Raw genomic sequence first — 140812 nt, forward strand, 5'->3', positions numbered from 1 at the left:
AGCAGGAGAATTAACCTCCAAGAAGATGGTGATGTCTGAGAAGGATGAGGAAAAGGTCAAAGGGTTTTGGAGGTGAAGGGGAGAGAGAGGTAAAGGAAGGAAGGTGGTTGAGAGATGGAGGAGGAGGAGGAGGAGGAGGAGAATGACATGAGAGCGAAAAGCGAGAACAGAGATAGAAGATTGGATGGATTTTAGAACATGGGCCAGAATTGAAGAGATGAGCCAGGGGGTCGTGATTGCCTAATCCCAAAGTAGTTTAATCAGGGGTACGAAACCACTAAAACATGGATAAACATGGATAAATATGGATATTATATATTAATTCAGCAGAGATCTAACCATAGATGGACTAATACACTTTTGAGTATGATCAGATGAAGATTGGACGAACTTGATAGATAATTGGTTGTGGAGGATTCACAATTTCAATTATGGGGATAAATCCTAGATTTGTGGAGGTATGATGAAGATATGGGCGATATGAGAAAAGTACAAGAATTAATACAGATCGTAGGCGGTATTAGGATATTGGGATATTGGGATATTGAGATATTGAGATGTGTATCAGAGTATGAAGGAGGCAATACATAAACAATCGACCAATTCATGAGCATCTACACAATACATACGATATACATCTTCAAAACTTCGAGCGCGGCGAGCTATGGGGGGTCTGAGGGCTTGCCCCCATGAATGAATAGGTATTCTAGGTAGATTTAATCCCTCATCCCATCCCATTTCATATCATATCTGAATATCCCGTATACTGGCACGTATGGTATGTTGACATCTTCACCATCACAACACAACACAACAATACACCGAAGATACACTACTATTACTCCTATTCTCTCTTAACTCCGTAGACTATCTAGACTAGACCATCGTTACCCGAAAAAACTTATGATTATTTCTATCAATAGAATTGTGAAATATTCCCGATTTCAATCAGATGTCTTAACTCTCTTGAAACCCTTTTAGAAGGTCCACGTTGAATCTAAAAAAGTTAAACATTGAGATGTGGACAGGGTACGCAATCACTAATTTCAATGAGTGAGTGGATGAGTGAGTGAAAATACTATTTGATGAAGTTGAGGACATTAGATGTAACTTGGAAGAGTTAAGAAAGAGGTGAAAGAGGTGGTGGCAGTGAAAGATGGATTGATTAGAATGTCACTGTCGCTTCTCTTTCTCTCCGTCCCTCCCTGCCTCTACTCTGTACCGAAAACATTAATGTTGTCCTACTTACCAGGTGTATTACGATTGACTGTACATACCTACTTACATCCTGTACAATCTCTACCTGAGATGATACTATAGGTGCCTAGGTAGGTATGGTACGAATACAACATCATTCATACATACCTGTAACATATCTTCAATCATTGCTGAATATTTGATATAATCGTTTCTTGTACGTATATTCAGCTATACAAAATAACATCTTCTGACACGCCTTCTTCTCCACGGAATATCTCCAGTTTGAAACCTTAGATCCCGATGATTGAATTGTATTCAAAAACGAGAAAAATCAAGGACCCCGTCAATAAAAGAGGCGCAATCACCTGTCATGGTTGTCAATGGAAGCCATTCTTGTAATATATAATTAGGATTCTCAAAATGTCACCGAAGACTCCTATCAGTTCTGAATGGGTTTGAAATCCGGACCTTGAAAATGAGCATAGTTTTCCTTTGGAAATTGAGGAAGCTTACATCGCATGATGACTTACTCGATTCATCCTTCAACAGCTTCTTCATGGATCTTCAAGGGATGTATAAATAAATGCAGTGCCCCAAACGTTGTGGTAAATGAACCTCGTGCTGTATTCGTGGTACTTTACCGTTATGTATTGTCTCTTCGGATATTGACAAATTCCCCTCCTTCGTATCTCGTACTTCGTTCGTACTTTGATGCCAATAATTGATTGATACTGGCATCCACATCCACATCCAGTCCATCAAAAAAAAGGTTTGCGAATGGCGAATCTCATGGGACTGTACAGTATTACAGTATCTGACCATGAGAGAATTGCGATATCCTTGATAATGGCCACCTCCTATCATGATCCTCAGATCCAATAGATTCTTCCATTCTTTCTGTCCCTCCCTCTCTTAAAATTAAGATTTACAAACTCCAGACACTTTTCCAACTTTTCTCCATCAGCTAACATCGATACCGATGCACAAAGCACAAGCACGAGCCAGACCGATTCAAAAACCGCACCCACACATCCTGCACATGAGATCCACAACGGTACAGAAGACCAATAGTGGACCAGAAACACAAATGATAGGCATGGGCTTATGGAACATGGGTTTAATCGGTGCCGCGGTGGCAGAAGTGGCTTCCAATTCCCAAGTTCCGTCCCATGGTTTGGTTTGATAATAAAGATAGCGAGATTAAATGATCCTAACAATTCACTCGATTAATTTATAGAGAATGATGAGATTGATCCTGAAATATATTGATCGAATTAAACATGTTGGTGTGCGTATTTAAGAAACTCAATTGAATGCGCAGCAGATGTAAATGATCTGATTGATGCTTGAGGTATTTGGAGGTACGAAGTATTCAAAATGAGACTCGACTGGAGAGGAAAGGAAGGGAAAGGAAAGATTGAAATATAAGATATGCCTACTCGAGTGCCTAGGTACGTGGGTGTACAAGCTGAGAGAATCCTTCTTCAATAGGGGCTCGAGATGTCAATCATTGCCGGCGCGATCAATAGCAACCATTGATAGGTAGGTACCATAATATAACCTCAGAAATCGACGGATTCCATAGAAATATTGCAAGCCGTCAGTAAAATTGAGTAGAATTGGGAATGGAATGGAATTGGAATGTTCCACAGCGTCCTGGTATCGTCTCATGCCGAGCCCGTTTCTTAGCTGTGTTTGATGGCCGGACTGGGGGGAAAAGGGAGGGGGCCATTCCCATTCTCCATGATTCATGCCTTAATTCTGAATAAGCTAGACAAGGCATGAATGGATATCTCACCGCCTTGGCTTTCCAAAAAAAAACAAAAAACTCGTGACTACAAAATTATACGCATATTCTCCCACCCATCCAACCATCTCTCCCTCAGTTCCTCCTCACCCTTGTATCACTTCTACCGGGCACGAAATTGTTCATCTAGATAGGTATGATGTTAACAAAAAACAGTATAGGCATATGAAATCAATATGGCCGACTTTGATTTGTCTTCTACATTCATTCCTGCTCTTCATAAACCTTCCTCTTTACTACCAATAGCTCAACATCGCGAAAGTCTCTTGTATCTTATCGAGACTTACCCTGTTACTATTGTAGTTGGACATACAGGTTCAGGAAAAACTACTCAGATACCTCAATTTCTTGAACGGGCAGGATGGTGTGAAGATGGAAAACAAATTGCTGTTACTCAAGTAAGACATTCTTCAGCCCCTCGATAATCCCAAACTAATCCACAATCATAGCCTCGTCGAGTAGCAGCAACAACAGTAGCAATTCGAGTTGCGGAAGAAGTAGGATGTGAAGTAGGTAAAGAAGTTGGTTATTCAATTCGATTTGAAGATGTTACATCAGCAGCTACCAAGATTAAATTCTTGACCGATGGACTTCTTTTAAGAGAAGCTTTGGTTGATCCTTTATTATCACGTTATTCGGTCATTATGGTCGATGAAGCTCATGAGAGATCTTTAAGTACTGATATCCTGTTGGGGGTTCTCAAAAAGATTCTGAAGAAACGCTCGAATGACTTGAGAATCATTATTAGTAGTGCTACTCTTCAAGCTGAAGATTTTTTAAATTTTTTCTCGAATGATGATGCGGAAACGAAACCTAAGGTTGATGATGCGATTACTCTGGATGATTTAATTGCTCAAGGTAGCGCTTCAGCAAGTGGCCCAACAAGGGACGGGAAAATTGGACAAATTATTAGTTTGGAAGGTAGAATGTTTCCTGTTGATATTCTCTACCTAGAGAATCCAGCTGAAGATTATCTGGAAAAAGCTATTGATACAGTATTTGATGTACACACCAAGGAACCAGATGGAGATATCTTGGTTTTCTTGACAGGAAGAGAAGAGATAGATAAAGCTATACAAGCAATATCGGAGCGTGCATTAAGTTTACATCCAAGATCACAAGCTGTTATGCCACTTCCTCTTTATGCAGGACTTTCTACCGAACAACAAATGTTTGTTTTTGAACCAGCTCAAGAGAATACTAGAAAGGTTATATTTTCCACCAACATTGCAGAAGCATCCGTTACAATTGATGGTATCATCTACGTTGTAGATTGTGGTTTTGTAAAACTTCGAGCTTATAATCCAATAACCGGCATCGAAACTTTAACAGCAACTCCAATATCCAAAGCATCCGCAACCCAAAGGTCAGGTCGAGCAGGTCGTACTAAACCTGGAAAATGCTTTCGTCTCTACACAGAATCAAACTTCCAGGCCCTTGAAGAAGCAACTGTTCCCGAAATCCAACGGTCGAATCTTGCACCCATAATACTCCAACTCAAAGCTCTTGGCATCGACAATATAGTTCGTTTCCCATTCCTCACTTCCCCACCAGCCGAACTTATCATTCGTGCCCTCGAACTTCTCTATTCCCTTGGAGCACTAGATACTTATGCCAAACTTACCAAACCCCTTGGCACACGTATGGCTGAGTTAGCCGTTGAACCTATGATGGCAAAAACTCTTCTCTCAGCCAGTTCTTTTGATTGTCTTTCCGAATTGCTCACAATAGCTGCTATGACATCCGTAGGAGGTAACATCTTCTACAATGATTACGACGAGAAAAAAGCCATGGAAACTGCCAAACGGAAATTCGCCGTTGAGGAAGGTGATCACATCACGCTACTCAATATCTACCAATCATTCATCACCAAAGGCAAGAAACAACCCAGATTCGCCCACGACAATTATCTCAATTTCAAAGCCCTCTCAAAAGCAATCAGTATTCGCGCTCAATTGAAACGCTACCTCGAACGTTTCGGCATCTCGGTCGATGAAACTCTTTCGTCGTCGTCAAACCCAAATATGCTCTCAGTAGGAGGCCCGGATAAAAGCGAACAAATACGTAGATGTCTCACGACGGGATATTTCGCACATGCCGCAAAAATGCAACCAGATGGAACGTTTAGAAATGTGGGAGGAGGAACGATACTTCATGCACATCCAAGTAGTTTGATGTTCAACCGGAAGTGTGAATGGGTTGTTTTCAGTGAGGTGGTGGAGGTGGGTGGAAAAGTTTATATTAGGGATTTGAGTAAAATTGAGAGGGGATGGTTGGTGGAGTATGCGCCGGAGTTTTATAAGATGAAGTCGTGATGTGGAAGTGAGATATTTCATAATATTAAATTCAAAAAGCACTGAGAGAGTACTGTTGTAACTTGTTTTATCGTCGTTGTCATATTGTTTCTAAATTTTCCATTGCTTGATCCTTATCAGTTCGTTTTCTTCATTTTCTTCACTCAATCAATTTGATCCTCTCTCCCATCCCTTCTTCCATCTACTTCCATACTTTCCCTAACCCACAATCCTGCATGTCAAAACTTTCAAGGATGCTGGAGGCAGCAAGCTCTCCTGAAACAACTTGCAAAAAAAGTCTGGTGATTTGTTTCATGGAATGTTTAGAGCATGTCCCTTGGACTCTCTATATAAAAGAAACTGGAAAAATAGAGATTAAAGACGAAACATGAGAAGTTGACATGGAGTATAGTGGCGTGGAGTAGACGGCATGAGATGTGATGAAGAGAGCGAAGTAGCGGAACAGTAGGAGATTTGTCGATTCACTGTTTCTCTTAATCTCCTATCCTCCTCTTTTTTCTTCCGATTTCTGTATAAACAGCCAATTTACTATGGATTTCTAATTCGTGATATAGATACTGCGGATCTTGAGTTGACGATGAAACAATTAGGAGTGAGCAATTTTGCTTTGCTTTTGGTGTTGGAGTTGGAGATGGAGCGGGGTATCGCGGTTATTTTCGAGGTAGTGTGTTTGGGGGGGAGAGAAAGATGATGATGGGGTAATCTTATGAATATCGTTGGTTAGTATTGTTGCTGTTGTTATTGTTACTGTGAAGTCTCATGTTCGAGAATCTCTATCATGTTTCTCTCTCTCTTCTTTTTTTGTGATCATTTCATCTATATGTCGTCTCGCCACAGTAGTTTCATTAACTCACTGTGGTAATTTCTCGGCGGACTCATTCCAAATCAAATCTACGCAAGTATGTCAACGCTCCGTGAAATTCATCGCCTAGGTTCAATCGAAAAGATTCACAGGGCGATAACAGTTTGAGTCCCTAGCCACCATATCGGTTCATCTTTTGTGCTCGTCATTATGGCATATTCTTAGTAGTCAAACAGATTCGGAAGCTTATATAGATTATCGATAGATAGGTACAGTATATTGGTATTGCACGGCCCAAAAAGTTTTAAGCGAATGAAAACCTGGAAGGAGAGAGAGAGGTGAATAATACCCCACTCCCTATACATCTCTACCCCTCTGACTTCTTTCCAATAGTGTCTGTATATAAATCTCCAACACTTAACATTCAACTCAGTATACAATCTTTGAACCCGACCATAGAACTAGCGCAGGAGTAAAAACTGTAGCTTCCTCGAAGCGAACCTCAAGTCTGTCGTACTTCGAGCTCGTTCAGTTCTGCACATTGTGTTGGGTGATTTGAAATATATATCTTTCCTCAGTAGTTGCAGTGTCGTTCTGAGATATATACTTCTCTCACTGTCACTATCATCATCCATAAATGCCGTCATTCCCTCTAAAATTTCATCACGTTTTTCGTCGTCATTTCTTCTAGGTCTTTTTATCATTCATCTTCATTCTTCTCATACCCATTTTTCATCTCAATGAATATATATATACTTTGATCCTCAAAGGAGGATACCGAAAAGACAGGGAATTTTAATGTGGATATTCTCTCATCGCACATATCATACCGACATGTAAGTTTCATGGGTGCTTATGGGTTAGGGTGTGAAGGTTGGAGTTGGAAGGGTTCATATAGGTGTTGTGAAGAAGAGAAAAGGAGAAAAGGTTAGAGAAGCAGGAGGAAGAGAGGAGGAGGAGGAGGAGAAGCCGGTATCTGAAAATAGATTAGGGCGACATTGTACGAATATAGTATATCTCTGGTTACTCGGCTAGATTTTTTTCGTTCTAGTCTATAAATATCATATGTTCTAGATTTTGATGCATTATCAAAGTTTCATCGTTGGAATGGGAGGCTATGAGTAAGAATCAATCTGAGCCGAAAGTCTTAGTCCGATCTGCTGAGATAGTCCGCAAAGATATTCACCAAGCTATAGTAGCTTTCATTTTCTGGAGTGAAAAAAAACACAATTTTGCGCTTGACAGCAGATCTAGATTTTTGTTGTTGAAGTATAGTTAAATACCTTCACTATTACTTCTCGAGGATTCTAATATTGTTAATATCAGATCCCATCTCATATCTATCAGGCGGCAAACACAGAGAATTTGTAATACTGCCCAAACCTTAATTACCTTGCTCTACCATATACCATATTCTACCTACCAAAAATCGATTCCCGTTGATGAGAGTCACTTCTAGTCGAATTATCGACGTCTACCCATGTTCTCGGTCTGTATGAACGTTTCCTGGTATGTCTGTTTCTTTCCCCTTGAAGACCAAAGATCTTAGCGACTTTTGTATGTCGAGAAAGAAGCGTGAGAGTGAGAGTGAGAGTGAGAGTGAGAGTGAATCATAATATCCTGATTCTAGAAATACTCTCGTTACCATTAGCCTCAGGTACACCTTAAGTAAATACCAGGTACGCCCTTACAATCTTTCCGTAGCTCCAGCATTTCCAAGCATAGACAAGCACTCTCACTTTCTTATTTTCCTGTGTAAACTTCAAATCCCATTCTTGTCAAGACATCTAGATGCTGCCTTTCATTTTCTTCTTCAGTCCCAGAAACAGTTTACTAGATCAACTTTTTGAGGGTTGGGATACCATAATCGCTCCAAATGTCTTTATATCGCATCTATACTGATGTCTCTTGAGTTAATATCGAAATATCGAGAAGGTAGAGCACACTTATCAGAAGTCATAACCGTCATTTTCCTCCGTCATTTTCGCATTTATTTTGCTTCGTTGTCATCTTCGCAATCGTCTTCAGTTCTCCTTCTTATCCACAAACTCTAGGAACACTTCTATTTCACATCTAATAATCAGATTCTTGAGCTATCTATACCTCATCATTCCGCCATTCCTCTTGATTTCAGCAAGAGTCAGCCCCTGAAGACTGGTGATCACAATGTCAGTCGTGATGTGTGATACACTCCTCAAGTATTCCTCATTCTATATATCCCACTAACGTATTCAAGCACTTGAAAAAATTCACCTCCAGCAAATAAAGTTCACAAGTATGAAATTGATCTCGAGCTTCGAAAATATAGCAAGTCAATCAATGATTGGTAAGCCTTCACTGAGCACCCTCCTCGGGTAGCTATCCTTTCAATTTATCCCTATATCAATCATCAGACTTTTGCCCACTTTCCATTCCCGTACCGGCAAAGTAGGAAGTCCAGACAGAGGCAAGAAGGAGTGTATCATCTTTTGGAAGGCAAAAATAGAAGTGAAAGTCTCTTGGTTATTCGTTTCACTAGAGTAGATGAAGCTCTTATCAGTTGTGACTTGTGTGTATTTGTTGTTAATCTTTTTGATTTCGTTTGGCGGTCATTTAAATTCAGCTGCGATGAAAACCCCTTCATGACAGCGGGTAATATCACCGGGGTTAGGACCTGAAGAACTATTCTTGTTGTAGCTTGACAGGAGTCCAATGAATCAAAAACTTATAGAGGGTCTTCGTACACCGTGTAGTTGCAAATGCTCTTCCACGTAGACAAATGATTTGGGAATAAGAACACATTCCTGAGAGTTCAAATTGTTGTTCTGGTATTCAGATCTTGAGCTAAGCACAGAATCTTTGATGAGCCTTATATAGCAATCCGCTGACTCCTATTTTCTTCAACGAACATTTTCCATCCTTCACCATTTTTGATTTAGAACCACATTTCGGGTCCGGCCCACTAGGCGTGTGAGAGAGTCAAGTCATATTTAAACACTCAATATCCCATCAATTGATCCTTCAAAGATAAAATTCCCATTGTGACGATCACTTAAGGTGCGAGCCACTATGAGTACGACGTCAAAGAGGCAGACGAGGGGGTCGAAATTTGGCTTTTTTCAGATAGCAGTGGAAGACTACGGTATCCAGGAAGCTTACGCTATCGATTATTCGAATAACTATCGTGGCTCCGTCAATATACTCTCGCTGTCTCTTAACGACAAATACCTTACTATTGTCATCATTATCCAGCAATGTGAACTACCTTTCGCTGTATCGACGAGTTTTGATATTCGGCATCAATCACCTCAGCCAGCAAGTAACGAGACCAACCATAACCCTTGGATTTTAATTCTAATATGCTGGGATGAATGTCTTGAACGATATCGGAAGCGCTCGTGTAGTTCACATCGATTCTCAACTTTGGCGCATTTGCTTTCTCCAACGCATCCGGTCAAAAGTTGACAGTGTCGAGATGAGATGCTATCATCTTCCTTAAATAATCAGCCATGTTATTCACCATGAACTGAATAGATGTCTTAAAAATGTTGTTCAATTCATTCCCATAAATTGTTTCATAAAAATTATCCACAAAGACAGTATTCTCTGTACTACAATTCATACAGACATCTTAAAAGTTGATGAACTTTCTCATCATCACGAACGTAGCCGTGCATCTATTCAGAGCACCTGAATTGGCGAATGCAATGGTTTCTGCTGAATGTTTGAAAGAAACGGATAAAACAAAGAAAAACCCCATGTCCTCAGTGAAGCGACTGCTCAAAGCCCCTAACAAGAAACGGCAACAAATGCCAGGGTCCAAACAAAGGCAACAAAGAAAATCCAATCATGCAGCATGACAGTAGTAAAGCATTATCTCAAGTTGCATGTCTCTGAACAAGTCAATTTATCACTCTACTGAAATTCTCGAATATCCAATATCAGTGCAAAATGTCCTCCACCACAGGTTCCAAAATGCACTCCGATCCCCCACCAAAACGATCCTTCTTCGCTCTTCGCTACTACGACTTTGCAGACGGACACAGTGATCTGACTCCGCGCCCGACTCTGATCCCCCCCTTCCCCTCTTTTTCCACCAACCCAACATCCAGAACTCCATCCGACCAAAGACGCGACTGGGACACGATTGAGACAGATCAAAGAAATCGTCTTCACTCTTTCACCACCCGCGAATTGATCAATCTCGATGCAATAAGTGAACGCCAAATGGCTGCATCTACATTGTCCGATGTACCTATCCTCGCTTTACTGCGAAGGACACAATGGGACAGTACAGGTAGAATGTTTGGAAGAAAAGAGGCGATTACTATCGATGACTGGGGACAAAGTGGAGACGAAGAAGGTGAAATGTATGGAAGTTGGACTTCGGGGAACGAACGTGTGTGGGAAGCCTTGCGGCCGAGTTTAACGATTGCAAATCAGTATTTGTTGTCGAGTCATATGTTACCTTGGGTGAGCTATTCTTGATTCTTGATATGCGATGAATATTTTCGTATACTTATTGGATTAGAGTCAGCATTGACTTTGATGACAGTTTGATGCTTTACTTCTTGCCCCTCGCAAACCCATACCACCCGAAAGAAACCTACTTGACGTGCCCGATCTCCAATATTTTTCTCCTCGACATCCAGCTCATAGCACTGAAGATGCTAGAAAAGCCCGTGATAAAACATTAGGTGATGCCCTCTTGGACAAATATGACATTTTGTTCTCGTTCTTTGAACCAGGTAAAAATCCATACACAGGGGAGATTGGCGGGGACGCCGACGAGAACATGTATCCTGATCAGAACACGATTGCCTTCGCAGACATTCGCTGGAATAAGCGGAATCCAGAAGATGATAGAGAAACCCCACGCTATAATATCGTACTCATGCTGAACGTTGATTTTATCACTCCATTGATTGTAGATAAATATTTGAACCATGCCGAACGATATGCAATATCGTGGCGAATAGCCGTTGTAGTAAGTTGATTTTCCAAACCCCTCGTGCATTCTGGTATCATAACAAGTTTGTAATGCCTTATAGTAACCGCTAAAAATTATAGATAGTGCATGAATTAATTCACGCCATAGAAATGGTTAAAAATTACCCCAGTCGAGAGGTTAAAATGATGAACCCGCCTGCCTCAATCGAACCATATTTCGAAGAAGAAGCTTTGGCCGAGCTTGGATACTCGTATGAAAATGCCGTGGGTTGGATTACCCAATAATCAAGTTAAAGAACTGTGGAGTAAATTCTGACTTGTAATCAGACCAACGGAGGATACATAGAAACAATGCTCAATGGTACGATATGGAAAAATCGTCCTTTGGGCTATTGGCTAGTCACACCTTGGCCAACGATGGAGATGATTCTTACCTATACATCCTCTATCGAAAACCCTCAACTCGACGGGGATCCACAGCCTCCAAATTATAAATACTTACACCCTATCCCAGTGACTGTTTATGAAGATGTACAGTCTATGTCATTTTGGGAGCATGCAGTCCGGCCATATGGTCATAAGATATTGTACTATCGGACTATGAGATCTAGTGTCGGAATCAAAGTCGAAGATGAATATGTATGGGGTAGAAATGATATTACAGGGCGAGTGAATTTCTCGCCATTAAAAAACGAATCCAAACCATTCGTAGATGATATGAAGCGGCTCAAGGAATCAGTGAATTGTACACCAGAAGAAAAACACATCTTGCAAATTGGGAACAAATTGATAAAAACTGCAGAGTATGGCGCAGCCTTTTGGTTAGATTCAACTGTGCAACGACAGAGCATTAACGAGTGTGTTATGATGACCGAGAACAACGAAATTAACAACCTAAAAGACAAAAACAACAGAGTACGAATGTTTAAAATTTTAATGAAGGCGACAGAGAAGCATATTAGCCTGATGCAAAATCAGTTACGCATCGACGAGTTAAATCATACTATTTCAGCAGACCGGCGAATTGACCTTCTAAGATTCAATCGGGCAATGCGAGCACTCGTACATAAAGTCAAATTGGAATGGCAGATAGAACTTTCCCATCCGGCCATTCGTCTCAGTACTATATTGAATCATTTAGAAATGGCATTGATGTATATCTTGGTCCCTGATCAACTCACTCCCCTGATTGATACTGAGGACCAAAGAGAAATCAACGTGATATCGCAAGCTCGTATCGAATTCATCTCAGGAGACGTTGAAAGTTGCCAAGAAACCATTTCAGGAATTCATCAGAATCCAGGGTTATCATCGTATGCGATAACTTGCGCAGGACTGCTAGATCTAGCTTGTGCTTTTGCAAGTGGTCGTCGGGTATGGGATGATACACAATATAAATTGACACAACGATACTTTGCGAGAATCAGATATTTGACCAGGCTCTACGATGGAGGGAAAAGAGGATGGATTGAGTTGTTGGGACACTGGATGAAATTCGCTAAAGATCTAGTGAACAGTTTAGATTATGGAGGAATGCATGGAATTGGGATGATTACAATGAGTACGAGAAAGAAAAGAAAGATCGCGAGAGATTTGGGTGAAGACGCACCACCGTACACGCAAGAAGAGATTTAGAGAAAAAGAATGCTAATTCCAAGCCTGGAATGGAGAAAAAACTGTTGCTCGGTAGGCTTCATTTCCGGAACGCTCCGCTCCTTGTCTGGAGTTGAAACTTGACGTTCCAATTGTAATGAGAGGTGAAATTCTGGATGACATTCCTGTCCGAATCATGAAGAAGGAAACGAGGATGAAGGCTAGACACGGATACCACCCCAATAAGAGCTCCTTCGATTCATTCTAGAAAACTTTTCCATTTGCTGCTTGGCAGGCTCACTCGAGTTCCCATCTAATGTTCAATCGATTCGTGTACATAGATTTGCAATTTAAAGAAACTACGATATCCATTCGGTCCATGTAAATGAACTTAGATATTCTATCCCGATGGCTACTTAAGCCGAGTAACCATAACGAAACGTTATGAGATGCCATTGAGCTTGAAAATTTCTCACGGCTGCATATCCGAGCTCATTTTGCCTATTTAAAAACGTGCTCCGTTAACCGAATATGCAAGATTGACGCAAGACGGATGATCTGCCGATAGACGACACAACACCTTTATTGAATGGATGCTGAAAAGACCAAAAAATAGGAGAGCATAATCTCATGTCATTAAAAATACACGTGCGACGTAAAAAATATACAACCGAAGAGGTGAGTGGTCAAAAAACAAGCAACAGCCACAATGTAGACGAAACTAAAGTCTATTCTCATCAGGCCGAGTATTTGGCTAGAAATCTAACTCTAACTATCGTAAGACGGAGGTAAGGGGTGAGACATTTCAAGCATTCTTTACGCTGATGATCCATATCAGAATCCAGCCTCATCGCGGAGCACAAGTTTTGCTAGGATATGACGCACAGCAATGTAAAGAACCTCTTCGAGCTGTAAATTTGAAATTCTCGTGTCATCTTGGGTTCCAACTGACATTTTGTATCACCCGTTTCTCGATTCGTGACATAATGGAATGTAGTTCTCTCCTGACAGGAATTATATCCCGGCCCCTTACATCTTGGCTGATGTGGGGTAGTTGAATGGATGTCGTTCCGCAGAACTCGGGCTTGGCGTCTTAGCATTCTTGAGATGCCAAGAGGACCTTATTTTGCTTGCTGAGATCAGCTACCCTAAAGTTAATGTGGTGAGTATTGTGGTACAGTCAAGATATTATATAAGGAGACAACGACGGACAAACGATCCAAAATCTAAGAGTTCAAACTCATAGTTTTATACCTACTTCTTCAAGATCTGAAATATTTCTAGTCTATTTCCAAATCTTGGTTCTCTTAACTCTTGAGAAGATGCGCTCAAGATCTTTGTTGTATTTTCTCGCCGTAGGGCTGAGTGGTGTACTCGCAGCTCCAGGATCTGCAGCGGGTACGTACTCTTGAATGATTTCCATGTTAACCATCTAATCTTTCTTAGAGGCAAGAGCGGATAGTCCTGCCAGATGTCCCAAGATATTTTGTATCCCTGGAACTCACTTGTTTTGGAACCCCAAAACAAAGGTTTGCTCGTGCAAACTAGATGACGGGGAGAAGATTTGTTACACAACAACAAATTGCATTACTGCACATCATCCACTATGGGACTCTACGACCGAGACGTGTTCTTGCGTACCTGACCAGACCAAGACTACTTGCCTTACTGCGACAACTTGTTTGGTTGGGTCTCACCCTGTTTGGCATCCTGAAAGTTCAACCTGCAAATGCGAGGGCAATAAGATTAGAGAAGTCGATCCTGCCACGTGCCCAACGATTCGGTGTGCATCCACCACTCACCCTGTATACCATCCGGAAACCAAGCGATGTACTTGTGAGCCAAACGCTCCTATATGCCCAAACATAATATTCTGCGCTGGCGGTGCCCACAAAGTTCTTAAGCCCGATGCAAAGAAATGCACTTGCGAACTTGATAACCCTGTCCCTCCAACTTGTCCACTCCTCAAGTGTGTTGAAGGAAATCATCGTGTATATCACCCCGAAACCAAGAAGTGCCAATGCGACCCTGACTGTCCTGACCTTTTCTGCATTGCAGAGCAAAAGCCTACATACAATTCAGCAAGCAACTCATGCTCCTGTCAATGGATCCCAGGGTCAGAACCAAACAATCCGGCAACACCTGTCAGGGATGAGACCTGCTCCGGTACAGTCTGCATTTCCGAGAAACATCCCGTGTATGATGCAAAGACAGGTAAATGCACCTGTCAATGGATCGATGGACTCGAGCCACCCCTTGAGCCAATAGATCCGTGCGTTGGTATCTTCTGCATTTCGGAGATGCAGCCCGCTATTAATGCAACGACTGGTCTATGCGAATGTGAATGGATTCCAGGTCTCGAACCAAAGGACACCATCAAGTCCATCGAGAAATGCCCCGATATTCTTTGCATTGCCGAGAAACACCCTGTCTACAATGCGACCAGTGGACAGTGCGGCTGTGAATGGATTGACGGGTTTGGACCCGCTGCAAGCAAGCTCTAGGTGTCAGATTTCAGGAATGGCGCATTTGGAGGATAAGATGCAAAAAATTGAAAGTATTCCTTCGTCTACTAGACCAATTAAATCTATCCCATTTTTCAAACTCTAGATCTTATTCCCCCCAATTTACTTGTCTCTTTGTGCAACAGATCGCAATGCATGCATAATTAATTTATGCAGCTAACTTGATGGTGTGGTTGATCGGCAGAGCTGAGCCACCGCCACCGCCTGATATGTCATGATAACTGGTGATTATTAGAGCTTGTAAAAACGAAAGTCATATGATATATCATGACATGTATTTCGGGGCTTTCTCTTTGAAATTATAAAACTCGAAGGAAAGCGGTTAACATTCAGCCATTCATAATATCAACAAAGAGTTGAATTCCGTGTCAATAGTATTTGTGCATCTGAACCTGCTAGAAAAGCCACTGCTTAAGGTTACTAGAAAAATGACGCCAGCCATGAGTGTTTGAATCCGCGAAGGCGTCGACCTCAGTGCCAAGTCGACCAAAACGTCGAGTGTAGTACCTGTACCCATCTAATCTTAGATAATTCGTATCCCTTACATCGTTTTGTGAAACTCCAAGTCAGGCTTCTGAATCCTTGAGATCCGCATTAATAAGACGTAGAACGAAAAAAGAGTCTAGAAATCTCACGAGGAGCTTCGACAAGGCCACGCATCGTATTCATCTGGACTTGGCATGCGACCGCTTTGGATTTGCCCCTCTCATATCGTAACTGAATGAAGATTTGGCTGGCATGGCTTTATGGTTTATAACGAATGATGGCGCAAGATTCCATTTGAATGGCTTTATTGGCTTCCATCACCAGAGAATAAGCCAAACTTCCTTTCATCCAGCTGTGAAATGTGTGTTGAAATATCCAATCAAAAATTCAATGAAGCTTCAAATATTCTGATATGTAACCTTTGGGCTCTTTGGTTTGTGACGCCGATAGGAATCAAAATGAATAGCTATTACCGCTTCAATAACCATGATGGCGAATCATCCAATTGAGTATCTTGGTAAAGTGTTGCGAGACACCATTAACGGGGCTGAATCGAATGGCAACGATAGAGTGATTTTTCGCATCCATAATCGAACGGTCTGCTGCATATACGATATCGCGTCGCTTTAAACAACTTTCCGTGGTATGTCTGTTGGATAAAAGCCTCGGTTGATGATCGAAAGGTAGTCTCGGCGTCTTGTAGCCTTACCCATGAAGAGTGGCAAAGAGTGAAAGACTCGAACGACATTTGTTTTTCTCAAAAGTCTTGAGTAGGGCAGGCATGAAAAGGAGGCTCGTCAGACAGATTCCAAGTCTCCTGCTACTACCATCAGATCGACCAAAGGAAGCAACTTGGTTGCACGGCACGATAGATACCATATCCTGCAAATTTTTTGGAGGCATTGAGCAATTTGAGGTCAAAGATCTGTTCATGTTTGCGAGAAAGACATTCGATGAAGATGCTATATATCTATCAACTGTCGTTCCCTCGTTTCAATGCAAGGATAATCAAGATAGGAAGGTGATGAAAAAGACGTGCTCGATTAAGGTTATATAAGCCAACGTGATTTCACGTGATGAGCGGATCAACACCATGTGAATTGTCTTTCACTCCTTCCTAAATTGTATCATCGTACTTATCAATTATTGCTATGTAGCTCGGTGGTAGTGTGGTGAGTATAGTACTGAAACAGATTTACATGGCTATACCGGTTCTTTAAGATCTCAATTTTTGATCTAAAAGCAGCATAAGCTCACAGCATGACCTGAAGGAAGATAATAAGCAGTAGGGTATCTAGGCTTGAATGGTCGAGTAGAGCTAGAAAGACTTTCGACATGATGGACATTGGTTCTTTGATAGAGACTACAAATACATCATAAAAATTATCAATACACAAGACGTGGCAAGAACACAAGCAAGATTGAATCTTGTAAAACGATGTCTTCTAACTGTCGCCAGACGCAATGAGGGAGAGCATTAAAAGCGACCCTCTATGAGGAAATAAAGTTTAATTATGCTCTTTGGATGCATGCTCATAGAAACATTAATCTCCCGATATCTACATAACCACTCCCTCGTATTTAATACCATTCAGGAGCTATCTGGAGAACACCACATTACAACCGTCTTGAACCACGTGCAAATAAGATAGTATAGATCCTATACTGTTACTATGCCCAGCGAGCAACTTCGCTGCTCATCAATGTGATTCATAATCCGCACTGACAAGTAGCATAATGTTATATACAAAATCCTGAGCTTTTCAAAGAATTTAAGGCTGCAATAAACTAATTGTTCAAAACTAAGGTACCACCTTGAACAACTAAAACGCCGTGTATAGATTCAGAAATGTGATATTTTATCGTTAGATTATAGTTTGACCTATCCGACCTCATTTCGGCAGACGTAAGCCTCCAGATGTTCATCAACCATCAAATTATGGATTAAGTTTTGTTAGGGATGAGGTGCTGGGGTGGGAAATCCCAGATTTAGATTGCCTTCCAGGCAAGCGTCGAAGCCGACAAGATCAAAGGAAGGGTCGAACATAGAGAAGAGATCGATATCACCTGTAGCATTAAGGTCGAAGAGTGATGGGTCGAAGTCTTGCATCCCAGTATATATTGGAGCGATAGACGGAGTAATCTGAGCGTTGGAGGTGGACGCAATAGATTCTATTTTGAAGGTCAGATTCGAGGATTGAAATGTGTTTTGACATTGGACTGGTTTGGAAGATGATAAGATTCTATTGGATTGATTCTGAACAGTGAATTTGTGCCAAACAATGAACCAACTGGACTGCTTGACATGTTGGAGGGGAACACCCATCGTCAAAGCAAATCATACAGAATTGAAAAGTGTAGGACTTACGATTCTCAGTATTTGTTACTGAAGTACTGTGATCATTGACCATTGAACTATTCTCGGTGGTGTTGCTTGTATCTTGCGGTGGTGCCGTAGTTTTGTTCTCCGAAGAGACGGTAGAAAATACTCGATCGATTTCCCTGAGCATTTTCTTTCCCATATTTGCAGCATTGGCAGCAGTAGAGTACTGACTTTCAAGGCCTTCCAAAAGCCTACAACTAGCTTGAAATTGACCTCGAGCGCGCATCCGATGAACAGGTAGTTTGTTGTGGCGCATTTCTCGATAGGCAATGCTCAGAGAAAGCGATATGGCGTATGGTACGAAAGGAAATAGAACAAGTTGGTCCTGTAGCTCGTGAGGAGTAGTGGATGAGAGAATACTGGTTGAGAGGGCTTGTCGAAGGTAAGAAGGTGTGGAACGCTTGGGTTCGGCCCAAATATGGGATCGATGAGAGATGATAGAGATGCTGTGATAGAAGATTTCAATCGTTGCTAGACACTGCATGAGTAAAAATATCATTCAAAGTAAACACTAATCATGAACAAAACTTAATGTAGCAATTCAATATTCCCGACTGGAAGACTTGGTTTGAAAGTTTGGGTGTCATTCAATGATCAGCGTCGATTCGAAATCAAATCTTGCAAGCAGTCATGCGGGACACAAAATTCAACCACTTCAGAACATCCAAGACGATTTTGTGATTTCACAAGAACTCATTATTTCGAACGAAATGACATTTTAGAGAACTCGAGTTATTGGACTACTATCCAGAATGTCGGAAACCTCAGCAGGAGAAGTAAGGTGATTAGAGGATAACATACCAAGTGAGGAAGTACCAATATTTGCAGCTGCGCAATCCAGAACCAATTCTTCAAAAGCAGGGAATTGAACATCAATACCGCCTTGTCCTGACTGGTTCGGAGGTCGATATATCTCGATGACATCGTCAAGTAATGATATGATCTTTAGAAATAAACGGAAGGAAGGTTCTTGCTGATTGAAGCATTGGTAAAGATCTCTCCTCATATCTCGTTCATGCATCAAGACAGGGCGGCCATGGAATGCGGCATTCATGCGATCTAACGCATATACGCAACATAGAAGCTTTGCACTTGCATCCTCCACCTGACCTTCGAGATGTAATCCCATGCCTTCAAGGTAATGAGTAGCTTTTCCAGAGAATTGAGATGCAAGATCCTCACTGCTAGAGTTATCGATGAATAGAGAGAGGAGGCAGAGGGCTTGAATCAGGACAATTTTGTCGGTCACGATGCCTAGTTCAATGGTCAACCTCATTGCACCAGACACCTTTTCGCCGAACGCTTTGCAGGTCATTGGGGGGCCTGCTTCGTCCAGTATGAGATGATCTGCAGCAGCGAAACTTTTGGATGCTGCCAAGCAAATGGCTTGTTCCAACAAAGCTCGACAAGGGACTGAAGGGGCTAGATTGCGGAACATGGTCTCATTGATGATGGGAAAGATGGTGTTAATTTTCTCAAAGTATATCCGAGATAATGCTTCAAGATGGGGTATAGGTGGCATTGTTGATAGACACTCCTGTTCTATGAGAGGCACTAGAACATTACGGACCAAGGGCGGACATCCGTAGAATAAGTTGGAGCTTGTCTGTTGTAAATTCGAGAAATGATGAGGCTTTTTCCCGAGTGTTGAAGAGAGATATACTCCAACGCTGTCCGGTAATACGCCACGAATGGCATCTGGACTGGTAGCAGCCAGAAAAATTGATTCTGGGTTCAAATCTCCGATGAATCGAGACTGAACACCAGTAGGTTCTTGGGAGTGAGACGTGTTTGCTTGAGTACGAGTACCACCGCTCAAGATCCTAGCAGCTTCGAGGTCTTGATCACTACTAGCTAAAGTTGATGCAACAGGAGAGATATAGTCAGGCTCCTCATGAGACGTTGTGCTTTGACATCCGGCATCCGTGGTACAAGAGAGGATACTTGCAGTGTATAGCTTCGCTGCTTGAGAAACCCGTTCATCAGAATTGACTTGGCTAGATGCCCTCACAGGCGTAGAATTCGTTGGAGTTGCATTACTACCATGGTTGCATCGCTTCTTCCGCTTTCTGCAGGAGTCACATGCCTTTTGCGCCTGTTGCCTCTTGATGGATCCAGTCCCGTCGGAAGCTACAAATTTAAACATTGTGTCGGAGTGTGGTGTGGCGAGTGCAATTTCTGTCGGAGATGATTCATCTGACGGATTTAATTTCTTCCGGAATCATTACTGCTTGAGAGAGCCTATTATGGTGATCTCATCCTATTGTTTCTTGTAGATGAGAGAGTCCAACGGCCAAGGTCAAATGCAAAATAAAGTGGACCAAGCTCTTCCAGCAGCCTCGAAAGAAAGGTTCTTGAAGTCTTTCAGATGGCCGTGTGATCTTACACAACAAGAGTATGTAGCAAACTTTCCACTATGTAAGACTTACAACTGGCAGCACCTCGGATGAAGACACAGGGGAAATCTTCGGAGACATGCAATAGAGACGTGAAAAGGCTGAAGATCCACCTTAATCGTGAGCGGAGTTGCCAAATTCATTTAGTCCTTGATACACCATCTATCTTTCTACCAGTATCAAGACGCAAGAAAAGCCCATAGGTCTCTTTTAATGTTCTGCTTTCAAGCCGACGAGAGAATAATACCTGGAGGTCAGATATCTATTAAGGGTAAAAATCGAATTCCAAAGCCACACAACGTAATCTTGCGCTAGGCCTAATAACATCCTTCAATTTTCCCGAGTAGATCATTAACAAATCGTTCTTGAAGCTCAATTATCCAGCCGGAAAGGCTTTGAAGAAAGTTTTTGCACGACCGATGACAACTGCAAAGGTTGCTGAGATAAGCTGAGCAAAAAATAGCCTTACATAATCAGTCTCGGACCGAGGATTCTGGATTAAATAGATCTCACTCTGAACTAAAATATTGAGTTTCGAACGAAGTTTTGATTGTGAAATCTGGACCCGTCCATTGACGGGATACTAACATCTAAGTATTGGACTACAATACCAGATATGTTCCAGTGATGGCGTGCTGCTTCAATCATTTATATGACCTCATCGCGACAATCGAAAACCACTAAGACGACGTTTGTGAGCAGCACCGACAACCGCGTGTCGCCCATTGACGCCATCTGTTCTGCGAATAGATCTTATGAATTCAATTGAGACTAGATAGCGTCCGCCTTCTCATTCGACATCGGAGTATATAATGGATCAATTCCATGACCTGCCTACCTACTCGAAGCAAGCAGACCGATACAATATCTCAACCTTTCGCATTCGTTAAATCATCTGCACCATATGCATGAAACATTGTAAAAGAGTGACAGCGTCTTAATACAAGATCTGTCCGAGGACGGGACTTGATAGGCATCTCGGTATTTAGTGGGGCAAGTGGCTCATGTCTTCGAGAGAACTTGCTCGGGCTGGAATCTGGATATATAAAAAATCTGTGAGAACGCAGCTGCACGATTGGCCGACTATATGAGTTATGCACGGCTTGATTCCTATTAATAAAGTACGTGGAAGTCTTCACAAGCTGCTCAATCACTGCCTTCTAAGCTTGGCTTTGTCATGTAGCTTGTATCGCAATTTGCCCACCGCTGTTGTTTCCGACGATTGAAGTATGTCAGTAGAGCTGCATTGGTGTTCTGAAGTGCAGGAAGAGCTTAGAAGCTTGCCGTTGATTTTCTTTCCCCCATTATTTCTTCGCAATGCATTGTGCTGGAAGCCGAATTTTCCGGAATCAGTACGTGAAGGGGCATGGCGAAGTTGTTGCCGTTGTCTGTCATGAACTCCACCACTTGGAAACGATGAGCTCAACTTACGTTTGAGCGATTGCCGAATGCACACAATATTGATATTGTCTCGCCCCTATGGATCTTGCTTGTTGCCTGGTCTCTCTAACTAAGTAGTAACAAGCACTTTGCCCCTATCGTCCCAATTCAAATATGTCCAACAGCTCAATTGACCTTTTCTCCAATGCCAACCAAGCATTCTCCTTTTCTACTAAAGCCCACCTCATACAGCACCCTTAGAAACTAATAACTAGAGCAACACAGCATGATAATCGGAATTTTGTGGCACGAGTGGATGCGAACTTGCGTCGTACACAACTGATTTGTCACACTGCCTCGAATTCGGGTCGCTACGGCTCTTGCTGTCCCATTATTGGCTGTTTTTATCGAGATGTTCTGATATGAATATCAAACATACCATGGTGGGCATCTATTTCGACGCTCCAACTCTAACAGTAGTGAGTGAATACAGTGAGAAATATCACACTGACAATTGACTCCGGCTCATTACTTTTGCTTGATCAATTGAGCAGGGTGATATATGAGGAGGTCGGATGCAGTTCAAGCCTCAGTCAATTTACATCTGTAACGTCGCATTTTCGAAGTGAATTCTTGAGAGGTTATTGTCATCACCGCCCCCGTTATCAAATCATACCAAAGCTTCATTTTGAAAATTGCCCGGCAAACCTCCCAAATTCGATTTCATGCTACCCCGCCATAATTTGTTGTGGATCCACCTGCATATTCCAATGCGCACTACCACAGCCACAGCCACACCGCGGGCATCGATTGATCGGACTTCTCGAATTGGTCATGCCGCCAGAACAATTCGTACTGTGCGAGATTTACTAATTTGCATGAACTGTACTGACGTTTTGAATACATTTATATTTAAAAAGATTTTCTGATTCCATACTACAGACCAAATAACCTCTATATAAACTTTCATCTACGAGCAATTGCAAGCGCTCAGCCAAAATCTTTCTTGTTTTCGAAGTATTCACGACATTCACTCCAGAATTTCATTGTATCTGGTTATCAGCTTAAATTCTCAGCATAAGGAGCATTCACCACAAATCCAGGTCCCAAAAAGGAATCACAAGCTCGCATTCGTCTCCATGTTGTCTCACACGCGCCTCGTCTCCTCATGCCGCCAAGCATCTTCTCTTCTTAAATACAAACCTAATTTTATCATCCATATATCCTCTCTTGTCTACTACAAACCCAAGTTCACAATTCGCACCCTCGCAACACAAGCTAAATCAGTCAGCATGTCTTCCATGAATGCCATAAACCCAAAGGAAGAAGGAGATATCTCTTCGGTCTTCGTCTCACTCTCTGGCGCCAAGCCTACACCACTTCCGGAACGTTTTGCTGACATCAAGCGCAACCTTATCCGCGGCCACGAGGAGGCCGTTCAAGCATCTTTCACTCGCCTTATTGAGCAACTTGCGATTGAGAATCGAAAAGTCGCTGAGTTGGGCCCGAGAATCATTCCAAGTGTGACTTTCAAGGATGTTCTTGGGAAGAACGTAAGTGAGGAGCAGTTGAAAGATATGAGAGACAAGGGTGCACTTGTTATTAGTGGTGTTGTGGATGAGACAACTGCGAGACGTTATAAGCAGGAGGTCGAAGATTATGTTAAATTAAACCCTAGTACTAAGGGTAAGTTATCTTTATGGTTTCATTCTAAATTTCTATCCATCCATGTTTCCCCAGATTTGATTGACAATCTTCCTCCCGGCTATCAAGCAAACAATCATAATTAAACAGAACTGACAAAAACAGGCTTCCCAGCTAATGATCCACAAGTCTACGAGCTCTACTGGTCACCACCACAAGTTAAAGCTCGTGGTCATCCAAACATGATCATTGCCCAGAAGTTCCTCCTCAGCCTCTGGCACTCCGCCGATCCTAACTCGCCCATTTCCTTCACTCAACCAGTCGCCTACGCTGATCGTGTTCGCATTCGTCAGCCTGGTGATGCCATCTTTGCTCTCGGTCCTCACGCCGATGGTGGATCTGTTGAACGCTGGGAGCCCAATGGCTACGGTATCAACGGAGTATATGACGCCATCTTCCAAGGAAAGTGGGAAGAATTCGATCCTTTTGAGTCTTCATCACGTGTACCCGCTGTTAGCGATCTCTATCATGGTGGAGGAAGCTGCTCCATGTTTCGCATGTTCCAGGCCTGGCTCGGCATGTCCCACACTGCGCCTGGAGAAGGCACATTGAAGGTCAATCCACTCATCAAGCTTTCCACCGCTTATTTCTTGCTCCGACCTTTCTTTGAGCCTATCAAACAATTGCCGGAGGGAAAGGAGGACGAGTATACTGCGGAATATCTCAGTCCCGAGAATTGGAAATTGATCCCAACTGATCAGATGACCGCTGATCTTCATGGTGCTACGCCAAGTCGTGGACAGGAGATGACCGAAAAGTTTCACCCACATCTGGATTTGAAGAATACTATGGTTCATATTCCAAAGATTAACCCAGGTGACTACGTTGCTTGGCACTGTGACAGTAAGTTTGATATCTCCCAAATCCTTTTATAATATTTGCACAGTTGCATTGACTAATTTTATTATTTTAATAGTGATCCACGCCGTAGACAAAACTCACGCTGGTAAATCTGACAGCTCCGTCCTCTATATTCCCGCCTGCCCTCTCACCCCTATCAATGCCGAAGCACTTGCCCGTCAACGCGATACTTTCCTCTCTGGCGTTCCAGGTCCAGATTTCCCAGGTGGAAAGGGCGAGAGTGAGCACATTGGTCGACCAGGTCTCGAAGAAGTTGAATCCTGGACTGGTGAAGAGGGACTGAGAGCTATGGGATTGAGCAAATTCGTTGTTGAAAGTGAGAAGGGAGCTGGTGTTGAAAAGGCTGTCGAGATCGGAAACAAATATCTGGGATTCTAGACGAATGTGAATGGATGAGTGATTGTTTGACGGAACACATAATGGGAAGGGATAGGATAACTATCTCATGACAGTGGTCTCAAATTTCAATTGGGAGTTATTTATGATGGAGCTGGGATGGAACGGCGTCGGATTTTGTTTTGCACATCCAAATCTGAAATTTCGTTCCTTACATCGAGGAGTGAAGTGTTAGATTGGGTATTTACTCATTTTACCATCGGGAAGGGAAAATTGACATTTCAGCAAAGCTCAATCGTGGGACAAATTGAGCAGTGACTAGTTAGCAAAAGTTAATAGCAATGAATCTTACCAAAATTTTCAATATTGATCTGCCTATATCAGGATTACTTTCCCCGACGATATCGCCCGTTGTGAACACTGGTGAGATTTCCCACTAGATTTCCTGATGTGAGATAATAACATACCATACATGCCAAGCTGGGTTGTTGGTACACGTTGGTCAAGGTCCGATGGCTGAATTCAACTTCGTATCAAGAATTGGTTTGGAAGATTCGAGGGTCTTATTTATCAATCATGAGACGCAGCAAGGTAACGATTATGAATTTGAGGCTGGAAATCTAGCATTTGGATGCGAACAAGAAACATGCGACCATTTTTCTAGACATATCTAGATTATGCGATCTCTTCCCATGCCATATGAGTTAGGTGTGTTATAACCTTCGTGATACCATTACCTGCTTGAAAATAACAAGACTGTTCCGATCGAGTTTCAATGATATCAAAGAGGCCCTTTTTTCACAGTCTTGTATATTGAATTTCCATCAGCTGGGCTAGACCTCATCATTCATAATCTAACTTCTGTGTCAAAGAAATGGAAAAGTGCCTTATGAGTGTTACTTTACATATGAGAGGGACAACCTTGAAGACACCATTTGCCCAAGCTTCACTGTCATCAACGACACTTTCATTCTATGCAAGTGACGTATTAGCATTAATTGTAATTCATACTAATTTACACCTGCACCTCTGGCATCGAGGCTTGAAATTGTATAGGTGGACTAAACCTATTCTTTGCTAGCGGGTGATGCTTATTAAACGGTGTGCGTATTGGTCACCTTGGTACCAAGTCCACGTTCCCGGATTCCGTTGTCTAAGTAAGAAGAGATATCTAATCCAAGCTATGCATCTACAAATTGAACCACGAAAAACAGAGGTATCAAGCAAACGGACACCAGACAACTGACCCAATGATAATAGCCGAGCTGATAGTCATCATAAACAGATCAGGATCCAGCTTCTTAGCCAGACTCTCAACGTCTTTCCCGGTAGCAGCTGTGGAAAGACTACTAGTTGTACTTGATGCATCGGTTCCACTTGTTCCGCTGCTTGCAGTAATTGTAGTACTTGAAATACTCAGCCCAAACCCATCAGCAGCAACGACACCTTCCCCTAGACTCCCATACTCTAGCCCTCCTACGTTATTTTCCCAGTCTGTGGTTGTTCCCTGGTTGCCTTTGGGATAGTATTGACATAGGAGAAATAGGGAAACTCCAGGTGTGGCGGAGTCTGGTGATGATCCGGGTGCTAGGATGCAAGTGTATGTTAGCTTATTATTCTTACTTTCGACTGGGTGGTTGATTTTGGGTTTCAAGCATAAAGAATGAGCACAATTATTCCAATATAATACAAGCTACCCAGGAAAACTTACGACAATTATTCCAAGCACACCCAACAGACGTCGTGCTTTTCCACACCATCTGCGTAAATTGTTTTGTAGAATTCGTCGGTTCTGGTTCTGATCAATAATAGAATTGTCGTTCCAATCCTAAGTAGTTGACAATTCCGAAGACACTGGTAGGTATAACAGATACAAATGATTTCCCTATACCAGGAGTTGACTGTAATTCCAAGTGTAATTAAGTATAACAGCTAAAGTACTAACACGCATAAAATATGGATGTCCCATGTGAAAGGAATACATACCTCAAGATCCCATACACATCCTGCGACCCATTTTGAACTGGAACCAGCAAGTGTATCATTCCAAATAAGACGCAGTGCTCCATGCGCAGCTCTATACCAATTTTGGGCGTTGAGAATCTGAATCTTGAATTGGTCTGGTGTGCTGAATCCTGTTTCTTTTGGGGAGGCTTGAGTACTCAAGGGCGGGGCTGAAGTTTGAATTTTGCTTGGGCTGGAAGTGGTTGAAGTAGCTGGTGAATCATTTTCACTAAGACTGCGTAGTGTTTGTGTCAAAGAAGACGGAAAGGGGGGCTCTGTCGTGGATAGAGAGTTGGACGCTGTAAAAGTATCGATGAGTAGGGAAGCAAGAGTCGGGATTGCAGTTGTGGTTGGAGTATCATCCGATGCTGATAAAGTTACCAAGGTTTCTGGAACCAAGGTCTCAATGTTGATTTGTCCTATGGCACACCCAAAGAGCAAAGACAAGGCGATCCACGAAGAAAGATACATTGTAACTGCTGATTCTGTTTTTTGACTGTTCCTTGAGTCTTTTGGAAGAGACGTTTCCTAACTCTGAAGCTCGGGAGAAGATTTGTGGAAAGACAGGATCAAGAACGGAAGACAATTGATTGAAATATCTTGGGCTGTAAGCAGATGAAAGAGTCTTTTTTAAAGACCCGGGCTCTCAGTAGTAATTTGTTTGAAATTGAGAAGAGGAAGTATTGCTTGAAAAGATTTCACAATCCTCACTGGGTCTGTGTCTTGATTTTAATTCCTGACCAAAACCTGAGCCTTGTCTCATTCACTGTTATATACCTTGTGGGGTATTTCCCTTCTGTTTATACATTTCCGATATCTTCGTCTTATGAGTAACCAGCCAGCCTCTACTGAGGTATTTTGATATATTTGATTCATCAGTTAACAAGTGTACATGGCGGTTACAGGTCTAAATCTCAACTCAAGAGAACCATTCTTAGTTTTTCGCAAGCTCTCCCTTAACCCATTTTTCCAAACCTCCTCTGGCAATGATTTCTTGTACATTCGGTGGTAACTCTCCAACCTTCTGACTCCACTTCTCACCACCTTCACCTTCCTGTACCTCAACCTTGCTTCGTCTAACGTCCCATACAAACTTCCATCCAGTTCTTCTAGTTAAAATCTTCTCTCCTTGTGGCACAGCTTGTTCAGCTGGCTTTGGCGAGTCAAGACTTTCGTTATTCTCACTTGGCTCTGTGACCTCTTTCTTTGGCACTGGTGCAGAAGCAGCAAAGTGCTCCCTGAGTCTTTGTACTAATCTTGGAACCTCAACTCCCATCAAAGCATTGTTAATGCTATTTCTGGAGAAAATGTTCCCAAAGCTTCCAGCAACTACCATGGGAATCTTCTTGGCGAGAATGGCAGTAGCAGCCTGTTCTCTAGAACTGCCACAACCAAAGTTAAAGCCGGAGACTAGGATGTCACCTTCACGAGCGATCGTGCGGAATTCTTTATCGTAGTTCTCCATGCATACTTCAGCCATCTTCTCAACCGAGACACCGTCTTGATATGTATATTTACCGGGATAGATAGCATCTGTGTTGACGTTATCAGCGTCACAGAAAACAATCTCACCCTCAACCTTTTCTGGGAAACCAGGAAGAATCTCTGTCAATGATTCGGAATCAGTTTCTTCTGGCTTTGGGGAAGTACCAAAGAGACTAGACTCAGCTCCATCAACGATCGACTCTGCTTGTGAGATGAGTTTCTCAAGTGCTTCCTCGATGCTGATGGCTTTGTCTTCTTCGACATTTCCATTACCTTCTCCAAGAACAACTTTGTTCACGCCAATCGGTGCCTGATACCATCCGGGGCCTGAAATATAGCCACTAAGAGCACTTGCAGCAACAACCTCGGGACTAGCAAGATATGCCTTTGCATCGGTCGATCCCATGCGTCCCTTGAAGTTTCGGTTACTTGCGCTGATACCAACCTCACCTGGTTCTAATAGACCAGTACCGAGTCCGATACATGGGCCACATCCTGATGGCAAAGGTTGTGCACCAGCTGCGAGAAGTGCTTGCCAGTCACCTGCTTCTTCGGCAGCTTCTTGCTCGGGAATAGAAGCAGCAGCGATATAGAAATTGACACCTGCGGGAATCTTGGGAATAGTCTTGTCGGGGGAAGACTCAGCAGCGTCCTTGAAAACCTTGGCGGCAGCAGCAAGATCGGAAGCACGAGAGTTGGTACATGATACGAGGTATGCCTTGTTGAGTTTGATCTTTTGCGCTTCCAAATCGCGGATGGGTGTGGCGATTTTGACACTGTTAGGACCGGCAACATAAGGAGAGAGTGTCGAAAGGTTGAGGTACAAAGATTTGGCGTAGGTAGCTCCCTTATCTGCTACAAGTTGGTTTTGCACCAAGTCGTCAATACGAGCATGTGTGAATCGTGGTTCTTTGCCGTTCTTTGGGGCAAACATTGCACTTGTGGTAGCCTTATATCTCAACCATTTCTCGAGGACCGAATCAATTGGGAACAAGCCTGATAGAGCACCCCATTCGGTTGTCATGTTTGCAATAGTAAGTCTATCATCGATGGGTAAACTGCGCATTGTTTGTTCCGATCCCGTGAATTCGATGGCATGGTTGAGAACGTCGTCACTATTGAATAGACCGCAAAGTGCAACAATGACATCTTTCCCTGTAACTCCGATTGGCAAAATCCCAGTGAGAGTGACTTTAGCGATTGGTGGAATCTGCCACCAGGTTCGACCTGTTGCCCAGATACTTGCGGCATCTGTTCGTACCATAGGTGTGCCCAAGCATCCAATACCACCATACATGTTACTATGACTGTCTGAAGCGACAGTGACAGTTCCGGGCCAAGCATATCCTTCCTCTACCATAATCTGATGTCCAATTCCTCGTCCTGCGGGGTAAAAGTCCACACCTTGCTGGCGTGCAAATTCCTCAATTTGTTTGTACTTCTTAAGGTTCGTTTCGCTTTTGTTCTGTACATCGTGATCGAGAGTGCAAACAATTTGATTAGTATTGTGAATTTTGGTTGCGCCAATAGACATAAATTTGGTTGCGACGGGCCAAGAATTGCTAGATATCATTAGAATCAATAGGTAGAGCCTCTGGACATGTTGACTCACTCGTGTGTCATGCAGTAATGGGGTGAGAGGGTAACATAATCTGTGAACAAATGTCAGTATGTGTACATATTCAAAGTTGATTTAATAGCAAATGGAAACCGGTAGACGTAGGTCTTCCAAAACTTCTAGTGAAAAATGTGAATTCCATACCTCCAGACTTCACAACCTTATCCTTCGCAAGTCCAAGGGAATATCGTTGAACAATTTTCTCCGTGAGTGTCTGCGCAACACGAGGAGTAGTTTTTAGGGAAGATAAAATGGCCGAAGAGTTTGGATCTTCAGTCTGCGAGTGAAATACATCTTGCCAACGTCTCGCCGTCGCCGTATATGCACGATAGCCCCCGCGGAGAGCTCCCAATTCGTGTAAAGGACGGGAAGCCCTGACTCGCAGGCCCTTTGGACCAATTCTCTAGCAAAGCAATAATTAGCGAAAGAAATAGGTTCGAAGCAAGCTACACATACCAACAACATGGCTCAAGAATTCATTGATTTCTTTTTGAATATTAAGAAATTCAAACAATTCTCTAGATTTTATCGCACAATCATCAGAATTCCCGATAACCTATCAACGTCAAGGATTTAAAGCGGTCACCATCATTATGCCATGCTAGACCATATTCGACTAGTGCGCGTGTCCTGAATCGGCGTTGTTGTGATTGGTGGGGGCGCCTACGTCTGAGCTCCCCTGTCACCAAGCGACGAATGTATGGAAAATGTCAGAACTGACTGAACGGCTTGTGGCATCAAAACATAAAAGATATACACTCAAGTGTCGCAGATGTAGCTGCATTGTTACATGTATTCCTTCACTCAGATCTGCTCGTTTCACTGGCAAAACTGGTTGAAGACTTCGATTCGCCATCGACCTCGAAGTTAGCAAATGTGAAATCGAAATCGTCTCGGTCCTTTTGATTTGGTCGATTGCCTTCAATCGTAACATGACGAACTCAAAATATCTTAGATTTCTTTCATCCTGAACCATGTGCATTACTTGTGGCTCCTTTAGTCTTTCTGGAGCGAGGTCCTATTTCAGAGCAAGTGCGATGAATCAAGATACAATTCTCTTCGCAGGTGTTTACCCTTACAAGTACAATATCATTGTTGCTAAAATAGCCCATAGCTGCGATCGTGCTTGCTCCTTCTTTTCTTGATGCCGGCTCATGAACATGCTCCGCTACATACATTGAATCTATTTCTGCTCATTCTCTGGATGTCTGAAGTCAGAAACTAATTCCAAGTCGACACCGAATTCAAAAACATGAGCAATTTTCTCGATAACAACGAATGCTCCAATTTTCCAGATAATTGCGGTCCACTTTCAGCTGATATTGAGATTGAAGGAGTCGGCGTATGTTTCACTCAAGATATCAGTTGTTGAATGTACCGAATGATGTTTCTAATCTACGGACAGATTTACATCTCCTTCCTTGCCACGGCGCTTTTAACACTCTCGGCCGCAGTCATACGTCTTCCATGCCAACTTGCGCTTCATTCCTATGAATATGCCGAACATGCAAAGCCGGAATATCACGATTTTGATCATCAATCCAACAAGGGTACAGCAGCAAATCTATATCACGCGGCCAAGGAGAAAGTTCGAATTTGCAGACGATGGATTCTTCTCCGATATTCCAACAAACCAAACATGCCCAGGTATAGGCTTATAAACGCTGCCGTGACTCCCCTTATCCTTTCACTTGCGGATCAACAACTAGTAACAAGTTCCGCTGTCATGATTGCCGGACTCTACAATTTTCACACAATCAGTGCCTACCATTACAACATCATCGTGTATCTAGCTTGGTTTTCTAGCTTTACACATACAGTAGCTTTTGTTTCCATGGGCGATCATTTTTTACAAAACCACGTATTGGCAGGAATTAGATTCTGTGGATACATCGGCAACTTCATACTTTTTATCTTCGCACAATCTAGAGCGAGAAGCTTTGGAAACACAGCTGGCATGTATAGATCGTACAACAGCGAGCATCTATCTGGTGAAGCAGCAGCTTGTCTGGCAAGATGTGCAGCCCAGTTTCCATATCATGGCTATGACCACCAGCTTCGTATCGCTACCTTATCTTTCCTTTTCTTCCAAGCATTTCTCCAATGCATTCCACAGTGCATTCGGAATGGTTTCAGTCTTTCCATTTATAGCTGGTGTTTGAAAATCTTCTGCATCACTGATCGCGAGAAACCGTGTTTGTGGCTAGCTTACGCCTTTCAGACTGTAATTGTATCGTTTTGGGTGATACCTATTCCTCCAATTTTACTTGGACTGGGTTTTGGCGTTAGACGTGCCCTTGTGTTCAGGGACATATCCCGATATCCAGGATTAGAAACCACCGAAGACTTCATCGAACAGCAAAATGCATGGACCTTTGGTCAATTTGTTGCGTGTATCCTCTTAGTCCTTCCCATAATTGCTGCACTTGAGGGTTATTTGGGTGAGTTCATTACATGCATCGTGAAATTTTCTTTAACACCCAAAATAGACGAGCGGGAAAAAATCTCCGACGAGAACCGAGAAGCTGGCCTTCCAAGCCATGATTCTCAATGGAAGCACCGTTTCAACGTACTATTGAAAGTCACACATCTCGGAAAACCACCCACAGCAAAAGACCCTGGACTTCGAAATCGCATATCTGCCTGGGCCGACAACAATAGCATTGACCATCCCGCTGGTAGAGATGCAGAGAGACCCAGTAACATCGAAGTGGCTTCGCGACAAAATACTAGATTATCCCAACCTCGTGAACGTCAACTTTCTTTGTCAAATTCTTCAAGACTATTCACCTATGAGTCTGGTGAACTAGTTCTGCTTCCTCACATTAAAGAAATTTCCCTGGGGCTAGATTGTGTTGTGAATTCGTCAACATAATGTATGTAAAAAGTTGCCTGTGTTGTTAACGTAAAATATTTTGTTAGAAGGATTGCTGCGAGTCGATTGTTTCTAGGATTATGGCACAATAGTTAAATTTTATCTTCATTCAAAATCATTCTCTTTAGAAATGTATGTATTCCTTACGGATCAGTAGCTATTGGAATTCGATTATCTTATGTTTTCAACACGCAATTGATACTCAGTCGTACCTCACTTGCTGCAATTTGAAATAGGCTTCTCTATCTTCTGGCCCCATCCCATCTAGATTCCTCCTACTTTGAATCATTTCCTCCTCAGACCTCCACGCCTCAATACCCATCCTTCGCCTGTGGGCCACCATCGACTTAAAACCCTCTTCCACCTCATAATTCTTATTTGCCTTAAAGGTTTCCCACGCAACTACATGCATACTCTTCTTCATTTCCCGGGCCATCGAAAAGGCTCGCTCTTTCGAATGTTCTTGGGCATTTCTCAGTACTGCCCATGCTTCCTTGAATTTTTCATGCGATATCGCTGGAGAAAGGCGGAGAATCTCAGACATGTGATATTCTAGGCACTTTCCATTATTATACTGCATGTTCGAGTCTGTTCGACAAAAGTGTGCGAAGAGAGTAATGTGGGACTCAGTCATCATGAAAGTGATGACGCTGGCATAATCTTGCTTGTCACAAAAGTAGTATTCTCCATTGGCGGAGAATCTCTTCGTATATTGAAGAGCTAGTCGTCGTTCTGCAACCAGGAACGCCCCTATGTATCTTAGACAAGGGGCCTCACGGCCCCATAAAGTATTACTAGGCGCGCACTCCCCTGCAAAATGGCAAAATACTGATGATCGTGCCCGTCCGTCCCTAATCATATCGATCGCTCCGTTAAAACTTCGATACAATTGTTCTAAATATTCTTTACCGTCTCGAAATCCTTCGACCATGCGCAGCTCGGGCGAACTTAAATGTGATCCTTTAGCACGATTATTGAATAACGTGAACTCCTGCTGAACAATCTGACCATAGTTTTGATTTTCGTCTCCACTATCATTGTTCCAATCTTTGAAGAAAACGTTCACTGCATCGAATAATGAAGATCCGTCGCCATTCGCTGTGGCAACAGCATGCTTATATGATTCGTATAGTTCTTCGCTAGGAGGAGGACTTCCTCGTCCCTTCTGAAGTTCGTGTGTCAAATACTCGTAGTTCTTTGGTCTTTCGGACCCCAAATAGAACCCATGATCCCCCATGACACTTTCGAGAACTGGTCTCATGTTCTCTGTTTTAGGTCCTTCAAGATCATATGCATTGGATTTGTCTGCAGCCACCAATTCTTGTGACCTACACAAAGTATTGCGTAATTCAATGTTTGCCGAGTCATCTCCAGCCGAATTTGCCGCCTCTGTTACCTCGTCTTGCACTACCGTAGCTTCTGTACTGTCTGTATGTTCTTCGGATCGTGAAGTCGACATACTCTTGCATATGCAATGATTGAATGATGGCAGATTAGTCTAAAAATTGTTGAGAAAATGTTGTGACGCAACTTGATGTAATGTTATTGAAAAGTAGTGCCGATGGATATACCAAGAAGGAAAATTTCAATGGGCTAGAAGTTTACAATTTATCAGTCATAACAATTCATTAAAGATTATTCTCGCTATCGTACATCATTAAAAACAGATACCACGACCCGTCAATCAATAGCCACTTTGCTCCTTCCGATTGCCATCCGCCTTGGCTCCTTCACCAGCATCTTTGATAGCCTGCTCATCACCCCTTATCTTAGCAAAATGTTCTTTGATATCATCTGCGCTGATAGCTTGACCACTTTCTGCGAATTTTTGGAAAAAAGGTTTGAGTTTATCCTTCAAATGATTGTATGCCATTACACCCTCAATCGCTCGAACACGATCGACATTTTTGAGAGCACTTTCGCCACGATCATATATGCTTCCGCTCCCGACTGTGCTTCCTCCTCCATCTCCGTCATCTGATACTGGAGGCACATAAGTTTCTTCCTCTTCGAGGAGCTGTGGATGTTTTGCTAGTTCTGGGAAGCAGTCTGAACAATGACAGAGGTGATCACGAAAGTCGGATGTGAAAAACAATGAGATTTGACCATCGAGTGCTTTTGGTAATGCTTTCAATTTGCATGCTGGATGTTTGCTATCATCGTTGCCGTTAGAACCTTTGTCCACTGACCTCTCTCCTTCCTCACTCTTGATTCGCTTCGAAGCTGAAGAAGAAATCGAAATATCGTCATCGTCATCGTCAGACTTGCGCTTCCTAGATTCTGAGATTGACGGCGCAAGGAAATTTGTATACTTGGGAGGGATCTCACTTTCAGGAGAAGGAGCCGCACTTCTTTTGAAAACAGGAGAGAGGAAGCCTGGTGCACCAGCATATCTTTTGATCCATGGATTCGCATCAACGCACTTGTAGCAGATGAATCCTTCGAAATCGTCTTCGTCGGGAAATCCTGGGGGTAGTGGTGGGTCTTCTTCTTCCTCTTCTTCGTCTTCTTCTTGGTCGACCGCTGCATCGGATTTCGGTGCCTCGACTTCACTTGGCTTCTCGTTCGCTCCATCTTTGATTGGTTCGACTGCAATTGGTTCTGTAACTTCTGTAATAGATTCCAGCGTGCCTTCATTGTTTGCTTTGGGCTTCTTTGGCGAGTCTTTATCGCTCATACCCTCGTACCAATTTGGCCCTAAACCTGTAATGCATCCAGGATGCCACCAATCCTCACCACAACCACCTTCATCAGCACCACTTAAACCCAAGCATTGAAACATTGTGCCCTTCTCTTTATAAGCATCATAGTCGCATCCGCAACCACAAAATCGATTTCTGAAATTGTGATTGTATTTGTTTTTCAAATCTGGAGCTTCTGAATGTACATTGCCTTTTGTGTTTGTCTCTGAATTGATGCGCAAGCTACAAGGCGAAGTTTTTGGAAAACGTGTTGTGCCGCAATCGCAAGTAAAGTTTCGTTTATTGAATAGTTCGACGAGATTGTGCTCGCCATGACATTGTATGGAACAGGAATAACAGACGCCAGCAGGATTATACGGATCAGATGCATTAGATGGAGCAGGATTGCATGTCAAACAAGCAAACAGAACTTGTCGAAGAGATCCAAGAGGCTTTGTGCAGGTATCGATACTCTATTCAAGCCAATCAGTAAAGGCTTCGTGCAATTGAAAGGTAGCCCTATAATTACATATGGTAATGCTTCGCGCGCTTCCGCTTCGAGCTTCAGTTGCGTGCTAATGAACCTGATATATATATATTAGTATACAATTCAATTGCGAATACATAAGAATGGAAATCGCATACTCAGCTGCTGTATGTGAATCGTTCGACTTCTGAGAAGAGAAACTATGACTTCTTGAGGCGGCGCCGGTTTCATTTAAGGAGGCCCCATTTGACTGAGAATCTGGTAAGTGTTCCATTATTAACTCGAGATGTCAAATACAAAAAGAGTTGTGAAAGGTAGGTAAATTAATTGAATTATGAAGTAGAGCTGGTTTGTCGCAATGATGCGGCCGCCAAAACGCCAAAAACCACTTTACGCGCTCAGCCTTGCAATGGGTTTAGCTTGCCGCGTCGCGTACGGACGGCAGATTTTACGTGTTTTCCCCTACCATTAATTTATGCAAGCACTTCAACTTTGCTCAAAGTGAACTTCAGCACAATTAACAACTCGCACTCATTTAACTTTACTTGTAACACTTTCTGATACTTCACAAGACTTTAGTCTTTTAATATACTATGAGGTGGGATTTATTTGCTATCTCAAGCATAACACCCACAGCTCCGAATTATTGTTTACCCCTGAACTCTATTGACTATTTGCACCCAATAGTTCCCCTCTACGAAATAACATGTCATCGGCCAACCGTGGTGTCGATGGGGGTCGAAATCGTCGTAAGCGCTCCAGAGAACCAGAAGATGACGATTTGCCGGGCGGTGCCGCACCTTCTAGTCCGCCTGGAGATTTCAGGTCCTCCCCACCAGCACCAATCCGGCATGGTGTCGAAGACGAGGATGATGACGAGATAGAAGATGATGTTGAGATTGCTGTCGATATCGATGATGCAGACGAGATGGCGGAAGACGAGGATGGAATTGATCTCTTCGCTGGCAATTATGAACGAGATTACAATGCTCGGGACGATACAAACTACGAGGGTGCTGATATTGACGACGAAGGAGAATACGATGAACTCGACGCTGCGGCCAGAAGACAACTCGAAGCCAAATTGAATCGCCGTGATAGAGAGCTTGCTAGACAGCGTCGTATGCCAGCTGCTTTCTTGCAAGATGAAGATGAAGATGGAGACTTGGATTTAATGAACCAACCAAGACGTAGACGCCATCATTATGATGAAGACGAAGATGAAGACATGCAAGAGGATATTATGGAAGAAGAATTATCTCTTGAGACTTTACAAGACGTCAAGTCATCCAGCTTGGTCGAGTGGATTGCGACACCATCTGTTCAAAGAACTATTCGGAGAGAATTTAAAGCTTTTCTTACCGAATACACAGATGATCATGGAGTTTCTGTTTATGGTAGCCGCATCAAGACGTTGGGAGAGATTAACGCAGAATCATTAGAGGTTTCATATGACCATTTATCCGCTTCAAAAGCCATCCTTGCATATTTCTTGGCTAACGCTCCGGGCGAGATGCTTCAATTATTCGATGAAGTTGCCATGGAGGTGACCCTTCTGCATTATAACGATTACCAACAAATTCACTCCGAAATTCACGTTCGAATTACCGATTTACCCGTTCATTACACTTTACGACAACTTCGTCAAACACATTTAAATTGTCTTGTTAGAGTCAGTGGCGTGGTTACTCGCCGAAGTGGTGTATTTCCCCAATTGAAATATGTCATGTTCGACTGTTCCAAATGCCATACAAGACTTGGCCCTTTCCAACAAGAGTCTAATGTCGAAGTTAAGATTTCTTTCTGTGCAAATTGTCAATCTCGTGGGCCTTTCAACCTCAACTCAGAGAAAACTGTCTATCGCAATTATCAAAAGTTGACCCTCCAAGAATCCCCGGGCACTGTTCCTGCTGGCCGTCTGCCCCGTCATCGTGAAGTTATTCTTCTCTGGGATCTTATCGACAAAGCCAAGCCCGGCGAGGAGATTGAAGTCACAGGTGTTTACCGTAACAACTACGATGCTCAATTGAACAATCGAAACGGTTTCCCTGTATTTGCAACAATATTAGAGGCCAATAATGTTGTCAAATCTCACGATCAACTTGCTGGGTTCAGACTCACAGAAGAAGATGAGCATGAGATTCGCGCACTTTCTCGAGATCCTCAAATTGTGGATAAAATCATCAATTCGATTGCTCCAAGTATTTATGGCCATACTGATATTAAAACAGCCGTGGCCCTGTCACTTATGGGCGGAGTTGCCAAAGTTGCTCAAGGAAAGCATCATATCCGTGGTGATATCAATGTACTACTTCTTGGAGATCCTGGAACAGCAAAATCTCAAGTTTTAAAGTATGTAGAAAAGACCGCTCACAGAGCCGTCTTTGCTACTGGTCAAGGAGCTAGTGCTGTTGGTCTCACAGCAAGTGTACGTAAAGATCCTCTTACTAGTGAGTGGACTTTGGAAGGTGGCGCCTTGGTGCTCGCAGATAGAGGAACATGTCTCATCGATGAGTTCGACAAAATGAACGATCAAGATCGAACATCCATTCACGAAGCTATGGAACAACAAACTATTTCCATCTCTAAGGCTGGTATCGTCACAACACTCCAGGCTCGATGTGGTATTATTGCTGCAGCAAATCCAATTGGTGGACGTTACAATTCGACCATTCCTTTCTCACAGAATGTTGAGCTCACCGAGCCCATTCTGTCTCGTTTCGATATTCTCTGCGTTGTTCGTGATACTGTGGATCCAGCAGAAGACGAAAGACTTGCCAGATTCGTCGTGGGTTCCCATGGTCGTTCTCATCCAGGAAGCCAACCTACAGATGAAAATCAAGCTTCCATGGAAACAGAGCATGATGCCGAAATTCGCGATAGTGCTATTAATGGTGGCGAGCCAAAACAAGAAGGCGAGATCAAGCAAGAGTTACTTCGAAAATACATTCTTTATGCTAGAGAAAGATGTAGCCCAAAGCTTTACAATATCGATGAAGAGAAAGTTTCCAAGCTCTTTGCAGATATGAGAAGAGAATCGTTAGCGACTGGAGCTTATCCTATCACTGTAACTATATGCATTCTCCCGTTCCGTGCTATATTGCTAACATGTCCCTTAGGTGCGCCATCTTGAAGCTATCATGCGTATCAGTGAAGCATTCTGTCGAATGCGACTCTCTGAATATGTCTCTGCGCAAGATATTGATCGAGCGATTGCTGTCACGATTGATTCTTTCGTTGGCAGCCAAAAGGTCAGTTGCAAGAAAGCGCTCGCCCGTGCGTTTGCGAAGTATACTCTTGCAAGACCAGGTGGCGGAAGGAGGAATAGAAATTCGGAGAGAGGACAAAGGGCAGCTACTGCTACAATGGCTTAAACGCGAATATGAGAACAGAAGTATGTCTAGGGGACACGAGCACCACGGGGTTTTGTCGCTGATTGTTCAGTCAAGAAGACCCAGGACATTGAATGTTCGGACAGTAGGATTTGGCAACTTACTCATATTGCATGAATGAGGTCAGGATGGAGTTTCGGTAGCGGATTAGTTCACGATTGTACAGCCTGGTTATGATATAATGAATGAATATACCATGTTTGCCGCGTCCCCTTCATGGGTAAATGATATCTCTGGTCCAATGAATGTGATTCACATTGCCGAGTTCGCTTTGCTTGTCCAGCCACATTTCTGAATATAATTATCATGGCTCAACATATTCAACAAAGTTTATTCCAAAGGCACGTGCTGACAGATGAACCACGCCAAGGACCAATGCGTGGCTCGGCCTATCGATTGCCGATAAGGAGCGGAACATCCTACCCGCACCTGCCGCATAACTTTGACCCTCCAAATTCAACCCAATATTTGACTGACTGACATCTGACTGACATCTGCCATTGACCCACAAATTAGACTTGTATGTTGATCATTCACCATAAACATGACTTCACGGCTCTCATTTCTTAACGGAACCTACTCTTCCGCATTTAAACTTCAGTACTTTCTCCGAAGAAACTCCGTGCCCGAATATTACCCGTCACTCTAACTATCTAATCTATCTAATAAATCAGAAACTAGGAAGGAAGCGTCTTGATACACCAATAGTAACAGGAATATCCCTCGTGGGATATTGGCAAGAGCGGATGAATCGATGATGTGACAAACGAGGGTAGACAAGCGTGAAAAAGCGTGATGCGGGGCCGACATTCCATAAGCATTTAGGAAGCTTCCTTCCAAACTTGAGTACGGACACATGTACTCTTTCCATCGATCATTATATATCAAGATGTTGTCCAGTCTTTTCTGTCTTGGAATCTGATCAGATTACTCGAGTCACTTCCAATGCTGAAAATCAAATCTTAATATCTCATAATGACAAACAAATTCGATGTGGAGGATGTGCTTTCAAAGCTTAACAATGTGGAAAAGGTTTCCTTACTAGCGGGTGCATATATCCACAATCTCTGTAACTCTCAAAGTCACGATGTCTAACAATATCTAGGTACTGATTGGTGGCATACCGCTGCCATTCCCAAGTACAATGTGCCTTCGATTCGAGTGTCAGACGGTCCCAATGGTGTACGTGGTACTCGGTTCTTCAACGGTATCACAGCAGCTTGTTTTCCTTGCGGCACTGCTCTTGCTGCAACATGGGACACTAAGCTCCTTCATCGCGCAGGTGTTTTGATGGGGGAAGAAGCGAAAGTAAAAGGTGTACATGTGATCCTTGGGCCCACCATCAATATGCAAAGATCGCCTTTAGGGGGCCGTGGTTTTGAATCTTTCAGTGAAGATCCTGTGTTATCGGGATTAGGCGCTGCTGCACTTGTTAATGGTATTCAAGAGACCGGTGTCCAAGCTACAATCAAACATTTTGTTTGTAATGATCAGGAGCATAATAGGAACGGTGTTAATGTTATAATCACCGAGAGAGCCTTGAGGGAGATATATCTGCTGCCATTCCAATTGGTGGTTAGAGATTCGAAGCCGGCGTTATTCATGAGTGCTTATAACAAAATTAATGGGACTCACGTTAGTGAAAATCCAAGGATCCTTAAAGATATCTTGCGTGGAGAATGGGGCTGGAGTGGATGTATTATGAGTGACTGGTGGGGCACATACTCCACAACAGGTGCCATCAATGCTGGGCTGGATTTGGAAATGCCGGGGTCAACCAAGTGGAGAGGTCCAATGTTGATACAAGCTGTTAGCACTGGAAAGGTACCTCAACATATTCTTGACGAGCGAGCCAGGAATGTGCTCAATACTGTCAACCGTGCTGCAGAAGCGAATGTTCCCGAAAATGCGGAGGAAAAGACTGCCAATACTCCAGAGACAGCTGCTCTTCTCAGAGAGATAGCAGGTGACTCGATTGTGTTGATGAAAAATGAGGGCAGCGTATTACCATTTCAAAAAGATAAAAAGGTAAAATAGCATATCCAGTTTTACTATACTACCATTTCAAGCTAATATCTATAGACTCTAATTGTCGGTCCCAATGCCAAAGTTGCGACGTTTCATGGAGGCGGATCAGCATCCCTGGCAGCATATTACGCTGTCACACCGTTTGACGGTATTAGTGCACAGCTGGAATCAGCTCCATCCTACACCGTAGGAGCTTACGCACACAAGGACCTCCCATTGCTGGACTTAGTTCTCAAGACAGACAAGGGAGAAAGAGGTTTCTCTTTTCGAGCATATAACGAGCCACCAACAACTGAAGATAGAGAGCTAGCGGATGAGTTAATACTCACCAAGACAGAACTTTTAATGATGGATTATCAATGTCCAAAGCTGAAGAACGAATTGTGGTGGGCTGATGTTGAAGGATATATGACTGCCGAAGAGGACTGTGAGTTTGAATTCGGCTTAGGAGTATATGGAACTGCGAATCTGTATGTGGATGGCAAACTAGTCATTGACAATACAACGAAACAGACCAGGGGAACCATGTTTTTCTCGTGTGGTACAGTTGAAGAGCGAGGTGTTGTATCACTGAAGAAGGGACAAACTTACCATCTCAAAGTTGAGTTTGCCAGTTCACCAACTTGTAAGTTGGATAAAGGGAATAATGTCCTATTTGGTCCTGGTGCCATACGAATTGGTGGCGCCAAAATCATCGATGCGGATGTGGAAATTGCGCATGCAGCAGAACTTGCCAAAGAAGCCGATCAAGTAATCATTTGCGCTGGTCTAAACGTGAGTCGTCTCCTATCTATGCAAGAAAAATTTCTAACAATTTTTTAGGCTGACTGGGAAGGCGAAGGAGCCGATCGGGAGATGTTCGGTCTTCCATTGCACATGAATAAATTGATCTCGACCCTCACCCCCCTCAACCCCAACACAGTCGTTGTAATTCAATCTGGCACTCCGGTCGCCCTCCCTTTTCTATCTACAACTCCCGCTCTTCTTCAAGCCTGGTATGGAGGCAATGAGACCGGCAATGCTATCGCTGATGTCATTTTCGGCAAAACTAATCCCTCGGCAAAATTACCATTATCATTCCCAAAGAGAATTGAAGATAACCCAGCTTTTTTGAGTTTTAGATCTGAGAGGGGTAGAGTTATCTATGGTGAAGACATTTACATGGGCTATAGATGGTATGAGGCACTAAATTTACCTGTTCTGTTCCCCTTCGGTCATGGACTTAGCTATACCACATTCGCAATATCTGATCTGAATGTCGAGAAAATCAACAAGAAGGTTAAGATCTCAGTGAAAGTGAAGAATACAGGAGAAGTCTCAGGAGCAGAGGTCGTTCAAGTTTATATCCAGCAACAAAATCCATCTATCCGCAGGCCAAATAAAGAATTGAAGGGATTCGAGAAAGTATTCCTGGAGGCTGGAGAGGAGAAGAGAGTGGAAGTTGAGATTGAAGTTAAATATGCGGCAGCGTTTTGGGATGAAGTCAGAGAGGCTTGGGTTGTGGAGAAGGATGCATACGATGTTCTTGTAGGTAATACCAGCGAGTTGACTGGAGATTTAAAGGCAGCGTTTGAGGTGGAGAGAACGGAATGGTGGAATGGTTTGTAGATCGATGTTCGCAAGAGCAAGGATTGGACGGTTTAGCTTCATTGCTGGGTGCATATTCTATTAATTGGTGGTGATTCCTAACATTACTATCTCTGAGGCAAGAGATCATCACCTAAGGAAATTCATTCTATATTCAATATCTATATTTTTCTACTCACAGATCGGGATAGTATGTATGTCGAAACAACCCTCTAGTATATTGCATGTGTATTGCTCAATCTCCAAACTCACGACTATTAGGTAATCCAAGTAGTTTCAGTGCCTTTCAATGCTGTTCATATCGTTTTGAGCACCTATCACAATTGATTTTCCGAGAGAGTGACGATACATCAGGTTCTTAAGTACTAGTTCAGAATGGGTTCGTCGATAAACTTGCTTCTATGAGATTGATAAGGACGAAGCATTCCGACTTGAAATTTCTATAAAAAAAATCATTGGGACTTGAAACGAGATGATATTTGCCTTATTAGCTCCTTGGAGATTTCGTTATTTGTATCGAACTTATCTGGTTGTGAGACTCGAAGTGAGTAATGAGATGTATTTTGGCAAAATAGATTCTTAGATTTTGAAAGCGCGGAGTGTAAAGGCGAGAGCTTGTAGATTTCTCATACCTACATTGGCTGTGGGAGGAGCGTTGATGGGGCATTTGGATTGATTAGATTGATGTTTTCACCATGTTGAATATTCTGGGAAGGGGAGGCAGTTGGATTGTATTGCGAGGATGTCAATCCAGACAGAGAGGCGCGAGAAGGATGGTACATTGGGAATGATGCGGATGATGGGTCCGTATTTGGTGCGGACTAGAATTCCACGAATTAGGGAGATGATAAAGGGGGTGCGAGAGGGAGGCGAGGGGAGTACTAGGTTCTAGGACAAGAGATGTTGGAAAGAGTATGGATGGTCAGGTTGTAAAGAATGGTGATAGATTGTACTGTTTCTATTGAAAAAAGGTATTTTGGATTATGAAAATTTTTACTCCAGGGACGAAGGAGAATGTGGTTTATACGAACAAGCTTAGGACCAACGTTCCAAGAGTATTATAGCAACACGTTTTCCAAGACCTCATAGAAAATTTTATTTAGGAATTCTACAGTCCAAGATTGACTCTCACATATAAACTGGGATTCAGATCTTTGTTCTAAGCAACAGAGCTAGGCGTTGGCTTGATGTTGGTATGATCCACTAGGGACTAACTTGTGTGCAAGTATCTGCGGCGCAGGCAGTTGATCTGTTGGAATTTCATTAAAACCTGCAACTTGCTGACACGAAACTTTGCAAGCATACCAACTCAAGAGAGAAATGTCCATAATGTAAACCTGATATAGATCTGTTCAGGAATTCGAAAGCAAATTTGACTCGTGGACGATAAAGAACACGAACTGTCGATTTAGAAAAAGTTTTCCAGTGAAACTTTTATAATTTTGAAGAGGATAAATTAAACGATGAGTTTTGAGCATCTAGAATTAGATAATCCTATGCAGAATTTTCCAGGGGCATCATTTATCTGTACTGCAGTCTTGCCTTCACACCAATCCCAGAACTTCTTTGCTGTGCCACTACCTCCTTCATCAGAACTCTTCAAAGCAAGCAATAAATCCTGTCTTGGGCCTGGATGTATACGCCCCCAAGGAACCACACACGCTCCATTGTTTTCCATGTTCAACCCCTCCGACAATCCCGCCCAAAGCTCTGTATACGCTCCCATCCTGGCCTTATACAAGAGCGGCCAAGCAGCGTAATACATCGATTTCGCATTCCTCATCAAATTGGTCTTCAAATTATCCGGATTTTGCGAGACACTCAAGATACCGAATTCGCCAACCTCCTTCGTCAACTCACTAGCCAAGAACCAGTTGCCGGTTTTAGAATTGTTGTAATTCTTGACTTGATCTCTGGGGGGAGTATCAAGGTCAGACATGATAATCCCATCTTTGGGAGCCGTAAGCTCTGAGAACTGAGAATGTGTCCAAACCACACGGATAGCGCCAGGCGTGGATTCTTTTGCCGCAGCTTTCAGGCACGGGAGAAGATACTGCGTGAAGAGAAACGGTCCCAAACAATTCGTGGCCATTTGAAGTTCAAAGCCTTGTTTAGATACGCTGCCTAATGCTGGTTGCGAAACGCCGGCATTATTCCAGAGGACATCGAGCTTTGACTCTTTCTTCATGAAGGACTCGGCTGACGCTTTAATCTTACTCAGATCACCTAATTCTAAAGGGAGATATTCAAGCTGGCCAGGTAACTTCGTTGTTGATGATGCTTTGATATGCTTGATACATTTTTGAGCGCTGGCTTCTGAGCGTCCAGCTATGTAAACTTTGCCCCCAGCCCTGTAGAGAATAGTAGCCAGCTCAAGACCGACGCCCGATGTTCCACCTGTGATGATGAATACCTTGCTCTTCTGACTGGGTAAGTTTTTCTCTGTCAGAGTGGGAGTTGGGGGAAAGAATTGCGAGAAGGTGACACCCATGGTTAATTTCAACCGGCAGAAGAAGAGAATGAGCTAGAAGGGTAGTCTGTGGCACTCTTAGTCAAATCGTCGCAAAGTTCGACACAGAGTTTCAGTGATGAAGAAATCTCAGAATAAGTTCGTGGAATGATGGTGTGTTTATCTATTGGGGTGGTAAGACGCGAATTGTTAGCCTTCTTTTGGTGTTATGTTGGTGAATGCGTGATGACGGCGCTGTCAGCATGGCAGGGGTAGCTTCGTTGGCATCGCATTGAATGTAGACGTGATTGCGAATTAATAACCATGCAGCAGTGATAGCTACTTCTTGATATTCTGTCAGTATGAAATGATTCTGCAGTTAGGGAAATGTCTTCATCTAGACATATAGCTGTATTGCTTGCGTTGTTTGCTTGAGATCATAGCCTAAAATGCCCACTGTCTGATATGGTAACACCCTAGATAATTTCGTGTCTTTTCCTAAACCTCAGCCCCTGAAATCCATAAATCTTATAAGACTAGGCTATAGTCGTATTGCAATCCCTTTTGATTAAATTGAAGTCTTGTGTTTCATATTTCCAGGCAATTCTTGATTGTCAAAATGCCAACTCTAGTCGAAGAAGAAGCCAATCTGGCACAGGGATCTGAACTCGCGATTACATAGCTTTTCGAAACATTACACTGCAATGCATCGTGATTACAACAGACAGCTTGATGCAACAGTACAGTGTTATAGTTTTATAGGCCATTGAGTCCGACGTCTGTCGCATGTTGATAACATGTGTTGCCACAGGGTCATATAAGAAAACGTGCTATAGAGAAGATGTATTTGCTCCTCAAAGAGCTTTAAAACAATGAATCTTCAACCGGAGGACTGAGTTGATCTGTAACCCACATTATGCCATGCTGTGATCAAATTTCGTCTGCAGTTTCAATGCGAGTAGTATATGGTTCAACTGTTGAACTCAAAGCTCAAGCTTGTTGTTGCTTACCTATATTCTGAAGGTGTATCAAAAATGGTGAATAGCCCTAAGTCATGCTGTCACTATAGTAGAGTCAGCAAGGGCACTAGGATGGTAGGAATTTTTTCATCATGATTGCTTCTTCACGGACACAGCTTGGCTCCCTAGACAGAAAAAAGGTATCGTAAGCAGAAGGATAAACGTGGCAGCCAGCGCTTCTCAGCGACTCCTTTCTAGGAAGGGGACGGCCTGGACACATTTGTTTTATGAAAGTAATGTAACTAGCAATATCCGTGGAATACTTCTCGTGTTGAATGCCAGCAATCTTGAAAAGCTCAGAGTTGTGTGAGTTTTGAATATACCAGATGAGAGATTGGAAGAAGATCTAGTGCTAATACAGCTTAAGTTAATCAATTGATGGGAAAGTTTGAGGCCGGTGAGATGTCGGATTATGGCAAGGATGATATTGAAACCGAGGCTGGTTCTGCAGCAGAGCCTGAGGACCAGAATCCCTAAGGTTTAGACAAATATGGGTAAGATCTACATGATGATCCCTAGATGAACAAAAGGAAGTGAACGCTCCTTGCAACAATCTCGGTATGTGATAATCGACGAAAGAGGAAGCGGTCTCGACCCATCCATCTTATGCCAGTGTACTCTCCCAGTGTATGGAATCAGTGAGTCTCATAAGTCTCTATCAGGAATTCATACAGACATCAGTATCATAGCATATATACACTTTCGAGGTTCGGAGCAACATATGTATCCAAGTCGAAGCCCAGTTGAATCGGCGATGAAGACATGGATATATGGCAGATGTACGTTACCTTAAGGATAGTGACTTGCATTGCATTCGATATCTTTATCAATTAAGCAGACAAGCTGTCGACATCTATAATGGCAAGTTTGCAATAATGTAGCACGACAAACAAATCTGAGATGATTGTTCTAGCCACTCCACACACTCGACTCGCCACGACCGCCCCACTTCCCCGCGCACCTGTGACACAAAAGGGGCTTCAAATTTCCACCTCGTCCACTATCTCGGTCTTACATGCTGGAATTGCGAAGTTACCAAAATATGGGTCCTAGACCATCGTTGGAATATCGCAGCATAGCAACCCCATGCAAGCCCCATCCTCCATACTCCAGAGCCTAAACTAGCGTATCAAGTGGTGTGGATATGCACCCCGCCAACTCCAGCCCCCAGGTATTGGGGATTCTGTGATACTGTGGTATTCATGGCATAGGCTACTATCTTTCGGCTTCCATTTGTACGAAATGTGTCGGTTGGGTGCCGTGAATGGATGCCGGTTGACAGAGCGTTGTTTTGGTCATATTCAAGACTGTAGCACTAGCAGTGGTGTGAGAATCTAACCAGAATCGATGCTCCCAAAATGAGAAGTTTTGGCTACCTACTTAATGCAACCCAGATCCTCTATGGCTCTGGTAGTAGTTCTTGCTGACTTACCTTGAGGTAGCTGGGTGATTTTCTGATAACATCTTCCGAGACAACACCAAGAAGAATCTGCTCTACAAGAAGTTCTCTTGACAGCCTATAATGGGTAAGGCGGTTACCACCGGCACGGGTATTTTCCTGTCAATTGGAGTTAAACTGAACAATGTTCCGAGCCTTTGCGAGAATAGTTATTTCTGACATATCCCTTTTAGGTTTCCTCTTTGGTTATGATAGTGGTATTGTTACCTCCACAATTGGGCAACCAGAATTCATTTTATACTTCGGAAAACTTGATTCATCGACTGAGGGTGGAGTGGTGTCTTCCTTCACAGGTGGTGCGATTCTAGGAGCACTCACGATCTCATGGCTGGCAGGTGGTTTAGGAAGGAAGAAGACCATTGCGCTCGGAGGTGCCATATCTGCCTTTGGATGTGCACTTCAAGCGGGTGCCGCTAATGTTGGCATGCTTATTGCAGGATATTTCGCAGCTCAATAGATCGGATACGGATGCAACTATACCACTTCTAGTTTTCAATGGCGCTTCCCCTTGGCATTTCAAGTTGTTCCTGGTCTATTCCTAGCCATCGGAACTTGGTTCTTGCAAGAATCTCCTCGATGGTTAATGGAGAAGGATCAACAAGAAGAGGCGAGAGAGGCTCTTTACAAATTGCACGGCGATGGTTCAAATGACGAATACTTGGAACTGGAGTTTGCTGAAATTCGAGACACAATCATTGCAGAAAAGACAGTAGCAGTCAAACCATGGTCCGGACTCGTTGCGAAAAAATCATGGAGACATCGACTCATTCTGGGATGTGGAATCCAAGCATGGGGTCAACTATCAGGCATTAACGTTATCAACTACTACGGGGTCACTATCTACAGTCTTTTGGGTATTGACACTCGCACTTCCCTCATGATCATCGGCATCTCTGGCTCTCTTTCCATTGTTCACTGTGCACTCGGTTTATACTTTTTGGAAAGACTTGGACGAGTCAAACCAATGGTTTTCTCGGCCACTGGTTGGGCATTGGCTCTGTTGGTCAACGCAGTTCTCAGTCAATATTATGTTGTCGGCGGACAACAATCAACAAATACCAATGCACTACGGGCCATGGTGGCCATGAACCTTGTCTTCTCATTCTTCTATACATTCACTGGAATTATCAGTTGGGTCTACCCTGCCGAAATTTTTCCCGTGGAAATTCGAGCTCGTGGAAATTCTATCTCAACCCTGACAAATTGGTGTCTTGGTCTTCTTCTGGGCCAAACCGGACCATTGACACTCGATAATATCGGATTCAAATTTTTCTACGTCTTTTTTGTGTTCAATATCCTTTCAGCAGTATGCTATTGGATCTTCTACCCAGAGTACGTATTATTGCTTTTGTAATCTAAATTATGGTATAAGCTAACTTGTTGTATAGGACCAAGGGCAAAACACTTGAGCAGATGGACGAACTATTTGGTGATCAACTGATTCCTCATGCATTAGATGATCCTACTGGTGCAGAAGCTGCGAGAGCTGCAATGAACGAGAAGGGTGTATTCACACATGATGAAGATATTTCGTGGTTATTCCAGAGTTCAACAAGTCGAAACGTATTAGAGAGAAAATTATATAGTCATCCATGCGTTCTCACTGCACATAATCAGTATGATAGTTACTCTACACGATCTTCTTTTTAGTGCATTTGTAGACCACATGGAATCGACAATAACTACTCCAACTCGAGCTCGATTCGGATTTTACGCTTTGCAACTCTGAGAGGAATCCAGCACCTCATCTCATGTAAATATTTTCCACATTCCTCTCAACTCCACTCGGATGTCACTCTTGGCGTCAGCTCTCAAGCCCGGACTTGTTCCGTCCCCGCAAAATTTAGAGTGGAAGCGAGGGGGGTGGGGCTCGCCGTTCATTGACCCGACATCTCGCGTCCACTATCAGCCAATATTGACGACGGCTTAAGCTTTCGGCAAGTCGAGATATGTTATAAGGGTTCTTTTTGAAAGGGTGAAATCTTAGTTTGCTTGGAAGCTGACAATCAAGCTTTTTTGAGTTGTTGGTCTTGAGATTCTGCGGTGTCGAGGAGATTTAAATAATACTTGTACGACAACACCTGACTTGGTTTTCGGCTAAAATGAAGATCTCATCTTGTGGTATCCATGGCTTTCATGAGACAGTAGGCATTGATAGCGATGTCCTACTCTTTCACTGGAAACTTGAGAGCGACCTTGAAGGCGAGAAGCAAGATGCCTATCAAGTCATCGTACGCAAGGGATCTAGTTCTGGAGAAGTCCTCTGGGATTCGGGACGTTGCGATGGGCCACAGCAGAGAAATATTCGATGCGAACCTCAAGGTGGTTTTGAAAGCTGCACTTAATACGTCTGGAAGGTGACATCATGGAATCAGCATGGGGAAACCTGCGAAAAGAGTGACAACTTCTTTACTGCCTATCCACGGTCCGATCATCTTCCTCCTTTGAGTATGAATCAAATTTATATGCCTCACACGGCATTAATATTCCGTACCTGGTTTGAAGATATGGACAATAAATGGAAAGCATGGTGAATTGGTGATGGGGGAGAAAAGCCCCTTTATCTCCGCAAAACTATCACGCTCGAACGAAAACCCACGAGAGCTGTTGCATTTGTCTGTGGACTTGGACATCATCAGTTTAGAGTGAATGGACAAGCGGCTTCGGAGCATGTTCTTGATCCAGGATGGACGGATTATCATACGACTGTTCAATACGTTGCTCATGATGTTACGGAGCGACTTTCGGTTGGAGAGAATGTGCTTGGGGCGCATATTGGAAATGGTTTCTCTGCCGGTGATCAAGGGGACCGCTTCTTCTGGCCAAAGTATGAAGATAATACTTATGTCCGGTATGGAAATGAGCTTTGCTTCTTCGCTGAATTGCATCTTTTCTACGAAGATGGATCTCATGTTGTTGAGATTTCGGACGACAAATGGAGGGTCGCCCCAAGTGCAACACTGTTAGCAAATATTTATGCATCCGAAACTCATGATCGCCGCTTATACCCAATAGGCTGGGATGCGCCAGGCTTTGATGATAGTTCATGGAAAACCTGCAAAAGGGCTGACAGGTCCAAGAGGCGCTCTAAAGTATCAAAGTCAACCACCAGTTGTCCTTCATGAAACTTTCACGCCAATCAAGGAAACCTCTCCACGGCCCGGAACTATCTGTATTGATTTGGGTCAAAATTCATCTATCATGACTGAAATTGAAGTTGAAGGGGAAACTGGAAGTGAAATCACAGTCAGATATGGAGAGACAACATATGAAGATGGCACGATTTGTATGCCTGATCCATTATTCAAAGAATTTGAGACGAAAGTGTACTCGAAATTCATCTTGGCTGGAACAGGTGGTAAAGAGCATTGGACGCCTGACTTTTGTTTCTCGCACTCGAAGGTGTACGCAATGCGAAAGATACGGAATCGAAATTGCCACTGCTGCATTCTGTCTGCGGTAGACACGTATCGTCCGCTTCTTCAAGATTGGGAACCATGAAAACCGACAAAGAAGACGTCAATGCTCTTCTCTCGGCATTGAAGTGGACTTTCTCGAGTAACCTCTTCAGTTACCACACCGATTGCCCTCAAATTGAAAAGTTTGCATGGCTGGAAGTAACTCATCTTCTAGCACCAACTACACAATATATGTGGAACATGGAATCTCTTTACACAAACATACTAGACGACATTCTGGATGCCCAAGAGCGATCAGGTCTCATCCCTACCATGGCGCCTGAAATGACATATATGTGTGGTCCCTTACACGATACAATCACCTGGGGCTGTGCACTAATCCTCATCCCCGATATTCTCCAACGCTATTATGGAACCACGAAATCCATTGCCAAGATGTACCGAGCAGGCGAACGATACATGGCCTATATAAAAGGCAAAGAGCGATTTGGTGGACTAATCGAACATGGTCTTGGAGATTGGGGCCGAGGAATCGCGCATGGAAATGCACAAGCAATATTGAAACAGCTATTTATCATGAGTGTTTACTCTGCATGTCAAGTTTTGCCTCTCATTTGAATTTAGACCACAAGAAAAAGAGTTGGGAGAAAGAAGCAAAGAGAATTTACGATGTGTATAATCAACACTTATTAGTGACAAATGATCCATCTCGTCCTCACGCTTACTACACATCCCGGGACGACTATCCTAACCGCGATTGCGACGCCGTATGTCAAGCCCTCGCTCTCCAATTTAATATGGTTCCTGAAGCGCATATCTCTGCCGTCCAAGCATCTTTTCTTTCCGACGTCTCGGATGGTAAATTGCGCTCTGGAGAAATCGGTCTGAGGCATCTCTTTAACACGCTTGGAGATCTCGGAAGAACTGATCTAGTGTTGCAAATGGCGAGACAAGAAGAACATCCTAGTTATATGCGCTTCTTACGTAGGGGAGAAACCACTCTTCTTGAGTTTTGGCAGGATGAATGCAGGAGTAAATGCCATGATATGTTGGGAAGTATTTTGGAGTGGTTTTATGTCTATGTCTTGGGGTTGAAGGTTGGGATAAGGGATGGAGAACTTTCACTGTGGCTCCCGCTTACCATAGCGAGTTTGGTACTGTGGAAGGGGAGTTTGAGAGCCCTTACGGGATGATTGGATTGAGTTGGAGTAAGATCGGTAGTGGGGTTGAGATGGAATTGAGGGTTCCAGTTGGATCAACAGCTACGGTGGTGTTACCCAAGGATAATTGTCATGTTATGATCAACAGACACCTCCTAGATGATAGGAAGTGGGCCGAGCAGAGCAACAGGGTTGAGCTTGTACATGGGGCTTATACACTGCATTTATCGATATGAACTCATGTATTTGGGCAATATACGATACTTGAAAATGCCGTAATACGTTAAAAACTATATTCAATGATTGATGATTCCTTTGTCACTCGTTCAAGCCCTATTCTGACCCTTGGCCCATATTCAGAACTAGCTGTGAGAATTTTATATATATTGCAAGACCTTGAAATATCTGCATTCATGATTGATTCGAAGCAGATAGGAGTCATATGCCCGCTATTTTCGTTGTTTAACACAAAGACTGTTGTTTTGACAATCCGTCAGGAAAATATGATATATCTCCAACAAAGCATGCATTTACATTCAGGCATTTGGCCTCAATACGACTGACTACATGATACAAATTTGAGATGGTAGAAAGACCAGATAAGTGCTAATAGTTGATCTATTGATGAAGTGACTGTGCCAGATATTGACTATTAATTGATCATCTCCTAGTCAAGTTCACCGAATCACTACTTTGATAATACAAGAATTGCTTCAACAACATGTGAAATAAACTACACTTCTAATGCAATAGAAACATCATGTCAGTGTCCGAAATGCAATAGTAGGAACAAAGCTATTTGCATTGATACATACGAATATATAAAACTGGGTGAGAACTATGAAGTCTTTGGCTCCTTCCTGAAGAACCACACACTACTGTGGAAGCTGGAAAGACCTTTGAAATACTACAAAGTTGACCTAGACATGTATCATCAAGAATTCTCGACCAAACATCAGTATTGTATTCTAGAAAGTATTGTTTATTACACTTGCTACTATCAAGTGACCGAAACAAGACGGAAGCTGTACTGTCCTTCACTGATACCTATATACCAGTTCTAGGATTTCAACCCTTATCAGAAGATAGAGAGAACTTTCCCCAACTTTTATAGCATCAAATTAGATACTAACAGGGCTTTAGAAGAACACAGGCCAGACGATAACTTCTCAATGTGTGATTCATACTTGAACCTTCACATAACACAGACCTCACTCATTAGTCCATGTGAAGTTGAAGCCTAACATCTAGGCTTTGATGGCCTCAGGATACCTTGAATCTCTTTGGCAAAAGTGGTTAGCTTGGTTCAGTTTCTCCCACAACAATTTTGAACTTGTTTACATCCTCAAAAACGATTAACAACGACAATATCAACAACATTGGCTTTTCTTCAACTGATTTTGGTGGTTGTTCCTTATTCGAATATTGTTCGCCTTAGGCTACAGTTTTTTTTCAACTCTTCTTAATTAAAATTCTGCCATTGTCGGTTGGGTCACCGCTCGGGCCCTATGATTTCCATCATGGATAGCTCTATTAACAGAAGCTTATCCCCTCCAACCCCATTCCCTACTCTTGAAACAACCACTACTCCTCTTCCTACAACTACTTTACCAAGAAGAACAAGATCGAGATCAGATACACTTCCTCCATCAACTGAGCGCCCTCAATTGGAGGATTTAATCCCAGCGTCACGCCGTGATTCAATCAATTCAAATACATCCGATTCAAGCCTTTTGAACGCAGAGCTCGAACGCCTTCGCGCAGAGGTCATTCGACACGATCGAGAGCTTCAAGAATCTGGCATCGGTCTTGGAATTTACGGAGAAGGAATCGCAGCAGAAATTGAAAGTGAGGAATTCAGTTACCGTGGTGTTCAGAGCGCCCGACCATGTAAGTTCAGATCGAAAGAATTGCGCCTCGATTGTTTGCTAATTATCTCTTAAAGCTCCTCGTCTGCCATCAGTTCGCCAGCCACTCCCAGTTGTTGAACACCCTCTTACTACTGATTTAAGAGCCCGTCGTCGTGGATCGGTTATTCATCATTCTCGATCATCTTCTGTCTCTTCGCTCCCTTCTACTGAAGATCTTCGAGCCTATCCAGAACTCGACTACAGACCCATTGTACAAGAGCCTTTCCACAATCAAATCCCACTTACTTCTTCTACCAACAATCTTCCTCAACTCACTTCTGCGATATACGTTCCCCCACCTCGAGCACCCAAGACACATAAGGAACGTAAGATGAATTATCAGGGTTTCGGTGATCCAAATCAATCCGGCCAACCATCCAACTCTAGACAAGCACCGCCATCGCCAGGTCAAGGTATGGCTCATACAAACGGAATGAACGGTCAGATGAACATGGCCGGAATGGCTAACATGATTGGCTTTCCAACTCCTGCTGGACATCAATCTGACCTTAATTATATTATGGTCATGGTTGAAGAATTGAGCCGTCTTTTGGCCGCCAATCAGAAGATTACCGATAGTATTCTTGAAAAGATTGGAAATGTTCGTCAACGAGCCAAAGATAAGAATTTGAGCAATGACGAGCTCCTTGATATTGTTACCGAGGAATTGAATGGTAAGTCACTGCCTCCGCTTTAAGAAGCATAGCTAACAATTCATTAGCTGGTTCAGAGAATCTTGAGATTGAGAACGCCCAATTGCGTAGAGAAGTCGAATCATCCAAGGCTGATGCTGACGAAAATTGGAAGTTGGTTCTACATGCTGCTGGTATCCTTGAAGATATCAAGGAGAAGGCCCACAATTACAAATTTCAACATGAGAAGGACACTCTTGCCTGGCACAAGAGTTACCGTGATCAACTCGCCCAAGAACGTAAAGAGAATCTTGAACTTCGTTGCCACATTGCGGACATGCAAGCTCATGCTGCAAAGGCCAATGACTACATTAATCAGCTTCGTCGTTATGCTTCCGAGCACAAGATTATTACTGAGCTCACAACTCAAGTTCATCAATACAAGGGTGAACGACGTTATTGGAAGCGTATGGCTTGTCCTGGTCTCATTGAAGATCCTAGCGAGTGGTCTGATGGTGAAGGTGGAGCCACAGGTAATATCCCTGAGGCTGAAAAAATCGCATGTGCTCCGTGGATCGCTGAACGTGAAGAGATGGCACGCATTCTTAATGGCGATGGTGGATCATCTTGAATCTCTTCCTTTTGCATACAAAATTACGATCAAATGGCGTTGGGGAGGATTTTTTACGGCACAAACCTGTCTCATGAAATTGGCGTAATGGAATGGGTATACCCGATTTCTTTTACTCGATAGCATGTACATCTGCATGGATGAATGGATGAACGGTCATGGCTAAGGGAAACTTGTTTGATGAAATTCTTGTATTAATGTATTCTGGTTGCACATTGGGAATGGGAATGGAGCCAGCGGTTTCACGCTGTGCATCAAATGTGGCGAATCTGGTTTCTCTTCTACTTGACGGCAAACACTCACGATATCACAACTCGCTCTCTTTTCTGAGATCATCTTTCTTTTCTAATTTCCTTCTTTTTTGAAGCGAAATCAAGGAAATGTAAAAGGTGCAGAGATGTCGATGGGTTGACTAAGGACTTTCCCAAGATTTTATAAAATGAAATACTTGAATAGGATTGTGATGCGATCTTTGGGTTGTTTTGTCTGTTGGTAGATGGATAGTTTTTTAGTCACTTAATTACATGATAGTTTAGTTAATTCGGAATGAGTGGATATGCATTTGCGCATACCTACCTAATTCATATACTCTTCTCTTCGCTACTTTACTTTACTAGCATAGAATGTTTGCGTGTTTTTTGTGTTTTATGAATGAATGAACGAATGATGGTAAGCTTTCTATACAGTGTGATCGATGCTATTAAACCTAGGTATTAAACCTAGGTAGGTACATATATATTCATACACCCTATCCCATAAAATCATATCATACAATATCTAGATAAGTTTTATACTACATACATAATTTCATTTCTTCTCTTCTTATCTCATCTCTTCTTGTCTCTTCTCTTCTCTTCTCAACTCATTCCATTCCATCTCAGCTCAACTCATTCTGTTCTATTCTATTCTATTCTAAGCCTTCTCACACCTACCCATCCTCCCAACTCACAATCCGCTCATCCTCTATTATCTATTCACAATCCACTCACCCACCCACACAACTCCAACTCCAACAGCAGCCCGAGTCACATATAAACATTATTATTTCATCTTCATCTTTTTCCCATCCCCTCCCTACCCCTCCGTACCTATATATACCACAAAACCCACTCATTTCAACTAAAAGTAAAACTCAGAATTCTCTTTTAAAAAACATGTATAGAAAAACAAAAGTCCAAGCAAAAATCCCAAGTAAGGTAGGTATAAAAATTAACGCATTATTTCCTTGCGTTGAGAATAAGAATAAGTAAGGGTATATAGATGAACAGAATTCAAAGTCGAATTAGAAGCCGATGCCGAACCCGAAGCCGAGATCGAAATCAAAGGTCTCCAGACCAATCGAAATTAGAAATCGAGAAGAAAAAAAAGAAAAAAAAAGGTATAATGCAACGCTTCGCTATGCCTTTAAGGAACAAAAAAAGCAACGCAAGTCTATTCAAGACTATATGGTATAAAACAGCACGATCCTCCAAGTATTAAGCGCCTCAAATCCAATCTCTGTATATCCCAGAGCCACTACATCATCATTAATCTCGTAGTTCTCCTTTCCATCCTTGTCGTTTCCGCACCCAGTCCAGCACCTAACCCTCCTTTGCGCGATTCCTGTGCTCTCCTGAAAGCATCCCGCTCACAATAAATCTTCCCATTCATCTCAAAATAATCATGTCTCAAATTCCTCTTACAATCCGCACAATTCAAACAGCTCGGGTGAAACTTCTCCTTCTTCTCGCTTTCCAAATATTGTCCCTCGATACCCCTATCACAGCCAGAGCACATTGAACCATTTAATTGATGATAATGATGTTCACAATAAGGCGCATCATTATGAACGTAGAATTCCGAGGTAAGGAATGGAGCTCGACAAGTTGTGCAGACGAAACATGGTTTATGATAGCGACCAGTTAGACGTCCATCGGCTGAAGATACGGATTTGCCTTTGATGGGAAGCGTGCAAGATTTGCAATTACCTTTTGAAGTCACAGGACGGCGAGGAGCGGGCAAAGGTTTGTTCTGATCGAGGAGTGGAGCTGTGTGAGATCTTTGGAAACCATTCATGGGGTCTGGTGAAAGATTTCTTAGTCGAGGATTCAGTGGCGCAGGCGAGGGGTCACGATTGCGGGGTTTGAGAGGCGCGGGTGGGGGAACACGAGGTGTAGGCGATAGGCGGCTGACAGGATTGGTGGCGTAATCTGGAGATTGAAAGGCGGGACTCAGAGGTGAGTATGGTTCTTGTTCTTTTACTGGCTCCAAGTCGCTTGGTCTGGGATACATTTCGTGTGGTGAAATATTGGCCATCGATGAAGTAATTTCAGACATGAGTTCAGACATTCTGGGATTTGATTGCTGTCTCCTGTGGTAATCGCTTTCCACCGTGGATGGAGGGCTTGACCGTGAGCTAATTTTACTCCCTGCAGAAGTGGAGGAAGTGTATGAATGAGTGGATGATTGAGAATTAGATGCAGAATGGTATGGATTATTAGCACCAAATTCTGCTTCCAAGTTGATATTGGGTAACGGTGGAAGATCTCCAGCTTGATGTCCTGATCTTCCTCTGATGAGACTTGCACCTCGCGGTGGTAATGCTCTTGATGTATCAGGACCAGAGATTGATGTTTTCCGTCCTCTGTCATTCGACTCTCGTGACCTGTGACTTGATATCGATTGATTTCTACGTGACGAATGAAAATCGAGACTCTCCTTTCGTCGAGGAAATGTTTGTGATCTTATAGCTTCCTGACGTCCGGATTCCTGAGAATCTTCTCTCACCTCTGGTGATAGGATACCATATCCTTTGTTGCGCGGTGGCATTGGGAAATTATTAGTCGAGCTATTTGTTGAAGTTCTAGAATGACCCGAGCTTGTCGAGAGCGTTCGATCGATTTGTTCAGGCTCCGCAGTCAATGGTGGCGAAATTATGTCATCTGGACGTCCCATACTAGGTTTTCTATTGTACATTGTCTGTTCTCCATAACTAGGAACCTTTCTTGAGTCCGTCGCAAAAGGTTCTGGGGTATTTGTAACGACTTTTTGTAGAGAAGCAGCACTTCCAGCTACATTTTGATTCATGTAGACTTTTGAATTTGTGGATGCGAACATCATTGGGTCCGCCTGTTCTATTCTCGGCGAGTGAGCGTCATATGCGCTCTTAAGTCTGGGTGATCCCGTTACTTTTGGTGTGGGAAAGCGAGGGAAAGCAGAGTCTAGATTGGATGATAATAGAGCTGGAGTGATAGGTCTTTGCATAGGTGACGATTCGTTAGCGCGCGAAGACTTTCCGAATGGTAATCGAAGGCGATCATGTGGAGTCAATGGCGAAGCACTTCGAGAGGGAGATGCGCTACTCGCTGGTGTCAATTGATCTTGTTGGAAGAATGGACGATCTATTGATGTTATCATTAGTATAAATTTCAAAAGTCCAATAGCTCTTCAACATACTCGCAGCAGATGTATCAACCCTCGGAGGCATTGTTCTTCCTGGTTTCAAAAGATTTGAACCATTGGAATATGATTGCTGATTGTATGGCATCCTGTCGAAAGTATTATTTAAATCGAGTGGTGGTGTAGCTACATGAATAATTAGTATTGATATTACACCATTGATATCATGGACCTAGAAACTTACGTTCTCCAGCAGAAGGAGGGCCTGAGCAAATATGCTCCCCCATCATAGCAATTTGAATATCCCTCGCGCAACTCGAACATTTTATCGTTGGTAAAAAACTCGACGATCTCATAAAGTCTGCCATGGTGAGCAAGATAAGTTCTTGATTATGCCAACCTCTCAATTCCCTCGATTGATTCTTAAATATTGATCATAAAGCGGCTATAATGTTTTATGTTGGTCTCTTATTCCTTCGTCGATCAATTGAGTGGAGGCGGTAAAATGCTCAGTATGGAGAGGGAAAGGATGAAAGATCTGGTGATTTTTGAAGCGAAGGAAGGAAGTTTATAGAGAATGGCGATATTATGAGTATTCAATTGTTTCGTTTGTGAGTTCAATATATTAAATTAAATCTTCTAGAAATGATCTTCAAGCTCAATTGGATCTGATCGCAGTAATGTACAGAGTCTTGATTAGGAAGCAAATTCTTGTGAGAGATGTTGAAGAATGAATTAAGTGAAGTGTCAATGCGATTGAAGAACGAAGACGAAGATATGGTATATTGTAATGTAAGTAAGTATGTATTGATAGAATTCCTAGTTGAAAGATTGGATGGGAATGAACGACAAGATGTAAAGATTGATAGATAGGTAGGGATGAATGAATGTTGTGCTTGCTATTCGAATATTGCTGTAAGGACTGACTGTTATTACTGAGAATGAGTGTGAGTGTGAGTGTGAGGGTGGATGTATCTGGATGCGTGTATAGGTAGGTAGTGAAGATAAAAACAAAACAAAAAATAAAAGGTGGAAAAGATCAGGACGAACGAATGTTTGATAGTTGGATGAAACTCCCACGTCCTAGTATAGTGCGGTGTGGAGAAAAGAAGAAAAGAGAAGATCTTCTTGAGTAGTACTCGAGTAACTGTACCTGGTATCTTCCTCGTGGATGGACGATGAACGATGGACGATGGGCGATGGATAATGGATAATGGATAATGGACAATAGACAATAGACAATAGACAATAGACTATCATATCATGGACCTGCGCAAGCTTTCACACTTGGAATCTCTTTCCGTCCTCCCTCCCCTCCCCCCCTGGTCCAAGTCACAACCAGAATCCAAAATGGGATGAAAATGGATTCAGGTACAAGAAACATGATGACCCGTCCTCGATGGTGAACCGTGCTGGCTTGACGATGGAGGTTATTGTAACATCCAAGTCCCATAGCATAAACTTTCGCGGGTCATGATTGGTTCATGTTTAATTATCTATTGTTGCGGATAAATATTATTTGATTTCATTCTGGTCCAATCAATGGATGAAGTGGTGATGGGGTGATGGGGAGAGGAGGGTGACTTGATGATATCGATGGGATATTTGGTTTCATTGGTAAGGTTTGCGGGATCATGAATGGAGAGTTTATTGTGAGTAGATGTCTCGAGTAATGGGATTGATGGATGATTGGGTATGGAGGAAGAGAGATTTACATCGGCACATGGGATTGGGATGAGTCGATGGGAGGAGTGGAAGCCATGGAAGATGCCATGGAAAGAAATGACTCGGGAGGTCCAAGCTACGTATGGTCGTCGATGAACTGAGTAGTGCCGGTTGGTGTTGGTATTGGTAGAAGTATGTGTACTAGTCGGCTGGTATGTATGGTCTACCGGTATTGCAAGATGAAGGTATATTTAATATCTACCTAGATATCTATCTATCTGATGTCTCTCGAGCTATGTATCCAATCAGCTCCAACTTCAAAGAGAACATTCATGAGTACCCATTCCTTATTAGATGATAGATAACTAGACAGTACACAGTACACAGTACACAGTAGACACTCCCGATCCATAAATATATCCTCATATCATCCCACCACCAACTCTCCTACATCCACATACATCTTCAACATCGTCCCATGCCCCTCTCTCAATCATTTAACTCTAACATTTACCTTTCCACCAATTCTCCATCCCCGAATCACGAAGCGTCCTCTCTCTCCCACTTTGGTCCGTCCGTACCTGCTCCACCGCCTCCACTCGATACATTCATCTCCTTCATTTCATTCATCTCACTCATCGCAATATGCAGAACCACTTTTGGCAGCACTGCAGCCCCCATTGGACCTTATCACCGTCCCTCCAAATATCAGGGGCCACGGAACGGTCCTAGTACAATCTCATCCGACCGTCCAGTGCATCCAAACGAGGGATGAAAAAAAAAAAAAAATCAAGGTTCATCGGACGACGCGATATGTCAGGGACCGAGGGAGGAGTCCAGTCCACGCAAAGATCCTAGAACCACTAGGGAAACTTTTTATCTGAGCGTAACCCAAAGGATCCACACCATGGCCATTGAAACGAAACACACTACAGTACACACTACACTGATGGCCATCTTCCAGTGCAAAGTTTATCGTGCCATGTCCCGTTGCATATTTTACTTTTTTCTTGCTTCTTCTTCTTCTTCCTTTTGTTTGACTCCATTACCCGCATGCATGATCGAAACCTTGGGAGCTACGCAATTGCAGAGCCAAAATTAAGAAAACGGGGTTTCAGATGTCGCGCGCTTTTCATGCGCATCCATAATGATGTCAAGACATTGAGTATGTGGTCTCTATCCAAAACATTCTATTCCTTCCATTCGATGTTCTATGCCCAATTGATTATTGGGAAAATCTTCTGGTCCTCTGTCCGCGACATACTAACGCTTTCGATGGTGGGAAGAGATAGCTTACCTAGTATCTAGTATGGTATCTAGTATTTAATATCTAATATCTAGTATCTAGTATCTAATATCTAGTATCTAATATCTAATATCTAATATCTAATATCTAATATCTAATATCTAATATCTAATATCTAATATCTAATATCTAGTATCTAACATCTAATATCCAGTATCTCATACCTAGTAATGAAGGAGTATTAAAGTATCTAATGAATCGAATCATTTGAATTGAGCGCTCCACCAATTCCCCCATGGAGAATATCAATTATCAAACTTGCCCATTTCGAGTCCTTGCCGCCGTGAACCTAAGATTGGACCGCCGGACCCTGACGGTGTGATAGGGTACTATTATAGATAGGTGTGATCGGTAACGTGTAACCTTAGAGTGCAGAGTAAAATATCGTATTGATAGGTAGAGGTAGTACAAATAGAGATATTCGAGGAGATAATCGAGATTTGATTGTAGTGGTGGTATTGGATCGGTATTGTGTTTTCTTTTGATCCAAAAAACGAAGTTATACTATCCCGTGCGTGGACTATACTATGCATTTATTCATTGCTGTTATGTCGGGTGTTCTCAATAGAAATTGCAGCCAAAGGAAATTAAAGCATCGACTCGTAACACTTCTGGCCGATTCTTCATAATAAATCGGGGTAATGAATCCAACACAACACAGACATTTAGAATTTTTTCCCTTTCGATAGCTTCAATATTGTCAGTCAAACAAACGGCCACTCTTTACACTTCGTCACTCTTCCTTCCCGTTATTCTGTCGGCGGCTTACTAGCCCCTGATCTCCACCTTACATTTCCTGAAGTGGCGCTACTCAATTTATATGAAGGTGATCCCCTTCTTTTCAGGAATTTTTTCAACAGGAATTTTTGGTCTTTCTGCTCTCAAAAATGGGGGATGTGATGTTCTATCGTGTTGTCTTTTCTCTTCAATTCGGCTGGTTGATGGGAGGATGGACCGACCTCTTTGAGTCTCTGCCTGTCAATAGGTAGGATTGCAAGTATGTGTACTATGTGTACTATGTGTACTATCTATACTATATGTACTAGTTATGTGTAGTATGGAAGACGATTACAACGGGATCATTTTCGACCTTGATGATTCTAGACTTGGTCTCTTTGTGAGTGATAATTTCTGTTGATCAGGGTCTTTTCTTCTTTCCTTCTAGTTCACTTGGTCAACACAAGAATTTATCTTGTAGAGCAGCTTTCCCATTTCCCATACTCTTCCATGCATCATCTCTTTTACTACCCACCGACAAACATCTCCTTCCACGCCGTTAGTGTCGGTATAGTGTCCAACAGTCTCTCTCCGTACTCACTGAAACATACAACACATCGGTTGCAAAACACAACAGTTGTAAATGAATGACTGCCCACTCCCCTATTTCGAACACCGACATCAATTTCCACATTGGATACTCCAATTCAGGCTCTTAAACACATAAAGCCAACCAAACGTTCTCACAATGCCGCTTGTGCATCTATCTCATCACACCTCCTTTCCTTGTCGACACTTCAAAAAACACGTGTTATGATTTCCTCGACGCAATGAGTAATGAAAACTGTTGAAATGCCATTGATGGGATATATCTGCGTATGGTATTCTGACCGCTACTTTGCTTCATTTCAATAGTGCTATTCTATTGATAATACACATGAATTCTGTACTAACGGGCGCAACCGCGATGCGAGATTCCGTAGTCTTCGGGAACGACATAATTATTGGGAAGGAAAGGTAAGAAAGGGACCGAGGGAATATTATTCCGTGATCATATTGTTGACATTAATTGATCGGATAATTTAATAAGAAAATATCGAATCAGTGAGACGAGAAGAGTAAAGGGACCACTACCCAAGTACCTAGTATGTATAGGAATCTCTGGATATTCAAAATTGACGAATGGGATAGATACCTAGTAGATATCATGGTTGGTGAGAGGATTGAATGGTGTAATATGCAATAACAATATATTCTGTACGGAGGCGATTCGCAAGCCAAGTTGATAGCCACCTTGAAGTCTTGGAGATGATCTCTTATCCAAATGAGTTTGTGAAGCATGCGGTCTCTTCTGTTGTGATCATTACCATCTTTGCACTTTTCTTCATAATAACAGACCATACCAAACCATACCATATTATACCATATTATACCATATTATACCATATTATACCATATTATACCATATTATACCATATTATACCATATTATACCATATTATACCATATTATACCATATTATACCATATTATACCATATTATACCATATCATACCATATCATACCATACTCAGCGCACAATACATAAAAATCAACAATATCCTCCCATTTTCTCCACAACTACCTACCTAGGTACTCCAGACTCTCCACAAGACATCACAGCAAAATCATGGAGAAAATGATATTTTCTTTTGTTGATCGTTATCGATATACATACTGCTAGGTCCCTCCACCCAATCTCATCCAATCAACGACGCATATTCGAGCCAGCAAAGCTAACCCACTATTATCAGACGGTACCTTAGATTATAGTGGGGGGAGATACGGAATTCGGACAACGGATGTCACCACGACGAATTTAAAATGATGCGAACTCCCCACGAATTTCAGTCTTCCTTTCGATAACCATATACTTTGAATCAAATTCGACCGACGATTAAGATCAACTGCCAAAGCAAACCCCTTCCAACACTCAACTCAAGTCAATCAAACAGATCGCACTTACGAGTGTGATCACCCCGTCGTCAAGACGTTTTCTAATCTTCTCAACTCGTACGTATTCAATTTTATTTTGATAATGTTTGAGGGTTGAATAAGCTGCTTCTGCCGTGGATGGAGGATGGGTGAGAGAGGAAGCAAGAAAGAATGTCCTGTGCATCTCTACACTCAGTTGCACTTGATGGATTGGAGTTTATTTGATTGTCAATATCTGCTGCTTGCTGCCTTCCATGGCTTGCAATGTTTACATGCGATCGCGGGTGTATCTTACCTCCTTCTCAATGCCTTCGTATTCTCTTGGATAGTAGAGGAGGGGACATCCGATGCCTTCGAATTGTATTGATTCTGCGGCTGCTGCTTTCCACAAGGTTCATTGTTTACATCGCGGTCTTCACCCATCTTACGATTCCCTCGTCATACACTTCACACTTCCTTCCCAACATGCAACTCAACCTCTCACAACTCCCCATTGAGGGAGGAACTTCTTTACAATATGGCATACTAACAACCCATTCACAGATCGCACCATCCTTTTGCTGGTGCCCGTTGCTCTTCTCCAGCAGGAGCATCGGACTCGCCGTTTGTTAGATAAATAGTCTTGCAATCAACAGACCTCTTCTTCTCCAATACACAACATTTGCATCAATTTTTGTCTATACATCTGTACCCATCAAAACTCGAAAACATTCATACACTTGCAATTCTTGCTTTACCTACACATCTACATCAATTTTAAGATCTTCTCAAACATCTTTACGTTAAATCAAGAACTGTCAAGCACTTTTAAGAACTTTTCGAGTTTTCAAATCAATCAAAGATGGCTCCCCACGCAAACGGCTCCAGCAACACCAGCACTATGGATGGTGCATCCTCCCAATCCTCTAACCAAGACTTGTTCACCGTTAGCTCTCCTAACGTTCTCTACACTGATGACGAGATTCGCTCAAAGTACAATTATCGTACCACCGCTGTCACTCAGTCTGCTAACGGCAACTTTGTTGCTACTCCCAAAGAAACTGTCTATGACTTCAAGGTCGAACGTAAGATCCCCAAGACAGGTATGATGCTTGTCGGTTGGGGTGGAAACAATGGTACAACCGTTACTGCCGGTATCATTGCTAATCGTCGTGGTCTTTCATGGGCAACTCGTGAGGGTACCCGTGAGCACAACTACTATGGCTCTGTTGTGATGGGTTCAACCATGAAACTCGGTACTAACGCGAAGACTGGCGACGATGTCAACATTCCTTTCCACAAAGCTTTGCCAATGGTTCACCCCAATGATTTGGTCATCGGTGGTTGGGATATCAGCGGCTTCAACTTGTCTGATGCCATGGATCGTGCTGGTGTCCTCGAACCTACCTTGAAGCAACAAATCAAGAAGGAAATGACTGACTTGGTTCCACTTCCTGGTCTTTACTACCCAGATTTCATTGCTGCCAATCAAGAAGATCGTGCCGACAACCTTATCCCAGGTAGCAAGGCTTGCAATGAGCATGTTGAAAAGATTCGTCAAGATATCCGGTAAGCATTCACAGTGATTTACTCTTCGTTCCATTGCCATCTGCTAATATTCTTTTCGCAGTGACTTCAAGGCCAAGAACGAACTCGATAAGGTCATTGTCCTCTGGACTGCCAACACCGAACGTTTTGCTGAGCTTATTGATGGTGTAAATGACACTGCCGATAACCTTTTGAAAGCTATCGAGAACGGACACGAAGAAGTTGCTCCTTCCACTATCTTTGCTGTTGCTTGCATTCTCGAGAATGCACCTTTCATCAACGGTTCTCCACAAAACACATTTGTTCCTGGTTGCATTGAGCTTGCAGAGAAGCACAACTCCTTCATTGGTGGTGATGACTTCAAATCTGGTCAAACCAAGATGAAGTCTGCTCTTGTCGACTTCTTGATCAGTGCTGGTATCAAGCTTACTGCTATCTCCAGTTACAATCATCTTGGTAACAATGATGGAAAAAATCTCAGCTCTCAAAAGCAATTCCGTTCCAAGGAGATTTCTAAATCCAATGTTGTCGATGACATGGTCGCTGCTAATAACGTTCTCTACAAGGAAGGTGAACATCCTGATCATTGTGTTGTTATCAAGTACATGCCAGCTGTTGGTGATAACAAGCGTGCCCTTGATGAGTACTATGCTGAGATTTTCATGGGAGGTCATCAAACCATTTCGTAAGTTACTATCCAGACAATGTCCATCTTATAACTTACTAATCATAAATAGGCTCTTCAATGTTTGCGAGGATTCTCTTCTTGCTTCACCACTGATCATTGATCTTGTTGTCCTTGCAGAGATGATGACTCGTATTCAATGGAAGGCACATTCTACTGATGGTGCTACCACCAAGGATTACAAAAACTTCCACAGTGTTCTTAGCATTCTCAGTTACATGCTCAAGGCACCTTTGACTCCACCTGGAGCTCCAGTCGTTAATGCACTTGCCAAGCAACGCGGTGCTTTGATTAACATTTTCCGTGCTTGTGTTGGTCTCGAACCAGAGAATGACATGACTTTGGAACACAAGCTTTATTAGGTTGTGTCTTTGGTCAGAAGTTGTGGATTGTTCGAATTTCATGGTGGTGGGATTTCGATGGATTCTTGAATTGCTTACTATTCTTATTGACCTCATGGTGATACCTAAGTACCATGCATTCATTCATTACCTAGAATAGTTTTATCGAAAAATTGAAGTACATTAAACCTTCAAACGTTACTCTTCTTCTGAGTTGTGTGAAAATCTCCCATGTTTTTTTTTTTTTTAGTGATCCCAACTGATACATTTTGGTGTTCGTGCCGGGAATTTATTAGTTGGGGAAGGAGTGAGGAAACGGTGATTAGCGCGAATTGCCTGAACACTTGTCTCACATCCCAATGAATATCTTCACCTTTGATTATCAGATTTCCCGAAATCTCCGAATTATCATCTCATTTGTCTTTGAAAAGGAACATTCACTCCATTGAATTGATTTCGCACTTATCAAATCCTCATTGATCAAATTGTGATCCAAGCAGATTTCTATTAGTGTCCAAAGCCAAGGAAGGTGTCTCGAGGGTGTTGAGGTATATCGCGACGGTAGAATGAATGGATGCATGATTCGAGATCTCGATAAATTTGGACTTTGATATCTCCTTATCCCCATCTCTCTTCACGAGATCAGATTCTGCGAGATCTCGTTGGGGGCGCGTGGTCTGTGATTTTGAGGGGAGGTGTGTTGAGTTGGGCTGAGGTGTGAGGGGAGGTGTGAGTTTGGGTTGTGAGGGGAGGGGAGGTGTGAGGGGAGGGGAGGTGTTGAGTTGGGGTGTTGAGTTGTGAGGTGTGTGGATTTGCTGGATACTGTGTATTCGGCTCGCTGGGGTTGAGATTCTACTTCGTATCCTCGGCTGATGCGCGTCGTGTATGTATGTGTGAGTGGTGTGGTGTGTTTATTACGATTGCGATTGAGGGGTAAGGTGGATGATTGCTCGTTTCCTGCTAACTTTGAGAGTGTGGTAGGTATCCTTTCTCATCGTCGACTTCTTGAGGGCTGGGGATCTTCCCTATATGGGTACATAAAGTGTGAGATTTTATGCTGATTTTTTAATTGGAGGAAGGTGCTGGATAAGAGATTTGCGGAATTAAGATTGAGGAGAGATATTAGGAGAAATATTAGGAGAACATGCCGTCGCAATATCCTTCGATTCAGAGCTTTTTTCGAAAGGAGGTTAAGGGGGGTGAAGGAGCGTCTGCGTTGGATGTGGTGAGAGACCAGAGGGGAGGAGATGGGAATGGGGATCAAATGAGTGATGGGTTTGGTAGAGATGGTGGTGGAAAAATTGATGGAGCGGAGAGGGACAGGAAAGATGGATTGGGAGATGGATTTACGGTGAGTGCATACAAGCAATTGATCAGCTTGATCAATTTTATGCAGCTATTCTGGATTTTGACTTTTTTTTCATATTTGGAGATTTTCTCTTTTCAGATCTTCTGGGTTTGTATTTTATTCTATGTCTTGAACTTTGTGGAATTAGGGTACATCTGCCGTGTGTGGTTGAGGGACGCTGGCCAGAATGAGAGCTTGAGAAAAGATGAAAAAGGCGGAAATGGGGGTCCATGGAGAGATGGAGAAATTTTATTGATGAGAGTCTGATGACTGATATACTTGGTGTGATAACAGGGAGAAGAATTACATGAGTCAATGGATCCTTTGGCTAAAACGTGGAATCCGAGTAGAGAGTATGAGAGTATGACAGTGGGAGAATTGATGTCTGGTATGTATTTTCGAATGCTTTTCCTGTATTTGGGGGGGGGGGGGGGGGGGGTTAAGAATGCGGATCATACTTCAGGAATTTTTTCGTTTAAGATATTTCTACAACGTTGTTTCTTGAATACAGAGGATCATAGTATTATGCGGAGTCTAATGACTAGCGGAAAAGAAACTTATAAAAATCAGTGAGCACATTCTGCGAGGAATTTACTAACTCGTGAATGTTCTAGGTCCAAAAGCAGTTACATTCATAGGTAGAGTTGTCAGTTTCGCGACAATCATTGGTAAAAGTGCCAAACAACCAAGAGCTAGGGGGTGGCATTATGTTGGTGTTAGGGGAGAGGGTGGTGTTGTTTCGGTAAGTGGCGTTCAATTTGCTTTTCGTGTCTTGTCTGCCACTGAACTGGATCGCCACTGCGATGCACATTATTTTACACTAAATTTTCCAAAGAGGTTCTCACTAACTGACATTAAACTCCCATAGATAAAACTGTACTTCGCAAACCAATCTTACCCCCTCAAATTAGGTCAACTTCTCTCAATCTGGACAGCCTTCATATCTGATACTTCGAAAGCCGACAGTGCATCCACAGCTGGTATTCTCGTTTGCGCAAACCTATTCCCAGGTCGCAATACAAGTGATCACTTGATGATTCATACTCATTCCGGTGCTGCAGACGTCTGTCGTATTCCTCTCGGTTACATCAAGGGCGAACCATTACCTGGGCTCATGACATTGGAAGCATATCTAAATGGAGGGTATGATGGAGTTCTGGATGTGAAATTACTCGTTTGTGTGAAGAGTATCGGAGCCAAGAAGAAGATTGTCAAAAAAGATGGAGGGGAATCAGATTTGGTCGAAGTAGTCTTCTTTGATCATACTGGCGAGGTGAAAATGAAATGTTGGTCGGATTTAATCGAGAGTGTGAAGGAATGGGTACCAGGAAAAACTATCTTGCTAGTTTCAAATCCGATACATAAGCTTGATTATGGAGGTAAAGGGATAATCGGTTGGGGAAGAAATACAATGGTTGATGTGGAACCGGAATTTGCAGATGCCAATTGGCTGAGAAAATGGGCAAATGTATTAATGAGGAAAGAGAGTATAGGAGTGGAATTTCCAAGTGAAGTTTGGGGAGAGGAGGACATTGAGCAAGCAATTTATGGACCTAGAACGGCATTATTTGGACTGAGGGATGTGGAGGAGTGGGTTAGAGGAGGAGAGGGAGAGCCTTTCACAGGGTGGATTAGTGTTGTGTTGGTAGAATTGAGCTTGGTGAAGATTTGGAGGAGGAATATGTTGTTTTGTGGGGAATGGTTTGTTTTCTTTCTTCTTCTCTTTCTGGTTCTGTCTTGCCTTTTGCATTGGATTTGGATAAAGATTCTCACTAATTATCACTACACACAGCTGCGGTATACAACTCTACTCCCCCACCCCCAATTTCGAATGTCCGCACTGCGGAAAATCTCTACAACTCATTACGAATCCGAAAATCATCACGATGTTAATCGATGAAACGGGAATGATCAATGGAGGGAAATTAGTCTGGAGTGAGAAGGCGTGGAAAGAGTTACTGGGCAGAGAGACGGCAGAACTTTGCGAGATGGTTGTTGAAGAGGTGAAGATGCTGGAGTGTAGAATGGTGGGATTGAGAGTTAGTTTGTGTTTTGGATGGGTGGGGGATGCTGGGAGAGGGGGAGAAAGAGAGAGAGTTGCAGGGAGATTGTGCGTTTTGGGGGTTAGATGTTGAGTGCGGTCTTGTGGTGAGCGAGTATGGAGTGGATGGATGAGAGTGGGATTGGGATATGATGGGATGTAATGGGATGGCTAGGGGGTTTGTGGAGGTCGTTTGCTAAAGATGGTAAGAGTGCTAGAGCTTGTGCTTGTGCTATCTGCTTATATGTATGCATGGATACTCAAATTCTGCACCAAGCATACCTAAAGCCGAAAGGAAAGGAAAGGAAAGGTAAAAAGCAATAAATTCGCTAGCAAGAATCTGGTCTTCACTACTAGGTATATATGTGTATTGATATTCTAATCAGTATTTGTTCAGTATTTGTGAGACTTACATTTTCACATTGTTGCATTTACCTAGCTAGTTGGATAGAGAAATAAATCAATAGCAATCCAATAGAACTAATCATACCATATGTACCCCATTCGGAAAACTGGAATACTGGGCTGGGTGCAAAGATTGTGATGAATTGAATTGAATTGAATTGAATCTATATATTTGTATTGTTCTTGTTATTATTTGTATTCTTGTTATTGTTTGTATTCTTGTTATTGTTTGTGTTCTTGTTTACATGGAGATGGAGATGTAGTAGTGTGGAATAGAGATGAAGATGTTATGGAGATGGAGATGGAAATGGAAATGGAGATGAAGAAGTGAGAAGTGAGATACGAGAGGTGAGGATTGTGTTGGGATTATGTTGGGATGGGTTTCGGGACGGTTTTGGAATGATTTTTGGGATTATATTGGGATTATATTGGGATTATATTGGGATGATTTCTGGGATGATTTCTGTGCTTGTTTTTTTTGGAGATATTCTGATTTTGTTATGTTGTTTTTAATTCTTATATAATCATAATGTGATAGGGGTGTGATAGGGGAATGGTAGGGCAATGATTGATCAGGAAGAGGAATGTTGGGATGGGATTGGATGGTGGATGGTAATGCTATGGGATAATGATAATTGGTATGGGATGATAAATAGAATAGGATAGCAGATAATAATAATATCGGAACCGACTGATATAAATTGAATGGTCTGATGGATGATAATAATTATAGGATATTGAGATATTGGGATATTGTCAATAAATGTGTAGATAGATCATAGATGAATAGATCGGATGGTTGGAGATGGGATGGTTGGGGATGAGAATTTGTACTGTATGTAAGATTACTATATGGATAGGTGATAGATGAATAGATCGGATGGTTGTAGATAGGGATAGTGATGAGAATGGAAAGGGCGAGAGGAACGCGAGTTTAAGTATTTATAAATTATAGTAGAGAAGATATCTCTACATGAGAGATGAGATCGAACCTAGGATGGTCTGTTTTTTTGCTGGATCGTTTGTTTGTGTGATTCGTGGGTGATGGAGAGGAGTAAGGGTGTTGATATAGTGGCGGAGGAGGGTATAAGGGAGATTAAGCGAGGGGAATTCAAAAGGAAAAGGTAGAGGGGAGAAAAGAGGGGTAAATAGGAAGAGCAGAGAATATTAGTGTTAGTAAAAGTGAATCAGAACTCTGAATCAAAGACATAAGAGAGCTATTAGGAAAAGAAGATAAACGAGCTGATCAGATTGTGATCCGAAAACTATAGTGATACTAAAAAGTCTTGAATCTTGAATTTTAGTAGATCGAAATATGAGTGGCTCTGCAAGAAGAGATTGAATATGAATAGTGAAATTGGATGGCTGATCACTTTGAATTTCTCTTCAAGTGTCCGGGGGCCTTGTAAGGAAGAGAAAGAGGGAGTGGATGGAGGGAAGAGGAAATTGAATGATGTGCGAGTGATTGTTTTCCAAGTTGGTGATTCACAGAGAAACTTGAGAGGGATAGTTAGAGGAGATGGGAGAGGAAGGGGTATATAGACTTCTAGATCCCTTGGGAGTATTTGCTACTTGGAGAGAACTCGCACACTGATTGAAAATGTCTACATTGGGGTGATGGTGGGCGAACCTTTGTGAGAGTGTTTTCTTGTGTGGAAGGGTGGAAGAGTAACTATTTTCTTAGTGCGAGAGAGGGGAGAGCAGGATTTATCTTTGTGAGGGGGAGGGAGATTTCGTGGTTGAGGGCTGATGATATGTGTTTTTCATTGTTATAATATGAGTTTTTTAGATGATATTTGGGGTCTCATCTGATGTTTCTTCTTGAATGTCAATTCTTGCACTCATGGTGATAAAACATGCGATTATACGGAAATTTTCATGATGGGATTGGGATTCAGGGATGGGGAATGAGAGGAAGAATCATTCTGCATTAGTCTATCTGTGGAACTGTGAATCAACGGAGCAGAGAGAGTCTCACCCTCCCATCTTTGTTTCTACGAAAATGAGTCGTAAAGGTAGTAAGTGGAAAAGGGAGAGATATTTATAGTAGTGGGGGAGATTTGTACGAAGGAGGGAGATGGTATGGTAGGAAAGGAGATGGACTTCACAAGGGTTAGCAAGGTAAAGAAAGAGTTGATGAGGTGAATAGTGGGAACGAGGAGGATACTCGGGGAGGAAAGAGGGGTATTTGGATGGTTGTGGACACTAGATTGGTGAATTATCACCACCCCATTTATTGTTGCGAGATCTTGAATCTCCCTCCGTGGAATTGTCCTAGAACGGGTGGGTTATGAAACCATTCTTCAGTTATCTACGTGCTTCTTCTCTTTTCTGAAAAGATATGAAATGATTCATCATATCCTCATACAGGAATATTTGAGTGCTTGTGAGAATGCTGGGAGTGTGGGGAGAGAGCTTAGATGTGAATATGGCTGTAGATTTTAGATTTAGCTGGAAGATGAAGTATAGAGATAATTTGAGAAGCGGTTTCGAGTATCAACGTTAGAAGTTTTCGATTGGAATGGGGTGATGATGATAATATCTTGGGGTATTCACCGTGTAGTCAATGTTGTCAATGTTGTCAATATTGTCATATTAATGCGTCATGGTCCTCCATATCTGCTTAATTTCCTACTCTATGACTTGAAGATCGGAATTCATTATCTGCAGACACCTCTCGATTAGCTTGGTACGTCGCTAGTTCGAGGAGTCGTTCCTTGTCTAAACACTGCAGCGGACGTTATTGTTTATGATTTGCAAACTCAGAGTTTAGAGGGAGTTAATATAGGGTTCAGTGGATTGCTTTTGTCGCTTGTGATATAATACTAGTGGATCTCAACGAGTAGTGGATGAGGGGATTGACTTAAGCGAGGTGAACAAACGGGAGCCGGATATCAGAACAATGAATGTGAGATCGTGCATGTAGAGGGGTTGAGATTAGTGAAACAGGGGTTTTGAATCTGTAGGGGAAAAGATTGAGGATTTATATAAACTTCACCTGGGCTTGGATTTGAATTTGATAACGGTGACCAAAAAGGAGCAAAGATATATAAGGGAAAGGGATTTCGGGAGTGTCCTCAGTTGTCACCCTTGGTTTACTTTCTTCCTTGATGGATGTAAAAATGTGACGGTGATTATTGAGAGAAATAGCTCAAATGAGGAAACTGGAGTTTTGCGAAAATGCTTAGTGTACAAGGGTTGCTTAATGTCGAAAGACTCTCTTCCGATACATATCTTCCTTTGAAAATCATAACAGCCCCTATTTACTGTCGCTTTTCGTTCTTATTGTCATTCTTCAGTATGATCTCGATATTACCAATTGGAGGACCAATCAATTCTACGGTTTTTGACCTCTACCCATCTTGTCAATTCAGGGATATAATCTTATCAACTTGAAAAATTCTGCTTCCATACTTGATATATCTGCCTTGTGTCATGAAATTTTCATCGACAATTCAATGGTTGTCAAATATGTCTGATTAGGATGAGAAGTTTAAGTTTATATAAGCGCGAGAGGTGCAGGTAACGGCACTATCCACATTCACGAAGTGGGGGGCGGAAGGGAGATGAGAAGACGTGAGAGAGTGGTGTGAATCATTAAATTGGTAGGGTTCATAGAAGTAGATGAGTGAATGAATGGTGTTTCGATACGAGTTTGAATAGATTAAAGCCGATAGAGCAGCATATATATCAAGGTACAACTCCTTACCTTACAGCGATGGAAATGAAAGAGAATGAGAAAACAAAAGTCGCGGCAGGTCCAGGCGAAAGCCAATAGAAATCATCGATTAGCTGTTCTCATTGAGATAATGTTTTAGATGAAGTTGGCAGAGATGGAGGAGCAAGACTTAGAATCGAAGAAAAATAATCCGAAGTTGTGATGGAGGAGTGATATGCGTATACCTCGCCAGCTTCTGGGAGGGGAACTTGGTTGTCATCTTTGTGATTATTCATTTTTTATTGTCAGCTCACAAGCAATTTTGTGCTTTTTGCTGTTGAAATCTTTACTTAAAACCTGCCACCTTGCCACGAGATTCATGTTTCGATGATATAGTACTCGTTCTTTGATTGAAAAAAGCACCCCCCCCCCCCCCTCCTTTGTACGGCAAATTCCGCAAAGTGGAAGATTTGATCTTCAGCGGGATAAAGAGATGAGAGGAGTGTTACGCATAGATGTATATATATGTATTTCAAAGAAATGATGCAGGAAGTTTCGGAACTGTCGATAGATAGTGAGTAGGCGGAAGTTAGAGGTGAATAGATATGAAAGCGATGGGATGTGAGATGTGGATTCCATGACTTGGTCGGAATCCTTAGGGATCAGAGGGAAATACTATCTGTCCAAGAACTAAGATTTACTAAAATCATGTACGTATATTGTCGGATTAATAAATCAGGGAAATGAGCAATAACTGCCTTCCTGGCTTAAAAAAAAGTGTAAGCGAAATATGCGCAGATTAAAAGCTCGTCGATTTTAAGATTCTTGATTCATCAATAAAATTTCAAAAGTAGCTGCTCCCACTAAACTGTGTATGTGAAAAATCCATAATAAGCCCATTAAATCGCTTATTAATATCTTACTAATTAAGAGATATCTTGATGACTAATATATATATAATATGATTTTATATTATAAAATTATATTATCATATAGTTATATAATAGAATCTCTTATCAAATTGATTTATAATGGAATAGAATGGAATGGAACCAAATGGAAGCATATGGAAGATCATTGATAAATTGATTAAATTTGATTGGTTATACTTTCCTTTTTTATTATAAAATGATATTATAAGATTCGATTTAAATCGATCTTATTTATAAGCATAGAACATACTAGAATTTCATTATAAACTATATAAACCTAGGATATTCTTTAAAGAAAACCTAGAAAAAAGTAAGCAATTTTCATTCAAATTAAGCCTAGCTCTTATAAATTGACTTCAATTCAATTCTTATTATATATATTCGATTTGTCCCTTAAGCTTAAATTGACTAGATCTTCTACTATCATTATAATAATATTATTCCTTATTATTATAAAAGCTAACCTCCAAGAGTGTAGTGATATCGTTTCGTGTGTCACTCCTGTATTTCCTATATTGAGAGTTGTTTGATATCATTTCTCTGGAAGGTGAGAAGGGTAGAGCTGGCTTGCAGTGTTGTCGAACTTAGTCTCGGATGGTTATCAATTTCTCCATTACTGTCAATTATCAAGGTATAATGTCTTATTCACGCCCAGTCCAGCAACAATCACTCTCAACGCATAATATTGTAAATGTGTAACTTTCTCGTGTGCTATCAAATTACTTCGCCATCAGCCGTGGGAATACGTGTGTTTAGTTAGTTTAAAGATCATAGAATGAGAAAAGAAGCAAGAACTTATATACATGTATGGATCATCCTTTCAGTAGGCTCCCTGCAGAACACTAAATGGATAGGTCCTATTCAGACTGGGATCAAGTGTGAATGAGTGAATCCTCTAGAAAATGTATCCACCCGATGATAGGAAGCTAAGAAGGGCTGGTGAGAAGGTGGAGCTGAACCATGGGAAAATTATGCTGTGAGCTTATAAGCCTCTAAAATCCCAGCTTGATGTCTTCAACCAAATTAATCTGCATTGGATCTAGCATCGAAAGGAGCGATCAAAGATTGGCTGAACTTCAGGAAAAATATTACGGCATATTCGAAGGCATGCGGGAGTCCAGGAGACAGGTTCAAGAGAATCTCATATAACGTATTTGAGGAAGAGGAAGAGGAGATCGAGATGGAAATAAAGTGGCCTTTGTTCGTTGCATTCGTTTTGTGTGAACAATAAGATGTAGTCCTGCTGTCTTCTTGCGAAAGAAGCTTGGAAAGATAGGTGAGATTACCATAAAACTCGTTGGTTTTATGACAGCAAGTATCTGTCTATCGCTGTCAATACTACCACTGCCTCTTTCGTCTGAACTTCGGCCAATCAAGCCGTGTTTTTTGACATTGCAGCTCGTTCTTCGACCAAATTCCCTTCTAAAGAAGACTTTAAAAGCACGCTCAATGTGCCTTGGACAGCCATAGCTCAGATCGACTTCCCTATTTCTCGGCGGATGTTGTTTCGGATCCTAGTTTCGGAGTCTTCCCACTCTTTTGTAAGAGTTTATATAGACAAAACATCTGATATTGCAATTTTGGTTACTTTCAGAAGCCAACAAGCCATGAGAGTCCGAGTAGCTACGAGGTGAATTTGATGATCACGGCTCATGTCAATCAGGACTCGAATTGATTCCAGCCTCCTTATTCCATTTTGCTCCGCATGACCCATGGAATAATAGCAAATTCACTGAAAATCATTTCCTCGCTTGAATTACCGCAACTAAATATCAACTGAGCCTAGCACTAACCTCTTTTCATTTCAAGGGTTATCATTGCGCAGTGCTAGTATCTTTGATGATCACTTTTTTTGGCTTGCGAGGAGGACTCAGAGGACTGTGCATCTCTGAAATAAAGCACATGAAGAGAAGATAATGTTTTATATATCAAGAATCTCCAATATGTATGCTAGAGTTTGTCAGTGTAATAGATCCGACGTTAAATTAGTTGTAGGGAATTGTATTGCGAGAAATTTCTGTTTCTCTGCAAATCTTTGCTTAGGTTGTCTTCGATATCTTTACTGCCATAAAATTACGATTGATATTGACATTCTTCTAGAAATCTATTCCGAATCAGACAGCAGATTTTCTTCTGTAACGAATATTTGCAATTAACCTTGCACTTTATGCCTGGACTGCCTAAACTGGAGATATTTGTAGGCTCGGAAACGACAAAGTGGTCGTCGCTCAATGACCGACATGTTTCTAACCTCATTCTGTGTTGCTTACTTGTAAATAATAGAAAGATTTGAGTCGTTAAAAGACGCCTCTCTTATATACACTATTTTTATCACTCGGGAGACTACTTTACTAGTAACATATCGACTAGATATATGATTTTACGACTTTTTTAATATAAAATTATCTCTATCTATCTAGGAAAAAGTCTTATGTGTTCGAAAAAGAGTTTGGTAACAGGGGACGTTCATGGCGAGCTGATTCAAAGATTTGTTTGTGGCTGTTTGAACTATAAAAGACTGTAATCGAAGCACTCATTCAATGACAAAGAAAGATCACTTAGTCTAACGAGTTCCGAAGATTAACTGTCAATCTATATTCTTATTTTTGTCATTTCATGACCTGATTGATAGCTATCGTTTGATTCTATTAATCATTATCGAAACAATGGAACCTATGAGATCTCTGACGGCAATAAGAATTACGGATGGAGATTTTGCATCGAAAGCCACGGTTCACGGTAGTCACAATTGCGCAGATATTACGACATGAACTCACAAGCTATCTGTCGACGTTCAAGTACTCTTCTCTTGCGGTTAAAAGAATGTTTGGTCAAGCGAGAAGTATATAAAGCACCCTATGCGCTGTGCCACTAAAAGTACAATCATGTCTATGTCGCTTAATAGCCTAATAGCCGTTTTACTTGGTTGTGAGAAGGGATAGTTATTTCCTATTTTTTTATATGAATGAATCGTTGAGTCTTCTAATCCCAGTAAATGATCTTATTATTGAACATGTGATTGAAGAACATATCAGTGAATGGTTTAGCTGTTGAAAGTTCTGAGATTGAAGATCGCCAACTAACATTTGAGAGTTATTTAAGAGAGTGAGGCAAAAACAATTTGATCAAACAAACAAAGGGCTTCGCAGCAGCTTACCGGAGGCACAAGTCCGTGTAGGGGTGGATCTGTCCTAGAATCTGATATCATTGCCCCTGTTGTACCTCATGCTCACACGGGTTTATGACCCATGGGAAAAATCGAAAGAGACAGCGACCCAATTGAGATCTTTGGTAGTTTCGAGATGGATAGAATGTACCAAAAAAAGCTCGCCGTTGACTCCATGTTTTGTCCCCCCCGCTGTCATTTCATTCTTCCACACGTGAGGGCCAACTCTTCAACTCTAATGAACACGAAAACAGCTCAGCGACAACCAGATACTTGTGACGCGGTTTTACATTCATAGTTTCTGGTCACTTTTCCGCCTGCTTGGCTAACTTTCTCTCCGTCTGTGTATAGGAGTCTGCTAGCAGGTGACCGCAGACTACACTTACATCACTACTCTCTCCAGCCCCTCCTCAAATCTTGCTATCTTATACCTTGCTCTGCAATAGAGACCGTCGAAAATACATCAGCTAGTCCCAGAACAATTATTACCAGTTTTCTGTCCGGTTAAATTCATAACAAGCAAGTGAATTCAGCTACATATGTCAATTTTAAAGAAAAAGAGTTTTAAGAGCACATAAAAAGATCGTGCCTTCTTTTTCCCTCATGAAACTCGAGACCTCGAGGTCCCGATGGCGAATGAAAGGACATGAGAGCAGTGGAACGACAGCACCTTCGAATTAATAAAAAGAATGACAACGGATGAAAACCAACATTTTGAGATGTGAAAAGATTACTAGACGTTGGCTAGAAATCTGAACATTGCTTAGGAGATTGCAATGTGAAGTTGGTGAGACGATCAGGTGTATAATTGTCTTCAGCTTGATGTAAAAGTTTCCCAAAAAGACTTTGTTCTTCACCTTGTACTATCACTCAATTAATTATAAGTCGTCTGCAGTCAATACTGTTATTCATAGCCCAACCTCGGGAACCCTTGAAACCTGAATGGACAAACCTCATGTGGTCATGTGGAAAAGAATTGGCTGCTCATTCACTCTCCCAAAAGAAATTCGCTGATTTTCTGGATAAACTATTGAATGAGAACCAAAGAACCGGAAAACCCCTTCAATAGTTAGGTACCTAGTGATTACACTATCTCCGAAGACCCGTAAATTTCTTGGCAAAATGGCATCCTCGCTAAGCAAACGGGGAGGATCCACTATTACCCCTCAGTATCTCCACTGCGACAACAGACAATGAATCTCAGTGTGCTCTGCCTTCAAACTGGAAGAGGTTATAATCTCATGAAGAGTTCGATCAGTTTTATTTTGACATAGAATATGGTATTGGAGCTACACGACTTCGCTTAAAGACAGCGAAAGTTGATGGAAGTGGTTGATATTGAGTGCACAGGGTATCTTCAGGGAAAATACGGGTTGCGAAGTTGTTATGTTTGTAGTCAAGAGAATGAGCAGTAATGTTAGCATCTGAATAATTCTTGACGAGCTTGCCAGATGGTAAATGACAACGAAAAAGAAATTCTATGCGAGGCGACGAGAAAGTCCAGATGATAACCTGTACCAATTTTGTCATTCATTCATGCCGAAAACGCCAAAAATAATTTCTTCAAGAAATTCCCTCGGCTTATATCATCAAAACTCAGACTAGTAATCGTAAACATGCAATAGTTTCTACCGGTAAAACAATCAGCTAACTTGGAGAGGCGAAAACTTGGTTTCAAAGTATATTGTTTCGAGGATTTGGTAGAAGTGTTCTGTATTTGACTATGAGACTCTTTCACTTTGAGAGAATACCTGATAAGCGCAGAGAATCAGAGAGAAACTTTGCCAATCATAACTCTCTTCCTTGCCAAAATACTCAGACCATCCCTAGGATTCTTGAAGATTTGAGTATTTACAACAAGCCCCCAGCTTCTGAAGTATAACATAAAAACTATCAGTTATTTACAAGAATCTAGTCAGCCGAATATGAACAGCAAAAGTTTTTGAAAAACAACGGTAACAACACCAGTCCAAACACCTGATAGAGTTTGACAAAAATAAAACCTCGACAGTTAAAAAGTTCGACTTTATCTTTTCTTTCACACCCAGAAGAACAATCCGGGCAAGTAAGCTTATTATTCAGGTCCAGAGTGGTAGCATAAGATACAGAGGCGATATTTGTGAAATTGGAGATCTTAATACTGTAGCTGGCATAGAGATAGTGTGGTCATTTCAAAAGAGTAATTCTGCGTGAATGAAGACACAGCTTAGCAGTGACTTCCGAATAGGAAAGGGATAAATGGAGAATAAAAAGATTAAAAGAGTAGAAGATGATGGAGTTAACACGGGAGGAAGTTGCACTTGAATATATTGATCGAGATATCCTAGATTTCACGTTCGCCATTCAGTCAGGGTATCATGAAATTGAGATGTCATGTGTTGATTCATAGCCATAAGCAAACTACTGACACAGAGACAATTTAATTCACCTCCCTTGCCCGAAATCTCAAGGGTAGTCAATTACAATTCCCAGACTCTCATATTCCCGTTACATCTCTCAAATATGGACCATGACTGTCATACTAGTATCAACGATCAATAACGATCCATTGACGTGACTAGTAGATGGACTGCACATAAAAACTTAAGAATTCGCCAGTTCTCCTGCTGTAACCGCTCTTCCTGCCAGTTAAGCTTTTTGAATAACTGCTTCGAGTTCCTTCCATCGGCGTATACTATGTTACAACAATGATGTTAGTTTCCAAGTTGGGCAGCGTGCATTTATGCGGATCTCGCGTTTCGCGTTATCGAGTGCTTGGTTTATGTTAGTTGCGAAATCTCAAGCACAAGACTCTATATGGTAGATATATAAGATGAGTAAACATAGTAGCAACTTTAATAATTCCCATCATCGCATTCTTGAAAGCAATTATTGGAGGTTATAATTTATAATAATAAGAATAATTATTATTATAATAATAGTAGAAGATCTAGTTAATTTAGACTCAGGGACGAATCGAATATATATAAGAGTTGAATTGAAGTCAATTTATAAGAGCTAGGCTGAATTGAGATGAAATTGCTTACTTTTTCTAGATTCTATTTAAAGAATATCCTAGGTTTATATATTTTATAATGAAATTCTAGTATTTTCTATGCTTATAAATAAAATCGATTTAAATCAAATCTTATGGAATCATTTTAAATAATAAAAAGAAAGTACAATCAATCAAATTTAATTAATTTAACAATAATCTTTCATATACTTCCATTTGATTCTATTGATATTACCATGGGGATGGTGAAGACAATATAGTACTATGGTTCACACTGTTATAATATTACTTGAGGTTCTAAAAGCTAGGGCTACGATACGTCTATACTAAAGTGCCGAGGCACTAGCGCAGGCGCTAGTACGATCACATGATCCCTGTCCCGATAGATTCCATTTCATTTTATTTTATTATAAATCAATTTGATAAGAGATATTATTATATAATTATATAATAATTGTCAAGGTACGGGTAAAGACTTATATTGTACCATAAGAGTAGAAGAGCTATGAAAGAGTGAGGCCCTACTTATAAGAAGTAGGGCACGCTAGTGGTTTATGCCTGAGGCACGAAGGCAACTACAGAACATGTAGTTGGCGCCGTGACAATAATATAATTTTAACGTGTTTTATCAGTGAGTAATTCATATCAGTAAATAGATCATTTCGAAAATCATCTAAATCAAGCTTCTTAAAATATTAATATTTTAATAACCAATCATTATTTTCTTAAAAAAAAGGAAATTATTACAATTTTCATTACAAAAAAACTATTTCTATAATAACAACTTTATAAATTCGAATTTCTCAAAACTAATTAGATTTTTAAAAATTTTATATATTCAGATATTTTATATCAAATTTTCAGAAAATTATATTCCTAAATAAAGAAAGTATATAATTATATATAAACAAATTTTGTATATAAAATAGGTAATCTATTCATTAATATGAATTACTTACTAATAAAACACGTTATACATATATTAGTTATTAAGATATCTCTTAATTAGTAAGATATTAATAAGTGATTTAATAAACTTATTATGAATTTTTACAGCAATATGTATTATAATTCCCGGCGTCGCAATACACATGAACGCACTTGCGATATATACAATAAATTATCGACCTAGACTGCGTTCATCGCCATGGCGACCTTGAGTCGTGAGAGGCTTCTGTGTTTATATATATAGCTATAGTTACTGCTCGTGTGATGGGCACTGTTTCGCGGTTATTAACGGAATTATTTTGGTCAAAATTGGCGGTATAGACGTCAGAGGTCGGCTTAAGAGAGGAGATTCTAGCTAGAATACGATTAGAGGATATTTTTAGGCGCGAAACAAGAGCAATAGAAACAAGAAATTGCAGAGAGATTGGGACTCACGCCAGCACTATGAAGAACATAATCAATCCTACCAAATTTCTCTACCATTCAATCAACCATCGATTTAATACCATCTGCATCCGCAAAATCAACTTGAACAGCAAAATATTGATATTTAGAATTCGCCGCAAGTTTTTCACTCTTCTCTGCGCTGGTTTTGGTGCCTTCGGAATCTATATCTGCAAATACTACAGTGACCGCACCAGCTTCTGTAAATGCGTAGCCCGTCTGTCGACCTACACCTAAAGCTGCCTGTGATACGACGTCAGCAGCTATTATGATAAGATCTGAGGAATGAACAATTTGATGATGAAATTAAGTTACTCATACCTGCTACGAGGACAACACTGATGACTTTTGTCAACATCATTTTGAGTTTGTGTAAAGACAGCTGAAGAGAGATGGTTCTTCGATTCTATGAAGAAGCAAGGGTAGGTTGCGACGATGAATGGGCATACGATTGCAGATGGTAAGATAGGAAACTAATTTATGTAACTTACAGTCTCTCTGGTTCGGACTATTATTTTGGTACTTCACACTATTTTCTTCAAATGAAATTGATTTAATCCTGAGTTTTCGTTAATGTTTGATGACATTCAAGCTGGGAAGGTGATCTTTCAAACAGAACCTCGCTCTTCTCTTGTGATGCTTGAAGATTGCAAAGTTTGGTGTGGACTTTGGTTTAATAAAAGACAAGAGCTTAACATAATTTTATGACATCATAATAACTTTTTAAGTCAAGGAGAGATAAACAGCAAAAGGTAGCTCTGCACTTACAAATACGAAGATCCAGCTCCGTCATCAAGCAGACGTTGAAAAATCAGGACGTTGGAGAGAAATCACAGGAGAAATCACAAATATGGTATAAATGATGTGTGAAAATAATATGGACAGAAGCCTGTTCTAAAATATAGAGGCAACTGTCCTCCGTGGTTATCTGTCCAGTATTTGACAGCCACATATAAAAAGATTTTTATAAAAGATCACCGAAATATCCCTCAAGAAGCCCCATCACACTATCCTCCTCCTAGTAAGTCAATAGTTATCAACCATTCTCAGCAGCCACGACTTCTCCCACCGATTTGCTTGGAAAAGTTCCAAGCTTAGCAAGAAGCTCCCGTAGGAACACCCGCACACTTCTTTAGCTCCGTTCCACCTGTGATAGCAACCTTATTCCAAGTCCAACCTGAGCAATTTGCGCAAAGAATGTAAACATCCTGGCCACCAGAAACGGTACCATGAACATTGTTCACAGTCAATCCAGTAATTGGAACTCCATTGGTGGGTGTACCAGTTGGCTTGCCATTTTGATAATCCTGTTGAACATCGATACCAACCCCGGTGATGCCGACGAGGGTGATATCCTGGAAAGTGACATCTTTGACCGTACCCGTGGCACCGCTGACAGTCTTAATTCGAACACCATTTTGGGAATTTGTAACGGTGGAAGAGAGAAATTTCACGTCGCTGACGTCGTTGGCTCCAGTACCACTTCGTCCACCGACAGAACCGACGGAGAGACCATGTCCACCAGAGCAGTTTCCACCGGTGAAAGTGATGTTCTATTACTGATCAGCAAAGTCGATGATGTTGGAGAATGGGATAACACTCACACTACCAGAGTTAATGGCAATACAGTCATCTTGGTTTTTGACGATTGCTCCGGAGATATAAATGTTTTGACTGGAATCGACGTCAAAACCATCGGTATTGTGACCAAGACTACCCTTGTCTCCAGCAGAGTTATCAATGGTAATATCAACAAGTGACAATCCAACAGATGAATCAATTGAAATACACTGAACAGGCGCATTGAGGAATTTTAGACCAGTGATACTGGAAGATCCAGTCAATGAGTGAGCAAATAAGAACTTAGGCTTGTCCACGGGCTTGACATTAGAGCCAAGTCCGTCCCAATACAATGTACCGTTTCCGTTAATCACGTGTCCTGCCGCTCCGGTGACTTTAATATCTTTCCCGGAGATGGAGAGAAGAGGACCAGCCCACTTGAAATGGTCGAAGCTGAAATGTTGTTAGGCTTATTTCGTAGATTGCAAGAGGGAAAACTCACCCGGTGGTTCCTTGGAAGATGACTTGTGTACCGGTTTGAAGGCCAGTCAAGTCAAGAGTGGTGCCACCTGGAACTTGAATATTGTTCAAGGTGATAGTAGTGCAACCAGCCTTTCCGGCTATAGCGGCGGCGGCGGTGGTGAATGTGCAAGCAACACGCTTTTCGAGAGCCTCTAGGGACTGAAGAAGGGATTTTCAGCATATATTTCACACCATCAGTGGAATAAGGAATCTTACGGAGCCTGGAGCTGCAGACACGAAAGCCGTGCTGGCTAAAAGAGCGACGAGGCTTGTTGGATAGATCATTTTCAATGAAGTTAGTGAGTGTGTTGGTCTGAGTGTATACTGGTTGAAGATTGAGTAAGTGTGTGAAGAAAGAATAAGAAATGGGAATACGCTTCCTACTTATAGGAAAACTTGAAATCCGAAATGGAGGTATCTCGCACTCGTAGGTAGTCATCAACGGTCTTTGCTTACTTTCCCTGCGCAGCTACTAGGTTACGAGATTATAGATTCATTGAATATCTCTCAATACTGAAAAATCCCTCACTACGTTTGAAAAGGTAGACAGGTACAAAATCATTTACGGAAGACGGGCAACGCTATCTCAAGCACCCTATCGGACGACAAGCAAGATGTCCATTCACTAGAATGAGAAGAGTATAATTTATTTAACTTTCGTATTTCTTCAGCGTATTCTGAAAAGTATCAAATTCTAATTAAGTTAATAGATGAATGCCTTAAATGGCAATCCAAAGTCCTCAGTCATATCCTAGCCATTGCTGTTCGTTTACAATTTATGACAGCGAATGTATGATTGAAAGAAAAACTTCCGCTAAGTTTTCATGCTAGGGTAACAGCCGACGCTAGCTCGGCAATGTTGGGGTATACAACCTCTGAATAACGGTTTCGCGAACTATTGAAAGCTTTACGGTTTCAAGCCGCAGTCGTTGAGTGCAACTAACCATTAATGTCTCGTGGACTATGAGAAAGGGGGCTTAGCGTCGTTTTTCCACCTAGGAGAACCAAACTACTTCTCGACTAGGCGGCGCAGCATTCCCAGAATTATGAAAGATTCTAGATTCGACAAACACTGTTCTAGATGTTTATTTAAAGAATAAGCATTCAATCAATCAATTTTGAACCTGGCGGCACTTACCATTCCATTTCATTGGCCGATATTATGGTGTCTCATCCCAACAAAGCTTGATCGTACTTCGCTTCGAGCTTATCTAGGTTACCCTTCTAATCTTGTACCATTAAGAGCGCAACTTAATTTACGCCGAGCCTTTACACTTGTTGCCCTATGCAATTGAAGGCTCTGCAGAAGGCGCTAAAAGCTTACCGAGCTTTAGCTCTCAAATCAAGCTTCGAACCCCTAGATGCTGCTCTGGTCCCGGCACTTCATGCCCTAGATCGCCTCAATGCACGTTCCCGTATGAACGTAAATGTGGACTGTTTTGACCATAATTGCTTTTTCCATCTTTTTTTTCATTTCTTGATAACAACGAGGTATGAAATAGGCTAGTTTGATGGGACTCCGAGCCAGAAAACCCTCCGTTGATTATAGTAAGTAGTAGTTATAAATTGAGAAAGCAATATAATCGATGGTAGTTATAGAAGATAATTAAAGAATCGATTACAAAATCTAACCACCAGCGATAACCATGTAACTGTTCTGTCTGATTATCTTGGTTGACGAAACAAGCTTGAGGTCAAGCTTTTGGATAAATTAAAAAGGGGATCAACATTTCTAAGCATTGTACGGCTCACCCGCGTCCCCCTTTCTGATTCAACAGAAAGAGATTATATTTCTATTTGATACAGTGAATAGAAGATATCTCAAGCAATGTAAAAGAGTAGGGTGGTAGGCTTACCTGGGTATAAAGTAGTCTTTCATGTATTCCGTACAATAGTCACTGGTACTAGCGTCCCTGTAGGAGAAGTGAAGAGAACGCTGTAAGACATTCTCACGTAGCACCTAGAGGTCAAATAAGAAACATACCTACACAAAAAAGTCTACAGACACTATCTACAAATAGGTCACATGATCAGCACGTGTTTTCGTAGACATCAATAATCATACGGAAAGAATCTACTTCGCACCTTCTTCCCATCAAAAAACGTTAAAAATTCTGGAACCATTCCGCATAAACTTCTATAATCTTAGATTAAACCTTAAGTAGAAACCTTAGTCAGGATGATCAGGTCCACCAACTCCCCCATTCTTCTCTTGATGTAGATCAAAGCCCTGGCAGTGGAGCTGGAATTACAAAGTACCAAAGTTCATTGTCATGTGGCTCTCCCGGGAACGATGGCACGTTCCCCTCGGTATTATTGCAGTGTCCTCATCCCATTCTTCAGACGACCTCATGCTTGCAGATCAATACACAAATCCATGCCGGTAACGCTCCTCGGCCCTCACTTTTCGTATGAAACAAGAATATCCTATATTAACTGATTTCTTAGTCATTTAGCCCGACCCATTTCTCTCGTACGTACGAGTACAGATTGCTTGAATTGCATGTTCTAAGGTTTCAGATATTTTAGCTTTGGACTTAACCCCACATAATCGCAGTCTAGGAGTTTTACCCCTGGTCCTAGCGAGATATCATGTCGAATCATGCAATATCATGATGGGGTTGGCACACAATTTCTCCGGAAATTCTCGATATTGACAATTTCCAGGGTGAAGTGCCGCAGCGAGCAAACTTAATCGACTTTCGGACTTTCTAGATATTCCATTATGGAAGCTTCGGGTACAATTGAAACAGGGGTGCAAGCCACGATTGGGAACAACTACCATTAATTTTTCTAGCCCCCCTTTTTTCATCTTGACGATTTCTACCTACCGTAGGACAAATTCACCATTCTCTCGTTTGTACTATTGAATCGTGCCTCATTTTTTGATCTCATCTCCCACTTCCGGTCTACTCTTTTTTTCTTTTTTTCTTTTTCTTACTGAACGCCTGCAAACCCTTCGTTTTGCATCTGCGAATTCCTCGAATTGTTCCAATCAAAACGTCAAAATACAAGTTATAAGCTTTGCCTCAAATTAATTGGTTTTTGGCACCTGTCACTATTTGTTTGCCTCGCATATTCATCCGAAAGTTCCGATGGACATTTAAAGTTCTCATCTGTATGACAGAACTCACTTCTGGCCAGCGATGGATGTGGTTGAGAGACAACAAGAAATATGTGCCGGTGATGCGATCTCAATCCCGTAACAGAGACAGAGGAATACGACAAAAAAACTACATACTTTCTTGGTGGTCTTAAAAATAGTCACAGAATCCTCGGGTTGAAGATGAGATCTTGTGATCTAGTAGAAAAAATCACTGAATCTCACCTGAAGCATACAATGCTTCACATGACGACTTTTTGGAAACTTCTATCTACGGCGGTACTAGACTGAAAGTACTCCTCATATTCCGATTCCTAGATCAACATCATTATGTTGATCAGTTCGTCGTTCCACACAAGCAAATACACTCAAAATGCAAGTCCTCTTGTCCTTTCGTATCAGTAGTCAGGGCATTGCTATTTGAACTACGTTCAGCTGCCAATCTCATGCAACAAACATACAACTTTGATTGTTCATGAAACTCTTGAAGAGAATTCTCTTGATTGTCTCGCGCGCAAAACAAGCGGATTTCTTGAACCTTTAAGACTTTCATCGATACAACGTGTTGCACTCTGCCAAAAACTCTGATTTCTATCCCAATAGCGAAGGAAAAACGACTAGAGAAACATTTTAGCAAAAGTGAGAATCACCTTGTGATATCAATACTAAGAACATTCAACGCGTTGGCCTATCAGAATAGTCGGTTTTCGTCCAAACAATCAAGGAAATGTTTCCGATATGATAGTTAGGCGCTCAATTCCTTCATGAGACGAAACCTCTATACTTACAATTTCGTCTACAAATCGCTACACTAAGTAAGATCGTCGAAAACAAGTAATATAACGATATCAAAGCTCTCTTATGTCCATGCGTGATATTGTGACAGCAAAGGATAACATTGCTGTAAAATTTCCCAAAAGAAGTAAAGAAAGTTTGAGGTCTCTCAACTTTTGAACACGGTTGGTAGAAGCCGCTAAATTACACTCGACAGTGATATAGTCACTAGCAATTTAGATCTTCAGACCCCTTTTATTGATAAATCGTATTATTATACTAGTATTGAGTTCTGAATAATACGGATCTCGATTCCTTTTCAATGATGCGCTTATTATGTAATCATTCTAACTAATTAGGGAACGAGAGGTCGTCTATCTCCCGAGAACCTGGGGGGGGCTTATCTCAACTTCGACATCAAAATACCCGCTAATATTGTGTAATCACCGTGGGTCTTAGAATGATATGTTGAAATGATAATCTAACCATATCTGTTACTGGACTCTACCCCCTCGATAGCGCCATATTTCTAGCCACAGCGTGACCTTTTTACCTCGGATCCCGACATTTAACCATATTCGTTTGCACAGTTTACCAGTTCCCATGCTGTACTAGTTACGGGCTATGGTTTTAGCACTAACAAGGTAGGTACCACGTGGGTACATACCTTGTTTCTGTTAAATCTTCGCTAAAGTTCCAAATTGCCATCGGAGAGGCTCTATCGCAACTGTGTAGTCCGTCCATAAGCTATTGAAAGTCATCAAATCGACAACAATCTGTAAAACCCGATATCAGAGAGCAGCCATGTAGTACTACTACCGCTCATCAGCGTCAGATACTCCATATTCAAGGAAACCCCATTATAGGGGAGATTCCTATCATTGTTTTCCGAAATTTCTTGAGATTCTCTGATCAAAAACGTGTATAGACTTCGATTGAGTTCCGAGATCTTGATAGAAGCTAAGCCTGATGAAAATGATAATGAATGAAGTATAATACAAGTGAAGAGTATCGACGGTAATGATACATTAGAATCCGAGATACTCAAACTCACAAGAAATATTTATCTCAATATCCAGACCCTCTTCATTGATAGCGTATGGTCTGAGAATGAGATCAACAACGATGAACCAAATGTGTGATATGAGCTTTAAGGGGGACCATTCAGTCACCCATTCTCTAACTATTCTTTTTTTCTTCTGGGAAAAAAAGTACCATACCTATGGTAAGACCTTCTTGCGTTTCTTGGTCATCGGGCAAGACATTATTTGATACTTTGAAACTCAGTAGAGCTCATGGTCTTTAAATATCTAGGTATACAGGAAGATATTACTGATCGTCTCCTACCTATTCACTAATCAATCATCGACATCCAACTTTCAATCTTCATGGCGAGAGTATACTACTGGCCCAACCCACTCTTTACTCATTAACCCCTCCCGCATATTCCCCCGCTCTTTCTCCTCCCGCCACCTAAACTACCTCCCACAACACTTTTCCCGTTACAAGGAAGATGCAAATTTTTCATTTCTATATAACCGCCTTTCCCACCCATTCTTTGCTACTTCCACCCAACTAGAAAACCCAGAATATTAAGTGCAGGGAAATCCACGGAGAGCAAATATCTGCTCAAGCTCCTCACCGCAAAAAGCGTATCACTCAATAGAATACCACATTTGATACCAGGACTTTAAATTCCCTCTCATAGTACATACTAGGCAAGCTGCATCTATTATAATAAATTGCTAACAAGTCTGAGATAACAAGAAGAAGAAGAAACAAAATAAATCATATCAGATTCTATATCATCGCACCCGCTCATGAATCTGCTTAGACCGCAATTTTCTGAACTACAACCCTCTAAGACCCTATGATCTGCAACAAAGCCCACAACCCTAATCTCCTACTGAATTTTCTGCCATGCCAGGAGGTGGATTCTTGGTCCTGAGAGTACCTTGAAGAGATTCGAGGGTTTTCATAACCCTACACAATTTATACTGTATGCCGCAAGCAGAAAAGGAGATGATTGGTTGAAAGACTTGGTGAAGCAACTGGCCTATTTACTTCAACTTTCATTCAACAAGTATCCATCTTCAGCGTCATCAATTTCCCGAACCAAAAAGATTGCTCGACTGCAACCAACATGAAATCCTATCCCCCATCACACCGACCCACCCTAGTCACTTAAATCCACCACCTCAATTCGAATAAACTCTTCCAGTTTCATCTCTCTCTCATTTTCATACACTCTTGCTCTTACCAACATTGCAATTATTACAATAACCCCAAGCCCTGAGACACAACTCCATTGTATCTCAAAACCACCACCACCACCACCACCACCACCACCACCACCACCACCACCAACAACAACAACAACAGTCAAAGATTCACCCAAATGACAATCAATACCCCCTAAATAATAATATCAATAACCCAAGGTAAAAGCCATCTCTTTAGCTTACTAAGAGAACCCCCGAAATCTCAACCACTACACTCTGATCGTATATTTCCCCATCACAAACGTCCATACTGGATTTCATCAATCGATAGTTCATAATATTTATATACCAAAGTCCCGAGGAATGTCCAATAATGCATTCACTGATCCTCCTTTCTTCTCTCACTCTCCCTCTCCCTTTCCCTCTCACTCTCTCTCTCTAACTCTAACTCTCCTATCAACTTTCTCTCTTCTCTTTTTCTCCCCTCCTTCCTTTCTCTTCCCCCCAAGCCCCAACCCACAACTCTTCTCTCTCCAACAAATATTGACTCTCAACCCCTAAATTCCTCCCTCATCTCAAAGCCAAATTCCAACCATGCTATTTCATCCTCAAAACACTCATCTCCGCACAAACACCCTATACTAGCCTTATACCCCTTATCATCTACTTACCCACCCACATCCATCCACACTCACCTCAACACTACCAAAACAAACCCCAAAACAAACCAAAACCCCCAAGAAACCCCCTCCTACATTTCACCAACATCCCAAAAACCACACTCAACACATTCCTCCCCTAACAAACCCCAAAGTAGTTCCACCAACATGAAAACATACCTTAAACAAAAACAGCAACTCACCAATCCAGATAAATAGATGAATAGACAACATTACATTAATCGGTTATAACCCCTCTCCCAATCCACAAACAACCTTTACATCATCAACTAACCAATATATCACTCCCATTACATGATATCATACCGTGAGACTAGGAGAAACACCCGGCACTTTTCTTCATAGCTCCCCGAATCCTCAAATCTATGACTTACACAGCTCGACTTGAGTCCAGGCCATAGTACCGACTTATGTGGTCAAGATCCTATTGTAGTTCTCAGCACAATATCCGTAAAAGAAATAAATCAAAATGTCCCTCAAGAATTACGATTCGTTGTGTTCCATTCACTACCATTCAAAAACAATCGACTCAATACTCAAAAAATGGCAAATTATTCATTATATCACCATCTAGCAAGTTACGCCAAGCAAATATTCCCATCTTCTTAATACCTTTCACTTGTTCTTTACCCATCTTCAAATCCCCTAGATATTTCCGTTGTTGATAAAAAGATAGCAGACAGTTCAACGCCTACGTGCACCTTCTCCCGACTCCTAGAATTTACCCAGCCCAAAACTTATACAAATCCATGCCTGTCTACCATCAAGGGAAATTGTATTTCGTAGAATAACCTGGCTTCGTATTCTCTGTATTTTTGACAGGATGAAGTAAAAGTGGGGGAAGACATGGCCTGCCATGTATTTTCTCCCACTGTGTACATTAGCCTTTGCGCATTAACAAAAATAATGTTTAAACATACCTCAACCCCACCAATTCCATGATCCGCCCATCCCATCCAATTATTATACAGCCGACCTGGTGGAATGGCCCTGTAATACCATGTCATTCCCAGGAATCTTTTCTCCTTACCCCAACCGTATGGACTGTCTGATGAAATACCGCTCTCTCCTTTTGGTCCAGGGTTGAACCATTTATTTAAGCTAGTACCATTCCAAGCCCTGTCAAAGAATATTGGAAGAGGTGCATACACTGCTTTCAATCCATGAAGTAGAGCAACAGTCTGAGGTGTCATTTCGCTGCTGACATGATTCCCTTTAAGATTTTCAGTATGCATAGCATCCAGCAACTTCTTACTACACATTGAATGTGTGATGATGGTTGTACGACGAGGAGTATCATTACATCCATCAAATCCCCAGACATCGTTTCTTCCAACCCATCCAGTGCCATTTGGATTAAACATTGGTGCAACAGATATATAGTCTGCCGCTTCGCCAACGCCCCATTCATAATTATCGTGTGCTGGGTCTGAAACAGGCGGCGATGGACCGGTGGGAATAACATTTGCAATTTTCGGTGGAGCCCATATCGTATCTTTACCCGAGAGAATTTCAACCGACTTGCGGAACTCAGTATTGTAGGAACCATGTATCGATGGAATATAATATCGTTCATTCCGTTCCCATAAATATTTTCTTGGTTGGTCTATTCCGAAGTTTATGAGCCTCTCGAGAAGATCATAATGATTGCCAGTATATCGAGTGTCCATTTCCCAATTCCAATAGAAGTCAAACTGTGGATAATCAAGTGCGAATATCTGAACGGGGAGCCATTGAGATTGATGTACGTTAGTAACCTTTTTCGGGATGAGTGGGTAAAACCCCTGTACGTAAGCTTCGTTCCAAAGCACCGCGATGTCATGAAATTCTGTGGGGACATTTTTCTGGAGAGCTTCGATGTAGTCTGCGTCGTTCTCAATGGCAATGGTACTGTTTCTGATATGTACGAGCAAGAAAACCTCGTACTCCCCTCCAGATTTCAAAGCTAGCTCTGTAATAAGCGAGCGAACATTTTGCTTGTCATTGTCGTTCCACTTCTTTCCAGAGTAGGATCGAAGCATAATTGCTGTACGTGATTTAAAGGGCTGTTTGGAATCGATTGCAGCTATGGCTGCCTTTGATAGTTGTGCCTGAACGAAATGATCTTTCGGCTCATCTTCATCATTCTGCTTTCGATTAACGATAGTGCCAAGTACTCTTTTCTTGGTATTGGTTTCTTTTGCCTTCGAATTATACCATGCCAACGATGCATTTTGAGCAGGAATCATGATTTCTTCATTGGATGGATGGGAAGTCTCGGAAACTAGGTATCGGTTCGTGTTCTTTTCAACACATTGAGTTTGAAGTGATCCCCAGTTAATGTCATCCCACTGTATTCTCGTAGGCACATCGCGTTTATTCTGGATTGTCCCAACAAGTGGGCCAGTGCCGATTGACTCTACAAAACTTTCCGCGTAGCCGTATAAACCGAGCCTAGTTTCTCTCTCGAAGCATAAGTTACTGTCGATATCAAAGAGCGAGAATGATCCCATCTGCGGTTCTTCGAAGACTTTCGGATGTCCTGAGAACGCCAAGATATTTTTGATTGGCCCATCTGCTCCATCGCATGGCACATAGTCTCCTTTGTTCTTTGACTTCCAAACTTCACTATTATAGTCGGGATATGGGTTATATTCAAGTGGTTTCGATTTGCTATACGATTTCCAGACATCAATCTCATTGAGGACAGATAAGTGAGATTCGGTATGCGAGCCCGCTCCTACAACTCCATTCAGGGTGTTCCCATAAATTTGGCCCGCACTTGGTTCCCTGACAAAAACTTTCAGCAAACAGGCAGTTGAAGAGGGCTATCACAGACTTACTGCCCAAGTATCGCGTTCTCTTTCACGAACTCATCCTGAATGATGGACGTTGCAGTTGAAGTTGAGAATCCTGAAGAGGATATTTCTGTTATCGTGGCCTCGAGGTTTTGTATTGACAAATGAATAGTGACTCTGCTGCTCACAATCGTAGGTTTGATGAGGGTCGGCGGACCAATTGGAACTTTTGGTGGAGCTTGAAAAAAGTATTCTTGTGGTTTTGGGATTTCAACTACCAGAGGATCGATAATCTGAATCGTAGGTACTTGTTCAAAACCTGACCCTTTCACAGTTTCCGTTACCACTGTACCTTTATACTGTTCAACCACATGGCTTACAATCTTTCCGTGATTTCTTAACAATGTCCAAAGGATGAAGAGAGCGCCAATGGCAGAGAAGAGACTACTTCTATACCGGAGAAGCATTTTATGTAATGAAAGGAATAGGTTGTAGACGATTGACTGAAGAAATTTTGAGAAATGAATGAAAGTGAAGATGGAAAGAAGGATCAGAAACCCATTTTTGATATGAATTAGCGATCAGTGGAGATGAAACGAAGAGAGAATGCAATCTTTCTTTCTTTTGCTCCAGGTATCAAATATACTTCACTTGGTAGTAGATATCCACAAGGTATCTAGGTAGTAATGAATATCCTTCGTAGGGAAGGAACTTCTCTCCTCTGCCCTCGTGAGAATATAATCACGTGACCTTAAATTGATGGTCCGTGCACAAATTGATCAGAACCACCCGAGCCACCTTCCCGCTCCGTCAACTTTAATTTGTTTCCTTCCTTCCTTTGCGGGTAACGACATTAAATGGCATCGTATCACCTTGTATACCGTTCAGACCGATCATCCTTCAAATATGGCAGAATTGATAGGTCGAATATCGATTGGTCATCAAACCGCAATTCAGTCAAATGTCCAATAACCGACGTCCCTGTATCTTGCACAACCTCAAATTCACTATCACTACAACTTCAATATTTAATTATAGTTATAATTTATAATATATTCAATTGAAACTTCGAAATGTTGGCAATATGATATAATATTATTATATAGATTTATAAGATAATTAAATTTTAAACCTTATTGTTATTGTAATTGTTTATTCGCTTTTAGTTCTAATTTCCATTTTCTCTTTCTTATTTCCTGAAATATCAATTTCCTTTTTATTTGGGAGATTTATAACATTTCGAAATATTAGATCTGATATAACAGAAAGTTTTAAAATGCTTTTAGTTTATTTAATAAATGAACTTAATATTTTAGAAACTTTTTTGCTATACTTTTTGAAACTTTATAGAATTTGATAATCAATCTCCTTTTGTTTAATTCTTTTTTGTATCTCTGAATGCTTCTTTTGCTTTTCAGTTTTCTTTTCAGTTTTCTTTAGCTTTTTGATTTTTCTATTCTATTGAATAGTAAGCTCTTTAATAACTTAATATATCTTAACTTTAAAAATAATATTAGGAGAATATAAATATACTCTATTTACTTAGATTTAATCTTTTGAATCGATTTCTTTTCTTCTTTTCCATTTTTATAATTTCTTCTAACCTTTTTGTTTTATATAATTGAATACTAACTTGAATTATATTAATAAAAATAATCTTAAAAAGCTTCAGAGTGATTTTAGGGTTATTTTAATATTTGTCACGGCGCCAACTACATATTCTATAATTGCCTTTGTGTCTCAGGTATAGATCACTAGTATGCCCTACTTCTTATAAGTAAAACCTTATTTTTCCATAACTCTTTTATTCTTATGGTACAATATAAGTCTTTACTCATATCTTGACAATTTATATTATCTTTATAAAAGTTATTATAGCTTTATTTTAATTAAATTCTTATTAAAGTTATAATCCAATTACACTAATTATATTTACTACTAATCTGTTGTATATTCTAATTATTATTATTTAGGAATTCTATAAGATTGTTTTATAATTACAAAAGTATTTTAAAAATAATTAATTAAGTATTTGTATTTAATTTATTTCTATAATTTCTTTTCTTGAATTATATTTTTAATTTTGTTGAAATTAATATCTTTTTGTTTATAGATTTATTTAATAATTCAAATACTATACATTTTATAATTGTTTAAGTTATATTTGAATTAATTAAATTGATTATAAGTTTATTATAAATCCAAGTCACTGTAATATAAATCCAAATTGTTAATATTTAATTAAAGATTATTGAATTAAAGAATATAATCAAGATATTGAAAATTATTATTTATAATAATCTGTAAGTCTTATTTTATTGAAATTATTTTATTACTTTCGAAAAGTTTAGTGGTGATGAGTAAGATATTATAAAACATTAGAATTAATATATAATGTTTTATAATATAATTAATTATTATTTAAATATAGATTACAAAAATAAATCGGAATTCTAAAAAATTATATTTTTTATTAATTTATTCTCTAACTCTACTTATATAAACAATTAGATATATTTCGATATAATTACTAATAATCTATATATTTCCAATTTTTAACCTTCCAAATAATATATTATAATAAATATTTGATATAAATTAAATAAATAATATTAAACCTTTGATTTTTTATATAAAGTTTTTATGAATTATAATAAATATAAAATAAAAAAGATTTTGTTTGATAATTTTATTATCGAATTCAAATAGTTTGTTATTAAATATAAAAAAACCATTGAATAATAAATTATTGATTTCAAATTTAAGATTTTATAAAAATTAATTAATACTTTAATTAATTATTTTAATAAATTCTTTATTACTAATATTGATTTATAAACAATCTAATAACAAAATATTTATAATAATTTGAAAAAAAAAAGATTTATTTTAATAATTAATAAAAGAATCAAGATATCAATTTTAATTATAATTAATTGAAATCTTAAAATAGAAAGTAGGTTATTATTACAACTTCTTTTATATTTGATTTCTCTAATGATTTTATATAATTGAATATTATTTGATAAGATTAATATTCTTTATTTTATTATATTTGAAAATAATATATTAATTTTAATCTTTGTTTTTATTGCAAAAAGCCTAATTATATTAAAGATAATTGTAAGGAAAAACAAACCAATAATATAAAGTATAATATTAATATTAATATTAATATTAATATGAGATATATTTCTTATATCAATTATTTCCCTATAATTAATTAATATTAAAGCCCCGGATTCTATTATTATATTATTATTCTTTTATATTAGAATTCATTCCTATTTACTAATTGTTTTTTAATTATATTATTATATTATATCTTTTTAATTCCTTTTGGTTTTATTTAAAAGCTTAATTTAAAAGGATATATTAAGGGATCTGTTTATTCAAAAAAAAGCAAAAACTTAATTTCTCAATTAGATATATTGTAAGATTAATCTCGATTTACAATTACAAATCGAAATCTTTTATAAGAAATTTAACTTTATAAATTAGAAAATTAATTATATCTAGGGATTCTTTATATCTTAAATCAATAAATAACAAATTTCTTAAAATCTCAACAGAAATTTCCCTTATATTTAATATGATTATTCTATTTGTTAGTTTTATAAATAATAAAACTACAAACTATAGCTTTATTAATAGAAAAGTTATCTTTAAGTTTTATATATTTATATACTTTCTTTTTTATATTTATTACTTACTTCTAATTAATAAAAAATCCTCCAATATTCTTTTTTAATATACACTTCTAAATATACAAATCAATAATTACAAAAAGATTGATTTATTCTACATCACTACTTTATCAATTATAAATTCTATAATTCTTGGTTTTTTATAACTCTAATATTACAACCCTATCATTAATTAATTAGTAATAACACTTAAGTTTATATTTATATATTATTCAAAATATTATTATCCTATTAATTTTATAATAATTACTATTCCTAATATAATTAATAATCAAAAAATAATTTTATTAAAAAATAATAAAATGATATTAATTGATTTTAAATTATTTTTATAAAAGTTTACTTCGAAATTAATCTTTATAAAAAATTATCAATAAAAACTTTGAAAATATTTTGTTATTACTCTGAAATCAATTTGTAATTCTTGAATTTATCAAGATTTTAAATATCTAAAAAAATCTTGATATTATTAATTTCAAAGTATTATTCAGATTAAATTTATATTATATTTGTTATAATAATAGTAAAACAAATATTCAAATTAAAATAATCCTAAACCAATTAATCCTAAAATTAACCTCAATTCAAATAATTATTAACTTTAGAATATTAATAAATTCATAGAAAAAACAAATCGATTTATTTTCTTTATAACAAAAATCCAAAATAAGTTACCTCCCTAACTTTACAATCTATATCCAGAATTTCTATTTTTTTTGATTAATAAATTTCCATTATAATATTCCTAGAATTATAAGATTGAGATTATATTAAATAAAGAATTATTATATAATAAAGGTTATTTAATATTTTTAATTAAACTTTAAATGATTTATAAATAATTTAATAATAATTTGAACAAAAAATTTATTCAGAAATCTTATTTTAAATCAGCTACTCTATTTTTTCTAATTGTTAAATTTAAAAGAAGTATTTGAATTTATTGAAATTATTGAAATCTAAATAATATTATTATTAAGAACTAATACTTTTTATTATTGATTAAAAAAACTCTTGATATTTTATATTATACAAAAATCTATATCAAATTCGATATTATTACTATTTTCAACAAATTATAAATCACAAAAAGTTACAAATAGAAAACTGTTTTTATTATTTATTTTGACTTATTCGAATTATTAATAATATCTTTTGGACTTTATAATACATTTATTTTGTTTTAGAATTATATTAATTACATTCTTTTTGATTTCCTAAATAAAACTTATATAGTATATTTAAATAATATTCTTATTTATTTCAAGAATATTATAAATTATAAAAAATATATTTATAAAGTAATTTAATAATTAATTGATATTAAATTACAAATTAATATTAATAAATACAAATTTGAAATAAAAAAACTAACTATTTTAATTTGATTATTATTTTAGAAAAAATAAAAATAAATTCGGAAAAAGTCAATACTATATTCAATTGGAAATTACTAATTAAGCTTAAAGATCTTTAATATTTTTTCAATTTTGTTAATTTTTATTAATATTTTATTTACAACTTTTCTCAAATTGTAAAATCCCTTAATTATTTTTTAAAAAAGAAAAAGATATAAAACTAAATCTTTAATTAAAAAAATATTTTTAAAATATTAAAAACTATTTTCTTTTTTGCTTTAGTTTTTATTATATTTGATTATTATTATTATATAATTATAAAAATTAATATTTTTAATTAAATTATAAAAAGTATTTTTTTATAATATAATAATAAAGAATGCTTACATTCAATAACATATTTCTTATTAAAATATAATACTATTAAATATAATTATAAAATTTATAATAAAAAACTGTTAGTTATTATAAAATCATTAAAGAAATAGAAATTGGAATTATATAAAGCTTAGAAGCTATTCGAAATCATTATTAATTATAAGAATCTCGAATATTTTATATTAATAAAAATATTAAACCAACAATAAACTAAATAAACTAAATTCTTATTAGAATTTAATTTTTGTATTATATATTAACCCAATTACAAAACTATTCGCTTTAATACTTTGAATCATAAAACAAAAAACCACCCAATACACACCAATTCTAATAATAATTAAATCAAAAACTATTTATAAATAATTCTTTTAAAAAGAGTATTTAATATTATTATATTTAAAGATATTACTTAATAAGCAAATACTGATTTAAATCTAATTATAACCCAATAAATATAATTATTTCTAATATCAATAAGTTAATTAACAATTTTATTAATAAAGTATATAAATTATTCAAGCTAATTATTATTATATACATAATACTTAAAAATCTCTTTATTTATTATTAATTATTAGAAATCCAAAAAAATCTTTAAATAATCTTATAAGATTGTAAATTAATAAATAATAAGATCTTTTATTACAATTACTTTTTTATTTCTTTTTTTGTTAAATTTTATATATAAATTATATATCAAACATATTTAATTAAATTAGCTAAATATTCTGATTATTTTAAAATTATTAATCTTGTTTTTTGTATATATTAATAATCCAATATATTAAGGGAGATTGAGATATTTATATAAACTTATTAATTTTATTTTCGAATAAAAGCTTTTTGTTTTATTATATTTAGATTCTCTAAATTATCATTAATACTGTTTTATTTTTGATTTGATATCTTTATCAACTATATTATATTATTATTAATTAGTAAATACTATAAAAAGAAATATTAATATATTATTATAATTATTTGCTATCTAATTAAAATATGATATTTTATATTAATTGTAGAGTTATTTATAAAGAAGCTTATAAACTGATTTATTAAAAAAATCTATTATTTATATAATATATCTAATAATATTATGTTTGATAAAAACTTATAATTCGTTTTTAAGTTTTAAAAGCATTTATTTGAATATTTATTAATTACTTTAAAACAATCTTTCTTGTTTTATTCCAAATCTAATAATTAAATAAAAAGAATTAATATTATAATTAAATAATATCTTTATATTTTTATAAATTTTCATTAAAATAATTAATTTAATTAATTCTTATTTATAGAATTTATATTGAATAATATTATATTAGAAATTATTAATATATTCTTATTTTTTGCTAATTATGGTTTCCATTTATATTTTAATATCAAGCTATTAATATTTATTTTATTGAATTTATTATATCAAAAAAAACAAGAGTTCCTTAAAACTAATAAGATTATAAATCGATTTGATTTCATTTTAATTAAATTAAAAATATTTATAATTTAATCAATTTAGAAATATAAAGATTATATCAATAAAATCTATATTAATATTCTTTTATATAAAAAAATAAAAAAATATAAATAAATATAAAGAATACAAAAATTAATTATTTAATAAAAAAGAATAATAATAAATAGAATAATTTCTATAAAATTCTCAAAGTTTATAAATATATCTGCCTACTCCAACTTTCAATTAATTTCAAGATCTTTTTAATATTTTATAATTTACTACTCCAATCACTCCATTATTTATTAGGATTATTAAACTAGGATATTATCAATATTATTGAATTATATAGAAATTGAAGTCAAATTCTTAAAAGGGATAATAAAATATATAAAGAAATTAAATAATAGGAATTCAAAAAAATCCTTAATTATTATAATAAAAACAAATTTCACTATCAAATCGAATAAAAATACTATTCAATATTTTAGCAATCTATCAAAAACCTTTATAACCAAAAAAGCATAATTATTACCTTTTATTTAATAAATCTAAATAAACTAAATCTATTAATTTAAATAGATTTCAAAAGATCTATTATTTTTAATCCTATTAATCCCTTATTAATATTTATATTAAGTATATTAAATATAACCCCAAAATAAGATTAAAATAAATCTAAAAAACTTTATTAATTAATTATTATTCCTAAAAAAATTCATTTTAATTCAATAATAGAAATTAGAGTATTTTGATTATAATTATAAATTAATTACTTTAAATAAAAAATATTATTATAACACCAACTATATATTCTATAATTGTTTTTATACCTTAAATATAAACCACTAATATGCCCTACTTTTTATAAGTAGGGCCTTACTTTTCCATAGCTTTTCTACCCTTATGATATAATATAAGTCTTTATTCGTACCTTGACAATATTGAAACTCTAATTTGAGCTTATAAAAAGTTTTCGTAATATATAAAATCTTGAATTTATTTCTATATAATTATATTAATATAAATAGTATAAAAAAAGATTTAGATATAATATTAGTAATAATAGCTTTCTTATATATAAAATAAATATTTATTTTTTCAAAGAAAAAGAGTATATTATATATTATATAAATTTGGATCTAAGCTTTTTTGAATATAATTTAAAGGTTTTATTTTATAACTTTAAATTTTTCTTTGTTTTTATATAATAAGTTATTAAAAATAAAAGAAAAAAGCTATAATTAAAAGATTGAAGTTAAAACATAGTATGAAATAACAAAATCAGTAATATTATCTTTAATTTATTATATTTTGATATAAATTCTATAACATGATTTATCATCGAGTGGATCATATTATCGAGTGGGCCATCATTTTTACATACAAAATTCGTTTATATATAATCATGTATTTTCTTTATTTATTAATAAAAAATTTTAAAAATTTAAACTATGAAATTTAACTATATAAATATTACAAAAATCGAATTATTTATTGCAAATTCGAATTAATATAAGAATTATTATTAGAAATATTTTTTTGTAATAAAAATTGTAACAATTCTCACTTTTTTTAATATAAAATAAAAATATTTATATGAAAACTAAATTTTTAGAAAACTAATCTTTTATTATTATTTAATATTTTTTTCTTTTTCTAAAATAATAATTAATTATTAAAATACAAATATTCAAAAAGCCTTAATTTTGGTGTATTTTAGAGTAGCCCACTTAAGGATATAGCCTACTCGATGATAAACCACGTTATTAATATAATTAGAATAATTATTTATAATTAATAAACAATATTCTTTATTTGCTTTTAAATATATATAATATTAAAATACTTTTTGAAATTATATAAAATTAAAAGTATTAAATAATTACTTATTATTTAAAACTCTGAAATAAACTTTATTCCTTTCCTCTATTTTATTAATCTATATATTTTAAAGATCTCTTAATTCCCTTTTATATAATAGAATAGATAATATAATTGTATTATTAATAAAGATATATATTAAAATATCAATAAACTTTTAAAATCTATTTTATATAGTTTTCATTATTTTGTTTTTTCTGTAAATACTAATATTTATTACTTTCTTTATAGAATATATTAATTCAATCAAAAAATCTTTTTCGTTTTAATTATAACTTGATTTATCATCGAGTGGACTATATCATCAAGTGAACCACTTTCACCTCAATAAACACAACTAACTTCAATACACAATTTATTAATCATTTATTATACAATTTAATAATAAAAAAGCATACTTGCTTTTAATTATCAAAGCTATTAAAAACAATTAAAAAACTAAGTTTTCGAAAAGCTTTTCAATTATATAATATCCCTTATATAATCCTTATTTATAGAATAAATAATTTAATTTTATATATTAAAATTTGAGTAAATTAATATAAATTTATAGAATTAAAAAAGAAGGTTATTATTTAATATATTCTTGATATAAATTTAAAAGATTTTTTATCTAAATATAAAAGAATAAAAGATATAGCAAATCATATTCTTGAATTGAGAAATACAAAATATATTAAAAAGCTTTAAGTATATCAATTTATAAAGTATTAAATCGAATTAAAGATGTGTTTTAATTGTATTTATAATTTTCAAAGAGCTTTTTATAAAAATTCTAAGTTTATTAAAAAGTGATTTTGATTAATTACGAATATATAAGCGAAATATAATATTTTGAATAAAGATTTCTATAATTTTAATGAAATAAGCTTTATAATAAGAATTATATATATAATAATAATTATTATTAATATTAAGAAATATAATAAAAGTAAATCAATATAATTAAATAATTGAGAATAGATTATAATAATAATATATGAAAATAAAAAGAATAAAATTATTCCCTTATTTCTAATAATTTAGAATTAGGTTTATTTCTTTAATTAATATATCGAAATCGATCTTTCTATGAAATAAACTATTAAATCTATATTGAATAAATGAACAAATAATAAAATAGATTTAGAATAATTGAAATATTTCAATAAGTATATTAAGAATCAAAGAAGAAGCAAATATTGAATATTAGTACTAAATAGACATAAAAGCTATAAATTAATAGCTTTTCAAATATATTACAAAAAAAACGATATTATATATTTATATTTATTATTATATTTAAGTTATTTAATTTAGCCATTTGATATTAGCTATTTTAATACTTTGAAATATTTATATGATAATCAAATCAACGGATTTATTAAGATATATCAATTATATTTCAAAGATTGAATTCTTTATAACTTTCAAAGTTATATATAAAAAATCAATCATTTTTTAAAATATAAAATCAAGATTTCAAAAAACAGATTTAATATTATTTAATTCTAAAATTATATTTTCGAAATTAAATATTCAAATTTATATATTTACCCCCCCCCTCTTTTGATTTAGAATAATAAATTTCTTAAACTCTTTATAATCCAATTAAAGCTTTTTTTTAATTAACATTAATTAAATCTTGAATAATTTATTATTAAATAAACTTCTTTATATTTATATTCAAAATTATATTAATTTTAGTTAAAGATATAAAAAAATTAGTTTATAAAAATATACTTTTAAATATAAAGAATTATATACTTTGAAAAACAAATAAAATATTAAACAAATATTAATATACAAAAAAAACTTAATTACAATAAAAAGGAATATTTATTAAATAAAAAGCTTTTGATATATTATTTTAATAAAAGATTAATATTTAGATTTAATATAATAAATATCAAAAAAAAGGAATTCTAATATTATAATATTTTCTAATAAATATTATAATAAATATAAAAAGATAGAATATAATATAAGAATTTATCAAAATAATATAATAGATTCTAGATTATTAAATTCTTAATAGCTTTAATTAATTAATTTGATTGTTATTGAATAATATGGGTTTAAAAGTGTAAATTGAGGTGAAAGTGGTTTATTCAATGATATAGTTCACTCGATGATAAATCACGTTATATATTTCTTAAAAATATATTATATTTTGTAATTACTTTTATTAACTAAATAAATAAAAAAGAGAGATTAATAAAAGCTTTTATATAATAAAAATTAATAATAAATTGAAAATAGTATTAATTAGATTATAAAAATATTCAAAATAATCAATATTATTAGCTTTAATATATAGATTATTAATATATCAAAAATATCAATCTTTAAAATATTATCACGGCGCAAGAGGTAGGTACTAGGTAAGATATATGATATTCTATAAGGAGTGAAGAAGGAGGTGGAGAAGCACTAACTATATAAAGGGCGAATATCTAAGGTATTTATATAACTATATATTAAATCTATAACAATATTTCTTTTTAAGGATTTATTTATTCCAAGTAAACTAAAATTATTATATAATTTATTATTATGTATAAATCAAATGAACAATTGAATTCATCAAATTAATAATTTAGATACTTTATATTAATTTAGCTTTTCTTTTGTAAATCGATTTTCGAATTTCTTATATCTTTTTTGAGTGTTTTAATATTAATAATAAAATTGCTTTAGTTTTAGGGTTATTTAATATTTATTTTAATAAATCAAACTTTTTGGGATATATATAATAATATTTTGTTAATAGTTTTTTGTTTTCTTTTAAATTTATTACTAATTGTTAAATAGAAGTATAATATTTTTATTTAATTAGATAATAATAACCATTTTTATTATGATTATTTATAACTTTTTTAAAAATCTATTTTTATATTAACTTATTTTTGTTATTCTTTTTTTTAAGGATTTTATTTCTAATAATAGTTGATTTTGATTTGTTAATTATAGTTTATATTAAGAAATGTATTCTATTGATTATAAAAATAAATAATAAATAATAAAAAACAGAAAATATTCAAATGTTATTTAATAATTGAATAAAATAGAAATAAAAATAAACTTTTATAATCTTATATAGCTTTATTTATTAATTATTCAATTTCTTTATTTTTTGAAAGATTTTTATATTTTTAATATTTATAAATATCTTTTGATTTATATAATAATATAATGAATTGATATAATGTCAATTTGCATTTTCTTTATATATTATGATTATTTGCCTAGCAAAAACTTGTAATTATAACAAAATTCTTTTTATTTTATCTATTATCTTATTATTCTTAAAAAACTTTTGTTTTTATATTATAGTTATATCCAGCAAGCAAGATTTATTAGATTCTATATTAATATATAAATTAAATCTATAATTAATAAAAAATGGCGAGTAGCTAATGATTTCCAAAGTTATATTATTCAATACAAATTTAGTAAGAAATAATCACTATATTTAATTATTTTAATAAAAATTTATAAAGGCTTATAAATATTGTTTGAGAATAGAATTTATTTGTTTTATTTGCCTATTTATTTGTAAATAAAATACTAAAGAATGCCAAAGGATTACAGCTAATTATTCAGCTAATTGAAATTAGAAATTGGATATAAACTGTATACCACAATTGAAGATAATATTATCTAATAGACTATATAAAATATAAATGCGATTAATAAAGATATTAATAAGCTCTTCTATTATAAATATTCTAATCCCTATAAAATATTTCATTTTAATTAATCGATAAATAACAATTAGAATATATTTATATATAGAATTATAATAAATATAATCTAAAAGCAATATAATATAATTTATTAATATATTAGATCAAATTCAAAAAAGGATTAATAATAAATATAGAAATTCGGGTAAAGCTAACTTTAATGATTTTATATATATATAAAGCTTGTATACTTATATATATAAAATAATTTTCTAATATATTTGTAGTTATTAATAGATATAAAAAACAAAATCAATTGTTTTAATTCAATTTAAATATCCAACTAGGCTAAACAAATACATCCTATAAATAATTTATATTTTCAATTTATTATCTAATGAAATCCATAATCTTTTTTAATAATATATTCTATTATTTGCTATATAACAATTTTATATAATAATTTAAAATGTTTTTCTAAATTCTACTAATTATTTGCATATATATTGATTCTTAATTATTATAATAAATTAATAAATTATATTTAATCTTTTATAAGTATTATTAATTAATTTATTGATTAATTTATTTTTTGTGGGTATTACAAGGTTTATTAATGCTAAATAAATATTAGCTTTTAATTTATTATAAAGATTAATATCAAATTTGTTTACTAATAAAATTATATACTTTTTGTTTTTCAAATATTTGTTTTTTCTAGTTACAAAATTTAATTTATTTTTTCTTTTTTAATTTAAAATATTTAATTAAATAGTTTTAAATCCCAATTAATAAATTATATAAAAGTTATAATAAAAAAGAAACTCAGATTAGTGAACTTATTATTAATTTAAAGCCTTTGTTATAATAAAATACTTTAGATTCTTATAATTAATGAGAATCTCAAATTCCTACTGTGAACCTTGAAGTTCTGATTGTTATTTCTTTATAAACTTAATAATTATAAGAAATTTTTTATTATAAATCTCATAATTATATTTTACTATAAAGTATTTTATTAAAAAATAAGTTATTAATTATGAAAGGCTATTAGAATTATATTAAAAAAATACTTCTTCTAATATCTAATTTAAAGTATTTATTTCCAAGATTGTTTGTTTATTATAATCAAAATATATAAAAATTAGCACTATTATAAATATGTCCTTAAATATAATAAAAGTATTTTTATATAATATATTCCAAATTCAATTAATATTTTTTTGTAATAAATTATTGTAAAACTAATATATTTTTGAAAAATCCTTTATAAATTATTAATAGAAATTAACAAATTTTAAAAAATATTATAAATCTTTTATTAAAAATAATTATTTTTAGGATATAATTATAATAATCTTTTCAAAATTTATTTATATATTATTTATTATAATTATTAATCCCAAATAATAAATAAAAACAATCTCAAATTTATATTTATTTATATTAATTTGTAATCTAGCATTTACTAACTTTTATATTATAATTCGAATATATTCTTTATATTTCGATTTATTTACTAAATATACAAAAATATTATTTAAATATACTATATAATATTTATTTAGTTTATTAAATAGAATATAATTAATATAATATTAAAAGAATATTAATATATTATAAAGATTAAAAAGTATAATAAATAATTTAAAAAGATTAAAATAAATAATAAAAACTATTTTTTATTTATTTTTTTTTATAATATGGAGTTTATTGAAAGTAGCAATGATATTTAGTTTTGTATATATTATAGTATTACAAAAAACATTTAAAGTTTTACAAATAATAGAGAATAAATAATAATTCTTTATTATAATATTATTTAATTTTTAATAATCTTGATATATGTGTATGCTGCCATTTAGCTTAGTAATTAAAAGTAAGGGTGTAGTATTATGTAATTTTAATTCCTGAATGAAGTCTTTATTAAGATTATTGTCAATTTATTTATATATAACTTCAAGCTTTAATGGTAATAATGGGCGATTCTTAAAATATAATAGTTTCTTTCTAGGTATTAGTTTAATCTTATAATCCCATACTCAATATAATAGAAGAATATCCATATAATATAAAAGGAATGCGGATAGCTTGTCTTACAATCAGAGAGAAAGCTTTTATTGAATCTTTATATCACTAAATTCAGATTTTCTAATTGAAAACTTAAAAATATCTATTTTTGAGATTTTGCATAAATAAGCTAGTTTATAATAATTATAAACAAAATCATATAAATATAATAATAGTTAAAATAGAATTTTAGTTAAATTCTTTTTATTGAGTAGAATATTCTTATATTCTTTTTTGTTGAAATAAATTATTTATAATAAAATAATTATATTAAGAGATTCTTTATTATTTATAATTCAATATTTTATTATTTAATTAAATTTATTTTAAATAATCTTTATTATATAAATATTATTCTATTAACAAAAAGAAACAAAACTTGAGGTTTATAATTAACAAATATTCTCTATATTTAAACTTAATAAAAATAATTGTACTTTTGATATTAATATTAAAAGTAATAATAAATAATCACATTTTAAATTGATTTATTATTTGTATTAATTGGTCATTTTTTCTATTAAAATTATATATATATTTGGGAGATTGCCTATCATTTGAGCTTATGTATAAGAATTTCTATTATAAATTCTTATATAATAATGATTTATATTTGATATAAGTATTATTTTAATATTTAATTTATCTTTATTAATAATAGATTTATATCCCTTATCCTTTTTGAATTAGTTTTTTATATATGGCAATTAATAAACCTTCTCAAAAAATTCCTTAATTAGTGATAATATATTCAAAACCTTTTTTATTTGAAATTATTTCTGAATTATTAATAAATCTATAATTAGTTGTGGTAAATGGATTGTTGATGCTTGAATGGTGTATAATGTATTTCGAGGGCAATATTGTATGGCATAATAGAATAATATAAAAAAGAGAGTTATATTTAATTAATCTATATACAAATTATAGTATTGAAATTATGATAAGCTAAAAATAATTAATATATTAAAAAATAATTTGATAACAAAAAATAATTAGGTTTTATAATAGAATTCTATAGCTATATTTATAATAAAATATTTAATAATAATATTTATAACTTTGTTATTTATTAAACAAAGTTTTCTTTGATAAGATAGAATTTGAATATATATCTTATAATTATTAATAAAAAAACAATCTATAAATACTTTTTTAGAATATTTATTATTAATTAGGTTAGTTATATCAAAAGAAGATTTATACGCTAAGAATATAATGATTTTAATGAGTAGAGATTTATTATTTATAGTATTAAACTATAAAGGCTTTTTGCTAATTATAGTTCATCTTATTTATTTAATATCCCTTGATAATTTTTATAAGTGATTTAATATGGAAATTGGACTTTTCCTATATAATCATTAATTAAAGATATTAATATATTATAAAATAAAATATTAAATATATTTTTTAAAAATACTAAAAACTCGATTTTAATAAATTCCTAAAATATATTTAATTATTATTTAGGATAGAATATAATATAAATATTATTATTATTATTATAATTATCCCAAAAACTATATTTCTAAAAATCGTTTTGATTATAAGATCTATTCCAATTATTAAAATATTAATTAAAATATTAATTATTTTGATTAATAGGAGTATTTCGATATAAGTTATAATTGCTAAAACCTTCTCAGAAACCCATAAATCCGAAGCCTCTTTTAGCTCCTTATTATATATCCATTTGTTTCTTGGTATTATAATTTTATATTGAATAATTAGGTTTCTTATAATAATAATAGAAATCAAATCAATATTCCTTCTTTCATTATTAATCTTATATTTTAAAAATATTAAGATTTATAGAATCAAATAATATTAATATAATAAACAATATATTAATTAGAAATATATAAAATTATATAAAGCTTGAATTTATTTTTGATCCCAAAAGATATTTATTCTTTTATAAATTCTAATTCTAAACTTTAAACTTCTATTTTCAATTATCAATATTAATAAAAAAACAAAGATTAAAATCTTATATAAATAGTTATTAAAGATTATAGAAGACTTTTATTTTTATTACTATAATCATCTCATATAATTACTTATAATATATTATATCAAAATATTCTAATTAAATATAAAAAGTTAAAAAAAATATTTTATTAATTATCTTGAATTTATTAAATTAAATTGAGATTTTGTATACTATATCAATTAAAATATAAAGCCCATTAAGCTTATTAAAAAAGGAATTATTAATAATATAAATCGAGATTTTATTAATAATATTATTTATATTAATCAATTTTTTTTGATATGTATAATTATTAATAAGAAAGGCTAAATATAAAAGCTTCTTTTTTTTTATATTGAAAACAATTAAATCAATTATTTAACAAATTTGTAAATCTTACTTTCAGATAGTATATTCCTTTTATTAAGATATTAATTCTATTTTCTTCCCTTAAAAAAGCTTAGGGTTTTTTGAAGTTTGTTATTAACTAGTTCTATTTTAAATAAAAATGCCTAATAGGTTTTATATAAATTGAAATTATAATAATTAATTTAATTGAAATTGAATACTTAATTAATTATTTATAATAATTTTGAGGAGATATTCTATAGCTAAATTTTATTTGAGTGCTTATTGAGTAATAAAGAATAAATTGAATATACAATTAATAATATTATATAAATAATTAAGGTAATTCTATTAATCTTATATTAATATTAATAAAGAAAAAAGATTATAAAGTTTATAATTCTAAAAACTAAATAGCTCTCCTACAATCCACTGCTATTGATTAAAAGCATTATTGATTTCAGCTTTAAGTATCTTAGGCAAAACAGATAGTAGTAAGCTAGTGCTTGAAGTACTCAGTATATCAGTTATAATGGGAAAAGAAGATGAGACGAAGATGAAGGCGAAGACGAAGATGAAGACGAAGGCGAAGACGAAGGCGAAGATGAAGACGAAGACGAAGGCGAAGACGAATAGGCGCAAAAGGCGCAAAGGATCATGAAAACTATAGAAAGATCTGCCTTGGACAAATGAAAATAGAAATAAAGAATTTCTTTTCAGAATTGGATTACTTTTGCTATAATAAAACTCTTTTATAAAATAAAATATATTATTATAATATAAAAGGTAGATATTAGGTAAAATATATAATATTTTATAAGGAGTAAAGAAGAAGGCGGAGAGGCGCCGATTATATGGAGGGCGAATGCCTAAGGCATCCACATAACTACGTATTGAACCCGTGACAAATATATTAAATATTTTTTAATAAAATAAATTCTTTAATTCTTTTTTATAAACTAATCTATAGTTTCTTTTATTAGATTTTTAATTATATAATTTATAAAAAGTATAAATCTTTATATCAATTTATTAATTTAATTAATTAAACTCTTTTCTTACTTTTTATCAAAATATTAATAAATATTCTTATAAATAGAGATATAAGAAATTACTTATTCTTTATATTATTAATATAATATAAAACAATTAATGTTATAAATTTCTATAATAATAATTATATTAGATTTTTCTTTAGTTTTAATTTGAATCATTATTTATTATATACAATTTTCTATAGTTAATATAAGATTCAATATAAGTTTCATAATTGATATTTTTTGAGGTTCAAAAGATTGTGCAAGATGTGGGGTTGTGCAAGATGTAGGGATATCGGTTATCTCGGCGTCGTGCATACGCAATTTTAACCAGCATATGCAGTCATGCTTCTTTGAGAGGTTACTGGCTGAGATTTGGGCAGTCCCTCATCTAAGTGAGATATGATGAGAGCTGAGGGATTGTAGATCATGGTGACGAGCATCTTTTGTTATCTCATTAAGTCATTATTTTCATGGTCTTGATTATCCGTTGCATTTTGCAGGTTGCAAGTGGTCGTCAATCTGACGATATTCATGAGGGGTAAAATGCAGATTAGCTCTATCTTGGCAAGTGCCCCGATAGATTGTAATGCCGCCCTCGGTACTTGACTCGTTTCTGGTCGGCATGGCGCATTGCAATGTTCAACTAAAAGGGCAATCTCTCTCATTTTGCCACTCATGAGCCTATCAGGTTGGTTCCTATTGATTGACCCCGACAGTACACACCTAACAAGTACGCATCACTTTCTTGAAGAGATACGCCTCGGAAGCATCTCTCGGTGGAGTGTTCGGTTGAAGATGACATACATCTATATAATGGGCAGCTTCTATTGTGCGATGTGATAGATGCTAAATGCTATCTGCAATCATCAATCAGTCAAGATGCTTTTCTCCAATATCAATATTTACCCAACGTTGAATTTTCTAGTCCTCACAATAGCTACTTCTATTGCCTATCGTATAATTTACAATTTATACTTTCATCCTCTAGCAAAGTTTCGTGGGCCATGGTATTCATCTTGCTTTTCTCTCCCTCTAGCGATCATTTCGATAAAAAGATGGGAACATCAATGGGTAGATGGTCTGGTCGAGAAATATGGAAGTATGTCGAGCTCTCCGGATAACAATCTGACCAGAAATTAGGCTAATAGTCATCAGGAGATGCACCAATACGTGTTGCCCCTGAAATGCTACTCTTTCCACGGCCATCCGCGTTGAAAGAGATATATTGGGACCGAAGTCTCAACGAAAAGTCTACTTTCTATGGTACTGGTCTCTTTGGTCCACCGAACTTGTTCTCTACCCTTCCCTCTGCCGAGCATATACCTTTAAGAAAAGCATTAGGGGCTGCACCAGTAAGTATTATGCTCAATATTAATGAAAATAAATCAACGAGATTTTACTTATCTCAGCTCATTCACGAGCTTATTCTATTATCGCTGACATGAAATCTTCAGTGGGCAATCGGAGACGTGCGAAAAGATTGGGAAAGAAGCATGGATGATCAAATCCTCCTTTTCACTAAGATTATGGCTGAAAAGGCAAAGGCAGGTGAAACAGTTGATCTTTGTGATAAACTAGCGTAAGTTGTTCATTTTCTCAAGTACTCAAAGCATTAGCTTACCCTTGACAGAGAATTTGCAGCCGACATAATGACGATCTTTTCATTTAATCAATCGTGGGGTTTCGTGAAAGATAGTCGAGATGAACGAGGGTTACTTCATAATTGGAGAGAAACCCTTGATTTCGTTGGTTTCTCGGCCAGATTCACATTTTTTCGAAAATACATCCTCAATCTTCCAGGAGTTGCTTCGTGGGCATTACCCAAGCCTAGTAGTCAACGTGGTATGGGATTTTTAATTCATGAAGCCGATCGCGCCATCACACAACGCGAATACGAAATATCCCAAGGCATATATCCAGAGAAGCCGGATTTTTTACAACAGTGAGTATCTTCATCTCAGAGTATTGTCTATGGGCATTATACTGAATTTTGCAGTTGTCTTGACGCAAGAATCAACGACGAACCACTTACTCCCCTACAAAAACTTTCTCACGTGACGCTTCTCATCCAAGCCGGCGCTGACACAACCGGTACTGCCCTCGGCGCCATTATTCGGTTCCTCACTACAACACCAGGTTGTTACGCGAAAGCATTGGCCCAAATTCGTGAGGCTGAAGCGAAGAATCTACTTTCGACACCAATCCAGGATGAAGAAGTACGAGCTCATCTTCCATATCTAATCGGCGCTGTCAAAGAAGGCATGCGTTTGAACCCCAGCGTATCAAACTGGCTTCCGAGAGTTGTTCCGCAAGAGGGGAAGATGATCAATGGATATTTCGTGCCAGGTGGGATGGATGTTACGAGTCAAGCTATGGTTGTACAAAGGGATCCAATTTTGTTGTAAGTCTTTGCTTTGGTGCCTTCTCTTTCCTCTCTTTGTTCCTTCTTCTATATCTTTCCCGCTGACACAAAAAAGCGGACCCGACCCAGACGCCTTTAGGCCAGAGCGCTGGATGGATGGTAAAGATGTGGAATTGGAACACGGAATGTTTCTTTTTGGAGTTGGGCCGAGGGTTTGCTTAGGAAAAGAGATTGCATTGATGGAAATCCACAAGTTGATATCCGAGGTGAGTGATTTGATTCCGTTGGCTATTAGAATACCCGGAATTAGGGAAATGGGAGAGTCCTGGATCTAATAAAAGGGTGAGCATGGTAGGAGATGGGTGGCTAGTAGGCGCAAGAGAGAAGGGAAAATGGAATGAGGGTTCAGTCAAAATATTAATGGTGAGATAAACTAACACACTCTTTAAAGATTGTCCGACGTTTCGATATCGAAGTTTTCGAGGAGGGAATATATACTTCGGCGGGTGGAATATCATACAACGAGGGCTTCATTGTGAAAATGCATCCACAGAGAGTGGATTGATCGAATTTCCCTCTGAGGAAATTGGGACTCGTCCCTAAGAGTTCTGAGCTTGAAGTGTTTCCTTAGTCTGTAGTGGCTGGAAGACTGTATCTAGCCGATTGGGGCTTTTCGCTTTAGCCTGGCTTTTTTTGTCTCTGTCAAAGGCATGGAAAGAATCATCTCGTGATCAGGTCATGAAATTCTTCACTACGCCCCAATATCTAACAATATCTCACCACGACAATTTCACAGCACTGGCAAATTACCAAAAAAAATCAACCGACACACATTACACAGTTAAATCTTTTGATGTGGTAACTTTGATTGATTGCACCGAAGATCTGAGTACGGTTTCGACGGCTACGTCTAGCATAGTAGTAAGTATCTCTAACCCAACACTACAAGATCGCAAGGCATCATGCACCTATTCCAGTGGAATTGATAGTGCAGTTGATCTGATTCTCGTGTCAGAGATAAGTGCGATTCTAGCTACAAAAGCGATAAATATGCCGGTGAAAATAATGATATCGACACAGTTCGCCATCAATGATAGATTTATTTCAGCTAGTTCTGGTAGTGCATCGACGACCAAAACCGCCCAAAAGCGTGATCGTCAATTGAGGGAATGAAATATCGCTGTCGTTGTATGCGAGCCTGTGGCTCTCAATTATTCAGTCGGCATGATCCTGATTGTCTTCCATCGGCGAGGAACACGAGTAAGAGATTTGAAGAGGAGCTTTCAAGAATGCAGTAATGCGTAGCTGAACTCTAGATCACTTCAACTAGATTTTGCGAAGATAGATGACCTAGGAATATACCAGGATTGAGGGTTACAAAACTGGATGAGCTTCCAGCTAACTGCAACGCGAGTATCCCCACCAAATCGGAAGGGGGAGGCTTTTTGCATGAGACTGGCCAAGGTCGATGCAGGAACCCGAGAAGAGCTCTCAACTCTTGAGCTGTTTCCGAACTTTAACTTTGAGCGGCTTCGATTGTTTCTTCGCTACTCGTTCCCTCTCTTTTTCGGCTGGATCGACAATCAAAGTCTTAAACACATCATCATCTCTATGAGTTAACTTCTTTTCGCCTACATCATTATTAGTGATGTCTCAAATTAGGATTGTGGGGACCGCTTACAAAATTCCGTGTATGCGATCTTAAGTTCCGAGAACGTATTGGCAAGCATGGGAGCATCTGGGGCTACTCTTCCAGCAGCTTCAGCTTCCCATTCAGTGGTCAGTGGTGTATTGTCGCCTCTGCAAAGAGTGCTGAATGCCACAGCCAATTGCTTATACATGAAACCACACTGTTCGGATCGTTTTTGAGGATCTGTTTTCCCGGGGTGAATGCAATTTTTCAGGTCTTCATCTGTCTTGCATCTTGGGAGATTAGATCTCAACTCGATTCGTACGACTCGTTCCCGATAGAAGAGCATCAGTCTTAATAAACATATACCGGCAATAATACGCGTTTGTTTGTCCCTTGCAGACTTCTTGCAGAGATTTTCGATTTCGGAAAAGAAGTATTTTTCAGCTTCCTCGAGACCCTCGGAGGCTTTAAGACGGACTTGTTCGCGGACGGTATCTGGAGAGAAAGTATCATTGATTGTGTTGACTACATCAAGCTGGCCATGGGGATGGCAATGGATATTTGCCACTCCATAGAAAACAAGGCTATTTAAGCTCGTGATTCTGAATGCAGCATTACATAGACATGCCTGTTATCGGTTAATCAAAATACAAATTTTCTTGAGACAACACAACTCACCAGATGCGACCCAAAATATTGTTTGCAATAGATGTAGAGAAATTTATCCAAGATGTGGGTTATTTTACCAGAATGGCTCTCGGGAGAAGATAGAAGGATTTCCCTGCCGAAGAAATCTAATTCATCAACCGTAGGCAGTGAGTCTGGGACAACTAGATATGTTTTATCTCGCAACGACTTGTGCGTTATGTAAACACCATTTATTTTTGTCAAACTTCTCCATCGGCAGAAGTCCTCAGATCTACAAACCATCACTTTACAGGGAAGTGAACGACATGGAAAATTTGCCATGGAACAGTCGGCACGAAGTTCAACCTTTGCCATATGACCTTCAAGTGCACTAAGTAGCTGATATACTTGCGCTTTCCCAGACGTGAGCAATCTGGTCTGAACATCTATGCTGAGTCAGTATCTAGGAGAGTGCCATTGGGTGGTTCTAGCTACCTGTGACTCCAAGGTACACATCTTTCAATTTATGTCGGATGCAAATTTGTCGAGCCATTAGTGGATCACCAGCTAACTTAAAACATCGATCACAAACGCCATCAGATGTACACTGCAATATTAGATCCGTACTCCAGTGATGACTATAGAGATAATTAACTCAACTTACCTCAACCTTACGAGCTCGACAACTTTGACACGCTCCAGCTTGTCTAACCAAATGGACTTTCAACTTTTCCCGTCGATTAAACTCTTTTCTTTTTCTCTTCGGCGCTTTTACTCCACTATGAAAATTTATCAAACAGTCTTCCATGTTTTGAGGAGTTGCCACAGTCGTTCCATTAAGGGATGAAATTGCTTGATCCTCCGCATGGGAAGGTTCTATCCGAGACTCTGATAGTACCGATTCGGGCACCTCCTTTTTAACCTCGTCAATTGGCGAATCTCTTTCGGATGCACCACTGTTCAGGCCTGTATTTTCAAAAGATATCTGAACTTTAGATTGAACAGACTCACAGGGTAATTGCGGCTCTGTAAGTGGATTATCTTCCGAAGAGGGGTAAAGTATCGACTCGGGTGACTCAAGAAATGATGTAAGCCACCCGTCAGACTCGAGATTTGGAATATGACCACCAAGAGTATTGCAACTATTGAAAGAGAAATCCATCGTAGCTGGCCCCGGAAAGTAAGTGCTTGAAAAGTTATTGTCAGCCGTATCAAATGGCCAAGGATCATTGCTTGGCTCTACAACGGATTGAGGCGGAAGGACCGGGTCCACCATTTGCCATTGAGAATTGATATCTAGATTATCCTGTAAGAATGTATCCATATCAAAAGTAGAATCTGGAAACGTCATGAATGACTCCAGCTGCTCGTTCGTGATGTATTTCTCCTCAAAAGATAATTCCTCAGCATCGTGTGTGCCTTGGATCGTCATCCGGGGTAATTCTCCATTGATGCGCGACTCCATTATGCAGGATTGTGAGTCTGCTTTGCATGAATATGCGGGTAGCAAGAGATGATAACCACAATTGATAAGATAGTCTAGCCTTCGAAGAGAATAGCTACGAGACGATCTTAGTTTTTATAACACTAAAATGTGAATGGTATCTCGATAGAACATTGCTTCAATCAGGAGTTAGTGGGGCGAAAATTTTATGACTACACCCGTGATTATGCGGAAAAGTTTACCGAAATAATGCCGTTGAAGGCTACAAACAAAAACCAGTGTAGAGTATTCTTCTACAATGTTAGAATATCGAATCAGGTAGAAGTGTGTTCTTCTTGATCAATGAAATGAGTGATGGCAAGAATACAATAAATGATTAATAATGGGTATCGACCATAATTTGGATGTTCCAGCTGCGTCGGATATATCGGTTGATATCCAGGCCGGCAAATAAATTCTATTTACCCGATCAATTATCGGAATGCCCGGGACTCCATGGACACTGTCGCAAAGTTGTTCATATTTGATGATGGAAATTGGAATCTTCGATGCAACGAGACCATGAACTGGTCTAGTCCTGGCAGTATTCGTGCTCTCAAAAGGATCATTATAGGCCATTCGTTGAGGCTACAACTATAGCACAACTATATGCGAGTGCAGCAGAACTCAAAGCGAACGGGGAGCTTCTGAGGTCCAAAGTAGATGTAAACGCATCAAGATTCAAATAGAACAGTGTCACCAAGGAAGTAGACTATGCACCTTGGCACCGGTTTTGAACATATCCGGCCATGAGAACAAATCCATGGATCCAGAAAGCTTTGAGGGAAGATTAAAGTTTTTTATGGTCTTCATATGAGTTCCGGGGAAGTTAGCAGATTAGCAGAGAAGTGATCTCGAACGGAACTCAACCGAGAATGGACTCAACCATCGGATGATGATAACGGAGACAGCACATGCCAAGAATATTGTCATATGACTTTTGTCCGAAGAAACACTGACGAACACATGACATGACACGAGAACCTTCACGTTACATACCTACGTCGGTAGACCTCCCCCGTACAACATCTCAATCTTTGAACGGTCTGGATGCCAAGCGGTAGAATACCCCGCTGTGTCCAGCATTTCCATGCGTATAGGAGCGCATATGAGACACATAGGTATCCGATATCACTGGCTACTTGCTAACCTTTTCACGGGCGTCGACCAACAATCCCGACCGGTGCAGGTGAGAATGGACCAGGCATGACCTTGTACCCCCTCATCTCTCAAAGGATTCACTTCCATGTCATTAGCTAAATAGTGTTATTGTGGGGTAGAGACTAGCGAGGGACCAAGACGACCCGTCATCTTTCATGCAGAATTCGCGGGGATGAATACAAAATGAGGGGTAAAGTGTGTAAATCGGCCCGTTCAATTTTGCGAATTACTTCTTCCAATAGTAGATGTAAACCAAGACTTACTTTGACGACCAGCGGCCGAGGAAAATTGTACTAGAGTATTTTTATCTCTAGCGATCTTCGTCGTCTTCGCCTATCAAAAAACTATCGAGATGCGATTCACTCCAAGACCTGCAACACAATGGCGTTCTAGGAATTATCACTTGCATGTCAAAATTTGTTGTCAACCTGTCTCATGCACGGTTACATCCGTATACATGCAAGCTTCCATGTCGATCACAAGTGAACTTCCTACTTTGAATTTGCCCCTTAATCCCCCGTCCAGGTCTACGGAGTATAAGAAGTGACCGACGTTCAGAAAAATCAATCAATATCGTCAAGTCAATCAACATGGTCAAGACCACACTTTTTTGGCTATTGTTTACAGCAAGAGCTGTTTCAGCAGCAAATATTGACTTCTTACGACGTGATACAAGCCACCATCTTAATGCCACCCTTCCTCTCTCGAAATGTCCAGGCTACAAAGCTTCCAATGTCAAGACAACAGGATCAACACTTTTCGCGGATCTAACTTTGGCTGGTCCTGCTTGCAACACTTACGGCACTGACTTGAAAGGTCTATCCTTAAAAGTGGTATATGAAACAGGTTGGCAAGCTACATATCAAGACTACTATTCTTGCTAACTACTGCTAGATGATCGCATACATGTGCTGATTCAAGATCCTGCCAATGTTGTGTACCAACTTCCCGAATCAGTCTTCCCTCGCCCTACTGGATCGTCGACCAATTCCAAGGGCGCCAATATCAAATTCCATTATGTTAGCTCTCCATTCTCATTCTCAATTACACGAGCAAAGACAGGCGAAGTCTTGTTCGACACTTCCGCTGCAAGTCTTGTATTCGAATCGCAATACTTAAGATTGAGAACGAAATTGCCATCCAATCCAAATCTGTATGGTCTTGGTGAACACTCCGATGCATTTCGTTTAAATACCACCGATTATACTCGGACGCTGTGGTCTCGTGACGCCTATGGAACTCCTGCAGGCAGCAATTTATACGGAAACCACCCGGTATATTTTGAACATAGAACTGGTGGAACTCATGGAGTATTTTTCATGAACTCTAATGGTATGGATATAATGATCAACAATACAAATGGGAGAAATCAGTATCTTGAGTATAATACTCTTGGGGGTGTTTTAGACTTTTACTTTCTAGCCGGACCCGATCCAATTGTTTTGTCTCAGCAGTATTCAGAGCTTGTTGGCTTACCCGCAATGATGCCATATTGGGGGTTTGGGTTCCATAATTGTCGTTATGGTTATCAGGATGCTTTTGCAGTCGCAGAAGTCATCTATAATTATTCGAAGGCAGAAATTCCTCTAGAGGTTATGTGGACAGATATTGATTATATGGATGCAAGAAAGGTAAGAAGTATGCCATGCCTGAAACGTACATAACTGACTTCTGAAAGACTTTCACTCTCGATCCTGAGCGCTTTCCAATAGATATGATGCAAGATATCAATCACTATCTTCACAATCATGACCAAAAACAAATTCTCATGGTCGATCCCGCAGTTGCATATAAAAACAACCCTGCTTACGATCGTGGGGTTGTCGATGATATTTTTCTCAAGCGAGGTAATGGATCTCTCTGGCTCGGCGTCGTATGGCCTGGAGTTACTGTATTCCCAGATTGGTTTTCCAAAAATATCGTAAGCTGGTGGAACAATGAGTTTTCTACATTCTTCGATCCAGCGACTGGCGTTGACGTTGATGGACTTTGGATCGATATGAATGAACCATCGAATTTTCCATGTTACTTCCCATGCGATAATCCATACACATCAGCAGTAGGATTTCCTCCTGATCCACCTGCAGTCAGAACACCACCTCGTTCATTACCCGGATTTCCCTGCGCATTCCAACCTTCTGGAACAACCAATTGTACGGATGCAAGCAGTAGACGATCAATTACTAGCAGCGGTCCCAAGATTGCTTTACCAAATCAAATAAATCCTTCAAGACGAGCATCAGGAACACAGCAAGGTTTGCCCGGACGCGATTTACTTTACCCAGGATACGCAATTCATAATGCTGCAGCGTACCTCCCTTCCTGGAATGCCGCCGAAGGAGGAATTTCCAACCAAACAATCAATACAGATGTAATTCACCAAAACGGTCTCGCCATGTACGACACCCATAATCTCTACGGAACCATGATGTCGACCGCTTCTTATGACGCAATGGCAAACCGCCGGCCGGAAGATCGTCCCTTGATCATTACACGCAGCACATTTGCCGGCGCGGGCACTAAAGTAGGCCATTGGCTTGGAGACAATTTCAGTGACTGGCTCCACTACCGTATGTCTATCCGTGGCATGTTAGCTTTTGCATCTATATATCAAATTCCCATGGTTGGTGCCGATGTATGCGGATTCGCGGAAGATACTAACGAGGAACTATGTGCTCGCTGGGCCATGCTCGGTGCTTTCGCCCCATTCTATCGCGATCACAACAGCTATCCTCCAGTTATCAGCCAGGAATTCTATCTCTGGCCTGCCGTCACCGAAGCAGCTAAGAAGGCGATCGATATACGGTATCGATTGTTAGATTACATATACACAGCTTTGTATCGACAATCCGTTGATGGAACGCCACTCATCAATCCTATGTTTTACATTTACCCATCTGATACCGCTACCTTTGGACTGGAGACACAATATTTCTACGGGCCGGGAATTCTTGTTAGTCCAGTCATGGAAGGTAATTCTACGACCGTGGACTTGTATCTTCCGAAGGACATATACTATGATTTCTACACGCATGCTCCTGTGACTGGCCATGCAAACATAATTCAAATTACCGATCAAAATATCACAGATATACCCCTCCATTATCGTGGTGGAGTCATCGTTCCTCAACGTATCGAAAGCGGAATGACGACCACAGAAGTCAGGAAACAAAACTTTGAAATCATTGTCCCAGTTGGTGCCGATGGAACAGCTAAAGGAGAATTGTATCTAGATGATGGAGTAAGCACTGTGCAAGAAGGATATTCATTAATTGAATTCTACTGGGATGGAAAGACTTTCGATGTGTCTGGACATTTTGGATATGATGCTGGGGTAAGCATTGAAAGAGTTGTCTTTTTGGGATTGGCCAGTAGCGCTAGTGGCATTGGAAAGCAATATAGCGCAAATGCGAATACGCATGTGAGCGCCCAAGGCGACGTAACCGTGAAAGTTAGCAGGGAGTTGAGTGGGGGATTTTCGATCGCAGTTTGAGGTGAAAGATGGGAATACGAGGGTCTGGGTGATGTTGAGTGAAGATATGGCAAACGGCGGTACATAACGTTAGTACATAATAATACATAACAGCTTGTTATTGCAACTAATCTCAATGAAAATGACTTTTGGATATTCTGATGGCGAAGTATCATTTATTGCACTTTACAACAGGAGAAATGATTCTTTGCGTACGGCGTACGTGTCTCGTCAGATGATAAAGATTTCATCTCAGGAATCTACCACCAGAGTCTACCAAGATCCCTGTCATCATCAAGAAATCTGTTCCATAAATCATATTGTTTAAAGCCACTAAACACTCCGAGGACAGATTTGGGTTGCACCTTGAGTTCCAAAGTTTCCGCGACATACTCAGGGTTGCTAGTGACGTGGCTCATTGTCAAATACAACAGCCTAAACAGAGAATGACCTAAACGGCTGTCATTACTAATTCGAGTGATTACTTGGTAACCAATTATATGGCGGCTGTGTTCCTTGTTTTCTTCTATTTAAGGCTGTAGATAAGATCAAGATAAACCTCACACATCAATCAGATAAGCATTGCCATACACCATATATCCCATTAATCATGTCTGAACGCTTGGGGTATAAAGTGAATACCCTTTCGACCCCGCATAGCTCAAACTAACTCAACTCGCAGTTCGTCCTCACGAATCCAGACGAACTAGAACATTGCTTGCTCTGCAATCGAATCTTCTGTGCAAGACACAAAGCGGTTGAAAACAACACTGTTTGCCAAATCGACCATCGGAGTTATTATCGCACCCACCAAGAATTTCATGATACGGGGACAATTTTTCGAAACATGGAACATCGAAACATAGAGATGGATCCGTCCAAAGCTGGGTTGAATCGGGAAGCGAAATCGATAATGGAGGTGGAAGCAATGAGACAAAGACGAGAGGGGGAGGAAGGGAGAATTTAAGAGGCGGCTAAGAGAGGAGGGACAAGCGAGGAAATTGCAAAACAACGAGGCAAATTGGAAGCAGGGGAAGGCTCTCAGGGCACTACTATCCCAGACGCGGATTGCAATTAGGCGGGTCGTGATTTTTAGGAGTAGATGCTTAGTACTTAGCTGAGGGCAACTTCAGCTTATCGATCCGGGGAAATTTGGAAACTTGACAGAAATTGTTCAAAGGTCTTTGCTCAACATGCGAATATACTTCCATGTATCATCACCATCTGGATACACGACATAAAAATGAAAATGAGGAATCTGATAATGTGAAAGATAACCAGGAAAAGAAGCACAAGAAGCTGAACTTCGTCGTCGGGACAAGAAAGAGAAAGAAGCCCGCCAGAAACAGCAAGGGGCTAATAAGTCTCCTGTTGCCCAATAAGACGACAATTAGAATGGATTGATCCGAGAAACTGAGTCGCAGTAGATCCTCGTTGCCATGACCTATCTCCCTGCTCTAGAGCTGACAGCTTGTCCGTAGATCGGCGAAAGAAGGTGTTCCGCGTCTCTCCATTCGCCTGACAACGAGGGTGTAGTATCACCACCGGATTCTTGGGTGTCCATTCTATGCATCTACATCCTTCATGTTTTTGTTTTGCTTTTGAATAATCTTGTTGACGGGGTGGGGAATGGGGGGGGGAACTTGCAAGGTATTCATAGACGACGCATATAGACTGCTATTATTCATACCACTTGACGAATATATATCTGTTAGGTGACTTTCTGACATACACTTGTAAAATTTCGGTCAAAATCTGTAAATTCTGTAATCAATGGTGCATACGAAAATACTCACAATGTATTAAAATCGTCATATTTCGTTTCTTTGTGCAATCCAAAGTGCGAATTGTGTGTCACATGACCTTAAAATAAAGACGCGACATGCACGTTCAAATGACGCGTCTCACCAGCTTCTCCTTGAGTAATTCACAACAACAAATTCAAATATGGAGTCCAGCGACCCAACAATAATTGATCTTAAATCTTCATTCCTGCGCGCACAAATCTTCGCACTCTCTCAACCTCTTCAGCCGTCTCAAGAATGGCAAGATTCGATATCGGAGGAAGAGAATACCCTACGACAACGCGCAATTGATGAAGCATTATTCAAGCTCAATACTATCCTGAAACAACATAATAAGATCAGCTACCCTCCGCAGGCACAGCGACATGTTGCTGAACAGATCGATGAATTATACTGGGCTGCAGGGGAGAGAGATGTTAATGTGAATGGAGAGGAGTGGAGTGAAAAGGGCGCCGACTATCGTGAGTCCCATGAATTATATCAATCAAGGCGTAGTGGACTTATGCTAATCAATATCTAAATCGACAGGCTTTTCATCTAACATTGAGAAATTACCAGAGGAGTGGAGCGAAGAAGCAGAAACGAAGGCACCTAAGCAAGCTGCGAAATACAAAGAGCTTCAGACTAAACTGTTAGGACTAAATGAGAAGCGAAAGGCCGCAAAGGAGAAACTTGAACAATGTAAAGCTGCCAAGAAATTACTCGAACCCTTTGATCAAGCGGATAAGAATGTTCAAGAAAATATTGTTACCAAAAACGGGGAAATCGAGAAAGAATTAGAGAGGATGAGGATGTTGATGTTGAGAGTTGAGAGGGGCATTGTAGGGCTAGAGGGGAAAGATAGGGAGGATCATATGGATGTTGACTTGGAAGAGGATGATAGGGAGAAGCTTAGGTTCTTGGGAATTACATAACATGATTAGCTTTGTTCGATAGAGGACGAGAAATAGACGGTCTTTGTTGGGTGAGTTTCTTGTAAAGAATTCTTTTTCTTCCTGTCACTTATTAGCAATTCAGACAACAAAGCCGTCAAGCATGATCGATCCGGCACTTCGCTTTAATAAGCTTCGAGTATACGTTGAACACACTTCAGCTTCGCCCAGTATACTCAATCTTGTTTCATCGTCCCGAAATTTACACAAAATGAGTCTGTATCATATCAGTCTTCCATGTACCAACTTGAAAGCATCAGAAGAGTTCTACGCAACCGTATTAGAGCCTTTAGGCTATAGAACGTACCTTCAAACTCGTAACAAGACTTTCTTTAGACCAAGCTGGTCGTTTCGCCCTGAACTTTCCTTAAGACGTGATAGATCTTGTGGGCCAATTGGAGGTACTCGTATCACCAGTCATGCAACATCCAGATCACAAGTCGACAGATTTTATGTTCTCGGACTGTACGTGTTTCCGTCATTTTTAAATAATCACTAACAAGACACTAACTCCATCGGCAGAGCCAAATCTAACAACATCCAAAGCGGAGAGATAAACGATTATCCACATGCCTGTACAGCTTCTATCGTCGACTTTGACGGCAATGTCATTGAAGCGATTTATTTGAAATCATGGGGGCCCAAGGTCATCACCCCGTTTCCAATGACTCCCGCAGCGATCTTTGGCGCGCTTTACCTGACAGTTGCTTCTTCTATCTTCAAAATACTTGGAGGGTGGTACTATTTTATCTTCAACACAATAGGGATATTGATGATTGCAGATCTTGTTTATGTGCAGCTTGATTCGGAGAGTTCAACACAGAGATTAGAAGATTCTGGACTGCTGAGCCTTGAAAAACGAGACAAAGCGTCGAGGGCTAGGCTAGCATCTAGAGATGTGGATTGAACTTTGGGAAATTTGTACAGAGATCTGAAGATTTTGGTCGGTTAACGGCGACTTATATCAAGCGATTCAATGCACTTCCATGTCTATTTGTGCGTAACTGACAGAGTGCATGATTTTCTTACAGTCACAATATTCTTCAATGATCTAGCAAAGCCTCAATTCAAGTACCAAATCTACGATACCCTCTATATTCATATTTGAAGTCTGAATATAGAAATGTTATTTGAGCTAATCTTGGCACTCGCATATCATGACATCCAAGATTTGAGTTGCGCGCGCTAGAGACGCCATTGACGGGAAATACCCATCTAGTATCACACTACTACTAGCTTCCACAGTGGATCCATGATATGTGTTATTGACATAAGCAATCCATGATATCATGCATTTGTGCTAAACCAGTTTGTCAACTACATAGCTCATTCATTGAAGCTTTTTTTTTGGAAGTTGACTCTAATAAATCTCCATCGGAATATATTCACCATACTCAATTGCAAAAATTAAAATGCCATTTCCCTACAAAACTGTAAGCCTCCTCAACCATCCATCGTTAATTTCGTCTTTGCTGAGATAAGATATCAGGTACTGGTAGTTGGCGCCACCTCAGGCATTGGGCTTGCCCTCGCTGAGAAAATGCTTTCCGAAGGCGTTACCAAAATCATAGCTTTGGGCCGTCGTCAAGATAAACTGGATGAGTTACAGGAAAAACATGGAGATTCGAAAGTTTCAACAGTGGCCTTTGATATTACGAATCTTGAGGGCATTCCCAATATGGTTGAGGGGTACGTTATCCATACATTTCGATCAACTGCTAGGGTAAACCAATATTGATCGATCAAACTTCACAGAGTCCTCAAATCACATCCCTCCCTCGACTGTGCATTCCTCAATAGTGGAATACAACGATCTCTCGATTTTACCCAACCCTCATCCATAGATCTCGATGTCATTTCTACAGAATTCACGACTAATTATCTCTCTTACGTTCATCTTGTTAAAGCACTTCTTCCACATCTACAGAATAGAGTCAAGGGTGGCGAGAATTCCGGATTGATATTCACGACCAGTGGATTGGCTTTAGTACCCATAGTGCGATGTGGAAATTATTGTGCAAGTAAAGCTGCTATGCATCAATTAATTCTCGTTATGCGGGAACAGTTGAGAGGTGTGGGTCAGAGCGAAAGTGGGAATACTGCGGAGGAAAAGATTCCGGGGGAGAACAAAAAGAGTAAGGGTGTGCAGGTTATTGAAATCTATCCGCCGGCTGTTCAGACGGAGCTACATGATGAGAAACATCAACCGGATATAAAAGATGGCAGGAATATGGGAATGCCGTTGGATGAGTTTACGGAAGAAGCGTGGAGAGGATTAGAGAGGGGTGATGAAGATATTCCTGTGGGGACGACGTGGAAAGGATTTGGGTATGAGGAGGTGGAGATGCGAAGGAAGAAATTGTTTGGCGAAATGATGGAGAAGATGAAAGGGAATTAAGGTTGTGTCAAAGATTCGAGGGAAGCTGAGGATGCGTTTTCGGGACAGACATGGAAGAACTGTATATTGAATATTGTGAATGGTTCAAGTAGGAAAGCCACGTGCTTGGACTACTAGATATATAAAGCTGCAAGCGCGTTTGGAGTGTAGCGTTATTTCTGGTCTCTTGATGCTCAAAATAATTTTAAGTGTCCGTCATCTCTTACAAGTGAGATGTCCCCTTACACGTATAATTTAACCGCATGAAATCAATATTCACTTGCACAACTAACTGCTAGAAAGCTTTTCCTGTCTGACTACCTAGGTATATAAACCCCGTAATTTCCTCCAACCATCACCTCTTCATTACAAAAAACCCCGCAAGTAATTACGAATTTGAAGGCTGGGAATTCTATAGTCCTATCATCCAAAATTTAGCGTTAACTCCTGACACCACAGTCCCAGCCCATCATTCTGTGAATTTGTTGTGGGCCAAATATCCTATTCTTGCAAACGATAATTGAAGTTTTCGACAGTGATGAAAATGTTCAACGACAGCGTCTAGATTAATACAATGCAGAGAAACAAGATATATATGCCATTACCATTCTTCGTATTATACTGAGCGAATCCTGTGTTATTGGCCTTGCTCTTCTGAATTTTATCAAGGCTTTGCACTCCTTTAACGTCTTCCCAAATGTTAAACCGGGTCAGTATGGATAAAACTCACAGCAAAACGGCACCTTTTTATTTATCCACGCAAAGCACAAATAGATTGCAACCATAATTCACCCTACTAGTATCAAACTCATACTGTAGGCCTATTTCTAAGCCTGAGCGGTGAATTCTAATCTAGCCCCCTCAGAATATTCAGTCGTTCTGTATTTAAACACGTCCTATGGGTTCCTACATATCAAACTTTCTTTGATACGAAAAATATACCGTCTTAGGGAATAGTGCTTGGAGCTGATTTCAAGTGAGGATTTTGATCCAATTTCCCACCATAGAGTTGCAACTGCATAACGAAGATATGGGTCATCTGCAGACACACGCATGTTTAGAACTACATGCTGTTATTATCGTTCAGATCTACCCAATGCTTTTCTGACAGCAGGGAAGTGTAAGAGTGGAAGTGACAGTGAACTATTTTCATATATTGATCATTCCACTATATATTCGCAGAGTTGAATACGACTCACCTTGGGTTGGAACCATACACGACTCCCGAAGCTCCAGCTTGAGGGTTCTCTAGGAGTGAGTTGTCTTTCTGATAAATCCGGATATCGGCCTCCGCAGCTTGTTTGGTTCCTGGAATTTAGCTTTGTCACCACCTACATATATATAGATACCTCTGAAATGGGCACACAAATCAAAAATTCCCAGATGCGCTTACCGCCTTTACTTTTGAGAGATGTAGGTATTTTCGATACAGACGATTAATTGCTGCATACAAAAGTGCGCCCCAAGCAAAATTCACTCACCATCGCCCACTCCTCACTTCCCAACCTCATCGTCGCCTAACAGCCGCCCCACAAAAACTCAATCCAAACCTCTCACAACCAGCCATTTCAAAAATTATATCTTCAGAATAGGAAGTAAGCACCAAAGATCAAAAAAGCAAAATTTCAACACGTCTTGCGACGCTGTAAATCCCAATCAACTTCGTACTATAGAATGACTGTACCAAGCTGTCCCCTATTTGGCCCGATTACTATGGCATGGGTGGAGGCGTTACGTAGACCACTGTACCACGGGGATATGTTTGGTGAGGTATGTGGATACTTTGGGGGATATGTGGGAGAGGCTGTCTGATGAGTTAGGGAATGGGAAACAGGTAATGAGAGTTGGGATAAAGGACATGTGATGCAACTTGGGAACTCCAAAATAGAATAAGAGATCTCATGTCTTTATTTCTGTTTACTGATAGTGACTTCAGAACGCACGATTGAAGTTCTTAATGAATTCTTCTTGGTTGGTGGTGTACCGTGTATGTCGCGAAATATCTGGCGGTCATGAGCAGCAGAATTTCCCCGACAGTATTCACAAGATGCGACCACCATTCAATGCTTGTGAAGTTTTGATGCGATCACTTATGATAACATTGTCATACATACCTCAACTGCATTGAAGTGGGTAGAAAGCAAACACACTGGGACAAGCTTTCCGGCCACGCCGAAAACAAAACTGCTTCCCGGAAGATTTTTTCCGACAAGCTAGCCTGGGTGTTCATTGAATCATCAACCCAACATATGTGCGATTGGACGAATGAATCAATTTGCGCTTTGAATGCACATGTGTATGGCTTGTAAAATAGTTGAATTTTACTTTGGATCTAGGCCAGACTTAAATATAAAGTCCCTTGCTGTCTTTGTAAGGTAGACTAAAATACATGTTCAACTAATTCGTATGAGATACCAAAGAAAACACTTCAGAGGATCGGGACCTTACTAACTTGCTTCTACAAAGCCATTCAATGTGCCAGAAATTAATTCCGTAATCGTGCCGATTAAGCACATGTGGTTGAATGGTTTCGATATGGGATACGTCTCTAGAGTTACCTTCTCTCGAGATATGGGATCGCTGCCGAAGAATATCGAGCCCTACTTGAGGAGTGAACACAAACACTCATACGCCCTTGATTAACGGGTTGTGAAGAAGTTGATATTAATTTGAGAATTATTGCTAAAACATAGGGCCACCCTTAGAATCACTTGACTAAACTCTGTTGGCAAATGGATTTTTGGAACTTGAATAGACTTTACGTTAGCTCCACGCAAAATACAAAGAGCTTTATTATAAGTCACACTTTTAGTATTATTTCGTCGAGTTGGATACAAAAGTACTCATACTATGGGTCCACTAGATCCAGAACGTGGAAGTGGTCACTTACTATCATTCCACGCTGCTGTAGCATAAGACGATGAAGCGACATGTAGAAAGAGGTAATTTTATGATAGTAAAGCCATTGTGAATCTGGAAAGAAATGTTTAGTCAATCACATAGTTGGTATAGACTGTGCTTTGGTAGCATGGAATTGACTTTATTGAATCACAAATTACTCAATTACATCGGGTAGATTCACCCTTACACATTGGGAAACTTGGTCTTGAGACTTGGGTGTCGGGTTGAGTTGCTGTAATCTAGAAAGCCACTTTTTATATTCCATCATTTTGAATGGCAACATACCACTATCGTTCGATCGCTGGAGCATAGAGCAAGAAATTTGAGAAGAAGTTACAGTTGATAGCAAGAGATATCTTCTTGAGATTTCGAATATTAGCGCCCACAGAAAATAATGTGCACAGCTAGGATAAGAAATAGACCACTGAGATAGCCCTGCATCATTGAACTTCATATGGATGTTGATCCTTGCGCCGTATCATTTGGACTTAATGGCGATGAAATCTATTATATGAAAGACGAGGGGGTTGCAGGGGAGACGAAAGCGTTAGGAAGAGGCTGTTTTCGAAGACAGGGGGTTCATATGACATCATTGTCGTCTAGTCTAGGGGTTGGTAGCTGAAAACGAGGAGAATTGATTGGAGGTTTAAAGAAAAAGCATTGTAATCTGAAGCTCTGAGTCAAAGACCAAACTTTTGATATATAATATGAATATGTTGATACTTCATCTGAGAACCCCTTATTTCACCTGTCTAACTTTAGACAGAAGTTTATTTTGTGTTAGACACTTGAGAATAACAGATGAAGCCTTTCAATAGACTCATGTTAGAACCTTTATTTATGTATAAGATACATTTGATATAGAAATCATGTTATTCAATCGTCTTTGACAGAAACTACTCATTGTTCATTGATGTCTCGAGCTTTCTGGCTCACTGAGCTCATATTTGGTAAGACTATTCTCACTTTGACATTCTTCCCCCCGGTAAATTGGAAGTATATATTGAACATCAGATGAGAACACATCCAGTGAATAACAATCGAAATTGAGCTTTGTCATGCCTCCATCATGTCTTCATTTACCCCTCACCCCTCACCCCTCCTTCTGACAAAGTTCTTCCATCTTACCTCCCCCATCAACTCGTGATCTGGAACAACATTTCCCCGACGCTCGGATCACCTAAATCAATAAACCATGTCTCCAACTCCATCAATCAAGAGCTTACAGCTTGCTCCCCAGCCCACCAAATACGATCCCATTGTATTACCCAATTCCGAGTTACTTACCGGCGCCGTCGAATATCCCACTCGAAAATCAAGCCTTGCCAATCTACCTCCCAATAAGAAACCTACCACCATGACTTCCAGACTCGTTCTCGTAATTGGCGATTTGCATATCCCAGATCGAGCTATTGATGTTCCTCAGAAGGTATGATTTCTTTTGCGCCTCCTGCGCCTTTTATTATAATTCTCTTTATTGCTGATCTATTGAATTACAGTTCAAGAAGCTTCTCACCCCGGGAAAAATTGGCCAAACTCTCTGTCTTGGAAACCTCACCGATCGTCAGACCTACGACTATCTCCGCTCAATCACCCCCGATCTGAAGATCGTTCGTGGCCGCTACGATACCGATGCTACCTCTCTTCCACTCTCCCAAGTCGTTACACATGGCTCTCTTCGCATTGGCTTCGTTGAAGGCTTTACCATTGTTGCGCCCAACGAGGTTGATTTATTGACTGCCGAAGCCAATAAGTTGGACGTTGATGTATTGTGCTGGGGAGGAACTCATAAGTTTGATGCCTTCGAACTTGACAATAAGTTTTTCATCAATCCCGGAAGTGCGACTGGTGCGATGACTACGGGCTGGATGGAGCCGGGTGAGGAGATTGTCCCTAGTTTCTGTTTGATGGATGTAAGTTCTTCTCTGTTCTTGCGCACTTTGCTTGAGCTACAATTCACTCGCCCATTCCTCCTCCTCCCTCAAATACCCCAGCTAACTTTCCTCCCTCCTCTAGGTCCAAGGTCTCGGTCTCACCCTTTACGTCTACCAACTTCGCACTAGCGAAAAAGGCGAAGAATCCGTCTCCGTCGAGAAGATCTCTTACACCAAGGTTCTTCCTCCCACCACCGCCGCCTCCAGTTCCACATAATGATACCCTAATTCTCCACCACATTTCCATTTAAAGAAGTGCTTTTCCTTCTGCTTTCCCCCGCGGTCGCCAGCTACAAAAAAAGTCCTTTGGCATTTACGGTGTTTGGGGATCTTGATCTTTTGCGGGATGGGGGCACAATTGATATGATATGACATGATATGATGGCATAACGATAGACTATGACTGCTGGAGAGAGAAATACATGCACATAATACCAGAGAGCTAGACTTTTTTCTCTTGTTTCAAGAAAAGTCTTGCCGTACTCATCTACAGAGGTGAACGAATGGACGCCTACTGGATACCAGATTAATAGGATTGCGTACGATACCAGCTGATGATACGTAACATACAATAAAAATCATATCTGTAGCGCAAGCTACTCATTTGCGATTCATTGCAATGCAGAAATTGAAAATGCAAGAACAATATTCGTGATTCGACGATAAAAGAGAGATTTCATTGATATCATATTCCGCTTCATAAAAGTGAAAGAGTCGAGAAACCAGAAACTAAAACTACTTTTGCGCCACTCATTAGGACCAAAGAAGATATGCGCATGGCATATTAAAACCGCTGTAAGCTCATTAATCATCCAATCCGATCCCATTACTCCCGATTTTAATCCAATCTATCATAATCGATTTGATCCAATTCAATCGAATTCAACGCAGAAGAAATTAAGAATATTTTATAGCCCAAACTTGACTCATAAGACGCCACTCATCATAACATCATACTTCTCCTCCTCGAACTTATCCTATCGCTCCTATTCGCATTTGAGGCTGCAGTCCCCGCCATATTCGTACTACTGACACTTTTCCTCAAGGATTTATCCGAGGAATCCGTGGTATCTCTCTCCGATTCGTGACCTTGAGCCGACGCGCTTCTAGCTATGGTTGAAGAGGGTAATGCTGATTGTCGTCTTCTTGAACCTGATTGTGATAGTCCTGTTGATGCAGAAAACTTTCTCGCTGGTTCGAAGTCCTGATCTCCTACCGGAATAGCGGAAGCTCTTCTAGCAAAACGTGATGACGCTCTATCACTTTTCTCTTCTTTTATGATTTTCGGTTCTTCTGAATCGCGTTTGGGCGAACCTTGAAATTCATATATATCCATGTCTTCGAGGGCTGCTTTTATATCGTCGCCTTTAGTCGATTGTTCCTTGGATTTCGCTTTTATTTTCCTCGACTCTGCTAGCAGCTCCGCGACTGATTTTGATCCCGATGCTGAAGATCCCGACTCTGTGAGATATAAAATTGACTCGCGACGTCTTCTATGATCTGTGATGCTGCTTGGTAACATATCAGGAAGGGGTGCAGAAGCTTTGCTAGTTAGCGGACTATGGTCGGCGTTTGACGCGGTTGATAGTTGTTTCCAAGCATCTTCCGATTCGGGTTCTGCTTTGATTTTGCTTATTGTCGTCGGACCAGCTTCCTCGTCTACCCTAATGGCACGAACTTTTCCATCGGCTGTGACGGCGTTCACAAATTCCTTTCCGGGTCGGCGCATTTTGTCTCGAAGATTGGGTTCCGCATAACTTATCGAGTTCCGAGCTCGTCGACTTGGTCGTTGGCCTTCAGCAGACTCCCTGATCTCTGAAGGCGGTGGAGTATCCCGATATTCCACTCGAACGTTGGTTGACGGATGCGATGAAAGAGGCAAAAAGATATCGACAGGTGCAGGCGTCTCTGGTTCCGCCTGCATATTGAAGACCTGAAGTGGAGGTTGCATAGTTTGTTGAATAGGCTCGATATTTTCAATCTTCTTCTCCTCGCTTGGCATCTCCTTCGACAGGCTTTCCTTGAACAAATTCAATTTGCCTGGCTTGATCCCATCGTGATTGGAATTCCTGCTGCTGGCTCCTTTCTTAGGGGAATTGTTCACACTTTTGGCTGCCAGAACCTTTCTGGTGCTGGGAGCTAAAGCTGGCTTGTCTTTCGACAATCCTTTAGAGCTCATAATATCCTTCGATGGCTTCGTATTCTCTTTGGCTGATGAGACCGCCGATTTTGTCTTCGCTCGTTCCTCGGTAGATACACGTGTGAATTGGAAATCGTCAATATCATTGGCGTTTGTCGACTCCAGTTCCTCGTCTTCTCTTGCACTGAGCTTCCTCTTTGCGCCTGATTTGAGTGTTCCCGTATTCTCTCGTTTTGCCGGAAGATCCAGTCGGCTGTTCCTTCTAATATCAGAGGCCACCATACTATCCTTGCGCTTTTTCCTCTGCTCGAGATTCGTTGATATTATCGGATCCAGACAAGGCTCATCTTCCCTCTCATAAGCTAATTTTCCTGCCAAATCTATCTTTACAGGATCTTCGTCGACGAATTGTGATACTGGTGGCGGCCCGATGTCAGGTGAATCTTCGTTGTCTGCCACCACTTCAGCTAGCATATTTTCGATTTCCTGATGTCTATGAATTGTTAGCGTGCAAACTTCAACATATCAAATATTGCGCAACATACTCCAGAGTTTTCCTAGGATAATATTTGTTTTCCAAAATGGGGGGTAATTTGCCATCTGGGCTACCGATGTCTTCACTCGATGAAGCCACCTTTTTCCTTGGCGCCATCTTGCGCTCCGGGCTTGTACCATCCTCATTCAATGGGTCCAGATTATCCCACTTGTTTTCTTTGGGGCTACGAGGAGGATTCGAACCCGCTCTCAACCCTCCAAATTGCCTTGGGACATGTGGTGATCTCTTCCTTTCTGGAGATTCTTCTCCCAGACCACTTATCAAAGCTCCAATCTCAAGCAATCTCTCTTCGAGTTGTGATTTGACCACATTAACTCTATCTGCAGCTCTTCGAGCCTTTCCATTATCGATCTCACTTCGAAGGCGTAAATTCTCCTCTCGGAGTTCTAGATTTTCAGCAAGAAGTTTCGATGTTTCATTTTCAAGGCTTCGAATTCGAACAGCTTGGGAAGAATTGACGGATGCAATATCGCGATTCTGACGTTTGTACTTGCGCTTGACTATGATTGCATCAGAAAGGCGCCTCTCCATTTTTTGCCAAATGTCAGGAAATCATTGTTTGGGAACTCACGAGATTCAATACTCTCCAACGAAGCTGCAGGCTCATTTAAGCGGGCCATGTGAGCTGGCAATGCATGCGGAATGAAATATGATTAGTAGTACGGTATGAAAAAAAGACGTGAGAAATTTGAGGATTATTTTGATGAATCTTGGAAGCTGCGACGAGGGATTTGTCGAAGTAACGGTGATTTCTAGTGATTCTTAGAGTGTTTGTGTACAGTGAAAAATTAGGGTGAATTGATTTGTTTACATCGAACTTAAACTGGTTAGATTGGGAGCATTGACTCTGCTATCATAAAAGTGGGTTTATTTGTCGAATTTCATTGGTCGAAAAAGGATCGCTATCAGTCCCGCCTTGAGTTGTCCACGGATGGAGAATTAATTCATATCAAATTCAATTATCAAGCGTTTTAAGTCTCCATCTCTTTGCATTGGAGATCCGATATTACAACACTCGGCCGGTAAAGCAAAGATCACAATAATGTCATATTCATCTCGACCCCTCGGTTCGCATCTGCGACAGCATTCCATGGGTGGTAGTCTGGGTTCATCTTCTGGTCAATCCCACGTCTTACAGGCGCGCATCAATGAGAAAAGGGCAGAGTTAGAAAATCTGAAGCAACTGCGAGATTTGAGTGCAGGATTGGCTGGACAGATGCAAATGTTGGAAGAGAAACTTTCAACTCTTTCAGATGGAACAGAAGCCGTCGCAACAGTATTGGGCAACTGGCACAATGTTCTGCAAGCTATTAGCATGGCATCCAGTAAGATGTGATGTACTCCTCTGTTTGTCGCGATTTCTAACAATTATCAGTGAAAATACCAAAACCCAAAGAATCAAACGATGGAGAAGAGGAGTTGGAAAAGAGAACGGGACCTGAAATACCACTACCTCAAACTCTAGTCCGAATTCCCACAGAACACGCGCCAATGCTACAACCATCCAAAAATGAAGAATCAAATGAATGAAGAGTACACGCCAAGTCGCTGGGAGACTAGAAGAGGATATACATACATTCATGACGAGTTTGGTGCATGAAACGGCACAACAGGCAGATATGGGGCTGTGAATTTTGAGTTTTGATACCAAAATCGGTCTGGTGATGGATCGTGTCCATGTAGGAATGGCTGGTAAAAAGCAGCTGAACTTTTGATGATGACATGATTGACGACATATTAGCAGAGATTGATCGAATAAGAAAAATGTCGGAAAAGTCATGCAATCTAAACAAATACATGGTGTTGTGGCCTGCATAAGTAGGTAAGATGTGAAACCCAATGACGGAAAGGTCGATGGAAAAGAAGGTTACATTACATCACAATGAGTAGGAGTTGAATGCTTCATCGAAGGAAACAAAGTCATCGCCGAAAGTCTTTTGCATATTGACGGACAATGAATGAATTTCTTCGAGAGCTATTCACCATTTTCATCCCAAAAATAGCTTTGATCAATCATCGCTCACAATTTCGCAGTCGCGCCTTTCTTTTTCAGCTACCGGTTGCTATAGTGATGATGTAAGCTCACACAAATGAGGGGAAGGAAGGAAGCTACACTTTCGTAGCGAGCTACTCAAACGAATATCCTCATGATCGATTGAATTTCAATGACTTAACAATTCACATAATTGATAAGAAGAAAGCTCTGTTTTTTGGAAAAGAAGATTCATCAAACTTGGTACTACATTTCTATTGACTTTACGAATTCGGAATACGATTGTCACTCAAAAATAGAACGCAATTTCCACCCATCCTTGCAAATCGATTGCTTCTCAATACTCAAATCACATCTAATTTCCGAAACACCATTCGACCAAAGATCGACTGTTTCTAGACCATTTATGACTTTTGACAGTCAAGATGTCTCGAGTAACAAGATCAACCACGATCAATATTGTGGAAGATAATACAGCATCCATTGCTGCCCAAATCCCTCTTCCATTGACACCTGCTCCAAAAGTATTGGCTACTTCAACTGTACACGAACTGAATAGCATGGCAGCTCATGATAGCTCAGAAACGGATCTCGCACAACATATGAAAAATCTCAAAGCTGCATATCGAAGTGCTCTCGGTATCACAAAAAAAGGCAAAAAGCACAACAAGAATAAGAACAAGGGAAAGCAAGACCTTTCGACAGAGCTAGAGCATACCAAGATTACTATCCCTGAATTCGAGCACATCGGGGTTTATACTGTTAATCCAACTTCTATTCAATCTGCTCCAAACACAGAAACTGTCCCAAGAATTGCTGCAGGCCCACCTGGTGCTCGCCCTACAACTCTTGTCTCTAATTTTGAGCTTTCAAGGACTCAAACTGGTCAGCCAAAATCCGTTCAACCACCTTACATCATGGGACAGCCTATCTTACCTCACATTCCACAATTGGGACGAACTACTCGAGGTCAAATTGCAAGACAACAAGCAGGTCAGTATGATAAAGGTGTTTCATTCATTGGAGCGGCCGATACTGGAGATGTCTTCTGGAAACCACCTCACCCCTCCAGCTGTGGTTCATCTCTTTTCGCTGGTTCCAACTTTCCTATGCAGACTGGACCTTTCATTCCATTGAGACTTGAGCATAACACTAATCCCTCGGACTATTTAGCAAGGAAGAATAATGACAACATAGAGACAAAGGATGTCGAGTCTTCAGCATCAGAAAAAATTCGATACACCCCAAAGAAGAATGAACCTCCAGCTGTTTCTGGCACCATGCCCTTCACAAAGCAAATCACAACACTCGAGGAGATTGAAAGAGCTTACAAGGCTTCGGAGGTAACGCCTCCTGTTCGCCACTCATCTTCCGCCGAAATTGAAGAGGATTCATTCCTCGATATAATCATAAATCGATCGCCAGCAAAGCCTGTGTCTCGCATCGAAGACTCTTTGGAAGAGCTCGACAATCTGGAGGATGCCATAGATGCGCTCGATGAAGCTACCACTGTTGAAAGATTTGTTGCTACCTCACCCAAGACGGCCAATATCTCAACTGAAGCTTCCTCTGACACCAATTTGAGAAGATCACCCCAACGAGAATTGGTTGAGGAGCTCCCCGCTGCTGGACTACGTGTACGCGTACATGACAGTCCAGCTCAAGCAACTTCCCAAAGACCCAAATCTACCTACGCAACAATGCGTGTCAAACGTACCACAGCCACGGAACCAACCCCCAAAAAGGCTAAATCTATGTCCTTCGAAAATGTAAGACCTGTTGTTAGCCCGGAAAAGCCAACAATGACATCTCCAAGTAAAGTTCCACGTCCAACTAGTCTCCTTCCTCCAAAATCACCAACCAAATCTACAAAGTCATCCACCAAGCCAGTGTTCGAGCTTCCTGGTGACGCTGTCGCTAAGCGATTAAAGGAACAGAGAGAAGCTCGTATTGCGCAACGAGAATCATCCGAAATGACAGTCGTTAGAACTACAACTACACCAGGAAGAATCAAATCCACGAAGCCCCCCACCAAATCTTCTCAATTCGAACTCCCCGGCGAAGCATACTCAAGACGTAAGCGAGAAGTACTTGAGGCAAAACTCAAAGCCCAAGAAGAAGAAGATCGCAAAAGACGTGAATTCAAAGCCAGACCCATAGGTAAAATCGTAGCTTCCCGTACACTTCCCCGCGATACAGCTGCTAGTCGCGCACGCCAAACTAAAATGGGAACACCTGGTGACAGTGTTGATAGCGGTGGTCTCACAATCGGTAAACGTGGGAGCTTAGTTGGAAGTCATCGCCCTTCAATTCTGGACATGCAAAAAGTGAATGTTATCGGCTCATCACCCCGTACTAAGGCTCCTCCTGCTCCTTTGAATCGCAAAGCCTCGCAACGTCCACATAATCCGAGAATGGCAATGCAGAGAACGGTGTCAGATTCGGATCATGAATTGCAGAGACAGAGAGCCAAGGAGCTTTATAACAAAGACGCAATGTACACAGCAGACATTGAAAGAGAGAAAAAGGAACGGGAGATGGCAGCTATCAGGGCAAGGGAAGAGGCGGCAGAAAAGGGAAGGGCGGCTAGTAGGGAATGGGCGGAAAGACAGAAGGCCAAAGCAATGGGTGAGGCGCTTACTAGTCCAAAGTCTTCTACCTTCTTCTGAGTGAAGGTTGATCAAATTGTTTGTGGTGTTTTCGGCGTTTTAAGTTGGCTTTAAACTGTCTGAGTTTAGTGTGCTCGGCTTATGTTCCTTACATGGAAATATGAACCTATGCGATAGGCAGTTGTATACGTTATTGTGCATTATTCGCGTCGGACTTGGTTTTT

At 38.9% G+C, this 140812-nt stretch overlaps 35 protein-coding genes across 35 annotated transcripts; 23 read left to right on the forward strand and 12 right to left on the reverse strand.

The window, feature by feature from the left end:
• Window positions 1–3183: 3183 nt before the first annotated feature.
• EAE97_004078 (uncharacterized protein) lies at window positions 3184–5322 on the forward strand (the record flags this gene model as incomplete). The annotated part of the gene is made up of 2 exons (XM_038874590.1): window positions 3184–3405; window positions 3457–5322. 2 exons carry the CDS (start codon window positions 3184–3186, stop codon window positions 5320–5322), a joined length of 2088 nt encoding a protein of 695 aa, XP_038734034.1.
• A 4732-nt stretch (window positions 5323–10054) lies between these two features.
• Window positions 10055–12688, forward strand: EAE97_004079 (uncharacterized protein; the record flags this gene model as incomplete). Its single annotated transcript, XM_038874591.1, has 4 exons — window positions 10055–10576; window positions 10659–11090; window positions 11174–11317; window positions 11381–12688. The coding sequence occupies 4 exons, from the start codon at window positions 10055–10057 to the stop codon at window positions 12686–12688; spliced, it is 2406 nt and encodes an 801-aa protein (XP_038734035.1).
• Window positions 12689–13968: 1280 nt separating this feature from the next.
• On the forward strand, window positions 13969–16738 carry EAE97_004080 (uncharacterized protein; the record flags this gene model as incomplete). The annotated part of the gene is made up of 2 exons (XM_038874592.1): window positions 13969–14044; window positions 14093–16738. The coding sequence occupies 2 exons, from the start codon at window positions 13969–13971 to the stop codon at window positions 15148–15150; spliced, it is 1134 nt and encodes a 377-aa protein (XP_038734036.1). The 3' UTR covers window positions 15151–16738.
• An 873-nt stretch (window positions 16739–17611) lies between these two features.
• Window positions 17612–20186, reverse strand: EAE97_004081 (uncharacterized protein; the record flags this gene model as incomplete). The annotated part of the gene is made up of 3 exons (XM_038874593.1): window positions 17612–17829; window positions 18026–18511; window positions 18842–20186. 3 exons carry the CDS (start codon window positions 20184–20186, stop codon window positions 17612–17614), a joined length of 2049 nt encoding a protein of 682 aa, XP_038734037.1.
• Window positions 20187–22756: 2570 nt separating this feature from the next.
• Window positions 22757–25077, forward strand: EAE97_004082 (uncharacterized protein). The gene is made up of 3 exons (XM_038874594.1): window positions 22757–23502; window positions 23626–24363; window positions 24437–25077. Exons 1-3 carry the CDS (start codon window positions 22956–22958, stop codon window positions 24757–24759), a joined length of 1608 nt encoding a protein of 535 aa, XP_038734038.1. The 5' UTR covers window positions 22757–22955; the 3' UTR covers window positions 24760–25077.
• Window positions 25078–25936: 859 nt separating this feature from the next.
• On the reverse strand, window positions 25937–27192 carry EAE97_004083 (uncharacterized protein; the record flags this gene model as incomplete). The annotated part of the gene is made up of 3 exons (XM_038874595.1): window positions 25937–26304; window positions 26429–26618; window positions 26704–27192. The coding sequence occupies 2 exons, from the start codon at window positions 27190–27192 to the stop codon at window positions 26520–26522; spliced, it is 588 nt and encodes a 195-aa protein (XP_038734039.1). The 3' UTR covers window positions 25937–26304; window positions 26429–26519.
• Window positions 27193–27655: 463 nt separating this feature from the next.
• Window positions 27656–30289, reverse strand: EAE97_004084 (uncharacterized protein; the record flags this gene model as incomplete). Its single annotated transcript, XM_038874596.1, has 4 exons — window positions 27656–29768; window positions 29819–29858; window positions 29969–30227; window positions 30281–30289. 4 exons carry the CDS (start codon window positions 30287–30289, stop codon window positions 27656–27658), a joined length of 2421 nt encoding a protein of 806 aa, XP_038734040.1.
• A 787-nt stretch (window positions 30290–31076) lies between these two features.
• Window positions 31077–32699, forward strand: EAE97_004085 (uncharacterized protein; the record flags this gene model as incomplete). Its single annotated transcript, XM_038874597.1, has 3 exons — window positions 31077–31166; window positions 31230–32265; window positions 32314–32699. 3 exons carry the CDS (start codon window positions 31077–31079, stop codon window positions 32697–32699), a joined length of 1512 nt encoding a protein of 503 aa, XP_038734041.1.
• Window positions 32700–32901: 202 nt separating this feature from the next.
• Window positions 32902–34158, reverse strand: EAE97_004086 (uncharacterized protein; the record flags this gene model as incomplete). The annotated part of the gene is made up of 1 exon (XM_038874598.1): window positions 32902–34158. One exon carries the CDS (start codon window positions 34156–34158, stop codon window positions 32902–32904), a length of 1257 nt encoding a protein of 418 aa, XP_038734042.1.
• A 225-nt stretch (window positions 34159–34383) lies between these two features.
• On the reverse strand, window positions 34384–36141 carry EAE97_004087 (uncharacterized protein; the record flags this gene model as incomplete). The annotated part of the gene is made up of 3 exons (XM_038874599.1): window positions 34384–35853; window positions 35910–35964; window positions 36026–36141. 3 exons carry the CDS (start codon window positions 36139–36141, stop codon window positions 34384–34386), a joined length of 1641 nt encoding a protein of 546 aa, XP_038734043.1.
• Window positions 36142–36460: 319 nt separating this feature from the next.
• On the forward strand, window positions 36461–39241 carry EAE97_004088 (uncharacterized protein; the record flags this gene model as incomplete). The annotated part of the gene is made up of 3 exons (XM_038874600.1): window positions 36461–36465; window positions 36555–38934; window positions 38987–39241. 3 exons carry the CDS (start codon window positions 36461–36463, stop codon window positions 39239–39241), a joined length of 2640 nt encoding a protein of 879 aa, XP_038734044.1.
• A 993-nt stretch (window positions 39242–40234) lies between these two features.
• Window positions 40235–42895, forward strand: EAE97_004089 (uncharacterized protein; the record flags this gene model as incomplete). Its single annotated transcript, XM_038874601.1, has 4 exons — window positions 40235–40307; window positions 40365–41287; window positions 41342–42061; window positions 42110–42895. The coding sequence occupies 4 exons, from the start codon at window positions 40235–40237 to the stop codon at window positions 42893–42895; spliced, it is 2502 nt and encodes an 833-aa protein (XP_038734045.1).
• Window positions 42896–44330: 1435 nt separating this feature from the next.
• On the reverse strand, window positions 44331–45365 carry EAE97_004090 (uncharacterized protein; the record flags this gene model as incomplete). Its single annotated transcript, XM_038874602.1, has 1 exon — window positions 44331–45365. One exon carries the CDS (start codon window positions 45363–45365, stop codon window positions 44331–44333), a length of 1035 nt encoding a protein of 344 aa, XP_038734046.1.
• A 2499-nt stretch (window positions 45366–47864) lies between these two features.
• Window positions 47865–49451, forward strand: EAE97_004091 (uncharacterized protein; the record flags this gene model as incomplete). Its single annotated transcript, XM_038874603.1, has 4 exons — window positions 47865–47892; window positions 47975–48219; window positions 48259–49133; window positions 49190–49451. 4 exons carry the CDS (start codon window positions 47865–47867, stop codon window positions 49449–49451), a joined length of 1410 nt encoding a protein of 469 aa, XP_038734047.1.
• Window positions 49452–49903: 452 nt separating this feature from the next.
• Window positions 49904–52413, forward strand: EAE97_004092 (uncharacterized protein; the record flags this gene model as incomplete). The annotated part of the gene is made up of 5 exons (XM_038874604.1): window positions 49904–50123; window positions 50352–50843; window positions 50884–51159; window positions 51204–51800; window positions 51845–52413. The coding sequence occupies 5 exons, from the start codon at window positions 49904–49906 to the stop codon at window positions 52411–52413; spliced, it is 2154 nt and encodes a 717-aa protein (XP_038734048.1).
• Window positions 52414–53900: 1487 nt separating this feature from the next.
• Window positions 53901–56153, forward strand: EAE97_004093 (uncharacterized protein; the record flags this gene model as incomplete). Its single annotated transcript, XM_038874605.1, has 3 exons — window positions 53901–54270; window positions 54326–54964; window positions 55012–56153. 3 exons carry the CDS (start codon window positions 53901–53903, stop codon window positions 55551–55553), a joined length of 1551 nt encoding a protein of 516 aa, XP_038734049.1. The 3' UTR covers window positions 55554–56153.
• Window positions 56154–56242: 89 nt separating this feature from the next.
• On the reverse strand, window positions 56243–60122 carry EAE97_004094 (uncharacterized protein). Its single transcript, XM_038874606.1, has 3 exons — window positions 59176–60122; window positions 58989–59117; window positions 56243–58933 (listed from the first exon to the last, which is right to left on the reverse strand). The coding sequence occupies exons 1-3, from the start codon at window positions 59297–59299 to the stop codon at window positions 57069–57071; spliced, it is 2118 nt and encodes a 705-aa protein (XP_038734050.1). The 5' UTR covers window positions 59300–60122; the 3' UTR covers window positions 56243–57068.
• Window positions 60123–64480: 4358 nt separating this feature from the next.
• Window positions 64481–65207, forward strand: EAE97_004095 (uncharacterized protein; the record flags this gene model as incomplete). The annotated part of the gene is made up of 3 exons (XM_038874607.1): window positions 64481–64506; window positions 64559–64669; window positions 65135–65207. 3 exons carry the CDS (start codon window positions 64481–64483, stop codon window positions 65205–65207), a joined length of 210 nt encoding a protein of 69 aa, XP_038734051.1.
• Window positions 65208–65432: 225 nt separating this feature from the next.
• EAE97_004096 (uncharacterized protein) lies at window positions 65433–67165 on the forward strand (the record flags this gene model as incomplete). The annotated part of the gene is made up of 3 exons (XM_038874608.1): window positions 65433–66139; window positions 66201–66803; window positions 66856–67165. 3 exons carry the CDS (start codon window positions 65433–65435, stop codon window positions 67163–67165), a joined length of 1620 nt encoding a protein of 539 aa, XP_038734052.1.
• Window positions 67166–68288: 1123 nt separating this feature from the next.
• On the forward strand, window positions 68289–70951 carry EAE97_004097 (uncharacterized protein; the record flags this gene model as incomplete). The annotated part of the gene is made up of 5 exons (XM_038874609.1): window positions 68289–68495; window positions 68787–68880; window positions 69107–69234; window positions 69361–70193; window positions 70285–70951. The coding sequence occupies 5 exons, from the start codon at window positions 68289–68291 to the stop codon at window positions 70625–70627; spliced, it is 1605 nt and encodes a 534-aa protein (XP_038734053.1). The 3' UTR covers window positions 70628–70951.
• A 5479-nt stretch (window positions 70952–76430) lies between these two features.
• On the forward strand, window positions 76431–77523 carry EAE97_004098 (uncharacterized protein; the record flags this gene model as incomplete). Its single annotated transcript, XM_038874610.1, has 3 exons — window positions 76431–76467; window positions 76572–76804; window positions 77338–77523. The coding sequence occupies 2 exons, from the start codon at window positions 76431–76433 to the stop codon at window positions 76757–76759; spliced, it is 225 nt and encodes a 74-aa protein (XP_038734054.1). The 3' UTR covers window positions 76760–76804; window positions 77338–77523.
• Window positions 77524–83120: 5597 nt separating this feature from the next.
• Window positions 83121–83442, reverse strand: EAE97_004099 (uncharacterized protein; the record flags this gene model as incomplete). Its single annotated transcript, XM_038874611.1, has 2 exons — window positions 83121–83344; window positions 83403–83442. 2 exons carry the CDS (start codon window positions 83440–83442, stop codon window positions 83121–83123), a joined length of 264 nt encoding a protein of 87 aa, XP_038734055.1.
• A 733-nt stretch (window positions 83443–84175) lies between these two features.
• On the reverse strand, window positions 84176–85725 carry EAE97_004100 (uncharacterized protein; the record flags this gene model as incomplete). Its single annotated transcript, XM_038874612.1, has 5 exons — window positions 84176–84634; window positions 84686–85094; window positions 85144–85322; window positions 85380–85487; window positions 85693–85725. The coding sequence occupies 5 exons, from the start codon at window positions 85723–85725 to the stop codon at window positions 84176–84178; spliced, it is 1188 nt and encodes a 395-aa protein (XP_038734056.1).
• Window positions 85726–92705: 6980 nt separating this feature from the next.
• EAE97_004101 (uncharacterized protein) lies at window positions 92706–95186 on the reverse strand (the record flags this gene model as incomplete). The annotated part of the gene is made up of 3 exons (XM_038874613.1): window positions 92706–92813; window positions 92863–94711; window positions 94765–95186. 3 exons carry the CDS (start codon window positions 95184–95186, stop codon window positions 92706–92708), a joined length of 2379 nt encoding a protein of 792 aa, XP_038734057.1.
• An 18260-nt stretch (window positions 95187–113446) lies between these two features.
• Window positions 113447–115530, forward strand: EAE97_004102 (uncharacterized protein; the record flags this gene model as incomplete). The annotated part of the gene is made up of 7 exons (XM_038874614.1): window positions 113447–113702; window positions 113759–113955; window positions 114058–114182; window positions 114234–114545; window positions 114600–115004; window positions 115081–115231; window positions 115417–115530. 7 exons carry the CDS (start codon window positions 113447–113449, stop codon window positions 115528–115530), a joined length of 1560 nt encoding a protein of 519 aa, XP_038734058.1.
• On the reverse strand, window positions 115209–119071 carry EAE97_004103 (uncharacterized protein). Its single transcript, XM_038874615.1, has 6 exons — window positions 117890–119071; window positions 117721–117832; window positions 117277–117671; window positions 116647–117226; window positions 115404–116596; window positions 115209–115296 (listed from the first exon to the last, which is right to left on the reverse strand). Exons 1-5 carry the CDS (start codon window positions 118688–118690, stop codon window positions 116457–116459), a joined length of 2028 nt encoding a protein of 675 aa, XP_038734059.1. The 5' UTR covers window positions 118691–119071; the 3' UTR covers window positions 115209–115296; window positions 115404–116456.
• A 1036-nt stretch (window positions 119072–120107) lies between these two features.
• On the forward strand, window positions 120108–123528 carry EAE97_004104 (uncharacterized protein). Its single transcript, XM_038874616.1, has 3 exons — window positions 120108–120715; window positions 120764–121500; window positions 121548–123528. The coding sequence occupies exons 1-3, from the start codon at window positions 120460–120462 to the stop codon at window positions 123360–123362; spliced, it is 2808 nt and encodes a 935-aa protein (XP_038734060.1). The 5' UTR covers window positions 120108–120459; the 3' UTR covers window positions 123363–123528.
• A 423-nt stretch (window positions 123529–123951) lies between these two features.
• On the forward strand, window positions 123952–124308 carry EAE97_004105 (uncharacterized protein; the record flags this gene model as incomplete). The annotated part of the gene is made up of 2 exons (XM_038874617.1): window positions 123952–123975; window positions 124024–124308. 2 exons carry the CDS (start codon window positions 123952–123954, stop codon window positions 124306–124308), a joined length of 309 nt encoding a protein of 102 aa, XP_038734061.1.
• A 980-nt stretch (window positions 124309–125288) lies between these two features.
• Window positions 125289–126060, forward strand: EAE97_004106 (uncharacterized protein; the record flags this gene model as incomplete). Its single annotated transcript, XM_038874618.1, has 2 exons — window positions 125289–125607; window positions 125675–126060. The coding sequence occupies 2 exons, from the start codon at window positions 125289–125291 to the stop codon at window positions 126058–126060; spliced, it is 705 nt and encodes a 234-aa protein (XP_038734062.1).
• Window positions 126061–126181: 121 nt separating this feature from the next.
• EAE97_004107 (uncharacterized protein) lies at window positions 126182–127404 on the forward strand (the record flags this gene model as incomplete). Its single annotated transcript, XM_038874619.1, has 2 exons — window positions 126182–126543; window positions 126601–127404. 2 exons carry the CDS (start codon window positions 126182–126184, stop codon window positions 126983–126985), a joined length of 747 nt encoding a protein of 248 aa, XP_038734063.1. The 3' UTR covers window positions 126986–127404.
• An 86-nt stretch (window positions 127405–127490) lies between these two features.
• EAE97_004108 (uncharacterized protein) lies at window positions 127491–128476 on the forward strand (the record flags this gene model as incomplete). The annotated part of the gene is made up of 3 exons (XM_038874620.1): window positions 127491–127511; window positions 127568–127767; window positions 127834–128476. 3 exons carry the CDS (start codon window positions 127491–127493, stop codon window positions 128474–128476), a joined length of 864 nt encoding a protein of 287 aa, XP_038734064.1.
• Window positions 128477–132495: 4019 nt separating this feature from the next.
• On the forward strand, window positions 132496–133910 carry EAE97_004109 (uncharacterized protein). The gene is made up of 3 exons (XM_038874621.1): window positions 132496–132785; window positions 132856–133269; window positions 133373–133910. The coding sequence occupies exons 1-3, from the start codon at window positions 132552–132554 to the stop codon at window positions 133505–133507; spliced, it is 783 nt and encodes a 260-aa protein (XP_038734065.1). The 5' UTR covers window positions 132496–132551; the 3' UTR covers window positions 133508–133910.
• A 323-nt stretch (window positions 133911–134233) lies between these two features.
• On the reverse strand, window positions 134234–136606 carry EAE97_004110 (uncharacterized protein; the record flags this gene model as incomplete). Its single annotated transcript, XM_038874622.1, has 3 exons — window positions 134234–135923; window positions 135976–136486; window positions 136558–136606. 3 exons carry the CDS (start codon window positions 136604–136606, stop codon window positions 134234–134236), a joined length of 2250 nt encoding a protein of 749 aa, XP_038734066.1.
• Window positions 136607–137028: 422 nt separating this feature from the next.
• EAE97_004111 (uncharacterized protein) lies at window positions 137029–137516 on the forward strand (the record flags this gene model as incomplete). Its single annotated transcript, XM_038874623.1, has 2 exons — window positions 137029–137311; window positions 137362–137516. 2 exons carry the CDS (start codon window positions 137029–137031, stop codon window positions 137514–137516), a joined length of 438 nt encoding a protein of 145 aa, XP_038734067.1.
• Window positions 137517–138404: 888 nt separating this feature from the next.
• Window positions 138405–140648, forward strand: EAE97_004112 (uncharacterized protein; the record flags this gene model as incomplete). The annotated part of the gene is made up of 1 exon (XM_038874624.1): window positions 138405–140648. The coding sequence occupies one exon, from the start codon at window positions 138405–138407 to the stop codon at window positions 140646–140648; it is 2244 nt and encodes a 747-aa protein (XP_038734068.1).
• Window positions 140649–140812: the final 164 nt, after the last annotated feature.

This window comes from Botrytis byssoidea (genome assembly GCF_014898295.1).
Source record: "Botrytis byssoidea strain MUCL 94 chromosome Unknown BBYS_007, whole genome shotgun sequence".
NCBI classification, from domain to species: domain Eukaryota; kingdom Fungi; phylum Ascomycota; class Leotiomycetes; order Helotiales; family Sclerotiniaceae; genus Botrytis; species Botrytis byssoidea.

Bases quoted from the DNA above. Each gene is read 5' to 3' on its own strand.
- EAE97_004082 (XM_038874594.1), top strand. From the start codon at position 22,956: ATGTTGTCTCACACGCGCCTCGTCTCCTCATGCCGCCAAGCATCTTCT. The intron at 23,503-23,625 runs GTAAGTTATCTT...TGACAAAAACAG, and splicing joins ATTAAACCCTAGTACTAAGG to GCTTCCCAGCTAATGATCCA. The intron at 24,364-24,436 runs GTAAGTTTGATA...TTATTTTAATAG, and splicing joins CGTTGCTTGGCACTGTGACA to TGATCCACGCCGTAGACAAA.
- EAE97_004103 (XM_038874615.1), bottom strand. From the start codon at position 118,690: ATGGAGTCGCGCATCAATGGAGAATTACCCCGGATGACGATCCAAGGC. The intron at 117,672-117,720 runs GTAGCTAGAACC...GACTCAGCATAG, and splicing joins TGTGTACCTTGGAGTCACAG to ATGTTCAGACCAGATTGCTC. The intron at 117,227-117,276 runs GTGAGTTGTGTT...AACCGATAACAG, and splicing joins AATATTTTGGGTCGCATCTG to GCATGTCTATGTAATGCTGC.
- EAE97_004104 (XM_038874616.1), top strand. From the start codon at position 120,460: ATGGTCAAGACCACACTTTTTTGGCTATTGTTTACAGCAAGAGCTGTT. The intron at 120,716-120,763 runs GTTGGCAAGCTA...AACTACTGCTAG, and splicing joins AAAAGTGGTATATGAAACAG to ATGATCGCATACATGTGCTG. The intron at 121,501-121,547 runs GTAAGAAGTATG...GACTTCTGAAAG, and splicing joins ATTATATGGATGCAAGAAAG to ACTTTCACTCTCGATCCTGA.
- EAE97_004094 (XM_038874606.1), bottom strand. From the start codon at position 59,299: ATGGCAGACTTTATGAGATCGTCGAGTTTTTTACCAACGATAAAATGT. The intron at 59,118-59,175 runs GTAAGTTTCTAG...TTATTCATGTAG, and splicing joins CCCTCCTTCTGCTGGAGAAC to CTACACCACCACTCGATTTA. The intron at 58,934-58,988 runs GTATGTTGAAGA...TAACATCAATAG, and splicing joins GGTTGATACATCTGCTGCGA to ATCGTCCATTCTTCCAACAA.
- EAE97_004109 (XM_038874621.1), top strand. From the start codon at position 132,552: ATGTCTCCAACTCCATCAATCAAGAGCTTACAGCTTGCTCCCCAGCCC. The intron at 132,786-132,855 runs GTATGATTTCTT...ATTGAATTACAG, and splicing joins CTATTGATGTTCCTCAGAAG to TTCAAGAAGCTTCTCACCCC. The intron at 133,270-133,372 runs GTAAGTTCTTCT...TCCCTCCTCTAG, and splicing joins CTAGTTTCTGTTTGATGGAT to GTCCAAGGTCTCGGTCTCAC.